This window comes from Heterocephalus glaber, unplaced genomic scaffold (assembly GCF_053883595.1).
Source record: "Heterocephalus glaber isolate CG9 unplaced genomic scaffold, H.glaber_assembly_v1.0 deba00001428, whole genome shotgun sequence".
Lineage (NCBI taxonomy): Eukaryota > Metazoa > Chordata > Mammalia > Rodentia > Bathyergidae > Heterocephalus > Heterocephalus glaber.
This window is the reverse complement of record NW_028258293.1, coordinates 19,244,827-19,366,722: the sequence shown is the minus strand read 5'-3', so window position 1 is coordinate 19,366,722 and position 121,896 is coordinate 19,244,827. Positions and strand designations below refer to the sequence as shown.

Here is a 121,896-nt window from a genome sequence, read left to right as displayed (position 1 = left end):
ATGGCTCTTTGTGTCAGGAGCAGTAATTTGTTCCAATTGTTTACAGGATCAGGATAGGTGATTCCCTGTCCATCCAGTCCTCTCTGATTCCTTGCAGATAGAGCTTGGTCCTGGGTCCTTCTCTTGTCATGCTCCACTCTCCCTCTGTGTGAGATTTCATCTCATAGTTTTAAATCTTATCCCGCCAATGCCTGTCAGATTTACTTCTCTGGCTCAGAAGCTGTCTTTTGATCTCCAGCTCTGTCTGACGTCTGCACTTGCCTGTCTCAGAGATATGGTGAACACACATCTGAAACCCAACTAGTAGTCTATTCTCACCCAAATGTGTTCCTCCACTAATATTTCCTATCTTTGGAAATGACACATCATTCACCCAGCTGCTCAGACCGGAAACCAGAAGTCTTTGACACTATGTTTTCATTGACCTCACCAGCCAATACATTGGCAAGTAATTAAGACACTGATAATCAACAGATAGGTTAATTGCTGGACAGATAGATAGACAGACAGATAGGTAGCAATAATATACTACTCAATGCTTTCTACCTCCACTATCTTAAACTTACTCCTAGCTATTTTTCATGCCCCTGGGATAATAGTTTCTGAAACAATCTGCCCACATCCTCTCAGATACTTTTCAATCCATTTTCCAACCACATGGTAAGAACAACCCTTTAAAATCTCAAAGTCAATTCTTTCTTATTCTCTTTCTCTCACTGACAACATACACATCACTTAAAACTTTTCAGTCACATTGCACTTAAGACTCGAAATCTTTATCATATCCTATGTCAAAAGAAATTCTCAGAGACAAAAGCATTTAGGAAATGCTTACATACCAAAACACTTGCAAAAGTTTATAAGCAAGTTCAGGTTTTGGAGGATTGGTTCATCAAATGCACACACACCAAGGTTATAAGGTTCATAGTTGGTTCACTGTGTAAAAGGAGCAATTTTCTCATGTGATTGCTACCTGCCCCCAAATTATTCCATATTCAGACTTACACATTGTACGCGTCAGCAATTCAACTGTTTTTTGTTAGTCTGTAACATATTGGAAGTGCTGACTAGTTCACTTACTTTGGAGACAACAGTGAAATACTGTTACGGTTTATTTCAGAGCAGTGTTTGGTGTTTCCCAACTACGGCGTGTGACACCTATGCTTACTTATGTTGGAAGCAGAACAAGATGTCAGTTTGGCTGTACGAGGATAAAGCCCAGCATTACTGGAATACTTCTTGTCTGCAATTTCATCTCATGCTACTCTTCCTCTCATTTCTATGTTCAAGGAATATGGACTCCTAGTTCACAAAGCTCTTTAGCATGCTGTCCTTTCTGTCTGATATATACTTCCCCATATCCTTTCTCTGGTGAAATCTTACCAGTTTTCCCAGATGGAATTTTAAAGTCACTTCCTCCAAATCCCAATTTAAACCGAGTTCCCCTATTTCCATCATAGAGTTTGGCCATTATCAGTTAGGATGCCTTTGCCCATAACTGAAAGATCAAACATAGTGATAGAATCTTTAATGCCAAGGAGATTTTTCAGCATGGGCAACAATAGTCACTACTACACCTACTTTTGTTTAATGCTCACTTTATACACTTTAAAATGTCTTAAACAGTATTTCTTAGAAATAATGTGCTGTGCTGTGCTGTGCTGTCCAATACAGTATTCACTAATCACATATGGTTGCTGAGCATGTGAAATATGGCTCGTCCAACTGAAGACTGAATTTTTAATTTTGTCTTTTATTTGAGTTGTGGAAAACTAAAGTCTGTGTCTTTTTTCAGCTATAAATTTTGGGAAATCTAAATACAGGGCCAATGAAATTATGCAACTAAGTATATGTGCAAAATATATACCGGATTTTGTTTTGTTTTGTTTTTTGAGAGAACGTCTTACTATGTAGTTCAGACTGGCTTCAAATTCACAGCAACCCTCCCACCTCAGCCTCTAGAGTGCTGGGATTATAGGTGTGTACCATCACATCCGCCTATACTGGGTTTTCAAGTATATATTTGAAAATTTACTATAAAAATGTAAATTATCTCAAATTTTATATTATTTGAAGTGATAGCATTTTAGATATATTGGGTTAAATAAAATATATTACTAAAATTAATTTCACTTGCTTTTTACTTTTTTAATGTAGTTACTAAAAAATTTTGATTCCTAGCATTGTATTTGTATTGGACAACAAACGTTGAGATAGTTACACCATCAAGAGGAGGAAAAATAAAATCAAATTGGTATTTTTTAAACATGAGTTTGTAAAATGGCTGAAGCCGGGTTGGAGCTTGGGGCCAGAGTTGATGAAATACTGGGTGAAACAGAGACTGCGTAATCCAGGTGAGTGAGGACTGTGGTTTGGACTCAACTGAGGTAGAGGAGATGAAGAGGTGCATCTGGAAAACACCTGGGAGGTAAAACCAACGCTGTTTACAAGTTCACTCAAGGAGATTCTTTGATTTAGTCAAAACACTGGTCACAATCTAATTCAATTAAATTCTACAATCGTTTAATAGAATTATATAATTTAATCAAACTTCGATTACAGGTTTAAATAAAATCGACAATTTTATTAAAGTCATAAATCTAATAGATCTTATGTGTCAAGGAACCATTAAAAAATACACACATTATCACATTATCACCATGACTACAGAATTAATTGTAACATGTCTATTTAAAGCGGCCACAGAGGTATCACCAGTATGACTCGCACATAAAAGCTGCCGATGAATGAACCATGGGGGGCGGATAAATGAACTGAATTATTTCCAGCAATCTTGAGATTAGAGTAGCCAGGCCCCGCCCACAGAGGCCACAAGGCCACAGGCCCCGCCCACAGCAGGGCGGAGCGGCTACGCCTTCCGAGCTTTGGTTCGGGCAGGTGCCGGCGCTAGGTGACTCCAAAGCCGCGGGTTCCGGAGGTTCCTTGGCCTCTCCGGCCACCTGCAGCCGACACACCGACAACCGAGGAACTGTCATTCCAAAAAAGGACGCACCAGAGCCACAGAGAGGACCCTGTTGGACGCCCTCCGGCGGGCAGTGCTTCCGGGGCAGGGGGCGGGGCCCCCCGGAAGTGGCCGGTCGCCCGTTGCTCGTTGTTTGAGCGTCTGACGGGAAGGAGAAGCCGGAGCTTTGGCGGCGCCACGGGGCGGCAGTCACGACCGGATCTCGAGCCGTCGCTTGGCCACGGACAAGCCAGAAACAAGGACTACCAGTTTCTGAGCGGCTGGGCGACACGCCCGCTCGCCTTCGGATCGCATCATGTCTCGGGGCTCCATCGAGATTCCCCTCCGGGACACTGACGAGGTAGGTACCGGAGTGTGGACAGGGTGGGGGCCGTGATCTTGAACGACCCCCTCCCCCAGCCCCGACTTCGTTTCCGACGAGAGCGCACCCTTCTCCTGCTGGATCCCAGATCGAAAGCCCCAGCCCAAGCTCAGATCACCTCCTTCCCAACCCGTGCGCCCCCTCTGGGCTGGGAACCCCGCGTCCCTGCAGTCAGGGGCCGCTCCGCAAGGAGTTCACGCAAGTTCCCCACCAGCCTGCTCATTTTTGACAGTGCCCTGCTGTTGTCCTAGTTCAGGGCGCTGGGGCGTGAGCTTGCCCGATAAACTGTGAAGCACCTTGCAGATTGCAGAGGTGGGCGCTGATGTCACCGTGGTCTACCTGGTGCCCAGACTCTGTATCTGACGAAAACAGAGCTCGCCCCAACCGTCTTAGTAACTCGAGTCTGTCATGCACGCTATGCCAACAGAACGTTCCATTAGCGGGGTAGAGTGCCAAAGACTTAGCAGTTATCGTGTGCTGGTAGAATTGACCCGTCTCCCTACCAGCGCCTGATTCGTGGGTGGCCTATGGTTTGTCTGAATGAGGCTCTCAGCGTTGATGTTCATTCTTCTTGAATATTTAATACTCTTTGCTTCTTGTTTGTCTGGGATAGTGTTGAAATATAATTCACTTATACATTGGTCTTTGTGTATTTGTCAAGTTGTGTGACTGTGACCTCTGTCTTATTTCAGAACGCTTTTCTTCTTACCATTTTTGTGCCTACCGTCAGGAGTGGCTGTGACACACAAATGCTGCCTCCATGCTTTATGTGTACAGTGGTATTCAACTCTGCATGGCTTTTAGGGTCGCATTTCTCAAGGTGTCAGAACTATGACATCAGTCTCCAGGGTGCTTGTCAGCACTTTACTTGAATTATAGGTTAAATAGAGTTTCGTTTAGTTACTTTTTTTTTTTTGGTACTGGGGATCGAACTTGTGTCCTTGTGCTTGCGCAGCAGTCAATGAAACCACTGAGCTAAATCCCCAGCCCTCGTTTAGTTACTTTTGAGGAAGCAAAGCTCTTTGTAGTTCTGGTGGTGTGGGGACAGCTAGCAGGAATTGTTTGCTTCTGTGTGCTTTTACTTTAATATCACTGTATAATCCGTCCTGTGTTCCCTGAATATTGACATGTATTAGGGTAACCCTATTGAAAGTGAATACATTCCCTTGGTATATGTATGTTGGTGTATATTCAAGAAAGGCAGCAAAGAAAAAACGTGAATTTAAAAAAGAAATGAGATAAAACCTAAATTTTATGTTTTAGGTCATTGAACTTGACTTCGATCAGTTACCGGAGGGGGATGAAGTTATCAGTATTCTGAAGCAGGAACATACACAACTGCACATATGGATTGCTTTGGCGGTCAGTATTCATGTAGCAAATGTATTTATTTGTTGACTGGGAAAATATGTGGTTTCTGTTTTCAAATATAGTAATAGCCAGCTTGAGTATGTGATAAATAGACCATCTTTATGGAACTTAATTATATTATTTTGGAACAATGAGGGCAGTTGCCTAATTGATGAGCTACTCTACTAATAAATTAGTGTATATTGGTAAAGGCAACATTCATTTACATTAAATAGTATTCTATATTGAGTTTTTTATTATGTGTGATTATTCAGTGAAGACTGGCTTATGTATGTATAAATATGCTGTAAGAAGAACAGTGCCACAATATAAGCATTGTTACTTAACACTCCTTTCCATAACGGTAAAATGCTTCCCATAAAATACTCTAAAAGGTGATTAGGTTCCAGGCTAACCCACAAAAGCCTTTTTGGCTGAAGTTTATCTCAGGCTTATATTTTTATGTCTTGTTTAATCCCCTCCATATGATTAATATTACAAAAAATTGCCAGCAAGATCCAACCAGAAAGCCTAAAATTCTATACCTTTTACCATGTACCATGTATCTTAGCACTGAGTTTCTTTTATATGTGAATAGGTGATATAGAATCATTACTAAGCAGATGTGTCACAAGTTGCTTTCATATTAAGATACATAAGAGGTTCCTAATATTGTTTTGGAGGGTCAGAGAAGTAGGTTTGGAATTGAGCTTGTATCCAGTGCTTGAGCCTACCACAAAAATTTTCTTCTCTTTGGTGTGGATTTACAGAGAAATACTTTTATTAACTAGAAGTGCCAAGTTTTCCCATTCCATGGAAACCAAGCTATTGATCCTTCTCACACCCATTTTAAACCAGAAGGGAACTTAAGGGTTTTTTTTAGTACATATACCTTAACAGCACTTATTCAAAACTTGGAATATTAGAGGATTTGCATGGTACTTGCTGTAGAATGAAATGATGAATCATTGTGGAGTATAGGTTGTTAATGGAAAAGAGTGTAGTCTTTGGGATTAGAGAGGCCTTTGTTCAAGTCTCAATTTAGCTGCCAGCTACTTTATGACCTTCCACAAATGACCTAAATTCTGAGCCTGCTAAAATATGGGGATATTAGTACCCACTCGATAGGATAGTTTTACAGATTAAATGTATATGAAGTTCTTGGCATAGCATGTGATCTCATAGACGGTGGTTAATAAATGATCGATAGTCCTTTTATATTTAAAAATGAAACATGGCATCGTGGTGCATGCCGGGCATGGTGGTGCATGCCTGTATTCCCAGCACTGGGGAGACTGAGGCAGGAGAATTACTGTGAGTTTGAGGCCATCCTGGGCCGCATAATGAGTTCAGGGCCAGCCTGAACTACAATGGGAGACCTTGCCTCAAAAACAAACAAACAGAAAAACCAAACAAACAAACAAAAAAATGAAATAAATGGCCAGGGAAGTTATCCAGCAGGCCCAGAGACACAGATAATTTTTAATAGATCTAGACTCAATCCATTATTGCTTTCTTTTTCAAGCAATGCTTGTTTGAACAATTTAATTTGAAATCAACTGTTGCTAGATAAGAAGCAGATTGGAAACATTTTTAGTGATTCCAGTTTTCTTAACAGCTTCATTAAAGTCTAATTGACTTATACTGAACTGCACACATTTGAATTGTACCATTTGATATATTCTGTCATATATATGCACCTGTGGAACCTTCGCCACATTCAAGATTAATGAATATATATATCACCCTAAAAGTTACTGATGTACCATTCTCTTCCAATCACCCCTAGTTGCAAGTGATCACTGGTCTTTTTGTTGCTAAAGATTGGTGTGCATCTTCTAGAGTTTCATATAAATGAAATCATACAATATGTGATCTTTTTTTTTTTTTTTGGTCTGACTTCAGCACAATTAAGATTTACCTATGTGGTAGCATGTATCCATAATTCACTCCTTCTTACTGCAGAAGATTATCCATTGTGTGGATATACCAGTTTATCCTTTACTTGTTAATCACATTTGCATTGTTTTCAGTTTTTTCTATTTTAAATAAATCTGCTATAAACATTTGTGTATTGGTTTTTATATGTACATGTGCTTTAGTGATTCTAATTTTATCTTTTACTTTATAGCTGGAATACTACAAGCAAGGAAAAACAGAAGAGTTTGTAAAGTTGTTGGAAGCGGCACGTATAGATGGCAATTTGGATTACAGAGACCATGAAAAAGACCAGATGACTTGCTTGGATACATTGGCAGCCTATTATGTACAACAGGCTCGGAAAGAAAAGAATAAGGACAATAAGAAGGATCTTATTACACAGGCAACCTTGTTGTATACAATGGCTGATAAAATTATTATGTATGATCAGGTAAAATGAGTCAAATATCTTTGAATTTCTGAGGGGGGAAATATACCACATGAAAGCAAAATGTGTTTGATAGATTCTTTTGAATCTATTAAGAAAAATTAAAAGAATTTTTCTTAAAATTGGAGCTTGGGGAAGGAATCAAGAGTTAAACATGGGTTGATGGATATCAATACATAATATGTGCATTATATGGAAATATCACAGTGAATCCCATTAATTTGTACAATTAATATGTGTTCATAATAGTGTTGATATTACAATTGAGAAGAAGGGCTCCTCATTAAAATTGGAATTCCTTCAGTCCTAGTACTGTTGAAGCAAGTATGTAAAACTTACCTATTGAGTCAATAATTCCAACATTTCTAATCGAACTTGGGACCTTGTGCTTGTGAGGCAGGTGGCGACACCACTGAGCTAAATCCCTGGCCCTTCCACACATGTTTTAAGGACTTTGAACTTTACTCTTTGTCATTGTTCCTGGCACAGAAAATTTGTGTTTCAGGATAATTTTCCATTTTGTAATTAATTTCTTTTTTGAAACTTAAACACATTATACTTGTTAGAAGAATTTGTATTATGCTCTACCTCCTTTTTATATGGTTTTCATTTTAACTTTACACATTCATGGTAAATTGTGGTTAATCCTTAATACAATAAAGCCTAAGATGATACATCACTTTACAGAACCATTTACTGGGAAGAGCCTGCTTCTGCTTACTTGAAGGTGACAAAATGGATCAAGCTGATGCACAGTTTCATTTTGTACTCAACCAGTCTCCAAATAATATTCCAGCCCTTCTTGGTGAGTGATCTGTGGCAGTCTTAGGAGTCTAGTTTTTCACCATATTCCCAGACTATATCTCTTTATAATAGTGCCTTACTAACTGAGCTGGGTTGCAAAGAAGAGCCTTATCTTGTTACATATGAAACTGTGTGGCAAATGATTGTTGAAATTATAGAAATAAATATATACCAATTAATAATTGATTATTTGTGTCCAAAGATTCGGTTAACATTCTCTACTTAGACAGCTACAAGCTATTTCAGCTGTTACTTTATAATATTTAATAGAAAGTGTTTTTAGGCATAAATCAGTATGCCCTAATTGAATATGAAATCTTGTTCACTATTTTCAAGTATTTCTTACTGGTAGATGTATTTAATTTAGGTAAGTCAGTCAACACTATAAAGCATAAAAATCTGTGTTCTTTAATCATGCAGTAGATTTTTATTTTTTAAAATCATTACAGGTAAAGCTTGTATTTCATTCAACAAGAAGGATTACCGAGGAGCTCTTGCTTACTATAAAAAAGCATTGCGTACTAACCCAGGATGTCCAGGTGAGAGAAAAACTATTTTAGTTCTAAGCTATGTGTGATCCAACTTAAACTATTGAAAATTTGTCAGTTGCCTATGAAGTCAGTTGTGAAATGATAGTATTGGACTATTGCAATCACAGAATCAAGATTATTTTTTTTCTTAAGCATTGTGTTTGATTTACAAGTTGGATAGTAGATCATATTATAATCTTTTTCCCCTATCTATTAACTTTTTTCCCAAAATGCCAGTAATTTAGCATATTGTGGTTGAGTTCCAGTTATGTGCCAGGCCTATTCTCAATCCTGTGAATGCGGTAATGAACCAAAGAGAAAAAAGACCCTACTTTCATGTTTCCAGTGGAGAAAATTAAATGAAAAAAATATATACTATGTAAGATATTGGCAATGGTTAAGAACAAGAATAGAGGAAAAAAAAAAAAAGGAAGCATTAGGAGTTTCTTAGATTGACCAAGGAATCTCATCAAAGATAATAACATTTGTGTAGAGATGTAAAAAAACTTAAGAGCCAGGGCTGAGGATTTAGCTCAGTGGTTCTGCTGCCTGCCTTGTAAGCACAAGGTCCCAAGTTCGATCCCTGGTACAAAAAAAACCAAAAAAACTAAGAGGCATGCAAATATATGAGAGAATACCATTTCCAGAAAGAGACAGCATAGCAGGTACAAAGATCCTGAGGAAGGAGTGTGCCTTGCTGGGAGTGATGGTGCACACCTGTAATCCCAGCTGCTAAGGAGGCTGGGGCAGGAGAACCCCAAGTTCCAAGGCAGCCTGGGCAACCTAAGTATGACTCTGCCTCAAAATAAAATTTTAACAGTCTAGAGATGTAGCTCAGTGGTAGAGTTCTTGCCTAGCATGCTTGAGACCCTGAGTTCAACCCTGAATACTGAAGAAAAGAAAGAAAACGGATTGTGCCTAGCAAATTTGAAAATAGCGGGGAGCCAGTATATCTGGAATGGTGCACAGAAGGAAGTACTAAGAGATGAGATCAAAGATACAACCTGGTAGTAATCATGTAGAGTAGCCTAGATTATTATAAGGTCTTCATCTTTTACTCTGACAGATAGGAAGCCATTGGAGGGCTTTGGGCAGAAGAGTCGCTGGATCTGACTTCTATTTAAGTTCATTTGAGCTTCTGAGTTGAGACTTGAGTGAGATTCGGGAGAAGAGGGCAGGGACAGAAACAGATTAGAGAGGGGCTGTTGTAGTCATTCTGGTCACAGCTTATTGTGGCTCACATTAGGGTGGGAATTACCTTTTCTTGCCTTTGGAAAATAGCTTAAGAGGATCTAGCTTTAGATATGAAAAGTTCGAGATGCTCTTAGAGTAAACAAGCAAAGAGCCCAGACCTTTGTCTTGGAGTTCATGAAAGAGGACTGGGCTGAAGCAGTGAATTTGGAAATCATCAACATATAGATGGTGTAAGATCCCTGCACCTGCATGAAGTCACTAGTGCAGTGAATGTAGACCAGAAGAGGTTCAGGGGCAGCCCAGAGCACTGTTATATTTAGAAGTTAGGAAAATGAGGACAAATCAGCAAAGGAGCCAAGAAGGAACCTCCAGAGGCGTAGAGGAAACCGGGGTACATGCAGCGTCCTCGAAGCTAAATGAAAATGTTCCTAGAAGGAACAGGTGACTGTAACATTCTGTTGTTAGGCCAAGTAAAATAGGGATAGGGTCATTGATCATTGGATTTAGCAGTGTACTAGTCATTAGTACCCTTGATGAAAACAATGTTACTCGAATGGTGAGAGTGAGCCCCTCACTGGAGCAGGTTCAAGAGAAAGCGAAAGGAAGGGAAAAAAAAATTTAAAACAAATAAAAAAAGAAAGAAAGAAAGGGAATAAAGCAGCGAGTATTAGATCTTTCAAGGAGTTTTTGGTGTCAAGGGAAGAACGAGTGGATTGGCAACTGGAAAAGGAAATGGCATCAAGAAAGGATTTTTGTAAGATAGGAGAATGCTTATCAATGAATAAGAATGATCCAGTAGAGAGGAAAAATTTTGTGATGTAGGAAAAATAGTGGAGGTTTGCTAGAGCAGTGTCCTCAAATAGATGAGCAGGGATCTAGTGACCGATGGAGAGGTTGGCCCTTCTGTGTTCTCACAAGGCCCTGAAGTGAGGAGCATGCAGATGCATCGTTCTGAAGTGAAAGACAGCATTTGGGTGTAATCAGACACAGTAATGAAGGTCTTAATAGAATTTTTGTACTTCGTTTAAGTATTGCTTTTCAAAAATTAGAAATTGAGCTAGGTGCCATAGAGGGGGTGTAATATAGCAGGGGTCTCAGACTACAAGAAGAATACCAGTATTAGAGGTGTTCTCCTCTGTGCTGGGAAAAGTACCCGTGGAGGGAAGAGAGGTGGAAAATTATATGCTCTAACTTCTGGTGAAACCAACTTTTTAGTAGGCCAAGAGATTATGTCATGTTTTTATACTGAGGCTAACTCATGCATGGAGAATGGTTAAGCATTTTTGTAACTGGACCCTAAAAATGCTGAAGTTTGACTAATTGAATGATTTTGGGTTTTTTAGCTGAAGTTCGTCTAGGAATGGGCCATTGCTTTGTGAAACTTAACAAGCTAGAGAAAGCTCGTCTGGCATTCAGCAGAGCCCTGGAACTTAACTCCAAATGTGTAGGAGCATTGGTTGGACTGGCTGTCTTAGAACTCAACAATAAAGAGGTATGTGAGGGAAAAATTATATAATTTCTGACTGATTTGTCAGGCCTACAGCACATTGTGTGTGTGTGTGTGTGTGTGTGTGTGTGTGTGTGTGTGTGTATTTTTTACATCTTTCTGTCTACCTTAATGTGTGACCTGCTCAGGTGAGGTGGCACACACCTGTAATCCCAGTACTCAGGAAGCTCAGGAGGATCACTGCAAGTTTGAGGCCACCCTGGGCTCAAACAAAACAAACAGGGGCCGGGGATCTGGCTCAGAGGTTCCACCGCTTGCTTTGCAAGCACGGGGACCCGAGTTCAATCCCCGGTACCAAAGAATAAAAAATAAAATAAAATAAATAAAAAGAAAAAAGAAAACATCTCCCCTATTTTGGGCCGGGGATTTAGCTCAGTGGTTCTGGCGCCTGCCTCAAAAGTGCAAGGTCCCCGAGTTCGATCCCCGGTACCAAAAAAAACCCCCAAAAAACCCAAAAAACAAACAAAAAATGTGTGACCTTTCTTCATCATGCCTGTCTCATTGTCACAGGATGACTGCTGCATCTCCAGGCATCTCATTATTGTGTCAGTCTTGAGAGAGCAAAGGATGAAAGGCTTTTTCTTAAACTCTGTTATATTGAGAAGGAACCGTCCCCTCATGCTTCTATTAACTGTCCAAAACAATGTTTCTCAGCATGGGCACTGTTGACGTTTTTTGCTAGATAATTATTTGTTCTTGTGAACTATTTTCTCCATGGTAGATGCGTAGCAGCATCCCTGGCCTCTACCCAGTAGCATCTCCCCAGTTGTAATAAGCAAAAATGACATTGTTCCCAGGTGGAAACCTCTACCTTAGGCCACCAGGGAAGAGGAGTAGATTATCTTGGCTGACTTACATCAATCATTCATCTCTTGGAGCTGGGGAAGAGGGGCAGGGATTGTGCTCTTCTGAAATTGACAGTTCTCTGCACGCTGCAAAATCTCCATCCTGTTAGCAAGATAAGGGGTAAAAAGGCTGCTGATGATCACAGGTGTCTGCCATACCAAGAAGACAGGGGAAGCCAGGACTGATAAAGCAGATAAATCTCAAGCAATAACTAAACAAAAATATAAGAAGAGGGGGAAAAGTGACATAACTCCTGTACCCCAAAATATTAAGACTTAAAAGGAGGCTCTGATAGATATATTGGCCGGGCATGGTGATGCACACCTGTAATTCCCATACTCAGGAGGCTGAGGCAGGAGGATTGCCATGAGTTTGAGGCCAGCCTGGGCTGCATGATGAGTTAAAGCCCAGGCTGAACTATGTAACGAGACCGTGCCTCACAAAATCAATCAAAGATATAATACAGATATTTCAAAATCATCTAGTTCGGTCCCAGTGATGAAATGACACAATTTGCTGTCTGTCTCAGGCTTAACACATTCTAACCACCACTAGAAGTGTACAATTTAGCAAAGCTCGGTAAAACTGTTAAAATATGTAGTTTTGGGGAATAATTTCTATTTTTTGCCCTAGAAGTCACTGTAAGTTATGTAAGGCTATGATACCAAATGTATTTACTATATGCACCCAGTGTTAGAGGACAAGGAATTCTTTTCAGAGTGGATTCTTCTGTAATTAAATTTTGTTTGAAAACTACATTCTCTGGCTGGGCATGGTGGTGCATGCTTGTAATCCCAGCACTCAGGAGGCTGAGGCAGGAAGATCACCACAAATTTGAGACCAGCCTGGATTACATAGTGAGTCCAAGGCCAGCCTGACCTGCATAGTGAGATCCTGTCTCAAAAAACAAACAAACAAATGACCTAAATTCTAACAGTTTGGTGATTCATTATTTGAAATTTTTTACCTGTGGTGAATAACTCTGGCAGTATACTAATGTCTGAACTTAGGGTTATATACAACCTTGTTTCTCGAGATTATAAAGAAAACTTTAGAAAAGTGCTAATTAATAATCTTTTCACTCTGTTCCATTGTTTTCTTTTAGGCTGATTCCATCAAAAATGGTGTCCAGCTCCTTTCCAGAGCATATACTATTGATCCCAGTAACCCTATGGTATTGAACCACTTGGCAAATCACTTTTTCTTCAAAAAGGTAGAGGAAGTCATTCATTCTTAAATCTTAATCTTTGTTTTCCTGGATTTAATCAATACTTTATTTTTTTTTTTAACATGAAAAGAAATTTGAAAATGTTGGGGTTTTTTCCAAATTAGGGTTTGTGTTAGTTACCCTGGCATGGCTATATTTGTTCCTTCATTTACTTAATATTTGTTGAGCCTTTTTATACTGTGCCCAATACTACAATAAGGATTTGAAGATGAAGAAGACATGGTTTCTGCACTCAAGGAGCTCAGCTTCATAGAAAACACAAAGATGAAAGCCAATGTAAATGTAATAAAGGTCTTGGCCCACTTACGATAGAGAAATGAGGAAGTGAGCAAGTGCTTAAGGAGGGTTTTCACCACAGCTGAAAAGCTCTGACACTCGGTCTTAGAAGGCAGTCACTAGGTGATTGAAAAGGGAAAGGCTCCGGTCTGTGAATTCTTAGCAGTAAGAGCACAGCTTCGGGCATGATAGGCAGTGCACTGGCTCCGGGTAGTGAGGCACTTGTGTAATGGAACTTGGATGTACGTATGTAGAACAAAAGGAATCTGTGGCATTTTTTTTGTTTTTGCACATTGATTACAGTACATTTTTTAATTCGCCACTAATTCTGTAAGAGCAATAATATTTTCAATTTCTTAAAATATTAAGTCCAACATTTTGTTGACAAAGTTTTTATATAATAAGCGTGAAAGTTTAATCTGCATAATGAAACCAAATACTAAATTGTACTAAGAACTTTGGTTAAATAGCAATTTTGGTAAAGGTTCACAAAGATATTTCAATCTTATTAATAAGAAGTGCAGTGTTATTGTTGTTAGTATGTATTCAGCACCTACTAAAGGGTAAGAACTGTTAAAAGTGCATTCCAGGGATTCTTTAGTCTTCACAATGCTATGGAGTAAGTAATCTTATCCTCATTTTATGGATGAGTAAATTGAAGCAGAGTTCATAGCCTAAGGCCACACAGCTACTAACCACTGTATTTTATACTCTCGCTATAGATGCATACTTCCTTTTCATGGTGAATGATTGATTAAGCTTTAGGCCATAACTGTTGGAGTACTAAAGGGCAGCTATTTAGGAAGAAGATGGAAATGTATTTATAGGTAAATCAAGTGTTGCTATTTATAAAGCAGCTGCCCAGGCTGACCATAGTGCTTCAGCTGATTTTCTGATGGTTGTTCTGCAGGACTACAGTAAAGTGCAGCACCTGGCTCTCCACGCCTTCCATAACACCGAAGTGGAGGCTATGCAGGCCGAGAGCTGCTACCAGCTGGCTAGGTCATTCCATGTTCAGGTAAGCTGATCTTATAACAGCCTTTATATCTAGTCCATTTATTTATTTTTTTTCTGGTCTTTTTAGCACTTATATACATATTGATCTTGTTTTATTTTCACATTTTAGGAAGATTATGACCAAGCTTTTCAGTACTACTATCAGGCCACACAGTTTGCCTCATCCTCTTTTGTGCTCCCGTTTTTTGGTTTGGGACAAATGTATATTTATAGAGGTGACAAAGAGAATGCATCTCAGTGCTTTGAAAAAGTTTTGAAAGCTTATCCTAACAATTATGAAACGATGAAAATTCTTGGCTCTCTTTATGCTGCATCAGAAGATCAAGAAAAAAGAGATATTGCCAAGGTATACTTTTTTAAAAATCTTAACCATTTTCTCTTAGCTATCTCAAGCCTGCCAGCCTTCATTTCCTGTGACTGCTGGTGGAGCTATGATAGAAGTAGTTTTGTTAGCTGAGCTTGTTCTGCTTTAGATAACAAACAGTTGGCTTGGTAAACAAGTTAAAATAGCCATCTTTTTTTTCTTTACTTTGACAGTGTTAGTTTAATTTCTTTTATCCCAGGGCCATTTGAAGAAGGTCACAGAACAGTATCCTGATGATGTTGAGGCTTGGATTGAATTGGCACAAATCTTAGAACAGACTGATATACAGGTAATGTAGTCATGCTTTTCTCCTCCTATACCATGTGCTTTTTGTAACCCTGGTGTAGTATTTCTCTTTTATTTTCACATATACCTCATTCTGTCCACCATAAAAATACAGGGTGCCCTTTCAGCCTATGGAACAGCAACACGAATCCTTCAAGAGAAAGTGCAGGCTGATGTCCCCCCTGAGATCCTGAATAATGTTGGTGCCCTCCATTTTAGACTTGGGAACCTAGGAGAGGCGAAGGTAGGAAAATGGAAATCTGCCCTTCTTTTATGCTTGATCAAGTTGAAAGCATGGTGGGTTTTTTAGGTGTATCAAATAAGTGTTTTAACTATGTTATTTTCTTCTTCATAGAAATATTTTTTGGCATCATTAGATCGTGCAAAGGCAGAAGCTGAACATGATGAACATTACTATAACGCCATTTCTGTTACTACATCATACAATTTAGCCAGGCTGTATGAGGCAATGTGTGAATTCCATGAAGCAGAAAAACTGTATAAAAACATCTTACGAGAACATCCCAACTATGTTGACTGTAAGAATTTTAAGCTTTTCTTATTTAATAAAATTCCGAGATTCCCACAATAGTGGCAAAAACTCAGTTGGGAAAAACTTTAGTGTCAGTAGTAAAAACTTTGAAGATTCTGATGTCTTTTTTTTCTTCAAGGCAGATATAGGGCCCTTAAAACATGCAGCTTCGGGCTGGGCATTTAGGTCAGTGGTTCCACTGCCTGCCTTGCAAGTGCCAAGGACCCAAGTTCAATCCCCGGTACCAAAAAAACCCCAACAAAACAAAAAAAAAAACATGCAGCTTCACTTATATTTGTGCTAGGAAATAAAAGAAGTAACAAAGACCACTTGGACCATACTCAGTGAATAGGCATGTTCTGTGGTTCAGCTGTCTTTATTAAGCTAGTAAGTACTCTGTGACATATTTGATAATGGATGTTTCTTTGTAACTCTTATTTAGATTTCATATAAACATTTTTACAATGTGTATAATACTAAGAGAAGTGGGGTTTTCTTCAAACACTTAGTACTAAAATGTCCTAATTTGAGTTTTTGTAACCTAGATGTTGTAAAATATGGATAGTTTTTTACATACCATACAGTAGTACCTCCTTATCCATGGTTTCACTTTCTGTAGTTTTCATTTACTCACAAAGAACCATGGTCCCAGAATACTAAATGGAAAACTCCAGAAAGAAAAATGATTGGTAGCAACCCACTTTGGGGTTCCCTCTTACCTCTCATGAGCTATCTCTATCTCTCTCAATAAATTTTCCTACTTCAAAAAAAAAAATGATGGTAAGTTGTAAATTTCACACCTTTCTGAATAGGATGATGAAGTCACATTGTTCCACTTGGTTCAGCCCAGGATGTAAATCATCCCTTTGTCCAGGGTATCCACACTGTATATACTACCCACATGTTAGTGGCTTAGGAGTAGTTTCTGTTATCAGACCAACTCTTGGGTATCACAGTGTTTGTGTTCCTGTAACTCTTATTTTACTTAAAAATGGTCCCAAGGGGCCAGGGATTTAGCTCAGTGGTTTCTCTGCCTGCTGAGCAAGTGCAAGGACCTGAGTTCAATCCCCGGTACCAAAAAAAAAAAAATGGTCCCAAGGTGCAAAAGTAGTGATGCTGGTGATACAGATCTGCAGAAGAAAAGCCACAAAGTATGTCCTTTAAAGTGAAAAGGTGAAAGGAAAGAAAAAAATCATGTGCTGAGCTTGTATAGCTTTCATTACAGTCTATTGTTGTAATTGTTCTGTTTTACTGTTAGGTATTGTTAATCTTTTACAGTATCTAATTTATAAATTTATCATTGATATATATACAGATAAAGATATATAAAAAATACATATACAGGACAAACCAGTATATGTAGGGGTTAGTACTGTCTGCATCTCCTGGGGATGGCACGGATCCCTCAAGCATAAGGGAGTACTACTGTTCTTCTTTAACATGTTCACAACAGGGCTGTAATTTGTACGCCTTACTGCTGAGTGACTCTGATTTGAACGTGTTATATTCCTGCTGACTTGAACCACCACAGGTACATGTATGGGCAGGTACAGTCTATGGGCAGCATGGGACAGTCCCATTGGATGGTACAAGCTGCCTGATGGGATAGTCATGCATGTCCCATTGCTGGTTCAAGGTGGCAGGAATGTGTTAAAAGAACCTAAAACATGTTTTGGCCCTAGTCAACAGGAGCTATGAATTGGACATTTGTTGTGTCATTTTAGATGCAAAAGTGTTTCAAAATGAGTAAGGTTTTAGTTGAATTGACAAACTGAATTTCAGTTGACTTGATAGGCAGCCATCACTGGTTTCTTTTTTTCTTTAACTTTATAATTTTTATTTGTACATACTGGGCTTTTTGGTTTTTTTGGTACTGGGGATCTAACTCAGGACCTCGCACTTGCAAGGCAGGTGGCAGAACCACTGAGCTAAATACTGGCCCTAGTACATATTGATACACAGATTGATCACATTCATCATAGGGAATTTGTACCTGTACATAATATGTCTTGATTCTTCTTTTTTTCCCCTTCCCCTCCCCTCCCTTCAACCCTTCTTCCCCTCCCTATTTACAAAAGCTTTGTTTCCATTTTTTTTCCTTCTCTTTCTTTCCCTTTTCCCTTCTCCCTCGCCCTCCCTTGTTCCTTCCTATTTCAGCATGTTCTTCCTACTTGCTAATATCGATCCTCCATTATACTCCTTGTTTACTGTTTCAGTTTCTCACAGAAGAGCAACGATGTGTTACTGGTTTCTTGAGACATTTTCTAAAGAAAACAGCTTACATTTGTGTGAAGCTAAATTGTTACTCAAGTGGAAGAGCAGTGGCTCGATCCTCACTCTTCTAAGTAATGGTCCCTAGCATTCCATGCTTTCACGGTTTTGGCATATGACAAATAGCTTTTTAAGGAAAAGTAGATGACAGTAGTATATATTGGAAAGAACTTGGAATAGACTTGTTCCAAGCTTTTTAAATAACTTAGCTTGAGACAAGAACTTGGAGCAGGGTACTGGCATAGGAAATAGAATGGAAGAGATGAATCTTAGATTTCAAACACAAGACTTAATGTGACAAAATTACTCTTTTTACTTTGATTGCTGTTTGATGTTTATTCATCCATGAGACTTTTCTGTTTCTTATATGGATGTACTAAAGCACAGTTATTTTAAAAGTTTGACTAAAATTATGATCCATGCTGAGCATGGCGGTGCATGGCTGTAATCCCAGCACTTTGGAGGCAGAGGCAGGAACTTTACAAGTTCAAGGCCAGCCTAGACTACATAGTGAGACTCTGTCTCAGTAAGTAAATTTCCATTATAGTTAATAACTTGAATATAAAAACTTTTAATTTTTATTTTATTTATACCTGTTAATTTTATAAAGTACTGGATTTAAATGTGTATATTTTGATCATGCCCATCCCCCCATGACCTTCTCTTATATCCTCTTCTCCTCCCCCTTATTTCCTTCTACATGTGTAACAGTCGCCCATCTATTGTCTTTTTAGCGTCCACATATAGGGGATAACATGAGATATTTCTCTGGGAAAACATGAGGTATTTCTCTTTCCGAGTCTGGCTTATTTCACTCAATGTGATGATCTCTACTTCCATTCATTTTCCTATAAATGACAAAATTTCATTCTTCTTTATGGCTGAATAATACTCCATTATGTTAAAAACTTTTAAATGTGTGTTTTCAGGCTATTTGCGTCTAGGAGCCATGGCCAGAGATAAAGGAAATTTTTATGAGGCTTCAGATTGGTTTAAGGAAGCTCTTCAGATTAATCAGGTTGGTATTATTGACTCTTAGGTTTGAGAAATAATTATTTTCATTTTTTTACCCCCCATTCAGTTTTTCCTTTTAATGGCTATCATGTTTCTAATAATGTTGGTATCTCTCTGTTATTTGGTGGTTGGTTGCTTTCTTCTTCATTGACTTACTAAAATACTAAAGAGTATAGTAGGTTGCATTATTGATCATGTAATAGTGGGACCATATTTTTATACAAATCTCTTCTATTTCCCTCCTTGTTCCTTCTTCTCTTCTCTCATTCTGTCCTCTCGTTTGTACTTCAACACATGACTGGTAGGTGTGTCATTATCCTCTCAAGTTTACTTCACTTAGGATTTAGTTAGTACCCTCTGAGAACAGTTTGGGGAATTATGTAATATCTTAGCATTTTGAATGGAACCATGTGGGTCATCTAAACTTTTTGATTGTGGCCCATAGTAAGAAAGATTTCATGTTATAGACATATATGTATATGTATATATGCAACTGAAAGGAAGAGTTTTGCAAATCATTATTTGCTCTTGCCAATGGGGAGTACACTGATATTTTTATTTTGTTCTGTTGTTAGTTTGTGTGCTGATAACTGCACACTAAATTGATTTTGCAGCTCACTAAGGGGTCTCGACTGTTGGTTTGAAAACACTGTTGTAATGTAGCTTATAAAACCTCTTCAACTCTCAGAATAGTGGGAAGAGGATGAATTTCCCTCTGTCTAAATTCCAGGTTTTGATTCTTCATATATGTGTGTTTCAGGATCATCCAGATGCTTGGTCTTTGATTGGTAATCTTCATTTGGCAAAACAAGAATGGGGTCCAGGCCAGAAGAAATTTGAGAGGATATTGAAGCAGCCGTCCACACAGAGTGACACTTACTCCATGCTAGCCCTTGGCAATGTGTGGCTCCAAACTTTGCATCAGCCCACTCGAGACCGAGAAAAGGTAATCTCTTTTTGTATTTTTATTTTACTTTATTTTATTTTTGGTATTGAGGATCGAACTCAGGTCCTTGCGCTTGCAGGGCAGGCAGCGGAACCACTGAGCTAAATTCCCGGCCCCTCTTTTTGTATTTTTAAACAAAACTGATAGTCTGCATTCTTACTTGAATTTTTTTTTTTTTTGTACTGAGAATCAAACTCAGGACCTTGTGCTTGCGAGGCAGGTGTCAGCACCACTGAGCTAAATTTCTGGCCCTTATTGAATTTTTTTAACTATATTTCTTTTTATAGGAAAAGCGTCATCAAGATCGTGCTCTGGCCATCTACAAACAAGTTCTCAGAAATGATGCGAAGAATCTGTATGCTGCTAATGGCATAGGTGATTATAGGTGACTTGGGTATCTATAATGATTTATGAAATTAATACTTTCAGACCAAGATGCATTATGTAAAGGTACAATTCCCAATGAGAAATGTAATTGTGTTGTATACCTACAATGTACCAATAAAAGAATTTAATACAAAAAAAAGAAAAATAAAAGAAAATAAGAAAAAAACACCTTAAAAAAAAAAATACTTTCAGAGCAGTGCTTGTAGATGAGACTTTCTCCAAATGTAGCCAATGTTGATATATTTTTTTTTTTTTTTGGTACCGGGGACTGAACTCGGGTCCTTGCTCTTGTGTAGCAGGCGGCGAAACCACTGAGTCAAATCCCCGGCCCCAGCCAATGTTGATATTTTAAAATTGGGTTTAGTTGTTTTTCTGGCTGCAGGTAGAAAATTCTTAAACATGAGCCTTTTTATAACTTCAGGAGCTGTTTTGGCCCACAAAGGATATTTCCGTGAAGCTCGTGATGTATTTGCCCAAGTGAGAGAAGCAACAGCAGATATAAGTGATGTGTGGTTGAACTTAGCACACATCTACGTGGAGCAAAAGCAGTATATCAGTGCTGTTCAGATGGTAATGTCAAGATATTTTTTCTATCACATTTATTGGTGAACAGATGTTTTCTCAACCATTCTGGCCCTGATGTGGAGCTGCACGCCATCTCTCCCAATACGATGGCTATTCAGAGGCAGATCGTTATATAATGATAAGATCTGGCTTTGATGTCCAGACAGATGTGAGGCCTGCTTCCTCCCCTAATTACATGCCTTGGACAAAGAACATCCTCTTTGACCCAGTTTCCCTATCTATAAAATGGAGATAATTGTACTTTAATCTCAAACAATTTTGAGAGGATCCAGCCTGAAAAGTACTTGACACTAACATATTTGTACCAAATAAATAGTAGGATTTACTATTTGTTCAGTTTCTGAAACTATACTTTTAGAAAGGTTAAATGACTTGTTATTTTCTTTCGAGATGAGGCCTCTCTTGCCAGGCAGGCCTCAAATCCGTGGGGTGAAGTGATCTTCCTATCTCAGTCTTTCAAGTACCTGAGACTACAGGTACACACTACTATCTCAGTTTAAATTAACTGGGTTTTTTTTTTGGTACTGGGGATCAAACTCAGGTCTTTGCGCTTGCGTAGCAGGCGGCGAAACCACCGAGCTAAATCCCCGGCCCTAAATTAACTGTTTTTAAAAAGAAAAATTCCATGGTGATAAGGTTTCCTGCCTGTTGAATTTTTCTTGTGCTTCTAGTATTTGTTGAGTGGTTGAACTGGAAATCAAAGTCGTACTCCTCCATCTACATCATAATAAATATTAAGGAACCTCTTGGGTTCTGGGATATAGTATGGTCACAAAGAACAAGCTTCTTGAAAAGGTAAAAGAAAAGAGCAGTCCAGGCATGGGGAGCAGTTTACATTTTTTCTAAAAAGATGGCCATTGGCCACTCGACGGAGGGACTCCAGAGCCCAGATTATATATGATGGCCTCAGAGGTTGTTTTTTGACAAAAGCCTTCCTGATCTGACAATGACAATACTACCTTTTATAAATAAGGATGTTCAGGAGAATTCTAACCATTTTCCATAAAATTATTTTGTCAGTGATGGCAGGATATAGTCTATGTTCAAAAGGTGCCATGTTTATGTCAAAATGAACACCAGTGTTAGTGTGTTGGTTTTAACCAACATGGTAACAAACAGAACTCACCGTAAGTCTTCTTAGGCTCATTGCATTAGGTTCCACTAATCCTAAGGAAAGGTGTTAGGGAGTATAACTGAAAGTATCCAAAAGTATGACTTCCAAAAAGTGGTCAGTGAATTCATTCAAGACAGTGTAGCTGAAGACATGAAGAAAGCTTCCCAGAGCTGGGGATGTAGCTTAGTGGTAGAGGGCTTGCTTAGCATGCATGAGGCCTTGGGTTTCCTGACCAGCTCTGGGGTGGGGGTTGGGGGGGAGTGATCATACAAAGGGAGTTTTTGTGTTAGTCCAAATTTCAAATGGGGAGAAAAAAAAAAAAAACTATTTCAAGTATCTAGTTTTTCTTTGATCAGTTTTTTGTGCTGTGAAAATGTATCCTGATGAATATCAAGTCATTTCCCAAATGATTCTCTGAAACCAGCCATTCAGAGAATAGACTGTTGTTTCACAGAGCTTTAAAATGGCTTGAAATTTTACTATAAAATGAAAAGATCTCCTAATTGGTGTTGTATTTATAATTCACTTTTCCTTTCTTTGTAGTATGAAAACTGCCTCAGAAAATTCTATAAGCACCAAAATACTGAAGTTGTGCTCTATTTGGCCCGGGCCCTCTTCAAGTGTGGCAAATTACAGGAATGCAAGCAGACTTTGCTGAAGGTAATAGGGAGAACTCGCTGTTTTTCCCTTCCAGTCCTATTCTGCATTGTATTTTTTAATTATTTTGTATATATGTTCACATGCCTATTAGCACTCAATATTTGACTAAAATCCTTTTCACATGATTAGATCATGTGAAATATATGCTTTGTTTTTTGTTTTCAGGCTAGACATGTTGCACCCAGTGATACAGTTCTTATGTTTAATGTGGCCTTGGTCTTGCAAAGATTAGCTACCTCTGTCCTAAAAGATGAGAAAAGTAATCTGAAGGAAGTGCTTAATGCTGTGAAAGAACTGGAGCTTGCACATAGGTAAAGATTTTGTGGAAACAACCTCTGAAATGATTTGTTCCTTTCACACTTGTCTCAAAAGGTGCTGAAAACTACTATCCTCAAAAAGTACTATTAGAGACTGGAGATGTAGCTCAGTGGTAGAGCACTTGCCGAGCCTGTGTGAGGCTTTGGTTCAATCCCTAATACCACAATTTAAAGAAAAAACAAGAGCAAAAACCCATTAGAATCATTCTAGCACTATAGAATTCTAGCACAAGTCAAAGAAGACAGTTGCCGCCAGGTGGTGCCAAACCAGATCCTTCCAGATTTGGATGGTGTAGCCTGAGCCTTAGAACTTGCTGGCTAGCTTTACAAGCTTGCCCTAGCTTTTCATTAATCTGACAGTGCTAGGGTCCAGCATTTTTACGCATGTGAAATTTTTTAGACTCATTTATGTTGGTTTTACATTTTATACCAGTGTGTCTTTGCATGGGATGTTACTGATTTTCATTGAGCTGTGATTAAGATCTTTAACCTCTTAAATATTACTTGAGAGATTTCTTCAGCTCAACTCAAAGTTTATTTAACCCTATAGTTTTTATTTGGTGATTCATTATGTCATGAAATTAAAGCCTGTATTTCCTCAGATTTTGTCCAGCCCTATTTACATTCCTGTTAACATTTCTTCCCTTGTACGGTGAATTGTAAGTGTTTTCATGGACTAAGCCCCCCACCTGCCATGCGTGACATATTTAGTAAATTTAGTACATCAAATGTCATTGCTTGATTTTTTTATTTATGAATTTATTGATAATATTAAATATGTATTTGCCTTTCTTGATGAACTCATGTTTGATTAAACATACTGAGTGGCTTATTGATGAGTCTTTTCTAAAACAAGTTACATATATGATTTCCCTACTGAGATATAATCTTTATGTATTAAATAAATTCAAATAAGTCAGTAAATATGTAAGCCTTTCTCAAACTATTCTTATGGAAAAAATTAAAAATCTAAAGGGCCCTATGTCATTAGAATTTTTTTAGTAAAGTATTTTATTTTCTCATTCCATTTAGATCCTTCAGCTACTTGAGTAAAGTGGGAGATAAAATGAGATTTGATTTGGCCCTTGCTGCTACAGAAGCCAGGTAACGGCACTGTTCATGGAGGATGAGTCGGGAGGCAGTGATACTGGGGTGGAAGAGAGTGTCACAGCAGTGAACACTGGCCCTCTGAGTCTTTCACACTCTTCTCAGGGACTCCCCATACCAAGGTTTTTTCCTTTCAGGGAATTTGACAAAATCGATTTGCTACAAGTACTTAGGTTGTGGGAAAAAATGCTTTTCTCTTTTGCTGATATCACCTTTGTCATCAGAATCAAGGTATGATTGCTGAGTCTTTGAGTTAGTTGTGAAGATAATGTTGGAAATCTTTGTAGCTGTCCTTTGAAAGGACATTTATAGTTTAGAAACTTAGCATAGTCAGTAGTAAGTTAATTTTGCTAAACTTCACATAGATGTCATCTTGCTTCAGATATTTTAAACGTGTGTAAGGAAAACAGATCCTCTGAGATTTTGAACAAACTACTACCTATGTTCATGATTCTGTAAATCTGAAACATTCTAGGCAATGCTCTGACTTACTGAGCCAGGCCCAGTACCATGTGGCCCGGGCGCGAAAACAGGATGAAGAAGAACGGGAGTTGCGGGCCAAACAAGAGCAAGAAAAGGAGCTATTAAGGCAGAAACTTCTTAAGGAACAGGTACCTGTTATATTGTTCAGTTATGCTCCAGGTAAGGAATTCTGTGCCTGAATATACTGTGTGTGTTAGGGAAAAAAGGCCTCTGCTTAGGAATATAGCCACCAGTGTTCATTGTAAGAACATATTTTTTTCCTACTTTTTTCTTCATAGGAAGAGAAACGTCTCAGAGAAAAGGAAGAGCAAAAGAAACTTTTGGAACAGCGAGCCCAGTATGTGGAAAAGACCAAAAACATTCTTATGTTTACTGGAGAGACAGAAGCAACAAAAGAGAAGAAAAGAGGTGGTGGGCGGGTAAGATATGATTACTGCTGACACTGATGACATCAGTCTCTGCTTGTGGCTTTCAGAAGTGAAGATAATTGGTTAAATTTGCTCTTTAGCTCTTAGCTTTGATTTCCTCCTATACTGAGCTAGTCTTCCAATATGGAATTGTGTAATGGTATCCAGCACATGTGACAGGCTCTCTCTGACTCTTGTATGTGAGCTTGGGGGGCGGTCAAACCCAAGGCCTCATGCACTAGGTGAGTGCTGTGTCACTGAGTTGTATCAGCCCAGGGGTCCCTCACATAGTGACTGTTCAACTTACAATTTTTTAATTTCAAAATGGTGCAAAAATGATAAGCATTCAGAAACCATACTCTGATTTTTATCTTTTCCTGGGCTGGGTTATACGTGGCATGATATTCTCTTATATGCTGGGCAGCAGCAGAAAACTAGAGCTCCCAGACCAGCCACATGATAAGGAGGGTAAACAAATGATACTCTACAGTGTACTGTGTTGCTAAGGCTGGATGTTTGGTGGTTGCTAAGTTTGATGTTTGTGTACTAAAATGCTTCTTTTTTTGGTACTGGCAATCAAACTCAGGACCTTGCGCATTTGAGGCAAGCGCGAGAACCACTGAGCTAAATCCCTGGCCCCTAAAATGCATTTTTAACCTGCAGTGTGCTTTATCAGGACATAACCTCATCCAAAATTGAATGTATTTGGAAATGCATTCCGACATTAGCTAAGTTCTCTTTGCATCATAGTGACCTCTTAAGTAGTTGATGATTTTATCAAACCAATTTTTAACCGACTGAGACATTCTTCCCATTAGAAGTCTTTGAAATATGGGCCTAGCCAAGCCCTTTCTTGTGACTTGTTACGAAATCCTTCATTTGGGGCCAGGGATTTAGCTCAGTGGTTCTGCCACCTGCTTTGCAAGCACAAGGTGCCAAGTTCAATCCCCGGTACCCAAAAAAAAGAAAGAAATCCTTCACTTGTAAATGACTGATAGCATACCAGATGGCTTCTTGCTACCCCTTAGTAGTCCCCCCACTTTACACCAGCCTGGTGATAGCTCACTGTGGTCTTGTTTAATTTTAGCGCTCTAAGAAAGGAGGTGAGTTTGATGAATTTGTCAACGATGACACTGATGATGACCTACCGATATCTAAAAAGAAGAAGAGGAGAAAAGGCAGCGGTAGTGAGCCAGAAGGCGAGGATGAGGAGGGTGGTGAGAGAAGGAAGAAGAAGAGGAGAAGGTACTGTCATCAATGTCTTAATGACCTTATGCATTGGCAGAAGACCTTTCACCTGTGAATTTGTATGTTTAGATTTCTTTTTTTTTTGCTACCGGGGATCGAACTCGGGTCTTGCGCTTGCGAGGTAGGCAGCAGAACCACTGAGCTAAAACCTGGGCCTGTGTGTTTAGAATTTTTGAGCACTCAGCATCCTCTTGGTCTTTCCAGTGAGGCCTTTGGTGCCCCCACATCTTACTTTAACCCTAAGATAAACCCCATTGCAAAACCCCCTACATCTCCATAGCTTTCCTCCTAAGAGTTACATGGTAGCCATCTTTGCCTGTCTTGTGTCTTTAAAATTGTAATATTTTTTGGAAAACGTGTGTGACTTAGAATGAGACCTGGATTGTCCCCACACTCACTGTGCATGTGCAGTCTCGGCAAAGTCACTGAGCCTGTCTCCTCTCTGTAAAATGGCAATGGTGACACCCACCTCATGATTTGCCTTCGTGAAATGTGAATGTGGGTAAAAGCACCCTTAAAACCACCTGGTGACATCTGCTATAAGATGAAGGGTGCTCTGCCTCTCTCTCATGTGGAAGTGCCCTCTGAGTTGCCCTTCTCCCTCCCTCATGGTACTTTCCTGTCCAGAATTTTCCATTCAGCTGTCTTATCCAGACCTGCCCTTCCCAACCCTTGGCCAACTATACTTGGGGAAGAACCCGGTGGATGCATTCAAACACCAACAACTATAACTGGAGCTACAGTGAAGACATTAGCAGGGTGCAGTCAGTAGCTAGGAAGGAAGAAGAAGGAAAAGATGTGGGGTCTGGAGCCTGGATCTTTTCCCACATTCCCAATCACTCCACCAATGCAAGATTCAGTTATAGGTGGGTGAGGGAGCTCAGCAGTGACTAAGTCACAGACCTCTGAGACATGAGTCACAGGAGTGTCCAGTGTGGCTGAGGTCAGCACCACACAGAAGGGTAAAAGTCTTGATGGCAAAATAGTCTTAGACTTTATAGGCATGAGTGGCTCTTGGCAAACTCTTGGTATTCATTATTTAAGACCTCCGAAGGGAGAAGAAGGATCTGATGATGATGAAGCAGAAAATGGCCCCAAATTGAAGAAGCGCCGTCTACCAAGAACAGAGAAGAAAAAGGCTGTAAGTTTATAATACTGTTTTTTGGAATCCATATTTTCCCTACAGCTTAATTTCAGTTATTAGGGTCTGTGTGATTGCATCTGTAATGCAAACCCAGTTTATAAGATATCCTAATTCATCTAAAAGTCTTGATTAATTTGTTAAGTTTGACGTTCTCTCTTTAGCCCAAGCCTGAACGTCTGCCTCCTTCAATGAAGGGAAAAATAAAATCCAAAGCCATAATATCATCAAGTGATGATTCTTCAGATGAGGATAAACTGAAAATTGCTGATGAAGGGTAAGAATTTTTCCCATGGTAAATTCTCCTAATGTGGGTAAACCAAAAGTGATTGCTAAATAGCCTCTCTGTTCTAGGGAAAATATACTGTTCTTTTTCTTTGTTTTCATAAGAAGGAAAACATGCTTGAAAATAACTGGGAGTGGTCACTGTGCCAAAATATTTTCCCTCCAGCTTCTTAGAATTACATAGCTGGAAGAAACCTTAGCAGACATCTTGTTCCAACCCTGTCATTTTGTCCTACTATGTAATTCTCCCTCAGAAGAAAACCTAGTTCATTCCCTTTTCTTCAAGGGTTTTAGTTGAAATTTCCCAAGTGACATCCTCCTAAATGAAGAGTGTCTTTTGCTGCCCTCCTGTTATCTTACCATATTGTGAGTGGCCTGACCCTGGCCTTGTAGAGACAGGGAATTCCCTGGCTGTTTCTTCTCTTGCTGGCCAATGGTGATTGACTTCCACCTGCTCATTGGAAGGCTTTCTCTAGCTTGCTTACAGAGGACTCTCCTTCAGCTCTCAGCCTGCCCGAGCCCCTGGAGCTCACTATGCCTCCATTTGAATTCCCAGACCAGAACTCTCAATACTGTGCTATATACCATGTTCCTCTTTGGTCATGGTTTCATTGGGATGCCCATTCATGAGATAGTGTGTAAAGAGCTGTGAAGAGGAAGAAAAAGACATAGACCTATAAATTCTCCAGGGAGTTTTTGGTTTTTTGTTTGTTTTGTTTCTTAGAGGCCCAGGAGAATAGCAAACCAAAACCATATTATAGTGATATAAGTGATAACACTTAAGTTTTGCATTTATTACTATAGGGGCTATACCTTATCTGGAATTGTTGATGGTAGAAGTTGTTAACAAGATGGTTTTTGGGAGAGAAAAGCTGATTGAGTTGAGTCTTAGAAGAAGAAAAGGTATTCCTAAATGGTTAGAGGTGAGAGGGGGCTGAGGTTGCTGCGGGGCGACTGGCCCTGTAAGGTAGGGATCTGTAGAAAACCATTCATGAAGATTTGCAGCTCTCTTTTGTTCTGAAGAGCCTAGCTGGCACAAACCTGAATTGCTTTTCTTGAAAGCAGAGTTTTGCCCTTGGCCCCTGTTACCCTGGTCTGCTGGTCAGGGGCCTGCATGCCCAGTGGAATGAATGAGCCTGGTTAGAATGTGAATGAAGGCAGAGGAGCTGGGGTGTGACTTACGGTCCTGGGTTCAACCCCCAGCGCCACACATACACACACAAAAACTGGACAAAACATGAAGGTAGAAATGTCCAGTATGATGCTGAGCTGCCGCCTGGCCTGTGTCCAAGGTCAAGGCTGTTTATTTGAGCCACTTGCATCAAACTTTGTCTTGACTGTCACGAATTGTGTTTGCATATTTGGCCAGATGGAGTGAAGTAAACTGGATCACAGAGGACCCACTGGCTTTAGTATACAGTGTCCCCTTCTTAGCCACTCTTTGTCATGTTCTTGCAGAGTGACCTGAGTTACATGACGTGCATCTGGCAACTTCTTTCAGATTTATGCACAAAGAGCCTTTCTTCAATCTGTAGGAATGTTTAGTTTCAAAAGAAAGTAATGTGTTTCACGGTCCTCACCCTTCCTAGACTGAACTCTGTCGGATTTGGTATTCCTTTCCTGGATATTCCACCAAAACTAGAGAAGACACCAGAGCAGGATGTGTGCCCGGAGCAGCTATCGTGGGAGTTAAGGGCATGTTCTGGCTTCCAGAACCTCCCTCCGGGAAGCCCCAAGTCCCTCAGCCCCACATAAATGCACTTCCCATTCCTTTCAGTACTAACTAGGAGGGGGAGCTGAGGAGCCCGGTTCCCTGTCTTGAGCAAGTCTCGTGGTAGAGGGGACCTAGCACAGTAGCCAATCCCAAGGCAGAAATAGCACCTTCACTCCTCGTAAGAGTCTGAGCATACAGATAGATGGTCGTAACACAGTGTCCCACTGTCAGCTTGGGACTTCACAGTCTGGACAGCCATTTGAGAGTCTGAGTTTTAACTTTGTGGCTATTTATTTATAAAGATACACAAATATATCTCCTCCTCTCCACAGTTTTGTATATGAAGTTGGGTAATGCTTCATTCGATGAAAAGTGCCTGACAGGACCCAGTGAGTTGTCTCTCCCTGTGCATATTTTGAGTTGTAGCTGAAGTACTTTATTCTTTTCTAATCTTTTATTTAGTGATGAAAAACTTATATAGCATAGCGCACAGCACAGATATCACAACCCCAACACCTGTGTAACCACTGCCCAGGTCAAGGCACAGAACATTCAGCGCCCTTATTTTTTAAAGCCGAATTTCCGGCCAGTGAGAGCCAGAGGTGGTGGCGTGCTCAGAGTCTGACCCTCTTGTCTCCTGCAGACATCCCAGGCACAGCAACAGCAACAGCAACAGCGACTCAGAGGAGGACGAACGGCCCAAGAGACGCTCCTCGTCGGAGAGCGACTCTGATGAGAACCAGAACAGGTCTGGCAGCGAGGCCGGCAGTCCCCTGAGGGCCCGCAGACAGCAGTCCGAGGAGGATTCCGACAGCGACCAGGACCAGCCCTCCCAAAAGAGGAGGACCTCGGGCTCCGAGCAGTCCGACAATGAGTCTGTACAGTCAGGGAGAAGCCCCTCCGCGGCTTCGGAGAACGACTCTCGTCCGGTGTCTCCAAGTGCAGAGTCGGATCGTGAATCGGAGCGAGGCTCTGACAACGAGGGTTCCGGCCAAGGCTCTGGAAATGAGTCGGAACCGGAGGGATCCAACAACGAAGGCTCTGAGCGAGGCTCAGATCGCGGCTCAGATCGTGGCTCAGACGACAGCGACTAGGTTTTATTTCGTAAAGGAGCTTCATCTCTGGAGGAAATTTTTTAATATATGAAAGCTGTGATAAAAACGTCTCAGATGTTTAGTCGAACAATTGTGAAATTTTTCTTAAGGCGATTTTTTTTCTATCTGTTTGTATATTACTAAACCCCAAGAGACACTTACCGTGCTAGAGTCCAATATTTGAATTTCTTCTGTAAATGAGACTATTCTTCATTGTGGTACAGTTCCACCTGTTATACGTGAAAACTGCAGTAAAAATAAACCCAGATGCTAAAGCATTCCTACAGAGGTTTGACTGAAACCGTGGCAGATGTCTCTTCTCTATATGTTAAGCAGCATACTGTTTTGATTTTTATTGCAGGCTTTTTACTGAGTGGTGCAAAAATTTGGTATTAATGTCTTTGTTCTCTTAAGTTTAGATTGAGAATATTTTTATTTCCTAGAGGAAGAGGTGTCTACTGTATTATTGCACCAAAGTACATAGGAAAAGAAGATGTTCTTCAGTGTAATTTAGCAGCCATGCAAATGAAGCCAGAAGTATATACTTTTTAGGTTGAAGAAGGTGTGGAAAATGCTTTTTCTGTTAGTAGAATGCAAAAACTTACCTAAGCCCCATAATAAAATTCTTTTTATCAACTTTTTTGTGTTCTATTCTGGTTTGGGGGGGGGGGGTCGACCATATTCATATATGAAAATTAGCATAAATAAATTAGGCAGATATTTGGAAGAACATGCATTAAGCCAAAGGTGGTTTCCTCAAGGATTTTGTAATTCTTCAGACTTGTGGAGTATTTTTAAAGATAAAAGAAAACTATGTTAATAGGAATTTTTTTTTTTTTTGGTATCAGGGATCGAACTTGGGTCCTTGCGCTTACACAGCAGGTGGCAAAACCATTGAGCTAAATCCCCAGTCCTAATAGGAATTTTTAATAATTTAAGAGTAATGTTTTTCTGTAAGTTTATTATTAATAATAACATTAAATATACTAGAAGGCATTGAGAATGCAGAGGTAAAATGTCTTGCTGTCCTCAAAAACCTAGTGAAGAGCCAGACGTGTTGGTACACACCTGTAATCCCAGCACTTGGGAGGCTTAGGCAGGAGAATCCTGTGAGTTCGAGCCCATTCTGGTCTACATAGTGAGTTCAAGGCCAGCCTGAACCACACAGTGAGACTCTGTCTCAAAAAAAAAAAAAAAACCTAGTGAAGAAAAGCTTATCTCTGAGGTATAAGAAGTGGGGTTCTGGGTCCTTGCAAGGTGGGGAACACCAAGGAGACTGGCCCACCTCCCAGCGGGAAGAAGCAGGGAAGATGAGGTTCCCTGGACAGGGTTCCTGAGGGAAGTGGGGAGTTGCAGGGAGCCACAGGAGGCAGGAGGCACCTGCACACCAGCTCTAGAATCCTTACCAGCAGAACCCGCTGCGCTGCGCTGTGAAAGGGAAGAGCCTGAGTACACTGGAACAGTACGGGTGCTGCAGGCAGCACCGCTGAGGTTCAGGACAGGACCCAGGTCTCGCACCTCTTTCCCTGCCTTTTCCAGTGTGTCCATGTTGCTGGAGCTGAGTTAACCCCCAGGTGACAAGAATCTACCTATGTTAAAAAGCCTTCCCCACCCATGCCTCCTTTACGTCACATGGTCACTAAGGGAAAGCTCACCTGCAGGCTGGCCCTTGGAGATTCCTCCAGGGACGCCCCTGTCCAGGTTTTGGCTACAGAGGTGCATTTGAGTACATGTCCCACTTGCAGTTTTGGAATCAGTTCTTCCTTTGTGTCCCTCAGGCACGTGTCCAGATCAGCGGAAAGTAATATTCTCCCCTGGCCACACTGCCCCCATCAGAAGGCACTGTGAGGTTTCTTCGAGTGCAGCTTCCTTCAGGAATGACCCGGGGTGAGAAGGCCCCTCTGACAAAGGAGAAGACTGGTGGGGCCTCAAGTCGTCCGGGGGCCAGGGCCACTGCTGGACATGAGATCAGCCTTCCTTCTCCCCATGGGTTGGTGTTAGCAGAAGGCAGTGTAGAACAGTTCGTGAAAAGCAGAAATATTGGACTCCAGGAGTCCTGGGTTGGAATCTTGCTTTAGGAGGCTGAGAAGCTGCATGACCTTGGTCAAGTGACTGCCCCTACTCAGGCCACTTTGCTCAAGCCATTTCTTCTACATTCAGTTTTGAAAACTTCAGTTGGATTTGTCACAGTTAAGAGAAAGTGATTTGCATTCTTTGATGTTAATTCAAACCTAGACCAAGCACCACAACCACAACCATAAAATTAGAACTATTGAATTTTAAAAATCAGTTTATTCTGAATCTGAAAGCTTAAACCTCTCATCCCCCCCAAATACTATTTTTATAACAGCTAAGCAAATAACTATCACTGTAACAAAATGCTATATCTAACTCCGAGGATTGTTGCAAGAATTATGAATTAGGTTAGATTAAATGATAAACAGTATACATTACTAATAAATTTATCCATATGATTGAGCCAGTTCTTAATGGCACTGTTCAACATGTTAAGCTTGCCTGGACCAAGTAGGGACTGGGCCAGTAATTCTTTAATAAATTTTGTTTTTGGTACTGGAGATCAAACTCAGGACCTTGCACTTGTGAAGCAGGCAGCGGCACCACTGAGCTAAATCCCAGCCCAATAAGTTATCTTTTTATTATGCTTCTTCCCAGTTCCTTTTGAGAAAAAATATCTTTAATCTCTAGGAAATGTGACTTTCCCGGAGCTCTTGAAGTATCCCTTGTTTTGTTTCTGCTCATGAATAGTTTCCATGTCTGGGAGTGTTTTGTTGCCAAAGGAGGCAAGAAAGAGCTTTTGAAGAATTCCATCAAACTGGAATTTGGACCCTGGGATCAGCGCAGCTTTATGGGAAAGGTAGTCCGACGCTCTGCTCTTCCCATGTGTTAACTCAGACAGCCCTGGGAACATGGCAAGGGGCAGATGCTTCAGGAGAGCCACATGCAGGATCTCCGCATCCTCTAATTTGGGGTTCAATACATGAACAGACTGCGGCTCCCTCAGGGACTTGCTGTGTCAGACTGTGGCGATGGGAAGGCTGCCCTGGCTTTGAGCCCAACTCTGCTAAGTAGATGTGGCAAAATGCTTCACTTTTTAGCCTCAGTACTTTTCTTTTTTTTGGTACTGGTGATTGAACTCAGGACCTTACACTTTCGAGGCAGGTGTTGGAACCACTGAGCTAAATCCCCGGCTCCTCAGTATTTCTATCTATGTGGAATAAACTTGTTAGCAATCCTTTTAGCATTCCAGCGTCTTGCCAATGGATTTTAAATAGGGTGAGTCCTATCTTGGCTGCACTAATAACAAGGTATTTCTGTTTCACATAATGAAAACCATGTCTGTTATGCTAGGCCTAAATTTTCATATACTGATACATTCTATTTTTGCTCATAAAATGTATGTATTGGGCTGGGGATTTAGCTCAGTGGTGCCATGCTGGCCTTGCAACCACGAGGTCTTGAGTTTGATCCCCGGTACCAGGGGGTCGGAAAAAATGTACGTATTTATTTGGCTCTTGTGTTTTGCTTTTCTTTCTTCTGCTTTACAGAAGACATGGTTTTATGTAACATTTGTCACCTTTAAAGTACTGAGTTTTAGAAAATATCTCAACTTTTTCTGCATTTATCTTTATATAGTGACCAGTCCTCCATCACCACTCCTGTATGACTCTGGGGCAAATCTGTGTTTATTCATGACGTCCATGGCTGAATAGTGAAGAGGACACTTCTTCGGTCCCAGGTACTGGGGGCTGGATTTCAAGTGTCTTATCTAGAAGTTACTAAATTTGCATTCACTTTCTTGCCCACTGCTATCTTCCAAGTAGGGGAAGGCTCAGTGTTGGCTAAGTATGGCAGTGCATACCTGTGGTCCCAGCCCTCTGGGAAGCTGTCGCAGGATCCCAAGTGTCGGCCTATCCTGGGCAACTCAGCGATTTAGCAAGGTCTAATCTCAGAATTTAAAAATATTAAAAAGGGCTCAGTGTAAAGGCAAGTACCAAAAAAATGTTCAGTATTATCAAAGACAGGCCGGGGGTTTAGCTCAGTGGTTCCGGCACCTGCCTTGCAAGCACAAGGTCCCGAGTTCGATCCCCAGTACCAAAAAAAAAAAAAGAATAAGAATAAAAAATATATTATCAAAGACTCACCTCCATTCATACTTTTTAACACAGTATATGCTGTGATAAAATGTAAAAATAATATACCTGAACCCCAACCAGAGGATTCCCATCTATTCTTTTTTTTTTTTTTGGTACTGGGGATTGAACTTGGGACCTTGCCCTTCCAAAGCAGGCTGTGGAACCACTGAGCTAAATCTCCAGCCCCCCTATCTATTCTTTCTCAACTGCACTGCTCTCCTTTGCCATGTACAGTACTTTTTTTTTTTTTTCCGGTACCGGGAATCAAACTCAGGACCTTGCGCTTGCCAGGCAGGTGCAGCACCATTGAGCTAAATCTCCAGCCCTTCTACATGCAATACTTCTGAGTAAAGGATTTACCCCCATCTGGAGATTTAACCCTCTTTTGCTGATGTGGGATTATAATTTGGACATAGGTTATTGTTATGTGCTGCCATGGAAAGGCACTTGTGTTGGCCCTTACTTCTGGCCTGCTTGCCCTGATCCTGGGGATGGAAACGATGTTTATACATCCACATGAGACAGCAAGCTCAAGGACAGGGATTCCTTTTCATGGAGTTCCCAAGAGCCAATCATAAGACTAGCTGCTAATTTATATTTTGTTCTTAAAATTAAACCATGCTGGGTGTGGTGGCGCATACCTGTAATCCCAACACTTAGGAGGCTTGAGGCAGAAGGATCGCTACAAGTTCATGGCCAGCATGAGCTACATAGTGAGTTCAAGGCCAGCCTGAACTACACAGTGAGACCCTGTCTCAAAAGAAAAAAATTTAAACTTCATATATAAAAATGGAGGCTGTGAGCTGGGTGTGGTGGCACATGCCTGCCAACTCAGTACTCTGGGAGGCTGGGGCAGGAAGACTGCCAGTTCAAGCCCAACATGGCCAATTTAGTGACTTAGCAAGACCCTGTCTCAAAGGAAAAATGCTGGGTGTGGTGGCACATGCCTATAATCCCAGCACTAGGGAAGCTGAGGCAGGAGGATCGCTGCAAGTTTGAGGCCAGCCTGGGCTACATAGTAAGTTCAAGGCCAGCTTGAACTACATAGTGAAACCCTGTCTTAAAAAACAAAAACAGGGCCGGGGATTTAGCTCAGTGGTTCCGGTGCCTGCCTCACAAGCGCAATGTCCCAAGTTTGATTCCTAGTACCAAAAAAAACCAAAACCAAAATAAATAAATAAAGGAAAAAAATTTTTAAAAATTTATTTATTTTTTTTTTGAGACAGGGTCTCCCTTTGTAGTTAAGGCTGGCTCTGAACTCACTATGTAGCCCAGGCTGGCCTCGAACTTGCAGTGATCCTCCTGCCTCAGCCTCTGAGTGCTGGGATTACAGGCATGTACCACCACACACAGGTAGGAAAATATTTTTTTTAAAGGGGCTAGAGATGTGACTGTGAAGGCCTGGATTTTATCCCTAGCACTGCAAAAAATAAACAAACAAAAGGGGAATGAAAAAGAACTGGGCTAGGGCCGGGGATTTAGCTCAGTAGTTCTGCCAGCTGCCTTGCAAGAGCAAGGTCCCGAGTTCAATCCCTGGTACCAAAAAAAGAAACAAAAAAAGAAAGAAAGAAAAAGAACTAGCCTCCAGATTTTGAGGTGTCTGGTATTTCCATCCATCCCTACTACTGTGTATCTCAGCAAATTCAGTTTGTTGGAGTAATGTTTCCAATTGAGCTGTCAATGGCAGAATGGTGGCCATCAGCGAATGTGCCCCCAGACTCTCTGTGAGGCTACGGATGGTAGGGGTGCATACCCCTTAGAAACTGCTCTTAAAAGTCAGCAGACTTTGCTCTTCTTGTGATAATAGTGAAGGCATTGAGGGCTAGTCAAACTACTGGAAGATCTCTTCCTTTGGGCATAATCCTAATAGATGAACCTGTAAACTGGTCCTTAGTCCCAGACACGCTGGATTCCATTAAGTGGGGTGGGAATGTCTATGATACTATCTTCTCCAGACAGAAGTGGATGCCAAAAGCTTTGTTCTCTTCTGGACTTCTCTGTTCTTGGAAACAATACTGTTTCGATTTCTCCCATGGGAGCTAGACCCTTAACTGCAAAGAAAGGGACTTCACTTCCTGTCTTGTGCTGCCCATTGTCTGGGCCTGTGGGAGCAAGCAGATGCGTCCCTTGCTTATCTCACCTCCTGCTGTTTCCTGCTTGGAGGAGCAGTCAAGGCAGTGGGAAGAAGCACCCAGGGGCCAGGGAGGTGAGAGAAGGGAGCACCCCTGTATTCCTCGGCCATGAGCAATTACGTGAGGGACAATTGCCAAAGATGGTTTCATGGATGTTAAAGCCCTGCTTCAGCAGCCTGCAATCTTCTTACTGGCTCTTGTCTGCACTCCTAGCAAAGGAATCATGCACATCCGTCTTCTTCATGCTTCACCAAAATTGCAGAACTCAAGCTCCTGTCCTCTCGATCCTCCAAGAAGAGCCAGGGTCTCTTCCTTCTGGAATCTCACATTGCAAACTGCTGATCTCCACTCCTATTCAGGGTGGCTTTGGAGTTCTTGATTGTCACACAAGCTGGCAGTGTCATCCCCAGGACGGCTGTGCTGCCAGTTAACCCTGATTCTCTGTGATGTAGGGAACAAATGCTTTGTAGTTCTTTGCTCCAAGGGAATCAGTCCAAGCATGAGGAGAGGGGACCTTTGGAAAGAGCTGGGATTCCTCATCCATGTAACAGGGAGGGAGTCAAGCAGCGAAGTTGTTGGCAAGGCAGTATTTGTTACGCTTTGGATCTGAAGTGTCTCCCAAAGGTCATGTGCTAAAGAACTGGTTGCCAGCCTGTGGTGCAGCTTTAGGAGGTGGGGCCTAGTGGAAGGAAGTGAGGTCACTGGGGCTGTACCCTTGAAAGGGATATTGGGGTCCTAGCCCTCCCCCTACTCTGTGGCTGCCATAAGGTTCCGGCACGATATTGTTCCCCACAGGCCCAAAAGCAATAGAGCCAGCTGACCATGGACTGAAACCATGAGCCAAAATAAATCTTCCCTCCTTTTAACTTTTTTTTTTGTACCAGAGATCGAACTAGGGTCCTTATGCTTGCGCAGCAGGCGGTGAAACCACTGAGCTAAATCCCCGGCCCCATCCTCCTTTTAACTTGGTTATCTCGGGTATTTTGTCACAGTGATGCAAAGTTAGCCTGTACGGTGATTTTGATGGTAAGAAGATGCAAGGGAGATAGAATTTACTTCCCAACTGAGGTAGTAGCTGAGGCCCAGTTCACCCTGGCTGGGTACAGTGGTGCCTCAGTTCACGAATTCAATTCTTTCCACAATTCTGGTTGTAGAATTTATTGCAACCATGTTCGTGTAAAGAATTAAGTTTGTGAACCAAGGTACCACTGTATAATCTTTGGCGGTCAGCAAGGGGGCCTGGGTTGACTGTTTATTAGGGCTCATCAAATTCTAAATGGGCCCATGGATCACACAGGGATTCTGATCCAAGAGAACTGGAGTGAGATCAGCTATTCTGTATATCTAATGAATTTCCAGGTGTATATATAAAAGACCAGGCTTGAGTAGTGAGGATCGGCAGCATTAAAACTCACCCTTGGATAGGCATGGTGGTGCATGCCTATAATCCCAGCAATCGGGAAGCTGAGACAGGAGGATTGCCGAAAGTTTGAGGCCAGCCTGGGCTGCACAGTGAGTTCAAGATCAGCCTGAACTACATAGGGAAACCCTGTCTCAAAGAGAAAAAAAGAAAAGAAAAACCCACCCTGGGAGACACCCATGCAAACTGTTTTCACTGGGGTTTAAAGGCCTGACAAAGCAATTTCATCAGCTAGAGGTGGGGAGTGGAGAGACAGAGGCATCTCAAAGGCAATAGGGAGGAAAAGTCAAAAGCAGCTCAGGGAAGACGAAAAGGTGTGAAATGGTTGTTTTGAAGAAAGAGAAAGTGAACAATATTGGGAAGGCAACAAACTCTGATAGCACAAATGCCAAAAGATCTGGGTCTTTGGAAGAAAGAAGTGGTTAGAAGGTGCAGGTGGAAAACAAAGTGGACATGGGCCACCCAAAGGCCACTGGGGATGAGAGGAAAGATGGCAGAAAAGTCGACATTGGGAGCCAGCCGGGTTTCCTTTAAATCATGATGACAGGCATGCTGAGAGAAGACTGAGGATGGGGAGATCAGATGGTGATGGGCTGTGATCCCTCACAGGTGTGGAATGTGGGCTCAAGAGGGCAGGGGCTGGGGAAGTTGGGACAGCTGAGCTAATGAGTGGAGAAGTTCAAGGTGAGGGTCCAGATGGATGAGGCTCTTTTAAAGGCCTCTGGTGGGCTGAGGCAGGAGTGAGGCATGATGGGAAGATGGTAAGCAGTCCCGGCTGCAGGGTGAGAGGTCGTCAGGGACACTTTTTCCTGCAGCCCTGGCAATGCAAAGGTCTTTTTTTCTGAGGGAGGGTGTCAGGAGAGGAATTGCTCCTGGGACAGGAGGCTGGGGGTGCCCTTCTGCAGTGGCCTGTGGCATTGTGGCACTGCAGCAGGACATGTGAGGATGTGAACTCGTCTGCCCGTGGCACATTGTTACTGATGTTGTCTTTTTAAAGTAACTAGTTAGACAACATAGTCCCCACATGACCTGCGTGACTCGATATCCCATACTCAGCATTTCCCAAGATAAAACAATAGTGTTTTGAACCCCAAATAGCATATATGCTGGAGTGTAAGGTGTCCTGAAAATGATACTATGTGTACTGTAAAGGTTCTTTCTCTGCCCAAAAGATCAACTAACTTAATTTCTTTAACTTGTGTGATGCAGGAGAAATATTTTAATGTCTATTAATATTTCACTAGTAAGTTAATTAAAATATACATTTAAGGGGTCAGGGATTTAGCTCAGTGGTTCCGCCTCCTGCCTTGCAAGCACAAGGTCCTGAGATCAATCCCTGGTACCATAAAAATAAATAAATAAATAATAAAAGAAAATATACATTTAAAATCACATATTACATAAAATCATTTGATTCCAATTCAACACAAAATCTGTGACCAGTGGCTTGTTTTTGAGCCACTTTCCAAATCCTGGAACATGGTTTCAAAGAGAATATCCCCTTCCCACACACCACCTTGTTTGACGTCCAGGCCTTGGGAACATGCCTGTGCTCAACTGGAAATGTTGTCCCCAGCTATCAGCCTCATTTGCTTCCAATGTATATATTTTGTTTTTGTTTTGTTTTTTTAGGACAGCTGACCTTTCTATTTGTCTGGTAGTTGGGGACTTCTATGCTTTTAAAAGTGATCTTTCAAAACTGGTTTATAATTTTGCTAACTCCTGAGATTGTGCTGTCACATGCCCAGGAGTTTAAATCTCCAATTTTTTTTGACAACTCTTTTCTCTTTTTTCTTTTTTTTTGGTACCGGGGATCGAACTTGGGTCCTTGCTCTTGCACAGCAGGCGGAGAAACCACTGAGCTAAATCCCCGGCCTTTTTTGACAACTCTTGAAGGGTCTCCAGAAACATCAAAACTAGCATCGGTCAGGGCAATTGCAGGTTAATGTGTTACTCCCCAAAAAGAAAGGTGTTGTTCAACAAAAGTAACTGCAAAGGCCTCCTGTCATTGGAAGGAACCGTCAGAGCTAAAATGTCTCTTAGCTCTTTTCTGAGGAGTAACTCAAGGATTAAAAACTGCAGGGCTGTGGTGTGACTCAGTGGTAGCAGTTGCCTAGCATGTTTGAGGCCCTAGGTTCGATCCCCTCCACTGCCAAAAAACCAAACAAGTGGCCGGGTGTGGTGGCACATGCCTGTAATCCCAGTATTTGGGGACTGAGGCAAGAGGGTCACCTCAAATTGGAGGCTACATAATGAGTTTGAGGCCAGCCTGAATTACACAGCAAGACCCTGTCACAAAAAAACAACAACAAAAACAAAAGAAACCAAACAAACAAAAAATGGCAGGTACGTATAGGTTGTCATGTATTGTCATTCATCTTCCTTAGCTTCAGTTTCTTATATTCAAATTGGTATAATGATGCCTTCATCACAGGACTGTCTGAGAATAAAGTAGATAGGGTTTCAGAATAGACTTATGTTTTTTCTTTTTTTCCCGTGGTGTTGGGGATCGAACTCAGGGCTTTATGCATGTTAGGCAAGTGGCTGACCTATATTCTCAGTCCTAAAACTCACCTTTTCTTTTTTCTTTTTTGGTAACCAGGTATCGGGGACTGAACTCAGAGGCTTTACACTGAGCTACATCCCCAGCCCTTTTTTTTTTTCCAGTACCAGGGATCGAACTCAGGACCTTGTGCTTGCCAGGCAGGTGGGGTGCCACTGAGCTACATCCTGGGACCCCCAGCTCTTTTTTGAGACAGTCTTACTAAACTGCCCAGGCTGGGATTGAACTTGTGATCCTTCTGCCTCTGCCACCCAGGTGCTGGGCTAATTAAAGTGTATGCCACCACACCCAGCTGATTTTTCCTTTTTTTTTTGGTATCCGGAATCAAACTCAGGTCCTTGAGCTTGTGAGGCAGGCGGCGGAACCACTGAGCTAAATCCCTGGCCCTGATTTTCTTAAGAACTATTTGTTTTCAATTCTTTGATGTATATATGGCAAATTTTTTTTTAGTTTGTCCTTTGTTCACAACATTTTGAGTCAAACATATTAATAGACAAATCCAGTCACATTTTCTTTTATGGATTATGGATTCTTTTGCCACACAGAGTAGATCTTCAGTGAAATTATAAAAGCTAATGCATTAGTTTCTCTCACTTGCTTGGGCTCCTTGCAACACCTGTGCCTAATTTCTATAATTTTGTATTCTTTTTCTTAAAGAGAGCCCTCAAAATAATATAAGCTGTTAATCCCACAAAAATTGGAATATCCTCTGATACCAAGACTGGCCACTCTACCCCAAATTATGGAAACTGCTTATGTGATTATATATTTTGGTGTGTTATTTTTATTTTCCAGTTTTTCAATACTAAAGTGGATTGCTAGTGTAATAATTTCTTTATTCTTCTTAGAATAGTGCTGTTCATTTTTTTTCATTCATTCCATTCATCCCTTCAAATTCTCTCATTATTCTGGAGGCAAGAAGTCCAAAGCAAGATGTGGACAGGGTTACTGAAGGCTTTAGGTGAAGATGTGTTGGGCGCCTTCTTAGCTTTCAGTTTGCCCGAAACCCTCCTAGGCGTTCCTTGTCTTATGGAGTCATCACCCCAATCTGCCTTTGTCACCGAACAGCACCCCCGGAGTGTCCCTGTGCAGCTTCTCTCCCTTTAAGACACTATCATATCGGATTAGGGTGCATCCTCATGACTTCATCTTAACCTGATCGCATCTGCAGACTGTTTCCCAGCAAGGTCATGCTCACAGGAGCTGGAGCGAGGACTTCTGCATATCTTTTGGGATTGAGTACAATTCAGCACATGACAGGGGACTGAGGCTGAGTATTTCTCCTCCAAGCTCACATCCAGGCAGGAGGAGCTCACTGCTTGTGGGATGAGTCCCGTCATTTCTTTCCTTTTTTCCTGCCTGTCCCTCTACAGGCAGTGTGGTGCAGTGGTTATCAGCACTAGCTCCTGAACAGCAACTCAGGGCTTCAGTCACAACCCAGGACTTTAGCTGTGTGAGCCAGCACTTGGAAAGAGTGAACAAAAGGGTCATAACTCCTTGTTGAACAAATGAAAGACCTTGGGCGAGATGTGTAACTTTCCCAAGCCTAGAAAGGTACCTACATCAAGAACACTGGGAAGATAAACTAAAAAGAAGACTCTTAATGTGCTTAATTTAGCCCAGCATATACTAAATGCTCAATTAATGTTAGCTAGAAAAATCTTAATTCTATGCCTCAAGAGACAGTGCAGGCAAAGGGCAGTCTCGGTGAGTGTATTTATGAATAGACCACTAAGTAATAATGATTCGCCCCTGAAGACAGCCCATATCACTTAGAGAAAAGCCAAAGTCCTCACCACAGGTGACTAGTTCTATATGTCACCCCTGCCACTCCCCGGCCTCCAACAGGGCACTTCCGCTCTTCTTGGCCACACTGGCCTGCTGGCGGCTCCTCAGACACACCATGTTCGGGTCTACTTGGCAGATGGCTTTGGTTCCCCTCTGCCTGATGCTCTTCCTCCCTGGGGGCAGCTCGGTTTCCTTCCCTAGTTTCCTTCCATCTTTGCTCAAAGGTTACTTCCTCACGCAGCCTTCCCTGAATAACCCTATTTCAAAAAGCATCCACACCACTCCCTTTCCCTTATCCTGTTTCATTTCTCTACACATAGCATTTTTCACTACCTGACACTATGTTTACTCACTTACTGTCTTTCTCTATCACTGGTTTCACTTCAGATGTTGTACAGCTGACCTGAGCAGCCCTTAAGGGTACACTGCTTATTAGTCACATGGTTGTGACACCCACAACTGACAGGGAACCTAGCTAAGGGTGAAAGTCTTTCTCAGCTTGTCTCTGAGAGTGTCTACTAGTCTGGTCCCACTTTCCTTTGGGGTGTAGGACAAGAACCTCACGTGGTACCTGCCAGGGGTGGTCTCCTGGGGCCCAGCAGAGGGCGCTGTAGACAGCTCTCCTCCTGGGTGGAAGCGTTGGTCCCAACCTGCTGAGGCAACTCCAGGTGTGAGGTGGGGTAGGCAGCCGTGTGACTGTGTCCTGTTTCTGCCACGCTCTGCTCAGCGCTTGGATATCATCTTGGCCAGAGCTCTTGCTTTTTCTTGTTAGGACATCTCTCAATCTAGAGACAAGCAGGAAAGTGCTTTGTAAATCCTGATCTATCCTATTGGACAGCTGATAGTCACAGCCCCCTTCACCAGGGTTGGATGTCCCCTCATTCACAGGAGCCAGGTGGAATCTGTCCCTGTGTAGTGGAGGGGAGATGGGTGCTCTGTGGAGGTGGGAGAAAGGCAAAGCTGGGCTACCAGGAGGGAAGAGCCACCTTGCCTGCACAGCCCCCCTCACCTGCTCACTGGGATGATACCTCCTCCCAGCTCACCTGGCACCTTGTCACATCCTGGAATGGCCCTGTCGCTGTCTGAGCCATTCCAGTCTTCCCACTGGACAAGGCCTAGTCATCCTCGCTGCAAGGCTGGCCCTGAGGTGACTCTCACATTTGCACACAAACATGAATAAATTACAGTGCTGCGGGGAGCTGGATGCTTTGCAATTGGGTTGGAAGCACTGGGAAAGGGTAAAGCTGTGGCAGTCAAAAATGGCAAGAACTTGTCACTTCAACAAGCGTTCACTCATAAGACAGGTACATGAATTATTTCAGTTTAGGGTGTCAAGCTATAAAATTCATCCAGAGTAACATGAAGTGCATGAAGTTTAAGTTTCAAGGCCACCCTCTTACACAGGATCCTTTCAGGACCCGGAATCTGATTTTGTATTCAAGTTAAGGTCCCATTCCCGCCAAACTGTAAAATTTACATTCACAAGGAAGGCCTGAATACATTGTTGCATTCAACAGTACTTACTGAGCCCTAATACGGAACAGTGACTGAGTGACGGGTGGAAGCAGATAGGGCTGAGATGGGGCAATACAAAGGGGCCCTGGGATGGGCAGGTCTCTTCTGTTCTAGCTGCCCACCCAAATCCCTTCCTCCTAAACTTAGTGGAGTCAAACTCTGATAGAACAGAGGCCCACAAGGCCTGATCCTCTGCTAAAGGAAGTGGAGGCAGTGAGGGATGGATGCAAAAACCCAGCTAATGGTCACCTGCAGGGTTCTGTTTGGGGCTGTAACTCTAGGTGCATCACAAGATACTGGCACTCAAGATACTGGCTGGGCCTAACTGGCTGGTGACAGCCCAGCCAGGATGGTTGTTTTGGGCTGCCCGGCTGCCTTTGGTCACTGTTCATTTGTACTCCTGGCTCTCTCTCTGGCCTCCTTGTAGGTCCATTTTCAGTGGAGTTCCAACACTTTTCTTTGCAACCAAGAACTGATCAGTAGTACTTCTGTCTTGGCAGAATACGCCATGCTAAGAGTGAGCCATTTGCGCTCATAGCTGACAGGTTAAGTTAAAAGGAGGTAGAGGTGGAAGAGTAAGTTAAGCGCCAGGTCTGAACAGCACAAAGGCTTGAGACAAGATGAGAAGTAATGTAGTAGGCCAAATTTAGGATTTTGACTTAAATCTAGGTGAAAACTATCTGGTGGATTTTGAGCTGAGCGGCAGGACTTTTAAAACTCTTGCTCTCGCTTCTGTCAAGATTAAATGTTGGGAAAAAGTGATCTGATGTCAGGCAGTTCCCTGGAGACTGAGGAAATCAGTAGGTGAAGTAGAAAAACTAACCATGAGCTCTTGTGGAAACATGTATTGGTGACCTTGAGGCTTTGGGGGTGGTGCGGGGGGGGGGGGGGGTTAGTGCAGCTTTACTCAGGTTTGAGGCTGGGAAAACTGTTGAATATACTGGAAAACTTGAGAAAGGCAAAAATTTGGGACAAGATGTGCGATGTCATATCTAAGTTACTGTGTATGCTGATAATGCCATCTAAGTCCCTCAGGTATATGTGGAACACGCTGAAAGAGCTATACCATATGGTACACTAAAAAATGCTTTTCAGTTCCAACACAGCAGGAATGTTTACTCTAAGGACCTGTCAAGTATTTCACAAACTCATGAAGCATATGGGATAGGAAGACGCAAGCACAGCTCCTACAGTTTAACCACAAACCAGCACACACAAGTTCAGCTCTTATCCCTTTTGGTCAGCACCCTAGCTGAACTGAAGCCCAGCTATAAAAACTGTTGGCCAACACACCCCCCTAAACATATGCTGCCTCTGCTGGGTCAGATCACTTCCTAACCCTTGGGGGAGGGCTGGGCCGAAGCTCAGCTTTTATTGTAGTCTTCAAAGTTGGTCTTTTGAAATTTAAGTCTTTGCCTAACCTTAATCTTGCTGTAGTTGAAATATCCACCAAAAGCTATAAACTGTTAAGTGAAGATGGCTCCTAAAACACTCTAAGAGTCTGACTCAGGATACAGAGAGTACTGGGATCACAGTGACTACCTTTGAAGGTCTCCCCAAAGACCAGGCTGCTCTCAGCCATGATACAGGTCTAGAAATACAATTAAAGCCTCCAGTAGTTTCTAAAAATACACTTTAACCTCCCTACAGACCTTAAATTGGGTCAAGAAGTCAGATAATTTCACTGGGACACTGATTATTTTTTTTACAAGGAATGGGATCTTTAGGGATCTAAGGACAACTACTGGGAGTGACATTTGCAACACGACCATGCTTTAGAGATCACGAGTCTACTTTAGTGTAATGCTTAAGATATTATTGATTAGTTCTAATAAACTGACCTGAGGAGGAATAACCTTGAATCTTTGTCTCAACAAGAAACAGGAATCTAATTATGAATCTATAAATGAGAAAGAGACCAGAGGTGGAAGCAGGGGAAGTAAAAATTAAGATGTGTCATATACTTGTACCAACTATTCACAAAGTGCAGTAATCACTATGTATTACAAACATATACTAATAAAAAATTATCAAGTCTTTAAACTGAGATGGGTGTTCTGCTCCTCAAAATAAAAGCTAACTCTCCATAAATCTTGACATTTTAAAGTCACATACAACTACATCAAGTATCACAATGTTTATTGATAGATACAAGTATATAAAATCAGGGCATGAACATGACTTGATAAATTAAGTAGACTTAATTTCAATACTATAATAAGAGGGACCAATCCAAATTCTCACCATTTGTTTCACACCCACAAAAACCACTTCAAGGGCATTAACGATCTCTCAAAACTGATCAGTTTTGTGCAAGTAAACCATGTTTCTTTTAAAAAGACTTGTGCACTTGCCCAGGCTCAAGGATATTAAAATCTAGCACATAAAGCCCATTACTAGAGGTAGAAATACAGGCAATATACTATTACGGCAACAACCATCAATTACAGTTAAGAATTTTTCTGTAACAACCAAATGGATAATCAAATATTGCAACAACTCAAGTATTACTGAGCAAAGTGCATTTCTACAGTATTCAGTGTTGCTATTCAGTTTTCTAACTTAAAACAGCCTATGATAACTGGCAGCGAAAAAGGTCCTTGCAATAGACTGCCTCTGCTTGAGAACTTATGATGTAATTATTGCATGCTGCTAATATACTATCTAAACATTAAAGATACTCCTAAAATATTTGATGGTAGACTATGATTAAGACATTACACTACAAAAAAACCTTATGCAGAAGGAAATCCTAAACTGACGTGCTTCTGCTTTAAATATTGTGAAAACATTACAGCGGAATGAATTTTCGCAGTGGTTAGGTCAAATGCAGTTACATCATAGCAACAGTATGTTTTGCACAATTTAAGGCTTTGGCTGGTTCTTTAGTCAGCTTCTTCCTCTGATTCTTCTTCTTCAGCAGTTTCTAGCCAAGTCAGCCACTGATTCACCTGTGAATTGGATTTGTAAGTTAAGCAGTACTTACAATAGATGAATACCAAATTTTAGTTCAGGACATAACCAGAAATAGACCCAGCGACCGTTTTAGACTACAACACATATATGAGTAAATGGAAACAGTTGTAAATGCAGTATTTCTACATTAGCCTTAAGCTTAATAAACTCCATTTTAGGATCATTTAGACTTAGTCTAAGATTATGGCTTCTCTAAATCCATTATTAGCAAGATTTTGGGGTGCAGGTGATTCTAAAAAGCAGACTTCCAGCCATACCCCAGAAGTACCCCTCAGATCTCCCAAAGACAGGGCCAAGGGTAAATGCTGTAAAGGATGATCCTATGTTAGGTGTAACCTTTGGGAGTAAAGGAAAGAGGCTATAAATCAGCGTCTCTCAAAGCCTGGTCAGAAAAACTAGTAAGAGTATTTGAATCATGTACCATACATAAGATCTACCAAACTAGAACCTTGGGGATCAGAATGAGAATCTTTTAAATTACTCAGTACATGACCTATGTGCAAATGCTGCCTCTCAGGGCTCATTCAGTTAAGACAGAAAACCAAGGGCAAGAAATCAGAAGCAGTCTCTCCCTTTAAATTTTTTTTAAAAAGCTTACTTACAAATTTCCATAACCACCCCCAAACTGTGTAATTTGATTAGCTACTTGTAACTTATCATCTTCATACTAGAATTTAAGCATGATTTCAAGTCAGTTTTATCTTATTTTGCTAAGTGCCCATGTAACTACAGCTTTTAAAACAGTGCAAAATGATATATGTGGGTGAAGAAACTATCTTATTTGTTTACAGAGAGGGCTATGGACTCGAAATACTAATGAACTGAAAAAAAAAAATCAGACCAAATTTCTGTAAGATTTACCTGGAACAAAGCCTTGCCTTTTCCTGGAAACTCTTGGGTTATATCTTCTTTCCAAGCCAAGAAAGCTTCCTCTTCAATAATTTCCATGTCATAGAAGTGAACAAAAAAGCGGAGTAACATGCCTAAAACCCAAAACAATCTCATTATTCAGTGTGCTCTCTCAGCAGGCCCTATACCCAATCCCCTGGCACAGGCCACCACCTCACCTTTTGGGAAGTTGCTATTATAACAGTGCACCTGCAGAGCATACAGGGCACTGACCTGTAGATCAACATGATCATGAAGGAATTTCTGCATCACTGGCTTGAAAGAAAGTAGCAGTTGTTTTTCCTGCTCTAACTGTTCTTTGGAAGGAGCAGAGGAAGAATCCACTTCATCGCTGGGTGGGCTTACTTCACTAGAAATATACTGTAAGAAGCTGGAAAGAAAAGGTCTTGTTAGAACACCAAAGTGAACCCTGCAGCTCAAGAAACATCTGAGCTCTAATCTTACAGACTTGACTTTTTCCTAGAAATAAAAACATATCTTTACCATCTTACCTAGTCATTAAGATGTTCACAAATCCTTTATCTACATGAAGTTTGGGAGATATGTTATCTTTTATCCATTTATATATGGTTTGAGGGGATGGGTCCAACTTTATTTGCTTCAATAGTTCCTTCTCCAATTTGAGGAGTGGGAATAAGAAACTCAGTCCCTTTCCTTCCAAAATCTCCAACATACGATCCTTATTCTGATCAATTTCTGAAGAGACAAAGCCATTTCCAGGACTCAACAAGTAGTTCATTTTATCCAGCTGGCCTATCTAAAAAGCACAGCTTTACAAATTATTTCCCAAAGTACAAGACAAATGTAACAAAGAAGCAACCCGTGAAAATGAACTTGACATACGATCAAGGAAAAGTAGGTAAGTTAGTCTTTTTATTATAAGGCATTCAGATCTACATATGGTAATGCTTTTATCATTATTTGGACAGGAAAATCCAGTTGTATGACCCAGATAAATCCACGAAGGATACTAAGAATATGTAGACTTAGTATTAAACCATTCTCTTACCTGGAAGCATTTTCTGCATATTGACCTTGCTTTGTTGGAAAAGCTCTGTTAGCCATTCTCGATCTTGTAATTTAGCTAACTGCTGAAGACACAGTAAGAAGAGAGGAAAATGGGTACCACTTTCCAATGGTTGAGCTAGTTCGGAAATGCTCACCAGCTCTGAAATGATGGCACGAGCTGCAAACTGTGCTAAGTATGATTTCACCAAAGGGATGTCAACCTCCAGTTTGGGGCACTGGTCCAATACATTCAGGAAAGCCTTAGAAAGAATAAACATAGTCAGGTAGTTCATTTTCAAATTTGAGAAATTTTTACCACACAAACACAAAAAAATGTTTTACCTGCATGAAGTTGTCACTTGTGGCAATCCCTTCCTGTTTGAGTAAACTGATCAAAGAACTTGCTTTTTCTTTATCTTCATCACTTCTGTCTAGTGACAGGATGATTACTTTGCTTAACATCTCAGGAAGAAAATGTTTAGGAGCTCTCATTTCTCTTACACTATTGACAGCCTCATTTGCATTTCCACTATTCAGATACTCAGTCACAACAGTTTCCTAGAAAGAGTACAAAATCCAATTATTTTAGTATTTCCCTATCCCAAATATATTCCAATCGCCGGGGATTTGGCTTAGTGGTTCCACCGCCTGCCTTGCAAGCATAAGGACCAGAGTTCAATTTCTGGTACCAAAAAAAAAAAAACAACTTTACAATCCAAATATATTCCGATTAATGATTATGAGACTATTTGACACTTACAGTTAATTTAAGTAGTTCTTCCTTTGATGGCGGTGGCTTTTTGCTGGTCTTGGCAGGCTTTTCCTGGATAAGTGGTGGATTAGTTTTGAGACCAAGCTGAGGTGTCTAAAAAATAAGCAGCGTGATTTGAGTGTTTAGTTTGAAAAAAAAAAAAGGTATGACCTTAGAAGGAAGAAAACACTGTATCAAAACCAGTCAGAGGGCCAGGGATTTAGCTCAGTGGTTCTGCCGCCTGCCTCAAAAGCGGAGGGACCCGAGTTAGATCCCCAGTACCAAAAAAAAAAAAAGTCAGAAAGTATAACAATGACAAATGCCCCCCCAACATGGACCCATACCTGTCCCAGAGGTGGTGTTTGAGTGCGTGGTGGTTGTGCACTAGGAGGAATCATAGTTATCTGGGGCTGGAGCTTTGGCACTTGATTTTTATTCATCAGGAACGACTGAGCAGGCCTCAAGCTAATCTGGAGTTGAAAACAAGTCATAACAGACCCTTAAGTTAACAACACGCGATCACTGTTAAATTTAGCACTTGTAACATCCTATAATTAATTCTCTACAAACATAGAACCTAGGGCAGAAATAGAAGTTTCTCTAAAACATAAAAAAAGCTTCTTCCAAGCCAAATGTTGTGCAAGCCTTCTGTAATTCCAGCATTTAAGAGACTGAGGCAGAAGGATCTCAAGTTTGATGAGACCCTGGGTAACTTAGCAAGATCCTGTCTCAAAATTTTAAAAAAAATGAAAAAAGGGCTGGGGACATGGCTTAGTGCACAGACCCAGATTCAATCCCCAGTACCACAAACCTAAAACCAAAAAGTTACTTCATCTTAACAGGTTTAATTTCTGACAAGAAATTCAGATTTGTACCAGAATTCTCCTAGAATTAGCATTATCAAAATAGGAAGAAAAAAAAAGGGTCTTGCTTTATTCTTAGCTAAATCACACTACTTTCAAGGGAAAGTAGTCAATATCTTGACAACAACTTTCCTCACTAATAAACTTTTATACTTGCCCTCATATCTCATAATCTTCGCTCATAGGACGCTGGACATCCAAAGAAAGAAAAAGAAGTACAGAAAAGATAGAAAAAGAACTCCAGCAAAAGTCCTCTTAATAACGCGTCTTTTTATAATCATCGGGCAATAGATTTCTGAATTGACAAACTATCATATATATAAGTAACATAGGCAAATGTACCTCATCTGCATTAAGCTGTCCTTTCTTAGAAAACCGAGGTGGCATATCCTTCGACTGTCCTTGCAGCTGGGATAAGAGTCCCTGACTCTGGTTATGGTAGAGCTGGCTTAGCCCCTATTTCAGAAAGGGAGAAAGAAAGTCTAGATAAAAAGGGCGTCCACAAATTATGGTAATCAAGTACCAAAGGATGAGCTAAGCTATAAAGAGAGCTTAACTGAATTTGCCCAGAGAAAGTAGATGAAACAGGGGAGAATATATATCTAACCTAACTGCCAAATAAAGTGATGTGATTTTACTAATACTTTATTCATTTTAAGAATACGCATTTCAGTCAATCTGAAATAATGGTCATGGATGTAAATTTGGTTTAGGGAAAAAAATTAAAGAAAAAACATCTGAGGATTTAGCACTTGTTCCCTAACCACTATTAAATGTCTCCTTACCTGGCTTTTCATAAACTTGCCTCCCATCTCTCCAAACTGTGACTGTGTGGGAGGCATGATGTGTCCCCCATGGCCATTAAAGAGTTGATTTGACCGATGACGTCCCATGGTGGGTGAAAATCTATCCTGGATAACTCCTGGACCAGTACCAATCCCGCTACCTTAAAATACATACACGGACAACTCTTTAACACTCCACTGAACGTTAAGCTGACTTTTTAGTCTGACCATGTTGTGTCCAAAATTACCTGGCATTTGTCCAAACATGTCAGCAAGTCCTCCAAGTGGGTCCCTATCCATTTTCATCCTGGGTGGCATGAACGGTCCCTCCAGAAAGAAGTCACTTCTCATCCCTTGAGCCATAGGAGCAGGAATAAACACTCCTAGATCCTTTGGAAATGAAACAAACATTTTCATCTCTGGACACTATTTTACTTAAAACTAAAATTTATACATGGGAAAACAGAAACCTATTCATTAGACTGCTACTTATTTCCGTAGATAACTCCTCCCAAAAATGGTATCCACTAAAAACATTAAATTCTACCACCAAGCTGAGACAGTTTCAAGAGTTAAGAGGCTACCTGTGCTACTACAGAAACACTGAAACTTGCTTACTTTTACTGCATCTTGACGGATTTGATTGATCGTCTTTGGTCCATTGTCAAGAAAAGCCTTGCGAGGAACCCAATGGTGCTCTCGCAACTCTACGGTATCCTTTAAAGAAAAAAAGCGTAAATTTTAATATTCCTCAACAGAAAAATTCAGTCCACCACATATTTAAGGAAACGAGTTTTACCTGCAGCAGGAAACGAATCCTTGCTGGCAATTCCTTACTTAACATCAAGGAACACATTCTGGCAAAGTACTGATCCATTAAGGACTGATGAAAGAAAAATACATAATTGAAAGAGTTGAAGCAATGTGTACTATTTAAAGCTTTTGATACTTCTACATTATAAGCAAGGTAAGTGACTAAAAATAGCAGTCTCTCCTATGTCAAAAAAAGCTGTCTGATTTGAACAGAATTGAATTAAGATAAGCTCTTTGTCCTACCTTGGCTCGTTCATGGTCCAATCTAGGTCCCACTGTCCTCATTATCTGACAGAGGCACTCCAAATCCTCTCCCATATCCTTGAGTTGGACTCTCTTCTTCTTTTCCAAAAGCTACCAAAAGAACAGAATGCAACATATGTTGATGAAAATTTTAGTCATTCCAGTTTCCACAGTACTTTCCCCTTAGATCGGCATTGCCCCCAATTCCTACAGCAGCTAGTACAGTGCTATCTAAGAGTCTGGGTTAAATTCTTTTCACAAATCAAGCAGTTTAAATGCAGAGAACAGTTTTACTTCTATTTTATAAAACCCAATACATGCTTCCAGGTTAGAGACTGTTAAGTTTTGCTAGCCATTTGAATGCTTAATAATCATGCACCTTCTCAGACGGTACAAAGCAATTACAATTGACTTATTTTCCTCAACATTGTTCCCACTGACTACCTTAATCTCAACCTAAATTCCCAGTCATACTTACTGTTTTGATGCACTTATGAAGGATAGATTCATGAATAAGATCAAGCTTGCCAAGTTCTCCAATGAATTTGATGTTCCCCAACATCTTGATCTTAGCAATGGCTCTCTGTTCCTCCTCCTCGGGGAGAAGGGGATTTTCACGTTTATCATAGACTGGAAGGGGAAAAAAAACAGTAAAAAAAAAAGTGAACACTTGGAATTAGGTTTTCGTACATACTACTATTTAGTATCAAAAATTCTTACCATCAACATTTCTGGTTCGGTTTTCAAATTCATCTTGTAATTTGGAAATTAGGAGGCGTCTGAATGTCTGTTTGGAACCAAAAACTATTTGTAGGTTTCACTAATGTAATCTTTCAAACCAATTTTAAAATAAGCAAACAAAAACTATCACTTACTGTGCTTTGCTTCTGTCCTGGTTGACCCTCTGCTGCTGGGCCATCAAAGTTTGGTGCATCTTCTGCCAATCGCAGACATAGCTGAGCATACAGTGAGCTATACTTTGGCTCTTCTAGGGCTTTGTCCACAATCTATAGAAAATATTTTTAAAAACCTAGACTGGATCCTCTTGTGGACTGGGGATTGAACTTAGGACCTTACACTTGAAATGCTCTACCACCAAGCTCTTTAAAAATTTTTTAAATTTTGAGTCTACGTTAGTAGCTAGGATTACAGGTGTGCTAAAGTGGAAACACACGGTCATAAAAAGCTTAGATTTCATGACAAATTCCTTTCCAACTCTGACAAACTACTTCTCTGTTTCATTTTAAACAGGGTTGAGAATATATTTCTTATAAAGTTTCCCATGTAAACTAAATTAGACAATAACAGATTTAACTGTTTAGCAGATAGCCTGGAAAAATACAAGAACTTAAATGTAAGCTCTTACAGTGGACCAAAAATACCCAGCTACACTGGTTCTCATATAGGCATTCCTCTCCTCCCCAGTTAGAAAATATCTCCGATGAGGGCCCGGGATTTAGCTCAGTGGTTCCACCACCTGCCTCACAAGTGCAAGGTTCTGAGTTTGATCCCCCGTACCAAAAAGAAAAAAGTATTTTGGACAGAAAAACTATAGACACTGGGGGACTGAGCATGTAGCCTATATCAGAGAACATGCCTAGCAAGTATGAAAACCATAGGCTCTAGCCCCAGAACTGCATGACAAACCAAAAAATACTGGAATCATCATCTCAATTTACACAATTCACTTGTAAGTCCAAAATATAGCATTTTTCACAAAAGGTAAAGCAACTGCCAATAGCCTCTGCTTAACTCTCCATGTGTAGCATAACAACTTAACATGTACTTTCGTTTTTTGGGGACAACAGGAATTGAACTCAGGGCCTTGCACTTGCCAGGTAGGCACTGTGCCACTGAGCTATAACCCCAGCCCTAAAATTTACTTTTTTTTGAAGACAAGCTCTCATCATGTAGTCTAGACTTGGTTCAAACTTGTGGAATCCATCTTCCTCAGCTTAAAACTCACTTCTTAAATCTGATGCCATTAGAAGTCAGTGGTTTTACATTTATTAGTATCAGTGTTAAGAAATATATATCCATCTAGCACATACCTCAGAACTTCAATAATTAGAGGTAAAAATATCTAAGGCTTGTTAAATGTTTTCCTTTCCCTTTGAATTTAAGCCAACATTTCAAACTTACCAGCAGTATGACCCCTTTAAGGATGAGTTTAGACTCTACACCCACATTGAGGAGCTCAAGGCATAGCTTGTCAAACTTCTCAGGAGTAAGCTTATTTAATATGCTGTTGGAAAGAAATCACAATTGAAGTATCAGCCAATCTAGAATTATTTAAGTAAAATAATACCTTTTAAATTATGTTCACATTTCTACTTGCTCCTTTTTATACCAAGATGTGTTCTTACATAACAAAAGAGATGTTAAAATGAACTTCTGTTTTCCAGTTATGGAATCTCTTATCAGGTTGGGGGTTGCCCAGCTGTTTGACAAGAAACCTTTCTCTAACTCCAGAGCACAAGGGCCTCATTATCAGGGCTGGATCATGAGCTGTGATCATTATACTCTTAGTTACACACCAGACCAAGACAGAAATGCCAGCACAAACAGGGTTAATAACGAGTTGTAACCCAACAGCTACAAGCAACTGTAAGCCCCAGCCCCCCAAAACTGATGCGCTGTTTTTTAGTTTAAGATAATTCTTTTTTTTTAATCAAAATCACTCTGGGCACGAGCCCTTCCTTGTGAGAAGCATCTCTCTCTCTCTCTCTCTCACACACACACACACACACACACACACACACACACACACAGAAATACAGCTAATCCACATCTCTTCCCTCTTTTTATGAAAATAGGCCTTGAAACTTACCCTCTTACTTTCCTGAAGATTGCATCATGTCGTTCTTTTTCATTTGCGGAGTTGTTTGCTGCGGAGTTGTCATCTCGTCTAGTGCTTCGTGCAGGAATCCATTTCTGAGCGTTTTGCCCTGGGGTTTTCCCCAGGAACTCGCTGATTAATAAAAAGTCACAAAGAGACTTATAATTATGAAAAAGTCACAGCAGATATCACACTGATCAGAAATTGTTAAATATAATAAAAATTTAGGCTTTTCTCGGCTTCCCCCATAACAAAGCAACATTGGAAATCATGGGTTTCTAAAAATCACCTAAAGGACTTTAGAAGATTCCTGGGCCCATTCTGTTTCTGCTTTAGCACAAGTGGGTCAGTACCTCAGAATATGCATTTTAGTACACACTTTCAGGTACTGGATTCCAGTGCTGGAATCAGCACTAAGATGATTTATGGCCACATTCCACACAGATCACTTTACTAATACCTATTAGAAGGAACAACAGCAGCTTTCAGAACAACTTTCAGAATATGAGCAGAAAACAATTAGTTTGAGAGCCTCAACTCACATTAGATGACCTAGCTAAGGAATAAGCTAAACGTAATATCCTGTAGGATTTAGGATTATTTAGCAGAAACCAAAGTCCCCAACAAGATTAAGATTCCTGATATCTATTACTTTACACTGTTCTGCTATACGTGTGAAGGACTTTAGATTTACTATTTATAAAAGCCATTGTTTTTACATTTACCATACCTGTTGCCAGCAGTCTTGGGATAGTGCTGAGGTGCACCCCTACTTCCTCCTCCGCCCGAAGAAGCACTATTTACAACAAACAAATTTTACTATACAGTACCAGTTATTTCACTAAAAAAGGATGAAAGTTACTTTGTATTCTAAAAATTGTATCACAGATGAAGACTGAACTTGGGCCCAAAGGAATGCCAAATACGTATTTTTCATTCAGTAGTAACTATTATAAGACTGTTAAAAAATTAAGGACTATTAAAATTACTGTACATCAAATCAGAATTACTTAAGGTTTTAAGCCTTGACTTTTCAAAACGACGCCAAACTAAATCTACACACACCTGAAACGAGAAGCACCCCCTTCTGCGATCGCACTCTCCACTTTGGCGGCTTGACAACGAAGAATCTTCAAAAGAATAATATTAATGGATGGGGTGGGAAGGGGAGGGGATGGCAGAAATGAAAAACCTAGAAAAGAGACAGAGCACAGTATTAGACTCTAGGAACATACGAATCTATAAGCTTTCATTCAATTATAATTTACTTCAGATGAGGGCACAGCAATTGATTCAACTTTTACTGCACTGCAGATCTCTTTAAGAATGAAATAGAATGTACTCAAAAAAACAAATGGACTGTGGACTGTTCTGTTTAGCCACCTGGAAATTCCCTAGCGTTCAAGAACGCAAAGAACCGCCTTGACAGAAACACAAGAACATCTCGAACTGCTCCGATCGAGGCCACATTCTAGTGCCTTTAAAACCTAACCCGCAAGGACCCACCCCCGGCCGGCACGTGTGGCAGCGCCCGTCGCGGTCACCGTGTGGCCCGGCCGCGGTTCCTCCCGTCCTGCTCCCGCCGAGGGCGTGGGGCCGCCCGGCCGCAACATGGCTGCAGAAACCTGCGCCCGGCTCTTCGCCGGAACAAAGGAGCGGCGGATCCTCCCAGGGACTCAAGTTAGGGAAGCGAGGCCGCGGGTGCCCAGGCCGAGGTGCGGGGCCGTCCCGCCGGCGCAGCCTGGCCCTTTGTTCTCCGACAGGAAGGCGCCTCGGGCCACCGCCGCCCACAGGTCCCCGGGGATGGCCGCCTCGCCGCCGCTCAGGCGACAAAGGGCCGCACCCCGTTCGGCCCCCTCTCAACAGCCCCGCCGCAGGCCGGCACACCTCCTCCCCGCTGGCAGCCGGAGCCCGGGAAGCCAGCGCCTCGCCGGTCCCGCGCCAACGGCCGGGCCCTGCCCGCGACCCCGCCGCTCCAGCGCGCGCCTCCGTCTCGCTCGCCCGCTGGGCGACATCGCACCGGGGCTCCGTGGCCCCGCCACGATCCGGCGGTAGCCGGGCCCAGGACTCAGCTCTCCTTCCAGTCTGTCTGCAACGGGAAGAGGGCATATGCCAAAATTTCCAGGCGCCGAAATGTAGAAGAAACGCTGAAACAGGGTCGCCCCGCCCGGCTCCGCTTGCGGCCGCCATTTTGTACCGCTTGGGAAGACGCGGCCAGAGACGGCGGCCATTTTAGAGCGCTCGGTGGTGCCGGCGGCGCCGACACCACTCACCTTCACCGAGAACTCAGCAACTGCCCCCGCAGCTGCCTCCTCAGGATCCGGTCGTCGGGGACGGGGAAGGGAGGGGAAAAGGGAACGGAAAAAAAAAAAACGGGGAGGGAGGGGGAGGAAGGAGCCACGGACGACTTAAAACTCAGCTCAGAGGAGTCCCTGCTGCAGCCACTACCCGGTACTCGCCGCCACCTCCATAGAGCTCCAACTCGCTGCTGGCGCTGAGGCGTGTCTGAAGCCGAACTTATCACTTTGGGGCAGCCGAAGCCACCAGAGCCGCCCCGAATGGCTCCTTGGCTACCCAATCGGCAGCCTGGTTTCCGCCCACCACCAATCCGCGATGAGTAGCAGGGCGGAGCCACAGGGCAAGTTCGGTTGCGGCGCAGCCCCGCCGCACTGCGCAAAGCCGTATTCGCGAAGGCTTTGGGGCCAAGTCAGTGGCGTATGGGGGAGTGGAGCGTTGTCGGGCTGCGGCCGCTTGCGTAAGGCGGAGAGCCTCTGGAGTCTGCGCTGCCGTGCCTGCCTCTCTTTCCTGTACTGGCTCTTTGTTCCCTGAGCCCTGTTCCCGTAGCAGAGGTCCCATTTCTCTCCTCGTTTTCGCCTCGGGAACATGGAAAGAAAACGCGCCGGTCTCTTACCTTACCCGACTCCGGGCTGTGCCGGGTCAGAGCACTGATCTTCTGGCGCCCCCAACGAGCTGTTACTGCACCCCACGGGCCTGGCCTCCCTGGGACCAGCTCCCGGGCTGGGCCTGGCGCCGCGCGGGGAATCGCTGCCTGTCTCCAGGTCCTCGACTTCGGCAGCCTTTGGGGAGCCCGGAGAGAGTCCTGAGGAGACAAGGCGTGCACCCCAATGCGAAAAGAAAGGTCCAGCTCCTTATGGAATCGCCCTCTGCCGAGTGAATGAGGAAAAGTGAATGTCTAGACCTCAGGCTAGAAGCAGCTTTTCCCAAAGGAATGTCCGGCCAGCGGTCACCGAGGAATGCCCAGATTATGCCAGGCTTCTCTGAGAAGTGTTTGCACTGCGCGGGCGTTTGGAGGATTTTAAATTGCTAACTCCTCGTTTTTGTTTTTTATTTTTTTAAAGCACGTTAAAGATTGTAAACAGTATTTTCATTTTATGGAAGGTCTACATAAGTAGGATTAGGTTTTTCAAAGCTGGCAGGTTGAACCATTTATACTTCTCAGGTAATATTCTAAAGGATGAGTTTGTGTTCCATCGTTTGCGACAAAAATGGAGTCCTGTTTCCATATACTTAAAAAATGTCCCTATCTCCATTTTGAATGTACAATTCTTGATAACAATGTATAGTAAAATAAGTGTGTGTTTTAACATGCGTGACCTAAAAGTGTTCAATAAAGGGCAGGATTTTCAAAGACCCAAACTTAGTTTTGACATGTCAAAACAGCTTAGTGTTGAAAGCAGAGTCCTTAATATAATTTTCAAGAGATGTGCACCGTATTAAACATTTACATTTGATAATAGAGGGTGTGGTTTGGCTCTGAAGGTTTCTAGTACCGTTCTAGCATCTTTAAGATCTTTGCCATAGAATAGGTTGATTAGTTTTCCACTTTATTCCATTACTACAATTAGTGCTATTAAGTAAATTTCAGCTGTAAGTACTGGAAAAGTCATTGTCATTCTTGGAGTTAGTGTCTGTGTTAAAAAAGAGGAAACTTATTTTTGGGAAAGGTACAAATTTTGTTTCAAATATAAGAGGTTTCACTTTGTAGTTTGGGGACACGTGTAGCTTCACGATAACACCAGGATATATCTTTATAATTTCCTTAGGGATTTACAGTTTGCAAAAATGCTTTCATATATGCTTTTTTGGTGGTGGGGGGGGTAAGCGTATAGCTTTATTGTGCTGCTGGGCCGATCAGGGATTTCACAAAGCGATCAACCCAGAGCTAATATATGCTATGTTTTTACATAACTTTTTTTACAGTTCTCATGTCTGATAATACTGTACATTTGTTTGACAGTTTCAAGAAGGGTGTTTGAAAACGCTGTTCTCACCGGGCGTGATGGTGCACTCCTGTGATCCCAGCACTCCGGAGGGTGAGGCAGGAGGATCCCTCCAAGTTTGAGGCCAGCCTGGGTTACATAATAGGACCCTGCCTCAGAAAACCAAAAACAACAACAAAAAGAACATGCTGTATTTGTGTAGACGTCAAAGAGAATAGTCAATTTGCCTTAAAACCTGGATTTTCTAATAGTTGAGGAACTTGAAACTCAATAATTGCAAGTTTTAAAAAAGTTTTATTTAATCCTTTATTTAATCTTTGTTAATTGTGAATTCTCCACTATGGGCTTTGTAAGTATGAACGCATGTGAGAAACAACTGGGAGGGAGTAACCCAAGGTAAAAATATATATATATATATATATATATATATATATATATATGGCTAAAACACAATCTTTCAATTAGCTTTCAATCATTGGGAAAAATAATCATTCACAACTTTGAAATGTTTCCATCACATCTTGAATACCTAAAAACTTCACTAATTGTCTGGAATATATGAAGGGTGATCACAAAATGGTTAATATTTAAAATTAAAAATAAAAACATTATGGTATGTCATCATCCACCTTTTTCTCTGGATCTGGAACCCTGTGACTTCTAGCTCTTTGCCAAAGTCAAAATAACTACGAAAGGCAAATGTTTTGAATGAAGCTAAGACATGGAGGCAACTGTGGCACCACAGCTAAAGACACTCACAAAAGGCTTCCAGAACTGATTTTGAAAAGTAGCAAAAAGGCTGGGCTTGAAGAAAGGGGGAGTATTTTAAAGGAGATTAATGACAATGTGTCTTTTATTGTAAGAAATTTTTAAATTTAAACATTCACCATATTTTGTGATCACAATTTGTACCTTTTAGCTCAGAAAATTAAATTTTATTTATTTATTTAATTTATTTTGGTTTTTTGAGATAGGGTCTTGCTGTGCAGTTCAGGCTGGCCTGAACTCACTACAGTACAGGCTGGCCTCACTGTTTGGTGATCCTTCTGCTACAGCCTCCCAAGTGCTAGGATTACAGGCGAGCACCACCATGCCTGGCTCAGAAAATGGAGTTTTAAACATACCCACTTAAACTGCTAGTTTTACACTTCTGTTTTGTCATTTTTCTGCAAGAGTTTTAACTTGTTAAAATATATACAGAGTCCACTAAAAAAAAAAAATGTATACACACCTCAGCAGTTCACAGTATTAATAAATGCCTGGAAGCTAATGACCACCATTTTGAGCACCTCTTGTACATTGTAGAGACCAAAGGTAACTTGTAGTGATCTCAGGATGTCTCAATAAATTTAGTATTAAAGTGTTTATACAAGTTTTTTTTCCTGATGTATACTTTTTTTTTTTTGGCAGACTGTATTTGCATTGTTTTAACTAGTGTCAAATGCTGGTTATTATTCTAGCAAAACATATTACTACAGCATCTCCTATCTACTCTGTGCTTGAGCATTCCCTTAATCATGTATCTCAAGCCCAGCTCTCTCACTTTAAATCCAATTTTGAATTTCCTTTGGATGAGAGAAGCAAATTTGTAGCCATATTTCGTTTGGGCCACATAGTAGTTTTAAATGTTTGATTTAGTTGACATTCAAATAGAGAAATTTTATGTACAAATCCAGATTTTTATCTTTTCACGAAACCTCTTAAAATACAATACAAAACCCCAAATTCCTATAGGGAAACATTTAAGTATAGCAGCTATCTGTTGTTCTACATGATTTCTCTTGGGGCTGGATATGTAGCTGTCGTAGAGCACTTGCCTCACTGTGTGAGACCCTGGGTTCAATCCCAGCACTGCAAAAATAAATATTTTTCTACAATTAAATCCAATTTAATATACACATTTGTGTTATTTCTGGACTTTATAGACGTTTTGCATTTTTGAGTTGTTCAAATTCAACAGATTCTGTTTGTAACTGAATTATATATAAGGGAGAGGAGTCAGACTATTTGAGTTCAAGTATCTCCTCTATCACTGTGTGATTTTGGACAACTTATTTAACTGCTTTCTCTCTCCATCAGTTATTTAATCCATAAAATGAGAATGATAACAGTATCTGTGGAGTTGTAAAAACTAAATGAGACAATTACATAAAGTATGTATCAATGTTATTAATAAATTTGATTAACCAGCCATTTCACAGCTATTTTTGCAAAGGATTTACTATGTTGAAAACATGTACTGTTAAAAACCTACCTTTTCCCATTCCTTTTGGTCAGGTTTAATATTTAGTTACTGAGTCCTGGTGTTACTTCTGTCTAAATGTTTCTTGCACTCATTTTCTTCTCTATAGTGTCATTGCATGCATGCTTCCCAGGCCCTAGTAAGTTTTTCTCAACTATTGAAAAATTCTAGTTGTTTTTCTAGTCTTTTCCCTGTAGAGTATACTCATATTAGTCTTCCTTAAAACACTTTTTTCCAACATATTATTACTATGCCTAAGAATCTTAGGGATTCCCTATTTTCTAAACCTGTTGATCTCAATCTTGGCTGCAAAAGGGAATCATCTGGCAACCTTTTAAATAATCTCAATGTCCAGGTTGCTTCCAAGACAAGATAAATGTGAATGTCTGGGAGCAGAATCCAGACATCAATAGTATTCAAAGCTCTCTGTGTATTTCCATTGTGCAGTCAAAGTTTGAGAACCACTGGAGCAGGTCAGACCACTATAGAACATTAATTTACAGTTGAAGAAAATCCTAGAACACAGGATATGTGTTCTAGAGAAGACAAGGGTCTTTCCTCAGAGGGAAACAGGCTTTGGAACCCAAGAATCTCAGGTCATACGCTTTTGCCTGGCTTTGAAGTCCTTCATACTCTGGCCCTACCCTACTTCACTGGCCTTATTTGTCACCACTCCCAGATACTGAATCTTTTCTCAGGGAGCCAGTTAGACTGGTATTGCTGTCTTAAAAATTCGTTCCTACCAATGTCCCCATTGCCTGCAATTTTAAGGCCACCTTCATTTCCCCCCTCAATTATACCGATTCATCCTTGAAGCACAGATATGAGTATCAAAAATTTTATTAGCTCTCCCCAACAGAATAACATCTGAGGTCCAGGCATGTAGCTCAGTGGCGCTCTGCCTGGCAAGTGCAAGGTCCTGAGTTCAATCCCTGCTACTGGAAACAACAACAAAAACAGAATAGCATCTGAACTACTTAGTTTGGCAGAAAAGGCTTTTTGTAATCTGGCTTTAGACTGTTGTCCTATTTGTAGGTACATCCCTCCTTCATTCCTATAGCGAACTTTAATCTAGTTTTCTGGTACTTAAATTTTGCTCCATTATAACACCAGTGTTCCATACTATGTGATTAAAGTTTGGTGGTCTTTGTCCACTTGACAGAAAAAAACCTTAGTGAGTGAATATACTAATGGCTAAGGAAGGAGTTTAGGTATGATCTGTTTTCAAAGGGCCCACTGATCTGGACAAAGGAAAAATAAATACACCAATCACAAAGGCAGGAAAGGATAGAATCAATGCTAGATTGGGCAACCAATGCTATAAGATTTCATAAAGGAAATAGTAGATGAGGCTGTAGCCATCCTTCCTTGAGTGCCAGAATGATGATTTGGTATTTGACTACATAGGCAAAGAAAGTTCTTTTTTTTTTTTTAAATTAATTTTATTGGTACATTTTAGGTATACAATACATTTACATTTATCATTGGGTGCTTGTATCTGTACATGATGTATCTTGGTTCTTATTTTTTTCCCCATTACCTGTGTGCCCTTCACCCCTCCACCCTTCCCTATTTACATAGATTTCATTTCCATTTTTTTTTTCTTTTCTCATAGTTTTTCCTTTCCCTCTTTTCCTTTCCCCTTCCCCTCCCTTCATTCCTTTGTCTTTGGACCTTTTTTCCTATTTCAAATTATCAATTATTCATTTTAATCATTTTAACTCTTGTTTACATTATCAGCTTCTCACACTAGAGAAACTATTCGGTATTTACACGTGTGCCCTATTTATTTCACTGAAGAGTATGGCCTCGATATGCATCCATATAGCTATAAATGTCTGTAGTTTCTTGTTCTTTATGGCTGAGTAGTACTCCATTTTATTAGAAAACCACATCTTCTTTATCCAATTTCCAGTTGATGGGCACTTGGGCTGTTTCCAAGCTTTAGCTATTGCAAACTGTGCCTCTATAAACATGGGTGCACATATATCGCTGTGGTATGATTCTTTTAATTCTTTTGGGAAGATACCCAGCAGAGGAATAGCTGGGTCAAATGGGACCTCTAGTCCTAGTTCTTTGAGGTATCTCCATACTGACTTCCACAGTGGTTGCACCAGTCTGCACTCCCACCAACAATGGAGAAGGGCTCCTTTCTCCCCACACCCCCGGCAGCATTTGTTATTGGTTGATTTCTTGATAGCAGCCATTCTTTCTGGGGTGAGGTGGAATCTCAGTGTTGTTTTCATCTGCATCTCTCAAATGACCAGTGATGTTGAACATTTTTTCATATGTTTATTTACTGCTTTTACTTCTTTGTCTGAGAAATGTCTGTTCATTTCAGATGCTCATTTTTGAATTGGGTCTTTAAATTTGGGGGGTCTGATTTTTTTCAGTTCTTTATATATTCTAGATAGTGGTCCTTTGTCTAAGGTACAGCTGCTAAAAATTTTTTCCCACATTGTAGGTTGTTTCTTAGCTCTGTTAGTGGTTTCTCTTGCAGTGCAGAAGCTTTTTAATAAGATGAGATCCTAGTTGTTGATTCTTTCTGCTAGTTCCTGTGCTACTGAGGTTTTGTTCATAAAGTCTTTTCCTATGCCAATATCTTCAAGAGTTCTACGTAACTTATCTTCCAGCAAGTTTAGTATTTCTGTCTTAATATTTAGATCTTTAATCCACTTTGATCTTAGTTTAGTGCATGGTGATAGATATGGGTCTAATTTTAATCTTTGACAGGTTGAAATCCAGTTTTTCTAACACCATTTATTAAAAAGGCTATCTTTCCTCCAGTGACGGTGGTTGGCTTTCTTTGTCAAAGATGAGGTGGCTGAGTATGTCTGGAGTTGTTTTTGCATCTTCTAATCTATTCCACTGATCCCCGGGTCTGTTCTTTTGCCAGTACCATGCTGTTTTTATCACAGCAGCTTTTGTAGTATAGCTTCAAGTTGGGGATTGTGATGCCCCCAGCTATGTCTCTGTTGCTTAGAATTGCTTTTGCTATTCTAGGTTTCTTCTCGTTCCAAATGAATTTTTGGATTATTTTCTCTAGTTTTGTCAAGTATATTGTTGGAATTTCAGTTGGCATTGCATTAAATCTATATAGTAGTTTTAGAAGTATGGCCATTTTCACTATATTGGTCCTTCCTACCCAGGAACAAGGGATGTCTTTCCACTTTCTTATATCCTCTTCACTCTCTTTTTTCAGAGTGCTGTAGTTTTCAGTGTAGAGGTCTTTTGCTTCCTTTGTTAGATTGATTCCTAGATATTTCATTTTTTTGGGAATTGTTTCCCTAATTTCTCTCTCAGTGAGTCTGTTATTTGTGTACAAGAAGGCTATTGTTTTTTGAGTGTTGACCTTGTATCCAGCTACTCTACTGAATCTGTCAATTAAGTCTAGAAGTCTTCTGATGGAGTTTTTTGGGTCTTCTATGTAAAGTATCATATCGTCAGCAAATAATGACAGTTTAACTTCTTCTTTTCCTATCTTTATTCCTTTCATTTCTTTCTCTTTTCTAATTGCTGTGGCTAATGTTTCCAGAACTATATTGAACAGGAGTGGAGATAGTGGGTATCCTTGCCTTGTTCCTGATTTTAGTGTGAAAGTTTACAGTTTTTGACCATTTAGTATGATGTTGGCTGTTGGTTTTTCATAGATAGCCTTAATCAGGTTAAGATAAAGACCTTCTATTCCAATTTTCTGTAGGGTTTTTATCATGAGTGGGTGCTGGATTTTGTTGAATGCTTTTTCTGCATCTATTGAGATGATTATATGGTTTTTGTCCTTGACTCTGTTAACATGGTGTATTACATTTATTGATTTACAAATGTTGGACCATCCTTGCATCCCTGGGATAAATCCAACTTGGTCAGGGTGTATGATCTTCTTGATGACCCTCTGTATTCTGTTTGCCAGTATCTTGTTGAGGATTTTTGCATCTATGTTGATTAGGGAGATTGGCCTGTAGTTCTCTTTTTGGGTTGGGTCTTTCCCTGGTTTTGGAATGAAAGTAACACTTGCTTCCAGGAATGAATTTGGAAGTATTGCTTCCCTTTCAATTTCTTTGATGAGTTTAAAGAGTAATGGCATTAGTTCTTCTTTAAGTGTCTTGTAAAATTCAGCAGTGAAGCCATCTGGACCTGGGCTTTTCTTTATTGGTAAATATTTTATTACATTTTCAATTTTGCTCATTGTATTTGGGGTGTTTAGAGTTTCTCTATCTTCTTCATTTAACTGTGGCAATTCGTATGTGTCTAGGAATCTGCCCATTTCTTCTGTGTTTTCCATTTTATTGGAATAGAGGTTCTCGAAGTAGGTATTGATGATCCTCTGGATTTCTGTTGGATCTGTTGTGACTTCACCTTTTTCGTTCTTAATTGCATGTATTTGTGCCTTTTCTTTCCTTTTTTTGATAAGGTTGGCTAAAGCTTTATTGATTTTATTTATTCTTTCAAAAAACCAACTCTTTGATTCATTGAATTTTTGTATTGTTCTCTTAGTCTCCATTGCATTGATTTCTGCCCTGATCTTTATAATTTCCTTTCTTGTATGAGCTTTGGATTTGTTATGCTCTTCTTTTTCTAGGAGCTTGAGGTTCTGCATTAGGTTATTTATCTGAGTTCTCTCTGTTTTCCTAATATGGACATTCACTGCTATGAATTTCCCGCATAGAACTGCTTTCATTGTGTCCCATAGATTCCTGTATGTTGTACTGGCATTTTCATTTATTTGTAGAAACTGTTTGATTTATTCTTTAATTACTTCTGTGACCCATTGGTTGTTCAAGAGGCTGTTATTCAGTTTCCATGTGTTTGTTGGGGTTTTGCGGTTTCTTATGTTATTGATCTCCAATTTTATTGCACTATGGTCTGATAATATACAGGGGGTAACTTTAATTCTTTTACATTTACTTAGACATGTCCTATGAGCTAGCATGTGGTGTATTCTGGAGAATGACCTGTGTGCAGGCGAAAAGAATGTGTATTCCAATTTTGTGGGGTGGAACTCTCTGTAAACATCTATTAAGTCCATTTGTTCAATAGCTTGGTTCAGTTCTAGAATTTCCTTGTTAACTTTTGTCTAGATGATCTGTCTATTTGTGATAGTGGGGTATTGAGGTCCCCCACTACAATTGTGTTAGTGTTTATTTGGTTTTTCATGTCTATTAATATTTGTTTTGTATAGTTGGGGACATTCGTATTTGGTACATATATATTTAGGATTGTCATGTCTTCCTGTTGGATTGTTCCCTTCACAAGGATGTAGTGACCGTCTTTGTCTCTCTTAATTAGTTTTGGTTTGAAATCTACTTTGTCTGCAAAAAAGATTGCTACCCCTGCTTTCTTCTGAGTTCCCGTGGAGTGGAGAAATGTTTTCCATCCTTTTACTTTCAGCCTATGAGTTTCTTTTTGAGCTAGGTGTGTTTCTTGTATACAGCATATTGTTGCATTTTCCTTTTGAATCCATTCTGCCAGTCTATTTCTTTTGATTGGTGAATTGAGGCCATTAACATTGAGGGTTATAATTGATAGATATTGATTTATCCTTGGTATGATATTTTACTTTTGTTGTCTCTTTTATTTCTTATTTTTTCCCCCTTTCCCTTTAGTGTCTTACCTTGGCTGGTGGCTTCCCTCTGTTGTTCCGCATGGAGTGGTGGCCTTCACTGCTTTTTTCTAGGATATTGTTTAGAATTGCTTGTAGTGCTGGTTTGGTGTTCATGAAATTTCTCAGGTGTTCTTTGTCGTGGAAATATCTAATTTCCTCATCAATTTTGAAAGATCATTGTGCAGGATACAACAGTCTAGGTTGGAAGTTATTTTCTTTTAGGGCTTGAAATACTTCACTCCAGGCTCTCCTTGATTTGAGAGTTTGTGTTGAGAAGTCTGCTGTGATTCTGATGGGCTTTCCTTTGTAGGTGATTTGTTTCTTTTCTCTAACTGCTTGTAGGATTTTGTTTTTCTGTTGGGTTTCTGGGATCTTGACTTTTTTTTTCTTTTTTTTGGTACCAGGGATCGAACTCGGGTCTTTAGCTTGCGAGGCAGGCGGTGGAACCACTGAGCTAAATCCCTGGCCCTAGACTATTATATGTCTAGATGTAGATTTTTTTTTGATCATGGCTAGTTGGAGTTCTATATGTCTCACTTATCTGTATGTCCAATTCTCTACCTCTGTCTGGGAAGTTTTCCACTATTACTTCTGTGAACAGTTTTTTTTATGTCAGTTGTGCTTTCTTCTGTATTTTCATGGACTCCTATCAGTCATGTTATTCTTCTTTGCATCATCTAGCAGTTGTTGGATTGATTTCTCGTGGTCCCTTACTATTTTTAAGAAATCTCTATTTTCATGGTCTCTAACTGCGATTCTGTCTTCTATATCTGATATTCTATCTTCATATTCCCTTAATCTGCTGTGGATACTTTCAATGGAGTTTTTGATCTCCTGAATATCTGTCTGAATGTTTTTCATGGATTCCATTTCTTTCTTATGTTGGGCGATCATAGTTTCCATTTCTTTCTTATGCTGAGTATTCATGGCTTCCACCATGTTTCTGAGCTCATCTATATTTTTATCTGTTTCTGTTCTAGAGCCTCTAATCATGTCTTTCACTCTGCTCACCATCTCTGTAGATATCTGGGAGATTATTTCTGCTTTGAATTTTTCTAGAGCCTCATTCATCTGTTTTGTTACTTCCTGTGCTGCCAGTTCAGGGTATCCAGGTGGTTGGTTATGGGACTTTTCCATCTCATTTCCCCCAGGATTTACCCTTGGTGGCGTGGAAGTCTGAGTTTGTGCCTTGCTTAAATGTCTTATCATTTTTGTTTTTGGTAATGTCCTTGGTTTAACTCCTGGGTTGATAGTTTGAAATTGCTTATTGTAGGTATCTTTGTTGCTTTGTAATTAGAACCCTTATGGAATGATTGCTTCTCAGAGGTGTCTTCCAGATATAGCTGGTCTTTAAGTTTTAAGTCTCTAATGACTCTAAGGCTATCTCATTTTCCTTATACTAGGAAGGTTCATTGATTAGATCAATAACAACACCTTACCCCAAGTGATACAAATAGCAACACCATTGCATCAAGTACATCTTCAAAAATGACATTTTGTGGTAGTTATTAATCTATCACCTTTAGCTGTGTGAATTAAATCAAGATCAAGGAACCCAACATATAGTGAATAAACTCTTCAATATAACAACTTTACCCTTTCGGATGGGGAGTTAGAAGGGGTTGGGGAGGGAGGGACAGATGGAAAGAAGGATAGGGGAAGGTCAGCAGTGTGGCCAGAGGACACAGGTGAGAAGGAAAAAGAGAATAATATGAAAATAAAGAACTCCGAATGAGGACCAAAACAGGGACGAAAAGGGAAGATGAACAATGTGGGAGAGCAGGAGAATGAGTGTAAGAGAGAGAGAAAGGAAAGAGAAAAGAAAGAAGAAAAGAAAAAAAAGAGAGAAAAATATTTGCAAAGAGTAGGAAAAAAAATTAAAGATAAGAGGAGCAAAAGAAAAGAAAACAGAAAAAACAAACTAATAATACTAATTTTGGGAATAAAAAATAACAATGAAGATGAAGGGCCTCTTGCAGGGTATGTCTCTGCTGTCACAATAGACAACGTGGGTAGCAGTGTGCAGATATAAGTCAATGAGTCTCAGCAAGCTAGTCACAAACCCATGAGATTCAGGCAGATTTCTGGCTGCAAGTCTCAAGTTGAGCTCCCTGTCCTCCTGTAGGGTTGAACTCTGCAGAGTTGTATTGCAGGTTCCAGCTGCCCTTCCCCTGAAGATAGACCTGGTCCTGATGGGAGGTGAAGATGACTCCAACTTACCCAGGACAGTGGTCTGGTGGTCCAGTGTCCTCTGTGTCTTTGTAGTATGGAACCAGGTGGCTGTACAGAGAAGAGGCCAGAGGAGGGCGGGTGGGAGGGTGTCCAGTGGATTGCTGCCGGGGCCCTTTCAACCTCGGTAGGGCATCCACAGACCTGCCTGTGTGCAACGGGCTCAGCAAAGAAAGTTCTTGAACGTATCAGAATTCTGATCAATTTTGTTTGAAGCTGATAATTTTTAATTAATTAGAGTGCTATCTTAGGGAAATTAATGTTGTGGCCTGTGTAGAATGAATTAGAGGCAAACCTGAATAGGAAGACCAGTCAGTAGACTATGCACAATATTATTTATATGGTGCTTATCTTTATTTTCCTTTCAAAATTGTAAGGTTCTTGAGATTGGTTACTTCTCTTGCATTACCAGTAGTTTTGTTTTGTTGTTTTTTTTTTCAGATATGGAAACAAAGTATTTGTGAATATTATCTTGCTGATACTTTTTTCTGCCTCTGTTTGGCTTCTCAATGTTGAAGCACTCCAGAGATTTATTCTGGGCCTTCTTCCCTCTTCTGAACACATTTCCTTAAGATAATTCCTCTATTCTATGATGATATACCAGTCATATGATAATTTCCAAATTCATATTTCCATCTCTGACCTCCTCTTCCTCTGATGCAAGCAGTATGTATCTATATTGAAGTGCGTACTAAAATTTCTCCTTGGATATCTAATAGGCATTTCAAATCTAATATGTTTTCCCTCAATTTTTCACCTTCTTCCAGTTGCTAAGGTATAAACTCTATGAATCACTCTTAATTCTTCTTTCATCTTCTATACCCAATCCACCAAAAGTTCTGTGGGGTCTATCTCCAAACTATATCTAAAATTGGACCACTTTTCTTTTCTTTTTTTTTTTTTTTGGTACTGAGGATCAAACTCAGGACCTTGCACTTGCGAGGCAGATAGGGCTCCACTGAGCTAAATCCCCAGCTTGGTCTGTATTATTACCACTTTGACCTACCAACTATTATCTCTAGCTTGAATTACTGCAATAGTCTCCTCCTCCTTCAGCACCATCTCTTGGTCTCCAATACATTCTCTGCTGAAAAGCCAGTCATCAAAATGTAAACAAGATGATGCCACTTCCATGCTCAAAACCCACTAATCATGCACACACATTATATTCACACTAAAATTCAAACTTCTTATTGTAGCCCAATGATCTAACATGAACTGATCCTTGAATATCACTCTGACCTCATATTTTACCATGTTTCCCTTGATCTCTATAGTTTAGTCACAGTGGGCCTTTTTTTATTCTTTGAACTCATGTGACAGTTAAACTGGATTGTCAGCTTGATTGGTCTGAGAGCCACCTAGAGGATTAGTAAAGCACACTTCTGGGTGTGTCAGTGAGGCATGAGCTTGGCTACTATATCTAGTCCCTAGTCTATTCCTTTCCTTTACTCTGGTTCTTGGCTCTACTGAAGTGAGCAGCTTTGCTCCACCATGCCCTTCTGCCATGTTGTTCTTGCCTTGGACCCAGCCAACCATGGGCTGAATCCTCTGAAATCATGAGCCAAATTAAACTTCTCCTCAAGTTGTGGCTATTGGGTATTGTGCCCCAGTGACAAAAAGCTAATACACACAAGTTCATGAAAAGCTTTCTATTTCTTAAACATGAAAAATCTATGGCTACTTTTTCCAAGTTCCATTGCCCAAGAAGCTCTTAGATTTTTACATGGCTTGTCTTTAAAAAAAAATTTTTTTTCATTACTTAGGTTTTAGCTTGAACTTATTTAGAAAAGCCTTCTCTGGTCATCCTATGTAATGTTCCTTTTCCCAAGCACTCTGTCATATTACCCTCACTCAATTTTTTTGTAATCATCATTATCTGAAATAATTTTTTGCATTCCTTTTTGTGTTGTTAGCTCATGGCGGGGAGCTAGAAGGGAGAGGGAAGGGAAAGTAAAAAAGATCAAAATGCACTATGTTTATGTACCAATACCCCATGATGAATGTATTTATCATATATTGCACACACATATTCATTAAAAAGGGAGAAAAAAATTAGCACATGAGCTCAATGACAGTGGGAGCTGTGTCAATTGTATCCCTCAGTTTTAAAAGATGACTGGCTTCAGGGTAGAGAATGCATTAGAGAACAAGAGATTACGAATTTAGGATAAGGGCCGGGGATCTAGCTCAGTGGTGCCACCACCTGCCTCAAAAGTGCTAGGTCCTGAGTTTGAACCCCAGTACAAAAAAAAGGGTTTAGGATAGTTCCTGGCATATAGTAGGTATACCAGTAAGTATTTATTGGATATGGAATATACATTCTCTCAGTTGAATTGCACTACAAAACCATTTTGGGGTAACCAAAGTTGTATCATTTATTTCATTTTATAGATGTTAAGAAACAGATAACTTGGGGCCGGGGATTTAGCTCAGTGGTTCTGCCGCCTGCCCTGCAAGTGCAAGGACCCGAGTTCGATCCCCGGTACCAAAAAAAAAAAAAGAAGTTGTGAAGAAACAGATAACTTTTCCATTGTAATTTGGTCAATATATGGCAGAATCTCATATGTTCCCAACTGCATCAAGCTCTCTCCTATAACAACATGAAAACTATAGTGAGGATATTCTTTTTTAAAAATCACTTTTGTATTCAGCAAGATGCTTCTGTTAGTTTCCTCTGATTGCTAAAACAAATTACCACAAAATAGGTAACTTAAAACAATAAAAATTTATTTTCTCATACTCCTGGGGCCTAGAAGCCCAAAATGAAGGTATTAGCAGAGCAGTACTTTCTATGGAGGGTCTAAGGAGAATCCATGTCTTGCCTCTTGCAGCTTCTGGTGGCTGCTGGCATTCTTTAACTTGTGGTCACATCTCTACTCTGTGCTCATAAGCCATTCCTCTGTGTGTGTATGTGTGTGTCTTGTGTATCACAAAACCTCCTCTGCTAGCTTTTATAAGAATACATGTGATTGTACTCAGAAAATCTAGGGTAAATGTCTGCTCTTAATATCCTTAACCTAATCACATCTTTTGCCATATAAGGTAATATTCACAGGTTCTAGGGTTTAGGACATGAACATACCTTTTGGAGGCTCATCATTCAGCCCATAAAAGTGCTCATAGTGCTTTAGTTCAGAACTAAATACTTATAATTCAATGTAACGATCTAGTCTCTTTTGATATGTATCCATCATTCATTCATTTAATAACTAGTGAGCACCTAATACATGCTGTGTATAGTACTAAAAACTGGGTATATATGATGAATAGTAGTAAGTACTTTATGCTTGGAACAAAAGGGGATGCTATGAACAATTACACTGGGGGTGAAGGATGTGGCTCAGTGATAGGGTGCTTGCCTAGCATGTGTCATGCTCTGGGTTCAATCCCCTGTACTGCAAACAAAAACAAAATGTTGGAACCATAAGCCAAAACCAGGGCTACAATAGGCAAATCAGTACCTATAATCACCTTACTTATGATACATTTTAAGCCAAGAGAATGTTATATACCAAACTGCTGTCTGCTATTTGTGATTTCTCTTTTTTTTTTCCCATTAAGTTTATTGGTACATTTTAGGTATAAAATACAGTTACATTCATCATTGGGATCTTGTACCATTACATGAGTATCTTGGTTTTTTTTTTTCCCCCTTCCCTTGCCCTCCCTTCACCCCCTCCACCGTTCCCTATTTGCAAAGACTTTGTTTCCATTTTTTCCTTTTCTCATATTTTGTGATTTCTCTTTTTTAAGTCAAACTGTGTGTGCCCCTGGCCAATGCTGTGGATCAAACCCTGAGTCTCATACAAGCTTGGGAAGTGCACTATCGTTCTACATCCCCAGCCCTGCTAAGTTTTAAACATTCTTAAATGTATAAATAGTAGCATGACTGAGGTGATCTTAATACACCTTGTCAGTGTGGAGATCATTTACAAGTATACGTTTAAATATTTGACTTTTGCAAGCTGCGAATGGGAGGCTCCTTTTCATGGCAAATTTTTTCTGTACTAGATAGAGATATACTTGGGCCTTAAAGTAGAAGAAGACACCTGATACTTTCAGTTTACTGCAATTCATAATTTATTTCATTTAGAAAAACTAAAGTTAGAGAATAGATGATATTCATCTGTAAAAAAAAAACACCTCTGAAAGGTGATTAAGATTACTGACACCGCCTGAGTCGCGCGGAAGACGCCGAACCACCCCGCTGCAGTCAGGCAGGTCTGCCCACACCCCACAGAGGTCCCCAGTCGCGCGGAACACACGCTGAATCAGCCCACTGCAGACAGGCAGGTCTGTGCAGGCCCTACCGAGGTCCTGAGTCGCGCGGAAGACACCGAATCACCCCGCTGCAGACAGGCAGCCACCTGATTCCACACTACAAAGACGCAGAGGACACCAGACCACCAGACCAAGGTACTGAGTCCCACTGTTCCCGGCCCAGAGGCAGGGGCTTCTGAGCCGGCGTCCCACTGCTCCTGGTCCAGAGGAAGGGGCTTCCCGGTCACCATCCCTCCGGCTGCTCCCAGCCCACAGGAACGGGCTTTTGGGTCACCATCCCTACTGCTGCTCCCGGCCCCTGTCCCACCTCACCCAGCTCAGAGGAGGTAATCTGTGCAGGCGCTAACAGCCCCCCGCCCCAGTCAAAATGAGAAAACACGTAAATAAGTCTCAAAACCAGACTTCCAGATCACCTACAGCAACCCCAAAGGGAAATGAGATGGAACACTCTGATACTCAATCACCTGGACCCACTGAAGTGGCAACAAAAGGGGACCTGGAAAAAATGAAATCAGAAATAATTTCTCAGATAACAGGAGAAATTGTGCCCCTAGTGCAAGACGTGATTAATAAATCTAGAGAGGAGCTCAGGAGCATGATGGAATCCCAACATAAGAAACAAATGGAATCCATAAAACAGATGCAAATAGTTTTCCAGGACATGAAAAACTCCATTGAAAGTCTACACAGCAGAATGAGCCAATGTGAGGACAGAATTTCAGATATAGAAGATAAGATTACAATTAGTGACCAGGAAAAGAAAAATTGCTTCAAAATTATAAGGGAACATGAGAAATCAATCCAGCAGCTGCTAGATGATGCAAAGAAGAATACCATAAGACTGATTGGGCTCAATGAAGAAACAGGAGATAGTGCAGATGACATAAAAAATCTCTTCACAGAAATAATGGCAGAAAACTTCCCAAGCAGGAAAAGAGAGCTTGACATACAGATAAGTGAGTCATATAGGACTCCAAATAGCCTTGATCAAAAACAATCTACACATAGGCATATAATTGTTAAGATTCCAGAAACACAACAGAAGAACAAAGTTCTACAAGCAGTCAGAGAAAAGAAACAAATCACATACAAAGGAAAGCCCATCAGAATCACAGCAGACTTCTCAACACAAACCATCAAGGCAAGAAGAGCTTGGAGTGACATATTCCAAGTCCTAAAAGAACACAGCCTCCAACCCAGATTGATGTACCCTGCAAAACTACCTTTCAAAATGGATGGAGAAATAAGATACTTTCATGACAAAGTGCACCTTAGGAACTTCGTGAATACCAAACCAGCACTCCAAAGAATTTTACACAATAGCCTAGGAACAGACATTGAGGATCACAACCCCAGGAAACAAAACAGAATGAACCCATCTGGCATGACAAGAAATTAAATGTAAAGGGGGAGAATGCAACAAAAAGAAAAAGTCGTGGCAATGACAAGTCAATACGTTTCAGTTATAACCATCAATGTTAAGGGTCTCAATTCACCGATCAAAAGAAATAGACTGGCAGAATGGGTCAAGAAGCAAAATCCAACAATATGCTACATACAAGAAACACACTTCATTCAAAAGGAAACTCATAGACTGAAAGTTAAAGGGTGGAAAACAATACTGCATGAGACAGGAACCCGAAAAAAAGCAGGAGTAGCTATCCTCTTGGCAGATCAAGTAGATTTCAAACCAACACTGATTAAGAGAGAGGAAGAAGGACACTACATCCTTGTAAAGGAAACAATCCAAGAGGAAGAGATGACAATCATAAATATCTATGCACCAAACACTAGTGCACCCAACTATATAAAACAAATACTAACGGACATGAAAAGTCATAGATGCACTAATACAATTGTAGTGGGGGACCTCAACACCCCACTGTCACAAATAGATCAACTAGACTAAAAATAAGTAAAGAAATACTAGAACGCAATCGAACTCTTGAACAAATGAACTTAACAGATGTTTACAGAGCGTTCCACCCCACAAAATCAGAATACACATTCTTCTCAGCTGCACATGGGTCATTCTCCAAAATAGACCACATACTCACTCATAGAACATGTTTAAGTAAGTGCAAAGGAATTGAAGTTATCCCCTGTATATTATCAGACCATAGTGCAATGAAATTGGAGATCCATAGCAAAAGAAACTCAAAAAATTACATAAACACATGGAAATTGAACAACACACTTCTGGATAACCAATGGGTCACAGAGGAAATTAAAGAAGAAATCAGACAGTTCCTTCAATTAAATGACAATGACAATACAACATATCGGAATCTATGGGACACAATGAAAGCAGTTTTACGAGGGAAATTCATAGCAGTGAATACGCATATTAGGAAAACAGAACGAGCCCAATTAAACAACCTGATGCTGAACCTCAAGCTTCTAGAAAAAGAAGAGCAGGACAACCCCAGAGCTCATACAAGGGAGGAAATTATAAAGATCAGAGGAGAAATCAATGCAATGGAGACTAAGAGAACGATACAAAAAATCAATGAAGCCAAGAGTTGGTTATTCAAAAGAATAAACAAAATTGACAAACCTTTAGCCAACCTTGTCAGAAAAAGGAAAGAAAAGGCCCAAATCCATGCAATTAGGAATGAAAAGGGGGAAATTACAACAGACCCAGCAGAAATCCAGAGGATCACCAATACCTACTTCCAGAACCTATATGCCAATAAGATGGACAACACAGAAGAAATGGACAGATTCCTAGATACATATGAATTACCAAAGTTGAACAAAGAAGACCTAAAAATTCTGAACAACCCAATATCAACCAATGAAATTGAAAATGTAATCAAAAACTTATCAACTAAGAAAAGCCCAGGCCCTGATGGCTTCACTGCTGAATTCTACAAGACATTTAGAGAGGAATTGCTGCCACTACTGTTTAAACTCTTCAATGAATTTGAAAGGGAAGCAATACTCCCAAATTCATTCCTGGAAGCAAGCATCACCTTGATCCCCAAAGCAGAGAAAGACCCAACTGAAAAAGAGAACTATAGGCCAATCTCACTAATCAACATAGATGCAAAAATCCTTAATAAGATAATGGCAAACAGAATGCAGAAGATCATCAAGAAGATCATACACCCTGATCAAGTGGGATTCATCCCAGGGATGCAGGGATGGTTCAATATACGAAAATCAATCAATGTAATACACTATATCAATAGAACCAAGGACAAAAACCATATGATTATCTCTATAGATGCAGAAAAAGCATTTGACAAAATCCAACATGCATTTATGATAAAAACCCTACAAAAAATTGGAATACATGGTCTCTACTTCAAACTGATAGAAGCCATCTATGAAAAACCAACAGCCAATATCATACTAAATGGTCAAAAACTGAAATCCTTCACACTCAAATCAGGAACAAGACAAGGATGTCCACTATCACCACTCTTGTTCAATATAGTTCTGGAAACATTAGCCACAGCAATTAGACAAGAGAAAGAAATAAAAGGAATAAAGATAGGTAATGAAGAAGTCAACTTGTCATTATTTGCAGATGACATGATACTCTATATAGAAGACCCCAAGAACTCCACCAAAAGTCTTCTAGACTTAATAACCAAATTCAGTCAAGTAGCTGGTTACAAGGTCAACACACAAAAATCAATAGCTTTCCTCTACATGAATGACAGACTCACTGAGAGAGAAATAGGGCAAATAATTCCTTTCACAATAGCACCCAAAAAACTGAAATACCTAGGAATCATCCTAACAAAAGAAATCAAAGACCTCTTCTTTGAAAACTACGGCACTCTGAAAAGAGAGATTGAAGATGATATCAGAAAATGGACAGACATCCCCTGCTCCTGGGTAAGAAGGATTAATATAGTGAAAATGGCCATACTTCCAAAACTGCTATATAGATTTAATGCAATTCCAATTGAGATTCCAGCAGCATACTTCATAGACCTCAAGAAAACAATCCAGAAATTCATTTGGAGCAAGAAGAGACCCAGAATAGCAAAAGCAATTCTAGGTAACAGAGACATGGCAGGGGCTATCACAATCCCCAACCTGCAACTATATTACAAAGCTATTGTGATAAAAACAGCATGGTACTGGCAAAGAAACAGACCTGAGGACCAGTGGAACAGATGAGAAGATGCAGAAACAACGCCAGACACACTCAGCCATCTCATCTTCGACAAAGGAGCCAAACCCCCTCACTGGAGGAAAGATAGCCTCTTTAATAAATGGTGCTGGAAAAATTGGGCTTCAACTTGCCAAAGATTAAAACTAGACGTATATCTCTCACCATGCACTAAACTAAAATCAAAATAGATTAAAGATCTAAATATTAAAATAGAAACTCTGAACCAGTTGGAACAGAGGTTAGGTAGAACCCTTGAAGACATCTGTGTAGGAAAAGATTTTATGAACAAAACCTCAGTTGCCCGTGAACTAGAACAAACAATCAACAAATGGGATCTCTTCTTATTAAAAAGCTTCTGCACAGCAAGAGAAACCACCAGCAGTGTGAAGAGACAACCCACAATGGGGGAAAAAATCTTCACCTGCTCTTCCTCAGACAAAGGTCTACTATCTTGAATCTACAAAGAACTGAAAAAGATCAGACCTCCCAAATTTAAAGACCCAATCCAAAAATGGGCATCTGAAATGAACAGACATTTCTCAGACAAAGAAGTAGAAATAGCAAATAAATACATGAAAAAATGTTCAACATCATTGGTCATTCGAGAGATGCAAATGAAAACAAGGCTGAAATTCCACCTCACTCCAGAAAGAATGGCTGCTGTCATGAAATCAACCAATAACAAATGCTGGTGGGGCTGTGGGGAAAGAGGAACCCTGCTCCACTGCTGGTGGGAGTGTAGACTGGTGCAAGCACTGCGGAAATCAGTATGGAGATACCTCAAAGAACTAGGACTGGAAGTCCCATTTGACCCTGCTATTCCACTGCTGGGGATCTTCCCCAAAGATTTAAAAGAATCATACCACAGTGATATATGTGCATCCATGTTCATAGCAGCGCAGTTTGTAATAGCTAAAACTTGGAAACAGCCCAAATGCCCATCAACTGGAGATTGGATAAAGAAAATGTGGTTTTTTTATAAAATGGAGTACTACTCAGCCATAAAAAATGAGAAATTAGAGACATTTATAGCTAAGTGGATGCACATTGAGGCAGTACTCTTAAGTGAAATAAATAGGACACACATGTATAAATACTGAATAGTTTCTCTGGTGTGAGAAACTGAAAGTGTAAATAAGGACTAAATGTATAATAGGTCATGTGAAATAGGAAGAAAAGGGGCAAAGGGGAAGGAAGTGGGAGGGCTAGGGGAAAAGATAGAAGGGAATGGGATTAATATGAGAAAATGGAAAAATAGGAACAAAATCTTTGTAAATAGGGAGGACTGGAGGGGTTGAAGGGAGGGCTGGGCAAGGGTGAAAAATAAGAACCAAGAGAGACTATGTAAAGGTGCAAATTTCCAATGATGAATGTCATTATATTGTATACCTAAAATGTACCAATGATTAGAATGAATAATCGATAATGCAAAATAGGAAGAAAAGGTCCAAAGGGGTAGGGGTAGTGGGAGGGGCAGGGGAAAGGAAAGAAAGGAAAGGAAAAAATGATGAGAAATGGAAATAAAGTCTTTGTAAATAGGGAAGGGTGGAGGGCGTGAAGCGAGGCCTAGGAATGGGGAAAAAATAAGAACCAAGATGCATTATGTAAAGGTACAATTCCCAATGAGAAATGCAATTGTGTTGTATACCTACAATGTACCAATAAAAGAATTTAATACAAAAAAAAAAAAAGATTACTGACACCAACTTCAAATTATGTGCAATTCCTAGTATTCTTTTTTCCCAAAGTAATAAAACATATATCAATACAAGTTACTGAGAATATTACTTTAGGGCTAATATTGAATCCATTCTCATTTATTAAAAAGAAAATCATTTGCAAGCTGTACATATTATTTTTGTGTTTTAAAATTTTAATTTTTGCAGTACTGGGATTACACCCAGGGCTTTCACACTGAGCTACATTCCCATCCATCCTCCTTTTTTATTTGAGACAGGGTCTTGCTGAGTTACCCAGGCTGGTCTTTAGCCTAAGATGCTCCTACCAGAGGGCTGGGACTAGAGGTGTAAGCCACCACGCCTGGTTTAAACTGGAGTACTTTATAATTTTTATTATTAACAATACTTATTGTAATATATTTTATAAGTAAATGTGACCAAAATGTGATTTTAAAAAAGCAGCTGAGAGTCACTGTCCTAGAAAATGCAAATTATTGAACTTCAATAGAGAAATATAAATGCAATAAACCAAGTGTTTTGTCATGCTTTGGAGGGCAGAAAGTACATCTTTAAAGCACAGGTTATATACATAAATAATAATTTGTAAAATACTCATGTTTACATTTTGAAGAATGCTTTAGTATGCAGAAGGGGTGTGCGTGCATGTGTGTGTGTGTGTGTGTGTGTGCGCGCGCACACATGTATGTGTGTTAGGAATTGAAGCCTAAGGCCCATGCTAAGTATGTGCTCTACACTGTGCTACACTCCCAGCCTAGGAGAAATATTATTTCCATTTTACAAATGAGGAATAAACTGAAGTTTGGAGAAACTGACATCTCTATTTTTAAATGTCTACTGGTTTTTCCTTGGCTGTATGTATTATCTTTTAATAGAGTAAAGAATGAGCAGAAACAAATGGGTTCAAAAAACAGTAGAAAACGTCAATGAAATGAAGAGTTAGTGTTTTGAAAAAGTAAAATGGATAAACCTTTAGGTAGACTGAGAAACAAAGAGAAAAGACAAAATCAGAAATGAAGAAAGAAACAGTACAGCTGACATATAGAGTTATATTCATCCTAAGGATGAAAGATACTTCAACATACACAATTCAATAAATGTAATATATTACATTTTCAGAATGAAGGCAAAAACCATATGATCATTTAAGTTGGTAGAGAAAAATCATTTGACAAAATTAAACTTTCTTTCATGATAAAGTGCTCAGCATATTATGTATAGAAGCAAGACACTGCAGCACAGCAAAATCCATATATGACAAATACACAGCTAACATCATGCTCAACAGGAAAATGTCAAAAGCTTTCCTCTAAAATCTAGAAAGAAGCAATGTTCACTCTCCCCACTTTTATTTAACATAGTACTGAGCAAATGAACAAGAGAAAGAAATAAAGGGCATTTAAATCGGAAAGAAATTGAAGTTAAACTGTCCCTGTTTGCAGATGACATGGTTTTATAAATAGTAAACTCAAAAGTTTCCACTAAAAATTGTTAGAATTTAGGGAAATTGACAGGTGTAAAATCAACATAAAAGAAAAAACTCAAAAGATCAGTAGTGTTTCTATACACTAACAGCAAGCTATCTGAAATAGAAATAAAGAAAACAATTCTAGGGGCTGGGGATTTAGCTCAGTGGTTCTGACGCCTGCCCCACAAGTGCCAGGATCCAAGTTCGATCCCCGGTACCAAAAAAAAAAAGAAAACAATTCTATTTACGGTAACTACAGAAAGTACACAAATAAATATAACCATGGAGGTAAAAGATCTCTGTGTTGAAAACTATAAAACATTAATGAGAGAAATTGAATAAGACAACCCCCAAAATGAGGTTACTCCATGTTCACTGATTGGAAGAACTAATATTATTAAAATGTCTATATTTACAGATTCCATGCAACTCCTATCAAAATACCAATGGCATTCTTCACAGTAATGTATGTGCTGCTGAAGAGGGCACTCTTCACAGTAATAAAAAAAAACTCCTAAAATTCACATGGAACCACAAAACACCAGGAACAGCCAAGGCATTATTGGGGGGGGGGACCCAAAACACCACCCCCCCTCCCTGACCACAAAGAAACAAAGCTAAAAGCCAGGCATGATAGCACGTGCCTGTAATCCAGCTCCTCAAGAGGATAAAACAGGAGGACAAGTTTGAGGCCAGCCCAGATGACTCTGTCTCAAAATGTTTTTTAAAAAAGGGGGCTGAAGATGTAGTTCAGTGATAGATGGCTTGCCATCTATGGGCTCAATCCCCAGCACTAAAAAACAAAAAACAAGAAAACTACAGTAGAGACACCACACCATCCAATTTCTAGTCTTTCACATAGACCAATGGAACACGACAAGGGTCCCCAAATAAGTCTACACATTGATAGCCAATTGATTTTCATCAAAGATGTCAAGAACATACAACAGGGAAAGAACAATCTTTTCTTTCTTCTTTTTTTAGAAAGAGTCTTGCTATGTAGTCCAGGCCAGTCTTGAACTCACTATTAGCCCAAGCATCAGTCTCTTAAGGTCTGAGATTATAAGCATGCACTACCATGCCTGGCTAAACAGTCTTTGCAATAAATGGTGTTGGGGAAACTGGATATTCACATGCAGAAGAATGAAATTAGACCTTTACTCTATACCATATTAAAATATCAATTCAAAATGGATTAAAGACTTAAATGTAATACCAGAAGCTATGAAACTACTAGAAGAAAATACAGAAGGAAAACTTCGTGAGATTTGCCTGGACAATGATTTTTATTTTCTTCTGGTACCAGGGATCAAACTAAGGACCTTGTGAGGCAGGCACAGTGCCACTGAGCTAAATCCCCAGCCTGACAATGATTTTTTTTTTGGTATGACCCCCAAAGCATAGGCAACAAAAGCAGAATAGACAAATGGGATTATATCAAAAAATGCAGCCAAGGAAACAGTAGAGTGAAAAGACAATCTAAGAGTAGGATAAAACATTTATAAACCATACATCTGCTAAGGGGTTTATATTCAAAATATATAAAGAACACAAACAACTCAATAGCAAGAAAACAAATAACTTGATTAAAAACAGGGCAAAGGAGGAGCTGAGTTTCCCGCACTCAGGAGGCTGAGGCAAGAGGATTGCCATGAATTCAAGGCCCTGCCTGGGGCTACATAGTGAGTTCAAGGGCAGCCCAAATTACATAGTGAGACCCTGTCTCAAAAAATAAACAAACAAAAGCCAAATCTAGGCAAAAGATATAGATGTTTATCAGAAGACATACAAATGGCCAAAGGGCATATGAAAAATGTTCAATGTCATTTATTAGCATTATCAAAAGAAATACAAATGGCCAAGAGGTGTAAGAAAAAAAGCTGTCATTTACCAACAGGAAAATACAAGTTAAAGCTACGATGAGCTATGTCACCTCATACCTGTTAGACTATTACAAAAATGATGAAAGGTAACAAGTGTTGGAGAAAAGTGAAATTTTGTACACTGTTGGGGAGAAATGCAACTTAGCATGGTCATTGTGGAAAACAGCATGAAGTGCCTCAAAAATTGTAACTACTGGGCGGGGGATTTAGATCAGTGGTTCTGTCGCCTGTCTCGCAAGCACAAGGTCCTGAGTTTGATCCCCAGTATCAAAAAAAAATATTGTAACTACTATATGATCCAGGAATTTCAATACTGGATATATAAAATCAGTATGTATAAGAGATATATGCATCCCATGATTATTGTAGCATTATTCATAATAGCCAAGATATGAAATCAACCTAAGTGCCCATAACAGATGAATGGATAAAGAAAACATGGTATTACAATGAATACTGCTCAACCACAAAAAGGAAACTCTGCCATTTATAACAATATAGTGAACTTGGAGGACATTATGTTAAGTGAAATAAGCTAGGAACAGAAAGACAAATACTGCATAGTCTTATTCATATGTGGAATCTAACAAGGTTGATCTCATAGAATTACAGGGTAAAATGGTGGTTTCCAGGGCCTGGGAGGGGTTCTGGAGAAAGTTTGGTCAAAGAAAATAAATTTTCAGTTAAGAGAAACAAGTTCAAGATATCTATTGTAGGGCTGGGGATTAAGCTCTGTGGCACCTCGCCTGCCTTGCAAGCACAAGGTCCTGAGTTCGATCCCCAGTACCAAAACAAAAAAGGATATCTATTGTACAACATGATGACTATAGTTAATAATATATTTTTGAAAAATGCTATGAGATGGATGTTAAGTGTTCTCAGCACAAAATAACCATGTTAGGTAATGCATATGTTAATTAAATTTAGTCAGTCTATAATAAACGTATACTTCAAACATTATATTGTACATGATGAATACATAAAATTTTATCTGTCAATTTAAAAAAAACAGAGTACACTGTTCATAATTAAGATGATATATAATAACAGTTTAATGCCACTAAACCATTTATCTGAGTCTGAATAACATAATCAAAGCAGCTGTGATGGTTAATTTTATGTGTTGACTTACCTGGGTCATGATATTTAGCTATCTGGTCAAATATTTTGTTGTTGTTGTTGTTTTTCTTCTTCTTTTTTTTTTTTTGGTACCGGGGATTGAACTCGTGTCCTTGCGCTTGCACAGGCAACGAAACCACTGAGCTAAATCCCTGGCCCCTATCTGGTCAAATATTAATCTGAATGTATTCTGTGAAGGTGTTTTTTGGGAAGAGATTTAAGATTACAATTAATTCCCTGAGTAAAACTGATTATCCTCCATAATATGAATGGGCTACAGACAATCACTTCAAGGCCTTAATGGAACAAAGACTGATCTCCATATGGCAAGGCTGCCTTTGTATTTAACCTGCAACTCTTTTGGACTCACCAGGCCACCACATTTAAGTGGGCTAATTCCTTGAAATCAATCTCAATCTCTCTCTCTCTCTCTCTCTCTCTCTCTCTCTCTCTCTCTCTCTCACACACACACACACACACACACACACACATACACACACACACACTGTTGGTTCTATTTCTCTGGTAGCTATTTAGAAAATTTTGAGATCAGGTACAGTTGTTTTCTTAGACAAGCTGGAATCAATCTCATTCTCTCTTAGCAACATTAATAATGAATTTTAAAAAGCTATTAATTTGAAAAAAAGGCCTAGTTGTAGGTAGATAATTTTTAAAGTGGAAGTACAGTTCTGCAAGACATTTAAAACTTTCATTTACTAGGGAGTGAGTTAATAATGCTGTTGCTCTGACATCCAATGTATACATCTATATGTACTAAAGTGGACTTCTGGCTCTGGGTCATCTACTAACTCATTTAAAAATTTAATTAATTTTTCCAGAGACATGCTATATGAATATATGTCTGTCTATATAAATTTATTTGAGTTTCCCTAATGAAAGGAACATCAAGAGTAAGTAACCCTCCCAAAAGAGTAAGTCACAAATATAAAATTGATGGCAATAATATAATGATAATGCTTCAAACTATGTAGTACTATTTTTCTGAGTAGTTAAAAGCACTTTTCCATGTCAGATCTTAGCATCTTTAAAAGGGAATGATAAAGGGTAGATAGTAGAATCACAATTCCATAGATGATTAAACTGAAGCATGCTAAGATCTATATTTAGGGTCTTGTCCCTAAAGTTGCACAAGGCAGTGTCTAGAAGCCAGGACACCAAGTTCTTTTGCCAATTATCTCCCTTTGAAATTTGTTTCCTTCACATTTTCCTTGGCTGGGATTCTGCATTCCTGATTCTGATCCAGATTTAAGCAATGAACTAGAGGTGTACTTCCTCCTAGTAATTTTTCTACAGATTGCCATGAAACCTTAAAGGACCACTTTAATGATGGGGGAGAATTTCATAGATTTATAAATACTCTCAAGAATCCCAGCATGTCTGGATCTGGAGTCTAGCAATCACCATGGCTACCTATTTTGGACTGAAAATGGTAGTGAAAATAAGAAAGATAATGTGAGAAAATGGGAAAATTTTGTAATGCCAGGTGAAGCAGTTGGTAGTTTTTATAGTGCAACCAGGTGTGTCCTTTTTTGAATCTTAAATTTTCACATTAAAATTATAGTTTTTATTTTTTCCTTATCAAATGGAAAAGAAATTAAATGCAAATGCTCTGGTTCATATAAATGTCCAAAGCATGTTTATTCTAATAATTTTGGTAGAATTTTTGTGACCTGAAGGTTTATTGAAAGATTAAAATAACTTTAATTATCACTAAAATAACTTTATCATTGGCTAAATAATGTTTGGCTTTATATTAAGAGAACAGCAAGTCAATACTAAAAGAGAAAGATACTTGAAGACAGTGTGGCAGACATACATAATAGTGAATTTTGGCTGCTATTGCATCAAATACCTGCTTTTCCTTTGCTACAAACACACTGTTCCCTGGTTGACATTTTATTGTGACTGATAAGGTAAAGGGTGGAGAAAAAGAACATGTGAACCACGAAAGAACTCAAACAGAAAGCAAATGTACTGTGGTAAAACAATGCTGGCCTCAGTGCTGTCCCAGAGACTAATCTCTGTCCCACAGCATTGCACACATCTCCACTTTCATGTTCCTGAGGCTGTGGCTGGAGCTCTTCTATGACTCCTTCCCTCCTTTAGAAGAGATACTGCTTGTCAGAGTATATAAATAAAGTGTCTTTGTTTTGGGTGAGAATGATTAACCAGAAGAAAGTATCATCTTTATTTTTTAGTTAGTTAATTCACTGTATTTTTTAACCCTTTCCCCTCCCCTCTCAAGCAATAGTTATACTAGAACTCTGTATATTATTTTAGAAAGGGCTCTTTATTATCTTCTGGTGAGACTATTTTAAAAGTTTGTCTCCCTTCTGCATTCTTTTACTGTGATCATAAGGCAGAGGTAAGTCCAGCTGGATCTGAAAAACAACTGTTGAGAAAGGGCCTTAAAGGGGCCGAGGATTTAGCTCAGTGGTTTCGCTGCCTGCTGCGCAAGCGCAAGGACCCAAGTTCGATCCCCAGTACCAAAAAAAAAAAAAAAAAAGAGAGAGAAAGGGCCTTAAATAAATACAGACATCAATGGTAAATTCTGATACCTTTCTGATTCCAGCTTACCTTTTCACATCTTACTGTTGCCAAACGGAAAACACATAAAGACCGAGATCATTTGAAGATTAAAAGTGAGGCTGAGTACCTGAAGAACTAAGAATTTGGGAGAAAAGATGCAGTATTATTCATTTTTAATTATAAGAAAATAGAAAATGAATTTTGAATTTTTGGTAAAATTAGGAGTGAGATAAGGGGAATCATGATTTATGATTGCAAAATATTCATTCAAAAATCAGTAGAGGGCTGGGGATTTAGCTCAGTGGTTTTGCTGCCTGCTGTGCAAGCGCAAGGACCCGAGTTCGATCCCCAGTACCAAAAAAAAAAAAAAAATTAGTAGAAATAATAATAAAGGACTATCTAGAATATAGTTATTTTTTTGCTATCAGTACCATCTTGTTGTCCAAATGCAGCTCGTTGAAATCAGTGTTAGTTTCTGGTTCATCTCTATTTTCTCCCTAGCATGTTATTTGGCTCTTGTGTTATTCAATAAACATTTGCTGAATTATTAGTGTGATTTAAGTAACATGGGTCTCTCCCCAATAAGGTCAAGAGTGAATTCATAATAAGAAGCAACAAACACTAAATATTACCATGTTTCAGCCCGTGTTCTAAATGTTTTACATGTATACACCAACCTTAGGAGGTAGTTGACATTCTTCTCTTTAAGGACAAGGAAACTGGGTCATAGAAAAATAGGTTAGTAGGAGTATTGGGATTTAAGATTAGGCAGTATGGCCTGGGATTTAGCTCAGTGGTTCTGCTGACTGCCTTGCATGCGCAAGGACCTGAGTTTGATCCCCAGTACCAAAAAAATAAATAAATAAATAAATAATTTTTAAAAAAATTAGGCAGTATGGGTTCTAGATCCTAAATGATATACTACCCCTTATACTACCTCAGGCTAGTCAGAAAAGAGCCCCAGGTTATCTCCACAATGTATTAAACCAGAGCTGGATCCTGCCTGACTCACAAATCAAGAAGTGCCATACTAGGTTGGGAATTTATAAATACGTGGGCTTTGGCTGATAGTAAGGCCTGGGAATCAGGAAGGGTCTCTGGTAGCTTCTAGAGTGGGGGAAGCACATTCACTCATACCTACAGTTTGGTTAATGGATAATAGACTAGTGGATCTCAGATCATAAACCCCTGGATAACCTTATGCTATGCAGAAACTGCAGAGAGCAAGAGTAAGGGAGAAAAAGAGGAGGAGGAGGAGGGAGAGAAGGAGGAAGAAGAGGGGGAAGGGAATACGGAAGAGGAGGAAGGGAGAGAGAGGAAGACAGAGATTAAAACCAATGACCAAAACTGGCGTGAGGGAGGGAGTGGGGAACAGATGTAACCAGGACACCAAGCTCAGAAGTTGAATTAATTACAGTGGTACCATGCTTAAATTTATTTATTTATTTAGCACGCTTAAATTTAGAGTTTTATGTTTTTCCTTAAGTCCACCCCTCAATTCCTTCTCCCAAAACATCTTGTTCCTGTTGGTAAGAGGAATATAAGCACTGACAAGTAATAATGAACATGGCTTTTTTAAAAGCAGCCTCTCTACTTTGGTCTGAATGTTTCTGCCCCCACTCCCATCCCCACCACAAATTTGTATGTTGAAACCTTAACTCCAGAGGTGAATACTATGAAATGGGGCCTTCAGGAGGTGATTAATTAGATCGAGACAGCAGAGTGCCCTCATGAATAGGATTAGTGATCTATTGTGTGAGGAAAGTGAGAAGGTCTGTACCATCTATGAATCAGAACAGCAGAACAGGGGCTCTCACCAGACATAGAATTTGCCAGCACCTGGTCTCCAAACTGTGAGAAATTTTTGTAGGTTAAGGGCCACCCAGTGTATAGTATCTTGTTATAGCACACTGAATGGACTAAAAAGATTCTCATATCAATTTTTCATAACACAAAGACCGGAAGGCAAAGGGATATATGAGATTTAGCTTCACTTGAATGGAGTTTTTAGTTTTATTTGGCATGACAGACTTTCTAAAGGAGAAAATTATGAAGAAACGGTCCTAATAATTAGACAAAAGTAATTAATTTTTTTTTCTTTCACTGACTGAAGAGGCTTGCCATCTCCCTTGGTCCAATCACTACAGACAGACACACAGAAAGATAAAATTCTAACAGGCACCTGGAGATGAGGAAGGGTATCCAAAAAAGATCCTTGTACAATATTCCTTTCATGTACAATATTCCCCAGGATTTATATGCTTGAGAGCTCAGGAAAAGAAGTGGGGGGTGTGGCGGGGGGATACTGTAGCTGAGTGACATAGTCAAGAAAAACTCTAGGTCCAAAGAAATCAAAAGCTAAGATGAAAACTGGGAATGCTCAAGAATGGGTGAGAGACTATAATCCAAGCACTACGGGAGGCTGAGGAAGGAGGAATCCAAGTTTGAGCCCATTCTGGGCAAATCAGTGACTTAGCAAGACCCTGTCTCAAAATTTAAAAAGGGCTGGGGATGTAGCTCAATGTGAAGGCTCTGGGTTCAATCCCGAGTACCACAAAGACAAACAAACAAACACAGAAAAATAAGAGAGTTATCAGGAAACCATAAGTGACTAAAGCCTGAATGAAAGCAGGGGAGGAAGTGGCTATGGACAGGAATGATAAGGGATGATGTCTTCATAAAACTGTCCTATTCTAGAACTTATTGATGAGTTTTGACATTCTAAGAGAAGGCTAAGTGAGCAAAACTTGCATCTAAAATTATGCGAGAATTTTTCAACCTCAACACTATTGACATTTTGCACCAAATAATGGTTTATTGTGGGAGCCTATTCTGTGTGTAGTATATTTGGCAGCATCCCTGTTATCTATCCACTAGATCCAGTTATGACAACAAAAAATGTCTTTTATCATTACCAAATGTTCTCTGAAGGAAAATGTCAGCCTCCTTTCCCCAAATGAGAACCACTGGATTGGACACTGTCACCATGTTGGGCTGGCTGATGGCAGGGGAAAGTTTGGCAACATAGGGAAGATACGACATAAGGGAGATTCAATATAAGGGAGATTAGATATCCAGTGATCAAGGTAAGGTAGTTATTTCTCAGCTAAATAGGGTAGAAAATGCAATATTGAGTCTCACTAAAAGGGCAGATACAAAAATCTACTCAAGTAACTATCTCATGGATTTATGTAATTGTGTCAATGTATCATAGAAGAGATATTGTGTCAATATATAGGAGATGCAGTATGGTGAGCTGGAGCAGGTGGAAACAGGAAATGCAAAACTTTACTTGCGTTGATTTTGGGTTTATTAGTATTATGGAGCTAGACTAAATAAACTGATATTCTTTCCAACTCCGGTGTTATGCATATTAGGTGGGGGAAGTCATTTTCATATTCTGTACCACTTGTTAAGGGTCTACTGTGTGTCAGGTACTTTCATACATTATCTCATTTAGTCTTCACAACTTTATTTTTTTTTCTCACAACTTTGTAAGGAAAGTATTACAACCCTCATAATACAGCTAAGGTTTAGAGGGGGTTACTAACTTGTCCAAGGTTGTATAGCTAGTAAATGAATAAGTCAAAATTCAAAACTAAATTTGTCTGGCCCCAATTCCTTGATCTTTCCAATCACTATACTATCTTCTAAAGTGTGATGAGAGGAAATGATGTGAAAGAAATTTTTGTTTCAATAAGGGGTTGGGGTTAAGGCAATGAGTAGGGTCCCACTGAAAGGATTGTGTAAGAATCAGTCTTTACTCACATAAACAAAAGTTCTTAGTAAACATTTAATAAACGTTTGTAAAATAGCACTGTATTTAACTGTGGAATTATGTTTGAGAGAGGCACTGGTAAATCCAAGTTGTCAAAAATATGAATACAATTTTACCCTTGTTTTTAAAGAACTCTCAATCTAATACAGCCAATACAACCAACAATTTGGCAGTGTAATAATTCTTGATCTAAACAAAATGCTATGAGATCAGTGGATCGATATTATAAGAATGTTATAGAAACTCAACTTCTAATCTGCAAAAGCTGGAAATCTAACAAGTTTTTTTCTAGATTCTCTTTCAGTTAGGATTCCAGGTTCAATTCAATACATTTTGTGAGAAATGAATTCAGAACTAAGCCATGTGAAGAAAGAAGAAAGATGCATGGAATCTAATCGCTGTCTGGATTTTTCTGAGGTGATGTGACTCTGGAAGCAGCGGTTTCCTATAAGAGCAGCAATAGCAGCAGCAGCAGACATAATGTGATTGCTTGGTGAGCAACAATGGCAGGGGGTTCATTGATGCAGTGGGAGCTTTTCTAATCATGGTAAAAACAGGGCGGTACTGTAGTGAGCACTGAAGATTGTGCTAAGGAGCTGGACTTAAAGCTTGCAGTCCTTTCAGCAATTTTGTATCTTTTGATATCTTGCCTTAAATCCCCTTTTGCTGAAACGAAACTGGATTTTCTGTTATGCAACTGAACACTGACTGACTGAGAAATAAGAAAAGTTGTGAGCAATAAACTTTCCAGAAAATGGGAATATGGGATGACTTATGTGAACTGGTTGTATCTGAAAGCAGTGAGGATATGATTACTAGTAGAGGAAATTGATAGTTCATATACATTCTGGAAAAAGTTAAATTATCACCTAGGAATTACTAAGCTAGAAAATGTTAAGACAGTGACTATCTCTGCCATTACATGGAAAGAGTCTTCCTGGGAATAAATACAACAGAGGAAGGGACTGATGAGAAATGTCAAGGGATAAATTCTAAACTAATATGACTTGAGTCCTGGATCCAGGTTTATCCATAAACTTTTCGGTTACATGAGACCACACATTGTTTTGGCTTATAATTATCATCTCTGAAGGTATATGGAATGGAATGCCTATTAAAGAAAAATCTTTAGTGGACCAACTGGCTGCAGTGATAGAATATTGTGGAAGGCACAAGGAATGGAAGGGCAGGTCATAGACTGGTTGTGTTTAACTATGCTAAAGAACTTAAAACAACAGACTCAAGATTTTAAATTCTTAGCTCAGGGCATATCCAGAAAACCACAGATCTTCTATGATCAACCTGAAAACTTCCTTATCTCTATAGGTACAAGTCTCATACATCAAAAATTAAAAGATTCAGGCGTCAGGGATTTAGCTCAGTGGCACCATGCCTGCCTTGAAAGCACAAGGTCCTGAGTTTGATCCCTGGTTCCAAAACAAACAAATAAACAAACAAAAGCAGATTCAGTATAATGCTTCTTATAATTGAGGTAGAATTAACAGTTTTGGTTGATCTCCAATGTAGAAGTTAGAGCACTGACTAGAAAGAAGTGGGACTCTAAAAATGGCATCCTGTGGTCCCAAATCCATTGAATGTCCCTTTCCTACAGAACTAGCCTCTTTCCTCACCTAATGAGATTGGTCTTACCTTTCTTGAAAACTCTATTGTGAGCTTATGATAGCCAGTCTCCAAGAAAGCCTTGGTGATCTCTAACTCCTAGTTTTAAGTAACTGTATAATCCCCTCCCATACTGAATAGAGGAGACCTGTGTAACCCATAGAATATTGTAAAAATGATGATGCATGCTTTCTGAGACTGGGTCATAAAAGTTACTGCAGTCTCCACCTGGTTCTCCGATCTGGAAAAAGCCAGATGCCAGAACCTGAGGCTGCCAGTCAACAACTATTAGCACTAACTTGCTAGGTATCTAAATGAGACATCTTGGAATCAGATCTTCCAGCTGTAGTCAAGCATTCTGATGACTGTGGCCCCAGCTGACATCTTGACACCAACCTCATAAGGAACCTAAGCCAGAATCACTCAGCTAAAAGATAATTCTAGATTCCAGACCTAAAGAATCTATGCAAGCTAATGCTTATCATTTTCAGTTGCTAAATTTTAGGCCATTTAGTACATAATGGTTGACAATACAAGCTTTATCTTGCACAGGAATATTAATTTTTCCCATCCACCCTATCCCCTCTCACTAACTGTAGACATATAAATTGAGTCAGATCCCAGCATGATCTAGGGAAACAATTTCAAAGAAAATCTGAGAAGAGAAGGATTACATGGCAGAAAAATGACAAGATTTTACTAAACTACATTAGCAAAAATCTGGGGTGTATGTGTAGAAATAGATTCTAAAGGTGTAAGATCAAAAAATGAAGAACATTAATTTTAAATTGTGCTAAATTTATTGATATAAGAACACTTACCAGAGCTTCTGGAGTCATTATAGTTTGGGTAGCTAGGATTATTCTAGTCATGCTCAGTTGCTTAATTACAAACTAGATTTAACTGCTGCTGACTAAAACTAAATAAAGCTGAGTTGCCAAAATTTTTTCATCTAATGTTGAAGACAAGCTCCAAGGAAGACAGCAATATTGAAGTGGGTTGCCATAGTATTGGATCACCCACTCCTGTTTCCTAAAGGGCTGGGAGAATGTTATTTCATATCATAGCATGAAGAAATTGGTGGGGATAGCACAATCATCTTCGAACATTACTGTAATGGTTGTTCTCCAAGAATAAAATTTCAATATGCTGGCTTCGACATGGGCTAACTTCAGTGATGGTGAGGGATCCTGAGGTGGAGAGGCCAGGCAGAACATAACTGCTATAGTCACACTGCACACAAATACCAAGTAGGGTCAGAGGGGTAACTGAAAGGTTTGACCTACAGATCTTTGGTGGCGGCTAAGTGATCATGGAGTTTCTAGTACTAAAATAGATGGATAACTTACTAAGGACTTAAAGAGACTTGTGCACATGAACAAACTTTAAATTGGGAAAACTAAGAGTAATAGTTCTTATCCATTTCTTAGTTCTGGGATGTCCACAGGCCTTCAGTATATTCTATGTGCTACTGAGAAAGGAGCTTGTGATTACAACACAAGTATGTGTAAATCTTTTTCTCAGCCTTCCCTCAAAGAGACATATGCTTATTTGCTAGAGTAAAACCATGCCCAGGGGTAAGGGAAACATTTTGACATTTAAATATATTATCAGATGACAGTGTTTATCCCTGGTAACCCAGAACGCTACACTCACAAGACTCACTAGTCTTAACCATATTTATCCTACCATCCAGAAGAAGCTGGCCTGTAGAGCTCTTGAATGGCTTTATAAAGTCTCAAATTTCAGGGCCCCCACAGGAAGGAACACTCTGCTAGATTAGAGTGTTACTCTATCAAGGGATTAGCAAATTACAGTCTGAAGGCAAGTAAGGCCTCCATCTTGTTTTTATATACCTTGTAAGAATGGTTTTAACACTTTTAAGAATTGTAAATAGAAACAAAGACTATGTGATGGATAAACTATAATATTTATGCCTATAATATTTACTATCTGGCGGTTTAAATTAATAGTCTTGCCAACTCCTGTCCTACAGCATTCTGTGCAGTGAACCAGTAACCAACATAAAATGCTTCCTCTTATATGTAATACATCAGATGGAAAACCCAGGATTGAGAAAAATAACCTTCCACAGTTACTCCTACTGATCTACTCATAAAATGTATTGCTTTCTATTTCTACAACTTTGAGCTTTGCCTATTTAGAGGTCTTAGCAGCCAAGGAATGATCTTCCCAGAAAAATCTAAGAATGATTTCACTTAACTGGAAGTTGATTATTACCATTAGTTGATTATTTTGAGTTTGCATGCCATTGGAAAAATGGGGGTGGTGGCAGCCCACTATCAGGGGAAGTATAGTGTTGCTATTTACTGAGAGCAAGGATGATGTTTTGAAACCATGGGATGCTTTGTGTCATCTCCTAGTGTTGTCATGCACAATGATGTCAAAAGGAGATGACAGTAATCCAGGTAGAAACAAGCACTCAAATTTCTCAAGTTTGAGACTTAAAATCATGTCAAAATTTCAACCAGCTGCAGCTGCTGGCAAAATAAATGTAGAAGATGATGGGGAGACATAGTAAACAGTGGCCTGAAGGCCAATTGTACAAATAAAGATGTAGTGGCTATTTCATTTCTTTGCTATTTTGTATATATATAATCATTCCCATTGTCTTGTTTTCTGTCATAGTGTATATAAGGTGTGTTTGTAATTTGGTTAATGGTTTTGTACTTTTTAATTAATTTTGATAATTATACTATAGTTATGCAAGATGTTACCATTAAAGGAACCTACAGGGTATTTTTACAAATTTTCTATAAGTCTAAATTTATTTCAAAGTTTTAAAAAAGTGCAATTGTTATCAAAACAATATTTTAGAAATACATGTTACAAAAGTGATGAATTTTAGATGCAATTTGGCAATAAAAATGTTTGATCATTTTTAAAAAATGCAAATTAAATATACTGTATGTTAGAGCAATACCAAGAATTTTTCTTCTAATTTTTCTTTCATCTCTCTCTTTGAATCTATGAAGGACATACTGAAATCTCTAGATTTATCTTACATGTATGGCTCTTAAATCATTCATTATAGGTGTATGCCAGACCAACTTGTTCATCTTTTAAAAAATTTTTACAATCTTTAGCTGGTTCTTTTCATAAAAGTTAGCTCTCATTTCATGGATGCAATATTCTCTCATAATCCTCTGTGGATTTAAAAAATATATTTAAGGTATTCAGAAAATGCCTGACACCACACCCAATATGCACTAAATAAGTATAAATAATTTCAAAGATCCTTCTCTGTTTAATAACTATTTGCTTAGGTGTTCATTCTTTTGTTCCTGCCTTGGCTATTTCCTGTTTCCTGTGTATGATGTCTTTTCTGTTTATCATAGTTCACTCTAGTGATTAGGAGGAAGGGATAAGATGCAATCTAGGACAGGAAATGTCAGTGGCTAACAGTCCTGGACACAGCTCCCTGGACACTGCCTCACTCATCTGCCCAAGTTTCCAGTCACTGGGCCAGCTAGAGGCAAATACTATTCTGGAGTTTGAAGAGAGTGAATGGGAGAAGCAGCCAACTCGTACAGAGGTTTCAAATCCCATTCTCCAACAATTATCCTTTATGGCTGTTCTAGGACACTGTATCCTTTCCCTACCCTCACCACTCCCAACTCCGTGTTTCTTACACCCCTGAGAAGTCTGACTCTTGTTCTGCCAGTCTGATCCCAGTTCGGTCCTCTCTCAGAAAGTCCTCAAAATTCCAAATCTGATAGTAATCTCAGGCATCAATAATTCTGGTTTGCTTTTTAAACAACCCAGGGGTATGGTCATCTGATGAACTCAAATGTATGGTTCAAGATTACTATATTTTCATGAAGGAGTTGACTCCTACTTCTTTGATCATATTTTTTCTCTGAACTTAGTGCTTTGCACAAACCTTGTTATTTACAAATGGCTATGTCCCTTCCCCACCAAATTGTGAATAATAGAAGATATGCTCTCCAAAGGTCTAATATAACATGTCTACCACATTATTTTCTTTACATGGTCTTGCTGAAGTAACTTCAGTGTTTCAAAACAAAAATTTTAGTATCATTAAAATTTGGAAGTTACTACCATAAACCAAGAATGAAAAGGTTCACCTTGCCCTATGAAGAAAGTGAGTAGGATGAACAGTCCTAGGAGAAACAATTAGCTTATTCTATCTTAAAGAACAAATAGATTTTTAACATTTTAGAAAGATTCATTTCTAGGCAAGTTTAAGCTAACCAAACATCATTCCTCTGTATTCTTTAGGAGCATAGCAGTAGATGAAAACACTGTGGGCTGTTTTTAGGTAGATGTGATTTGGAACCTCAGGTTTGCCACATACTAGCTTTGTGAAACTGGAGAAGCAATGCGAACATTTCAGTCTGTAGAAGATGCCTTCTAAAAGGGCTCACAATGATCTTTGCCTCCTGGTATTTGTGCCTTGTGTATTACCCCCTCCTGGAGTATGGGTTGGATCCAGTGATTTGCTTTCAATGAAGAGAGTATAACAAAAATGATGGGATGTCAATTTGAAAGGTAGGTTTTAAAAGAAAGATTTCATTCTCACTAGCATTCATTTGCTCACTTTGATAGAACCAACTGGCATGTTGCAAGCTGCCCTACAGAATGTGTTAAGGAAGTTCTAACAGCCTAAGAGAAACTGAATCCTGCCCCACAGCAATGAGTTTGGAAGAGCATCCTTCCTTAGTGCAGCCTTGAAATAAGTGCAGCCCTGGCAACACCTGCACTGCAGCTTGTGAGAGACTCTGCCACAAGGATTCATCACTCGTGGAAACTGTGAGGAGTAATTTGTTATAAAACAGGTAATAGAGCCTTAGTTTCCTCACCTTCAAAATGAGGTTGATAGCCTGCCTCACAGTTATCATCATTAAACGAATAAACACCTAATACTCAGTATATAGTTAAAAAAAAAAGGTTATTACTAACTTAAGTCCACTCAAGACCTCTATACCACGCAATGTTACAACATTTTGGGTATTAAAAATAATTTTTAAGAATGCTACAAAACTTTATACAGAGATTTTACGTAATTAATTACTTGACTCAAAGCAGGGCTTTGAGCAAAAAAATAAAATACTTCTCTTAAAAGAGATGAAGAAGGCACAGCACGGTGGCACACTCCTGTAATCCCAGCACTCAGGAGGCTGAGGCATTAAGATTGATGAGAGTTCGAGGCCAGCCTGCCCTACACAGTGAGACTATGTCTCAAAAAACAAAAAACAACAAAAAAAGAGATGAAGAAACTAGAAGGTCAGAGTACTTAAGTGATTTGTTCAAGATTTCACAATTTGAAAAGTATCAGAGCTGAGATTCAGATTTGGACTCCTTTCCCACCACTACCATGTGGACATTCAACCCTTACTTAATAAATATTAGATATCAGACATTATTTTAGGTCCTGAGAATACAGAGGTGTGTAAATAACTCAAGATTCTTACCCTCGTGAAGCTTACATTCATTCCCTTTTATATTATATAAAATTGGAAAAAAGAATTTAAACTTTTCATTAAATATTTTGTTTAGTCTAGATTTATGATATTAGGTATTTTATAACTTTTTTTTTTTTTTTTTGGTTCTGGGGATCAAACTCGGGTCCTTGGGCTTGGAAGGCAGGTGGCAGAACCACTGAGCTAAATCCCCGGCCCAGGTATTTTATAACTTTGAAATACAACATTTACCTTACCAGTAACTTCATCTGGATTCTTTAGTGCATTTCACTAAATGGAAGGAAAAAGGTAGAGGCTACTTTTCTATGAAATCTTGAAATTGTTTCAAGGAGAGTTTAAAAATTAAGCTAAAAAACAAAACAAAACCCAACAATAAAATTCCTGAGTGTTTCCTTTATTCCTCTACCCACTAAGAATTTTGGGATTGCCTTTTGGGGGAGATCAGGGAAGGGCTTTAGCAAGCAGAGGCATACCTGTGTTTCAGTATTTTACTGGCTAAACTCCAGATAAATACTCTATAGATACAAATAATTCACTGATTATGGTAACTTTTTTTTTTTGGTACTGGGGATTGAACTTGGGACCTTGCGGTTGCGAGGCAGGCGGTGGAACCACTGAGCTAAATCCCAGGCCCTGGTTAAGTTTTGTCTTGAATATTAGGCCTTTTTTTTTTCTTAAGCTCTATTCATCTCTTATGTTCTGGTATAAAGTTTAGGGGATAAAAAATGTCTTTTTTCTTGAGGATAAAATCAAGCAAAAGTAGAATACAGTAGGTTCAGTTTTGTGGTGTTATGCCATTTCAGGAGTATTGAACTCAGTTGATGGAACAATATGAGAATTTCCTACCTGGTAGTTGACTATGAAAGTATTAGCAAGACTCACAACTTGAAGCCCACAGCATATTAGAGTTCCAAATTGTGTTTGGATACACAGCCATTAGTTTTCTAAACTAGTTTGTCAGAAATATCCTTCCTCTTCCTAAGGCCTTTCTGAAAAGGGATGTTGGCTTAGTTCTTGATGAGACCTGTCTGGTGCCATTATAGTGCTTTGATAGATCATATTTATAATTAAAAGCTAGGACAGATACTTGAAAAGTTAACTGCTGCTAAGTTAGATGTATTTATTCTACAGCTATCCTCACTGGTGCCTCATAATAGGTGTTTGGTAAATGAATGAATCTAGAAAAGCCTTTATAAAGCATTCCCAAAGCAGATGAAACTTTGGCTACATCTTAATGATTTTTATGTTTACTAGTGTAAGGGGTGATATTTAACCCTTTCATTTATACATCTTGAATAGTAGAAGTAACATTTTGCTCTTTTTTTTTTTTTGGTACCGGGGATCGCTTGGGCAGCAGGCAGTGAAACCACTGACCTAAATCCCCGGCCCAACATTTTGCATTTCAAAGGTCCCTTTCTGAAAAACTCAGCATAATTCCCAAGTGTTAGACAATTAATTCTTCCATAGATATAACATGGTTATATAACCCACAGGGATCTGCCTAACATTTATTAAGTACCTGAGAAATGGATATCCAGTGGTTTTAAAATATTAATAGCATAGAGAAAACTTTGCAATAAAATCTCTTTCCAAACTTACCTAGTGTTTCACTATTCAGACCAGGGTTCCCCTTACATATTTTGGGCAGGGAGGTAGAGGCTACTTCTTTACGATTCAAAAATTAAGATAAAAAGCTGCCAAGTGTAGTGGTACATGCCTGTAATCCTAGCACTCAGGAGGCTGAGGCAGGTGGATTGCTGCAAGTTTGAGGCCAGCATGGGGTACATAGTGAGTTTAAGGACAACCTGCACTACAGAGACCCTGTCTCAAAAAACAAAACAAGGGCTGAGGATTTAGCTCAGTGGTTTCACCGCCTGCTGTGCAGGTGCAAGATCCAAGTTCAATCCTCGGTACCAAAAAACAAAACAAAACAAAAAAAGCTAAAAAGTAATCCCAACAGTGAAATTTTTACTAAGAATTCCAAGGTTTTCTTCCTGGAGGGACAGGGAAAAGTAGGGAACAGCTGTAGTAGCAAAAAAAGATGGTGGTAGTTGTCAACTTGAAGAATTATTAGTTAAGGCTTGAGGCTCATCATTCATCTCTTTATTCAACAGGAGAAAAAAAAAGCAAATTTGAGCATGTCTACAGATCAGACCTTTGGTTAATGTACTACATTTCTCTATGACAAATATGAATAGTCAATTTCACAGTGACACAAGGAGTGACACATAGTGGTGTATGGGAGGAAAAGTCTAAAGTATGGACCCTACTCTTAAGACTGAGACTCTTTTAATATGTACATTTTCCAAAGTGAAGCTCTAACATGCAAGATCACCTCACAAGTCTTTGACGGTCCCAGGAAACCCAATTTTGCATTTTCCAAAAGATAATCTACTATGTGCTAGATAGTACAACTGTATTTATGGATCCTTTAGGGAATTTATGACTTTGACAGAAAGCAACTATTAAGGTAGAAGATCACTTGTGGCTGATAATTTTCTCTGTAAAACGTGATTCATTAACTTAAAAATTCCATTATATTTATCAGGGTGGTCTTAAACAAATTAAAGGAAAAACAAATGGAAGTTTTTAATATCAAATTTCAATTATATATGCAAAAAATTATACACATGATTCATGACTAGCCCAGACTAAATAACATTAATTTTATTTTCAAGTTGCCCCACTAAGAGAAATAAAATGGCATTTAATGGTATCTAATGTCAATACATGTACTGACTTGGCTTTTGGCTTTTATTTTATGAAAATATTACCAGTGGCATTGTTTCAATGGCTGTACTATAATAGATGGCTGAATACCTAGGAATCACTTAGTTCAGAATGACACTGAACATTGCAGCTAAGTTTACCAATAAATTCTAGTTTTATATTGCTTTCCCTTTATATCATGATCTTGATTGTCTATGATAACAGGAAACCCAATTTAAACTATCTTAATAATAAATGGCATTTATTAGCCTAGGCAACAACAAAAAATTAAAGGCAAGGTAGTTAAGTGTGGTTCAATTTGGCCCTGGTTTAATTTTCCTTAGTTTTGTTGGCTTTGCCCTTCTATATATTGGCTTTATCCACAAATTGGTGGCTAGGGAGCTGTTAGGATTCTAGTTCCCACACAAGGGACTTTTATCTCGAGTGAGGAAACAACTGTTTTGAAAGTCCCTCCAAATACTGCCCTTGCTTTTCACTGGCCTGTATTATGTCATGTGCTATTCCCAGAACAATTCCTGTGGCCAGCATAATACTAATTTAAATAAGTTTAAAGCTAGATTCCTTAAAGCTAGATTTGTTAAAATTAATGGCATTATACTCGGCAGCATTTTCAAACAGTGAGTTATAACCCAAGAATGGATTCTGAAGTTAATTTGTGAATCGTAACTGTCATTTAAAAAATTAAATAGAATGAATGAACCTTGAACACACATATACACTTGGATCACAATGTAAAATGTACTTTGTGATTTGGGATCAAAAAATAGTTTGAAAACTACTGATTTAAAGGTCTGATGCTCTGGTGACTCAGCTAGCTGGAACTAACCATTTTAGTTTCCCCTTTAATGTTTTCTAAATGTTAAAGCATGCCTTCCTTTCAAAAAAGCCCTTCATTGATTCCATCCAGTAAGTATTCATGATGGGGTAATCTATAAATTGGTTTATGGAAAGTATTATGGTAAAAGATTCATCAAAAAACCTTGCCCTTGGGCTGGGGATTTAGCTCAGTGGTTTAGCTAGCTGCCTGCTGAGGAAGGGCAAGGACCCGAGTTAGATCCCCGGTACCAAAAAACCAAAAAGCTTGCCTTCTCCCCCTTTTTGAGACAGGGTCTCACTCTGTATGCTGTGACTTACTATGTAGCCCAGGCTGGTCTTGAACTTGAAGCCATGCTCCTGTCTCAGCCTCTTGAGTGCTGGAACTATAAGCATGTGTCACCACACCTGGTGTGGAAAAGTTTGTTTTCTAAGAAAAAATATGTATTTCAAATAGCTGAGCACTGAGTCTAATCTTTATTTAGGTTTAAAATTTGATCTTGAGGGCCAGGGATTTAGCTCAGTGGTGCCATGCCTGCCTCGAAAGTGCAAGGTCCTGAGTTCAATCCCTGGTTCCAGAAATAAAATAAATAAAATTTGATCTTGAGAGCCAGGCATGGTGTTGCATGCCTATAATCCCAGCACCTAGGAGGCTGAGACAGGATTGCCTCGAATTCTCTTATGTAGCCTGGGCTAAATAGTGAGTTCAAGGTCAGCCTGAATTACATAGCGAGATCCTGCCTGGAAAAAAATTTTTTTTGAGTTGAGTGTAATGGTGCAGGCTATAATCCCATCACCTGGGAGGTGGAGGCAGGAGGATCACTGTGAGTTCCAGGCTACCCCTGGACACAGTAAGTTGAAGGCCATCTAAACTTCATAGTGAGATGCTGTCTCAAAAAAAACCAAACCACCTTATCTAATAAAAATTTTAAGAGTTCATTCTAGTTTAATCGTTTTCATTTAATAAATGAAGAAACTAAGGCCTAGAGAGGGGGATGAAGTAATTACTGTGAGGCAGTTAATTAGCTGCAGAACACAAATCTCTTGATACTTCAGAATTCTTTCCACTGTCTTAATTAACAACAGTTACACTTAAAGTTGGAACTAGACTTACCTATCCAGCAGGTTCCAGACCTACCTTTAAGTGCTAAAACTCCATTCTCACTGGCCATGTAATCTGTAAGATAGTCCTGATAGGTTACAGGAGAGGTGAACAGTTGGGATTAAGTTGGGGAGGGTCATTATTAGAGCAGAAAACAGGGTCTCAGCCAATTAAATTGGATTAAATGCAGGAATCTGGACTCCCAGAGAAGGTTAAGAGAAAAGGACTGAAAAATGAGGTCTTATAATGCAAAAGGTTGACATCCTGAACAGGATCAAGGCTTAGGACAAGTAATCAGATAAGAAATAGTTATCAAAAAAAAAAAAAAGAAATATAGTTATGAGACATTAGAAGCCAGACACAAACATTACAGCATTGGCTATCTCAAACTAGGTGATTTTTGTTTTTTTGGTACTGGAGATCGAACTCAGGTCCTTGCGCTTGTGCAGCAGGCAGCGAAACCACTGAGCTAAATACCCGGCCCTCAAACTAGGTAATTTTAAGACAGGGTCTCACTTTGTAGTTTAGGCTGACCTTGAACTTGTGGCACTCCTACTGCCTCAGCCTCCCTTGTACTGGGATTACAAGTGTGCACCACCACACACCCAGCTGTTTTTTTTTGAGACAGGGTCTTGCTGTAGTCCAGGCTGGCGTTGACCTCATGTTGATCCTCCTGCCTCAGCCTACCAAGTACTGGGATTACAGGCATGTTCCACCACACCCAGCTCAAAGTAGGTAATTTTAAACTGTGGGATTAGTAGACAAAAGTATTGCATGTATGTAAAATTATGATGTATCTTTTTAGATAATTTTATTTGATAGGATTTTATCTATACTCTTACATAAAAATAGTCCTTCCTTGGAATAGATGGCTAATGTTGGGTGAATTTTTGGGGGGAGGGATTTGAGACAGGGTCTTGCCATGTAGTTCAGGCTGGCTTTGAACTCAGTATATAGCCCAGGATGGCAATCCTCCTGCCTCAGTCTCCCAGTGCTGGTATTGCAGGCATGCACCACCATGCCTAGCTGTTGGGTGAATTTAGGAAACACAAGACCTAGATTATACTCTCAAGTCACTATTTGATGCTTTTAGAAAAGTTTCAAAGCAAAACTGACTAAATTCTGTAACTTACTACACAACCTTATATTACTTAATCCTATAATTATTGTATAATTATTGTAAAGATTACTGATAACATACAAAGCATCTACTAAGGTGTCTAATATAGATACTTAATAAAGTGACAAAGGGGCTAAAATCTGGATTTAAACTGCTTAATCTTGCTACCCCAGATGAGAATGGGTCTGATGACCTGAAAGCCAGAATAAATAAAAATTTGTGTGAAGTGTGCAATCAAGTTTAACTGAGATGTGGTTGAGAATGACAGAGAACATGTTGCGCACATGTTATTTCTGATTACCCTTTGTTAGATTTACATACACTCTCGGTTAATCATAATAAGTCTTCAAAGAAGGTATAATTGTATTTTCACAGATGAGATAACTGAGGTTCAAGAGAGTTCGAATGATGTAATCAGCTGGTTAAGCAATGAAATGGGCACTTGAACCTAGTCATTTTACCATATTCTACCTTAATGAGATATCTCTATTCCCCAAAATAGGAGACAGGTTTCAGTAAGTGGGATTATATAAATAAAGGTTATCAACACTAGCCCTTGACTACAGAAGCAACACAAAATGTTTTAATACTGAATTAGTGACTAGTGTTTTATAATGTGACACAGGAAAATTAGTCCAGGACAGGAGGGTCAGTCTCTTGTAGTATTCCAAAAATATTGGTAGGACTTTCAGTTTAACCGTCTTCAGTACTGTACAGAAAGATCTCATTAGTTTAAACTACAATATTTGGAATTTGCAATAATCTATATAGGAACTAGAAAGAAAATATCTGAAAATATTTTCTGTATTTCCCCTTTCAATAGTTCAGCTTTCATCACAGAACTATGACATTCCTCAATGACTTCTGCATAATGGCCACACTGAATTCTACATGGGATAACCGAGCCAACAAAAACAAAAGATAGTATTGGGTTCACACAGTACCATGCCTAGCAGTGAAGTAAGACACCTCTATTCCATTTTTTACTGGTTCATTTACACCAACACTCTTTTCTTTTAATTTACCTCAGTAAAGCCTTTTGCTAGACAGTGGACACACAGATCTGGGTAAGAACCTCTAAGAGCTCAGTCCAGTAACAGTGAAACTCATGAGACCACCAGGATTCAGAGTTGCAACAGACCCTCCAAAATAAAAACAATGTAAAATAGGATCAAACTAGAAAGATACAGAGAATAAAAATATCTGAAGATAAACTAAGTCAAAGTATTGAGAAGCAAATAGGAATCTGTCAAAAAGCTAGATGAGAATGAAATAGTTTTTTGAGTCCTGGAAGTATGAAACAGCGTGATATAAGGAAGAGCAAGCAGTTCCATGGGATTGGAGGGTGGCAGGGCAAAAGCATGGCTAGAAAAATGGGTAGGGATTCTGACACGTAATGCTAAAAACTGAATTTTATTTTGTGTACCATCATTTCCCAGTTATGGCTATGGAACCCTGTGAAAATTGCAATGTAAAGAAATGCCAAAAACAATGATATACTTGATTCTTTAGTTTTCTTAAAAATCTAAATATAAAAAAATTTGAATAATTTTATTTAAAACCTCAAATACTAGAAATGAAGTAAATTAAATTGTCTTTTATTTTCACTTACATTTAGTTATCAAGAGACATGCAAAACTGTCCAATTTTAATGAGAACAATGTTTTTGTGTCTTTTTATCGCATATCCGTTTAATATTAGGTGTAATGTTACTAAGACGGATCCGCATATGAGGTGCAGCATCAAGTCTTTTTCTATATTTTGTTTTTGTTGCAGCATAATATGAAAATCCTGTTTCACACAAGTGCATTGTAGCAAAAGGAAGAAGCACACGAACTGCACGTCTTGCTATGCTTGGGTATTCTTGAATTAGGCTACTCCAAAAATCATTTAGTGAAAGTTCACTGAAATTTTGTTTCACTTGAGAATCAGATGTTAAATCAATCAGGCTTTCATAATCCCGTGCTACTAATGAGGATGGTTTAACAGTTACTGTAAATGGATTTCTAACCCACACATTACTGTCATTTGTTACAGGAAAGTATTTTAGAAGGGTAGCACGCAAACCCCTTAGGTGCTGCACAATGGCACTGCAAATATCTTTATCAACTGTAGAATTAATTTCAGTCAAAAAGTCACTGAGTGTAGGAAAACAATCAAAGTTTTCTTCTTCTACAGATGAGGCCCAAAATTCCAATTTTCTTAACAATGATGACATTTTATCAAACACTGTAAAAACTGTTACATTTTTCCCTTGCATTGACAGATTAACCTCATTTAATTTAGTAAAAATATCTGCAAGATATGCAAGTCTTAGCAGCCAAGATGAATTTGTTAAACAATCAGATAGTCGAAAAGCAGAATCCATAAAAACCAATAATTCACGCCGAAGTTCAAAAAGTCTTACAAGAACTTTACCTCGGGAAAGCCACCTTACCTCTGTATTCAGAAGAAGTGCCGTGTGTTGAGCACCCATTTCTTCACATAAAATTTTTAGTAGTCTGGATTGATGTGGTCGAGCTTTAATGTAATTGATGATTTGTACTGCTTGATCTAACACATTTTTAAGAGATGTAGGCATTATTTTAACTGCTAGTGCATGTCGATATAATAGGCAGTGACTGCTGGTGCTTTCGGGAGCCACATATTTTATCAAGGTGACAGCCTCGGCAATTTTCCCATATGTTGCCCTAGAAGCATCACTACAAACATCAACACATTTTTCCCATTCAATTTCATGTTTCTGCATAAAACTGTTGATGCAATTGAATATTTCTTCACCTGTAGCATTACTTTGCAAAGATTCACATAAGAGTAGGTCTTCCTCAATAGATTTATTAAACCTATAACGAATAAACACAAGCAGCACAGCAAGTCCTGAAACATCAGCTGATTCATCTAGTTGTAGTGAAAACCCATCACAAATTTTTAGTCTACAAACAAGCTCTTCTTCAATGTCAGCAGCTAGATCCTTAATTCGACGTGCAACGGTACTGTTTGATAGTTGTACTGCATCTATCTTCTTACTATACTGTTCATCAAACATCCGCATCACTACATCTTTTGCACAAGGTTTGATAAGCAATTCTCCAATAGTATGAGCCTCTCCACTCAGGGCTATATGGTAACTTACATTGTATGATGCCTCTGTAGCACTTTCGTTATCTGTGTTGACAATTTTAGGTGTTGGGGGTTTATTATTTTCAGGTGAATCAAGATGCTGCTTGAAAAAGCTAATGTCTTTGTCTTTATATGCAGCATGTTTAGTTTCCAAATGTCTTCGTAGCTTACTTGGGGCTAAAGAGCTATTTGATAAGATTTTCTTACATAATACACACTGAGCATGAGGTGCATCTCTATTTCCAAAATAAGTAAATCCAAAAGATAAATAACTTTCATCATATTTTCTCCTTTTTGGTTTCTTACTAAATGTAGTCATTTTATTGGAACCAGACATAAATTTGACCCTGGAAAGCTCACTTTCTGATTTTTTAGAAACTGAAGGCTGCAACTGTTCATCTTCACTTTGTAATATTCCAACTTTTTGATCATTTGATTCAGATACAATTTGGTAACAAAAAGATTCTACTTCTTGTTTAAGACTTCCTTGCTTCAGCAAAAGATCCATGGGCAATGAGTTTGTGGTACAAAACATGGTTAATTTAGCATTAACATTGAGTATTACAAATATGTTGAAATTATAAGATAGGATACAAAAAAGTCGAGAGATGATATATAATAACACATCAGTTAATCTGTAAATGCTGCCTATGCATCAATGCGCAGATGGAACATCACACGTTCTTTTATCAGGTGATCTCTCATGCGACTTCCTGGTGCTCTCAGGTATGGCACACCTTTCTTAAAGGTAGATTATCACATAAAAATAAAAGCTATAGAAATGAGTTTAGTAGTCTTAAACTTATATTTAAATAAACTTATATTAAACAATAAAGAAAAACTATTATCAGCATCAATCTTTTTCTCAAAACCCTTATTCATTTAGAGTATTAACATTTTATAAAAAAGGTGGGAACCATTAGGCTAAGAAATAACATAATAAGAATTAAGAATAACGTAAGAATTGATAAACATATTTTTAGGGAAAGAACATATTTAGAAATATATCCCATCGCAAAGGCTGGCAAATATTTTGCAAAGGGCTGCACAGTTGGCTCTGCAGGTCATATAGACTCTGTTGCCCTACTCAGATCTGTAGCCTTAGCATTTCAGCAGCCATAAACAAAGGGTAAAAGATTGGCCATGGCTGTGTTCCAATAAAGTTCTACATATACAAACAGTATAGACCATAATTTACCAAGCTCATCTCATGTAATATAGCACCTTGGAATCTCTTAGCTTTTTGATGCCTACTGTTATTAGATGTATTAAGTATTGATACTATTAAGTCTCCATAGCAACAATTCTAATGAGCTATATTAAAACAAAAAAAGTTCAATGTGTTGCAAGACAGAATTCTATTGTATCCTAAATGTTATATGTTAACAATGAAGAATGATCTTAGACCAAAAGTTAGGTACTCTTTCTCTGGACTTAAAAAATTACATATGCTTACATTATTTTAATTAGGACTTATTCAAAGTAATGTATATTTTTACTAATTACTTTGCATTCCATTATACTATATGAAGACTTAACCAGGACCCTAAGAAAATATAAATTCTTATTTTAAAAGCTTTTTCTTCATATAATAAAAAAGCATAATGTAAATAGCAACGCAAGCTCAAAAATCTCTAAAAATACTATTTTTTATAAGTTAAGTTTTTTAAGTTAGACAAACAAATTGTCTAAACAACTATAGCTACATTTGACTCAGGCTTTTTAATCTCGCTACAGAATAAGAACGATATTCTCATGTTAGACCCTGAATCAAAATGGTTCTCTTGTTAACAGGTAGACAGGGTAAGATACCTGAAATGAGGAGTACTCCCTTCTGCAATGAAAACTCCACTTTGGCAGCTTGAAATGTAGACTCTTCAAAAGAATAAAATTAAGGGATGGGGTGGGAAGGGGAGTAACCAGAAGCCTAGAATGAGAAAAATTAAAATTAGACACTGCAACAAGTTACAAACCTCTAAGACAACCATCCATGCATTGCAATTTATTTTAAATCTAAGTAGTGAGTGACTTTTACTTGCAGTGCAGCTCTGAAACAGAAGATGCATAACTTCTAGAAAAGTAAAAATACTAATATTTTCATCCTGCTTAATACTTGCCAATTTCACTGCTTTGAAATGTTCTCCTATGCATTAACTTCATGAAATGTACATAAAAAAAAACTTTCAGAAACTAAACTTAAATTTAAAAAGTACAGCCCTATCTTAATGTCTCTAAAAGCAAGTAACGAACTAAAATGGAATTAATTTTACATGGAAGTGTTACATGAAATATACCTTTGGCTATACCATTTTGTCCCCTCAATAACCCATCTCCTAAGGCAACTAATATTTATTGAGTAATCATTGTTTACTATGTGCCTGTAACTGTGCTCAATTCCTCATACAGATTAGCTTAACCTTCAAATGAGAGCTAGCGATATTAAAAATCCCACTTCAGAGACAGAGATTAAGTCACCTCCTAAATTAACATTATCGTTTAAGAAACAAGCACACAGCCCAAAGTTTGACTGCACAGCCCACTGCCTAGTCATTACTGGTGTGTTCCTGAACATTCTATTCCCTAAACATTAAAAAAAAAAAAAAAAAAAAAATCCGGTACCAGGAATTGGCGGTGCAGAGAAATGGCTTAACAATGGGTTACAACTGCCAGAAAGTCAACAATCTCAAATTGACAGAAGTCTTATTTCCTATTGGGAGCAAAAGAGCAGTGGACTCTCCTTCATGGTTGCCAACTTGGATTTAGCAAGGTAACTTTGCGGAGACACTGGTTCACCTAAAGGATTAGGACTCTTCTCCCTTGCTGTCAGAGGACAGAAGAGTAGAAGCTTTATTTCCCTAAGGAAGGCCTCATCTCTACTTCAGAGGTGTTACCCGAATCTCTTGAGGACGAAGAATCTGTATTCCCTTGAGTAAACTTTCCATTCCACTCCCCGAAGAGGGAAAAACACTCATCTTTCCTCTCTTCTTCCTGTTAAACTGACAGGCACCTCGATCCTTCCGCACTTCTTCGACCCCCAGATGGTTCCACATGTGAACAATACGCTCTTAGGGGCAGAAAGGCAGGGCTGGAAAGCAGCCAATCATCAAAGGCAGGGTGGAGGTGGGTACAGACAGTCCTGCCACACCTTAGTGCTTCTCCACAGGACTACCCCGACCTGCGGCCCGTATCTACCACCCCTCAGCTCCTCCCTCTCACAGGGGCTGCTGGCCCGAAGATCGCCACCTCTGGGCTGGCTTCCGGCCGCAGCCCACCCTCGGCTCAGGGCTCCTCTCGCGTCCCCCGGCGGTCGCCTCCGCTAAGAACCACAGGAAACCAACTCTGCATCCAACACCTTCTTTCTACTTTCTCTCCATCAACGACGGAGAGAGCGGTCTTGGCCGCGGCTGCGCTGCCCCGTAGCGCCACGGTCCCCAGCGGAGCCCACAACCGCCATTTTGCACAGCTGGAGGCAGCGGCCATTTCGGAGAGCACCGCTTAGCCGCGATGGCGGCTCTGCTCCTCACCTTCTCCGAGGCCTGAGCAGGGTCAAGAGCCAGTCGTCGCAGACTGGAAGGAGGAAGAAGGGAGGAGGGGGTGAAAAACAAAACAGGAAAGGAGGATGCGGGGACAGGGTGATGCTCAGCTCAGGGACATCGCTTGTGCCACCTCCATAGAGATCCGATTCGCTGCTGGCGCGGTCCTGGTCTGAAGATAAATTTAGCACTATGGAGCAACCGAACACTACGGTCTCCAGGAGCGACTCCGCCGCCGTCCAATCAGCGCCCACGCAACTTCCCTTCACCAATCCACGCTAAGAAGTAGGGCGGGAGCAAGGAAACGAACTGCTAGGTTGAGACTTCGCAACCGAGGGCCTCGCTGGATTCGGGCTAGCGGTTCCGCGCTGGTCGTGAATCGGGTGTTCTCAAACTTTTCCGGACCACGGCCGCCCTGACGCTAATTTAGAATACAGGTTCCCTGGTGCTGCCAGATAGAGTTGGTGACCGTATGAGACCGGAATGGAGGCTGAGAATCTGCGTTTTTGTCAGCTGTTAGCTCTCTGCTTTGCTTGGTTGCCTTGGCGGCAGAACCTTCGCGACCTCTTTGTTCCCGGGTTCGTACCCAAGCCTCAGGTCACGGAGCCACCTCCTCTGTCCCTTGATTTACCGACTCCCGACTGGACCCCACATAAGTCGGTGGCCCCCACATGGGCTCAGGAGCCGCGAGCGGGACCGGGAGGGAAAGCGCCAAGTCCGCTATGGGTCTGCCGGGGAGTTCACATTTCATGGGTTGCAGCGTTCGGGAGTTCTATGCCATCGTTCTACGCCTCCCCTCTTATTTATTTATGTGGGGTTTTTGAGACAGGGTGTCGATATTCAGTTCAGGCTGTCCTTGAACTCACTAGTTATATATCCCAGGCTGGCCTCGAACCCGAAGTAATCCTGCATCAGTCTCCTGAGTGCTGGGGTTACTGGCGAGCGCCACCACATCCTGGTGTGACCAGCGCCACCAAAGGCTGCCAGTTGTGAGCTTTTATTTTCTGTGAGGTCTGTGGAAATCTGCAATCTGTTTTTCCAAATTGGTAACTAAGGTAGACACCTTTCTGGGGAGTGAGAATGAATTTGAATTTGTTAAAGTACGGGTAACATTAAATAGTGGGTCCCGTGGTTTGCAAGTGTTTTAGCCTTTTGAGGTTCCATAGAAACATCTAGACGAAAGTTGGATGGTGTTTTTCAGGCACTGCACCAATGACAGAAAATGCCCAACTTGGGGTCAAAAGCAACGGTGGATTCTAGTTGTTAAAAATACGTTTCTTGAACCCGGGTTTTAGCTCAGTGGTTCCGCTGCCTGCTTCGGCAAGCGCAAGGTCCCAAGTTCGATCCCCGGTACCAAAAAAAAAAAACCCCCACAAAAAAACGTTTCTTCCATATGTGATCGAATGTTGTAGGTAAATATGCCCAGTCCTTCATATCATCATTTTCGGGATTGCAATTTTGGGAGTTGTGTAGGTTCAGAATAATACTGGAATATCTCATTTTTATATTTTATATTTCAGAAAAATCTTTTACATGTATGCTCCCAGTCTGATCTTAAAACATCTGGTTTACATCTTCATGAATTGGGAAAACCCAAAACACTAAATTGATAGAATAGTGTTTAAATTCTACTAAAAGTCGAATTTAAGTTAAATCCAAGAATGTGCTAACGGTTCTTGCAACAAGACTTTTTCTGTAATTGCTTTGTAAAACTATAAAATATTGGCTAAGACATAAAAAATATAGACAGTGCTTGAATACATAGTATGATTCAAGGGCTGTTGTACACACTTTTTAAATGTATTCTTTTACTCTTCACAACAACCCTCTTGGTAAATGAGATCAGGCCTTATTTACAGATAAAGACATAAGGAACTAATAACTTGCCCAGGTTCCCAAAACTAATTGGTGCCAGAGCTTGGATTAAGTGCAGTGCTGGTTGTGGGAAATATACACTGTGTGTGTGTGTGTGTGTGTGTACAAACTTATATTAGGCATAAAACTATTACAGGCATATACCAGTTAAAGCAGGTAGAACCTCACCATTAAAAAGGAACTCCCTTTGTTAACTTGGGGCTGAAGAACTTTGATAAATTTGCAGCCTCAGTTGCTGTAGGAGGGCTGAGATGACAATTCTGTTACTGGTTGCTTGGGTTAGTTTGTGTTGTAGTTAGGTTGTCCTGAAGCAGATGAAGAGATCTGGAGCTCTGGAGCCAGTATTGTGGGTCAGTGTCCCACTCGTGCCTTTTGCCCTCCCTCAGTTTGTAGATGTGAATGGGCTGCCTTGGGAAGAGCCGCTGAGGCTGACCCTGAAAGAGTTGACAGCTAGAGGCCATTGCTGCCCCAAGAAAGGCAGCAAGCCCTTACTTTAAAGAAGGATTCAAGTGGTGCATCTCCATATCTGCTACAATTCGTTATCTTAACATGAAGATGCTACATTAATACAGTTTTGTTATTTCTGTGAATATTTTCATCATTATAATGGTATGTGCTGTATTAGCTTTTCTTTTTGGTACTGGGGATCAAACTCAGGACCTTGTGCTTGCGAGGCAGGCAACGGAACCACTGAGTGAAATCCCCAGCCCTATTAGGCTTTAAGATGCACGAAACATTTAAGAAAATTTTATGACTACATATATAAGATTGGCTTATTGGTGTTAGATTTATAGATTTATTATAGATTTGCAAAAGTTAGATAAATGCTTATGGAAATTTCATTGGCTAAATATTAGATATATTACATTTGTAATTGTGGTTTAAAATGTCTAAGAAAACTTTATTACTTGAGTATGCAAATAACATTAAATATCTAAGAAATATTTACCCTTATGGTTGTGAATTAGACTGTAGCAGAGCATAAATAAGTGAAAGTGTCCATATTTTTATTAATAAGTATGAGATTTATAAATAGACTAATATTTCTAAATTAAGCTTAATGGTTTAAGACATATGATTTTATAATTTTAACATGTTTTGCCTTTTAGTAAATGAGCTAAAATGTCTATTATCAGTTTTATTTTTTATAGGTTTAACTTGCTCCCAGGACTTTCACTATTCCCTCCATGTTCCATGATTCTCATAATTATGACTTACTCTTGAATTTCAGTTAATTTTCAAGCTTGTAGATTTTTTTAGCCCTTAGATTTTCTATTTGAATATATACCAATAGTTTAGGTTCAGCATGTTCAAAACTGAAGTAATTCTGTCCCCATACTTATAACCAACAACTCAGTTACCTCATTTTTGTTAAAGATTTTATTCTTTTAATATTCTAAACTGGCAAAATTGGAGTCAGCAGTCCCTGTTAATTCATCTTCATATTCTATATGACTGGGTATCGAGTTATTACTTTCTGCTAATGTTCATGTCCTTTCTTCCATTATTTTTATATATTCCTCAGCCTAGGCTCAAGAGGTTTCCCTTCTGAATAACTGCCACAGTTGTGCTAGGTTCCGTTCTCTTTCTGTTTTACCACTTTTACATGTCATTCGTATTTTAAGCCTTCACTGATTAGTTCTTCTATGTCATGGCATAGGATCATAAAACTTTACAGCTGAAGAAAATTTTAGAAAATAACAATGCAATCCCCTTTTCCTCAGTTTTACAGAAAAGTGAATTTCAGAGTTACCACATGACTGATTTCACATTGAAATTGGTGACAATGCTGGACTAATTTTCAAGGCCCATGAGGCATGTCTTAGAATTCCATTTTTACTACCATTGTACTGATCATTAAACTATTTATTTGATAGAACACTGCTAATATTTGTTGATATATAAGCTAAACCATCTTTGCCTCCCTATTAATATGTCCTCTTTTTTTTACCAGTAATAGAAACTTAATGTACATGATCATAAGCAAAATAAATAATTTCCTGGCTCACACGAGAAAGTTCATTGGTAGAGGCATGGATGGATTCAGTGTTGCAACTGATGACTGCTTGACTCTCTTAGTAGCCTGTGGCATCCTCCATCTTATGGGAAGAGAGAGCATCCTACCAGCCACATTTATACTGTACACAAATACGCACTTTATCCAGAATGTAGATACTAAAGCCATTTGCGTATTCAAAATGAGCCTCGTTGGGCAATCAGCTCTTCAGCTTGGCTTTAAAATTCCCAGAAAATGGTTTTGTTTTAACTTTTTTTTTTCTTTCAATTTTATAGCTGCAGAGGTGCTAGGTAAGAAGTGAGTGAGGTGAGGTAAGGACAGAAATGTCTGGAGCTCCTTCCCTTCAGCTAGTGATCATGTAATATGAAGGTTAGGTGCTCTGGTTTAAGGGCTCAAGTTTGAGGTGTTCATTTTGTTGTTTTGCTTTATTTTATTTTAATTTTTGTCCCAGCAATGCAAGCATAGAATTTTAAATTTTACCTAGGTGTGGTTGCACACACCTGTAATCTCAGCACTTGGGAGCCTGAGGCAGGAGGATCTCAAATTTGAAGACAGTCTGGGCTTCTTAAGTGAAACCCTGCCTCAAAAAACAAAGAGCAAAACAAAAAAAGTAGTAGTATTGAAAGGATTATATATAATAACAACTCAGAGAAATTCCTTGGTTTCTTTTTCAGATGTAAACCCTTGTAACATTATGTGTCATTTCTTTTGGCGTTTACCTTCACATGTCTCAGTAACGTGCAATAATTGCTCACTTATGGTCCATCATTGTTCTGACCTCAAAACTAGTTGCCCAAAGATTTGTAAAGCCTTCAATTCACTGGTTCAGTCCTTCAGTGTCCCAACCCCAAATCTTGGGAGAAGAGTCTGATTGTCCCAAGTTATGTTTTCTTACCAGGTTCCAGTCCACTGACTCACCTTTGAGTGAGCTGCCCTTAAATCAAGTCTCTACTCTGAACTGTTGTCAGGGCTGGGGCAAGCTGGGTGGGTGCTCTATGGTGGTTAATAATTTGCTGTCTGATTGTAGCTGTTATCACAGATTGAAGGATTTGACTAAACTACAGCTCACTAATAATAGACCTTACTCTTTAAGGCTAGAAACCTAAAGACTATTTCCCAGAAGACCTTATAGCATGGGTTCAATAACCTAGTTTCTGTGTTGGAGAGAAATGAAAATTGAAAGGTGGGTGGATTTCTGACACCTCTATTATTTTCACTACCAGGTGTTGGTTTTTTCTAGCAGTTTTAGCAGAGGTCCAGTTACCAGGTTCTGAGGTTCTGGGGACTTCTAGAAATTCTTTCTAGGTCCTCCTTGTCCTGAACAAATTGGACAAAACAAGTGCAAAAGGGAGCAAGGTTTTACATTTATTAAAGGTAGGAGAAGAACTATGCTCAGCAGAGTTAATGTAGGCTAATTAAAGTAGGAAAAGAAGAACTCTGCAGCATGAGCGCAAACTACTGTGAGAGAGAGAGCACAGTGGCCAAGAGCTTGATGGTGGCCATCTTTTGCATCCTCCACTCCTCAGCCTGACGTCAGATCTAGGCCATCCTAGCAAAAACCTGCTTGAGTTCTCATGAGAGGAATTAAAGAGTATGCGCTGTTTGGTCCTAGTGCAGGGCTTTGGGAACTTTTTTCTGTGCATTTACTGTATCTCTGTACTCAACCACTTGCTCAACCAGATCCCCACACTGTAATTTCCTGCCTTATTTTCCCCAGGAGATGTAAATCCCCATAATTCTTTATGGGATGCTGAGCGTGCGGAGGTCTCTGTCTTCATATAGCTACAGTACTTCCAGTTGAAAGGGATTGTGTTCTCTCTTCCTTGGGATGTTGTAGCTCACCAGCTGGGTTAAAAAACAACCAAAACTCAGAAGACAATGAGAAGAGTTAGTGTCTCTATGTGGGGAACTGTTGAGCTGTCTGTTGACTAGGAAAAAGCTTGGAGCACAAATACAAGAAGGAGTAGGTCAGATTTCCATGCTTCCTATTGAGAAAAAAAAAGTATGGCAAAGAGGGATGTTAGAGAAATTACCAAGAACCTGAGTGTCTTCATATCCCTAGCAAGATTACTCAAAGTGTGGGTCTAATGAAAAACGGGAGTCTCAGTATAGGTGCCCATTTAAGCTGTGGTGAATTAGGGTCATCAGTGTCTCTACTTAACTGCACTTGAAGCAGCACTGGGACCTTGCTTTTTGAAGAGGGGCCTTAGGTCTTTCAGAGGTTTACAGGAATGCCTTTCTTCTTTTGAATGGTCTTTTTTCTCAGTTCAGGTAGAGCTGGCTTTATAATTTCCAATCTTCCCCAGGGTATGCCCCTCTCCTCTGTAAAGGTTCTAACAAAGGAGCTGCTCTGAGCTTGCCAAGGTTAGTGGGCAAGTTTTGAAGACCTGTTATGTGGTCACCATCAGTCCCTAGTCCTGTGAAAATTCAAGTGACCGTTTCCCATGTAGGGTTATTTTTGTTTGTTTTTTGGTTTTTTTGGTACCAGGGATTGAACTTGGGACCTTGTGCTTGCAAAGCAGGTGGCGGCCCATGTAGGATTATTATAGCTTGTGACTACATCCCTTGTGGAAGGACCAGTTTAGTGGTTCCTCAGGAACTGGGAATCAGGCTGGGGTGTTGGGGGACTGTAAGGCTGCCTTTCTTGCCTCTCTACCAGCCTTTTGATTTCCCAAGGATACTTTAGACATGTCTCTTGGGAGTCCTTTGCAATGAATGACAGCAACTTGCCTGGGAAGATGGACTGTCTCCAATTTTACTAGTAAATCTCTTAGTAAGGGAGTAGGACACCATGGACCACTGTAAAACTCATGGGTCAACATTTGACCTTCAAATTGATGCATCAAAGTGGGTGGCTAGGGCTCCCCTTAACCCTAATTATAGCTATAGATCTAGAGGAGGGTTTTCCAGAAAAGGGAGTTGAGTCTATAACGAACTGAATTTGCTTATCCGTGAAGTTCAAGGTCATCCAGGGTTTCTTTTTTTTTTTTTTTTTTGGTACCAGGGATTGAACTCGGGACCTTGCACTTGCCAGGCAGGCAGCATCACCACTGAGCTAAATCCTTGGCCCTTTTTAAAATTTTATTTTTTTTTTTTGTACCAGGGATCGAACTTGGGTCCTTGTGCTTGTGCAGCAGGCGACAAAACCACTGAGCTAAATCCCCGGCCATCCAGGGTTTTTTGCAGGAAATGGAGATGTCCATTGACAGGGGCATTGGAGGTTGATAGGGCCCTTAAGTCTTTTTCATCAGAGCAGGAGATGAGGGTTTTGACTGGCCTGACCCCTCTCTGGGAGCAGGGACAGTCAGTACTCCAGTGGCATGAGTCGGGCACATTAACTGCCTGACATAGAGCAGGGCCTGGGAAATGGCTTAGTACAGTCACATGTCGAGTGTCCAATTTTCTTGCAGGCCTTTATTGGCCCTGGGTTTTCCCTTGGATGACTTGTGTATGCTTAAAGCACTGGCAATTGCGACAGCCATAATTTTGGTCTGTCTGTTTTCTCAGCCCTTCTCCTTTTATTCTCATCTAGATCAGAGTGGTTGAACACAGAAGAGGTTGTTTAGCAGTTGTGTCATAGGGGTCTAGGGTACAGCAGGTGGCCAAGACAAATCAGACATCTCACTATGATAAGTCAAAATCAAGGGTAAAACTTTTCCAGGATCTTTTGAAAATACTAGGTCTCTCTGGGGTGCTGTTGGTAGAAACAAGTGTGAGAAACTCAACCCCCTGAGAGACAGGTGAGCATCTGAGGACAGGATCATCAGCAATACCATTTCTTCCCCCTTTTGAGGCCTCTTTAAGTAGTTCTAGGCTTTTATAGAGAGAAAAAGCCATGAAAGCCTGGACATAAGGGATTTCACACCACTTTCCTGCCTTTTGCAAAAAAAAACAAAAACAAGAATTAGGCTGGCATTCTATACCCATCTCCTGCAACTTCCTAGTTCATACTGGACCCAAACAGTACTCCTTCAGGGTCAAATTGTTTCCAGTTTTTAAGGTTACAGCCTAATGGCGAGGTGGCTGGGATCTGCAAGGTGTTTCTCATGGCATGTTTTGGGGGCCTATGGAGAGAGAAGACTAAGTCTGGGGTCCCTCAGATGGTGTCCATGCAGAAGGATGCAGATCTGTTGAGTTCCCTAGTTGTCCCTTGTGAGACTCAAGTACTATTAGCCAGATGTCTCCAGCCAAAGTGGTACTGGTGCCTTCTTATTATTTTTTTTCCCTTAGAACTCTCCATACCCTGTGGCCCACTGACTCCTTAGAGAGAAGGATGGCACCCCCCCCCCCCCACCGCGCCCTGTTGGGGCTTACTTAGAAATTGTAAATTTTCAAGAGATGAGGGCGGAGCCTTAGCCACCCAAAAAACAATATCCCTTACGTGTATCCCAATAGTAAAAATGTTGGTAATTACTTTGTTTAAGGCAATAGAGATAGAAACATCTTTTTAGCATTTAAGAGAACAACAACAACAACCAAAAAACCCCCCAAAATGTTTTAAGTAAAAGGATTGCTATACTTTTTCATATTCACAGCTGCTTGAGTTGACCTTACTGGCTGTTTCTTTGTTCCGCTCAGGCCTCCAGGCACATGTTTCTAAATTACCTGATTTATGTTAGAAGAAACAACTAGGGGGTCTAACTGATTGTGAAGAGATCAGGGAGAAGCCCTACATGTTTCTTTAAAGTGGATACTTACTCTTATCTACAAGGGTGAGATTTCCTAGTGTCCATGAGGTCAATTTAAAAAAAAAATGGCAAACATACATGGTGGAACCAATTTATTGACCATGTGACCAACCAAAATGGCCAACAAACATGGCAGAACCAGTGTAGTTTCAGAACTACAAGTTCTACTAGAACTACTGTAACAGGATGAAACCAAAATGGCTGCCAAACATGACAGAACCATGTAACTGGGATGAAATGGGCCCTGAGAAAGCAACTCACTAAGGATACCCATGTTACAGTTGAGTGGACCAAAAATGGTTCAGGTTCTTGTGTATAACAAGGAAGAATTGCCAGTCATACATCTCATAGTATGTAGTAAGTAGCTACATTTATTGAACATCATGGGATGGTATCAGGAACGGGGAGAAAGATGAAAAGAAAAAGGATAAAAGGAGAAAGGGACTCAAGTGTTAAGGGGTAAAAAGGGCTCAAGTGTGAAAGGGAAAATGGGGCCTTGATAACTCAGGCTTCCATTATTTATAGGGTCAGACAACACAGATCCAAGGTGCCTCCCACTGTCTCTCTGATGTCAGCGATCTGTGTGACCTCCTAAGCTTAAGCCCAATGTTATGGTTAGGGTCTAGATGTCCCCCCAAAGCCTCATGCAGTCATAGGTAGCTGAATCTAGACTGATGCTGGGATTAAGGGTGTGCAATTGCTAAATTAGTATACTGATTGGTTTGGCACTGTCCTAATTCCAGTAGCCTGGATAAAATATAAGGGAAAGAAAGAGGCTTGTCTTCTCCCTTGTCCCTTTTACTGTCTTCTGCCACCATGAACTGTTGCTCCTCTGCCATGTGCCACTCAGCCTTTGTGCCAGCCAATTATGGACTGAAACTGCTGCAAATTGTGAGCTAAATAAACCTTTCCTCTTTTAACTTTGGGTGTTGAGTCTTTTGTCTCAGCAATGAGAAAAATAAGACACCCAGATAATCATTAGGGTGGTCCTAAATTTAAACCTGGGTGATCAGGGTGGTGTGGTGTTTACAGCTGAATGAAGGGAAGGGAGTGACTCAACTCCTTTTTTTTTGTTTTTTTTCCCCCCAGTACTGGGAATCAAACTCAGGCAGGCGCAGCACCACTTAGCTACATCCCTGGATCAACTCCTTTGTTTCTTACAGTATTATTCCCCTCTGAGAAACCTGGTCCCTGAAAATCTTTGAGGGGAGTTGAAGGAGGAAGTTCCATCTTCTATAGCTACTTCTGGCTGAATAGGGATATTGGCTTTACCTACAGGGAGACCAAGGAACTCACCCTGACTGAACCAGGAGTTCAGGGGAACTAACCCCTTCCTTCAAAGATTTCTTGATAAATTAGATGTGGAAGCAGATTCTGATCTTGAATTATAGTCACCACCAGTAGTTCCATGGCTTGTCTGGCACCTTTACTATTTATTTAGTCTGTATGATCACTTGGGGTTTGGCAGTCTCTAGGCAAGAATAAATCAACTTTACCAAGAGATTAAGGCATGTGTGACCAAAATATGAGTGCTAGAATGGAAAGGCAGATTAGGGAAGGAGCCATGTCAGAAGTTAAGGGATTGGAATAGCTCTTATAACCAGCTGTCTCCTAGACCTGTCTACATGTGTAGCTAGAAACTGTTAGGAGGGGCCAGTGATTAGAGCCCCTTTTTATGTTTAGCCTATATTCCTATTACCTTTATATGTCTTTACTCTCCTGCTGGGTGTTCCAGACCAGGTTAGAGACCTGTGTCAACCAAAACTTACCTCTTGCTGTCTATCAAGGTCACTTAAGTCTCAGGCATTACTTTTGGAACCGTGAACAGAGCCTCTCAGCTCCTCAGTCAGTGTCAGCCACCAGGATGGGTCATGGTCTTGCTTGACAATGTGACTTCCTGTGACAGAATGAAAGACTTTTCCTCTTTGGTTACCTCCTTTTTGCCACACTATGTACTGGTTTTGGCTCCTGTTTGCTGGGTCCAACAATCTTGTTTAGGGGTTTGGGTGATTCACCAAAGTTGTAGGATCCTATAGAGAGGTTCCCTCATGTCTTGGGTCCTTGTTGAACTTGGAGGGCCAGGACCAAAATATTGGCTACTTTTTAAGCCCAGTTACCTTCTAACTTTGGTCTCCCAGCCTTAGTTGTTGAATAGCCAGTAGGTCAGTTGCACCAGTATTGAAGTGGGAGCAGTGAACTTAATTATTATAATCTCATCTGGATATCAGCCACTTTGAAATATAAAGTATAGCCAGAGGACTGTTATTTTCTTACCAATCATGGTTGTTTTAGAAGTTGAATCCCTGCACAGTGTTAACTGGTAACAATTACAAAGTTTTACGGAGAAAACTTGAGATCAAGAGCCACACATAACATTTTAGCATGACAATCATGATGATATTATTATCTTTGATACACACTTAAATGTCCATCTTAGTATAGGATAGCCTTCTTAATCACTCATCTTCATCTGATCACAAGACATTAAATAACATAAAGAAACTCACCTAATTTACCATCCTTCAATAGAATGCCATCAAAGAAGAATGTACCTATCTATAAATGTACTTTAGAAGTTTATAATGTCTAGCCCCTAATTTTTAGTGTGTGACATTGTCTGGACTGCTCAATGCCTGAGCATCTCTAAGTGTAATGCCACATACATATGTCACATAAGCTTTTTTTTTTTAATTGTCATTTGGTGAGTGGACTCATATATTGATTTTTGGTACCAGGGATTGAACTCAGGACCTTGCACTTTGGAGGCAGATGCCGGAACCACTGAGCTAAATCCCCAGCCCATCATATATCTTGACATGCACCTCTTATCAGAAGAAGCTGGAACACAAATAAGAGAAAGTCAAATATCTGAGTCTAAAAGAAAAGTTTAGCTCCATAAAAAACCGTAGTTTTACATCTTTGAAGACCTGTACACCCATAAGGTATGAAAACATTTAGTACACCATGAAATTGGCAATAATGAGTTTAACAGCCATATGGAAATCTTTGTATCTTAATTTAGTTTTATATCAAGAGCATCTTTTAATAAAACCTTATTGTTTTACCCACAGAAAACCTAACCTTTTGATGATAATCAATGTAAACATAGTACAATAATGTGTTTAGCAATGTTTATTGGGGTATGTCTCCCATAAGGCTATGGAAATTATTGGGAGCCCCATTAGTGAATAAAGACTAGAATAAATGTTTCCAGGCAGCTGCTCCTTTATTCACCAACGGGAGTCTTATCCAGCAGTATTCAAGCCCAAAGGGTCGCCTTAATCAGATCATTGTTTTTAGATGACCTGTGAGAACCAGATCATAACAATTAATACATTATTTTTGACCAACAGAAGACTCCCAAGTTACTGTACTGAGACAACAATAGGCATTGCATTTGTAAAACCAATC

At 39.8% G+C, this 121,896-nt stretch overlaps 4 protein-coding genes, 1 long non-coding RNA gene and 1 other non-coding gene across 9 annotated transcripts; 1 reads left to right on the top strand and 5 right to left on the bottom strand.

Annotated features, from left to right (window-relative positions):
* Positions 1 to 2,867: 2,867 nt before the first annotated feature.
* Positions 2,868 to 31,054, top strand: Ctr9 (CTR9 component of Paf1/RNA polymerase II complex). The gene is made up of 25 exons (XM_004851423.4): positions 2,868 to 3,323; positions 4,608 to 4,706; positions 6,826 to 7,065; positions 7,750 to 7,867; positions 8,316 to 8,405; positions 10,934 to 11,082; positions 13,049 to 13,156; positions 14,358 to 14,465; positions 14,574 to 14,810; positions 15,028 to 15,117; positions 15,229 to 15,357; positions 15,469 to 15,652; positions 18,846 to 18,934; positions 19,691 to 19,876; positions 20,164 to 20,251; positions 20,685 to 20,833; positions 22,506 to 22,622; positions 22,788 to 22,933; positions 23,972 to 24,043; positions 24,522 to 24,657; positions 24,808 to 24,948; positions 26,024 to 26,181; positions 27,229 to 27,325; positions 27,490 to 27,602; positions 29,968 to 31,054. Exons 1-25 carry the CDS (start codon positions 3,279 to 3,281, stop codon positions 30,416 to 30,418), a joined length of 3,540 nt encoding a protein of 1,179 aa, XP_004851480.1. The 5' UTR covers positions 2,868 to 3,278; the 3' UTR covers positions 30,419 to 31,054.
* On the bottom strand, positions 30,298 to 32,225 carry LOC147827994 (uncharacterized). Its single transcript, XR_015451451.1, has 3 exons — positions 32,074 to 32,225; positions 31,487 to 31,593; positions 30,298 to 30,445 (listed from the first exon to the last, which is right to left on the bottom strand). It is a non-coding gene; the product is annotated as an uncharacterized LOC147827994 (long non-coding RNA).
* Positions 32,226 to 46,112: 13,887 nt separating this feature from the next.
* Eif4g2 (eukaryotic translation initiation factor 4 gamma 2) lies at positions 46,113 to 58,457 on the bottom strand. 4 transcript variants are annotated; one of them, XM_021263798.2, is made up of 23 exons: positions 57,451 to 57,670; positions 56,243 to 56,369; positions 55,908 to 55,973; positions 55,531 to 55,637; positions 55,169 to 55,309; positions 54,481 to 54,583; positions 53,214 to 53,345; positions 53,059 to 53,125; positions 52,817 to 52,968; positions 52,339 to 52,449; positions 52,082 to 52,165; positions 51,901 to 51,999; positions 51,531 to 51,672; positions 51,283 to 51,443; positions 50,840 to 50,953; positions 49,979 to 50,104; positions 49,644 to 49,748; positions 49,226 to 49,441; positions 48,885 to 49,143; positions 48,367 to 48,571; positions 48,034 to 48,245; positions 47,828 to 47,949; positions 46,113 to 46,941 (listed from the first exon to the last, which is right to left on the bottom strand). In XM_021263798.2, exons 4-23 carry the CDS (start codon positions 55,542 to 55,544, stop codon positions 46,876 to 46,878), a joined length of 2,631 nt encoding a protein of 876 aa, XP_021119457.1. In that variant the 5' UTR covers positions 55,545 to 55,637; positions 55,908 to 55,973; positions 56,243 to 56,369; positions 57,451 to 57,670; the 3' UTR covers positions 46,113 to 46,875. The 4 variants fall into 4 exon arrangements, with proteins under 4 accessions (XP_021119457.1, XP_087067802.1, XP_087067799.1 ...); XM_087211676.1 differs by lacking the exons at positions 55,531 to 55,637; positions 57,451 to 57,670 and adding an exon at positions 58,089 to 58,457; XM_087211673.1 differs by lacking the exon at positions 50,840 to 50,953.
* Positions 50,651 to 50,785, bottom strand: LOC147827993 (small nucleolar RNA SNORD97). Its single transcript, XR_015451529.1, has one exon. It is a non-coding gene; the product is annotated as a small nucleolar RNA SNORD97 (small nucleolar RNA).
* A 34,660-nt stretch (positions 58,458 to 93,117) lies between the features above and the next one.
* On the bottom strand, positions 93,118 to 106,304 carry Zbed5 (zinc finger BED-type containing 5). The gene is made up of 2 exons (XM_087212030.1): positions 105,690 to 106,304; positions 93,118 to 93,255 (listed from the first exon to the last, which is right to left on the bottom strand). The coding sequence occupies exons 1-2, from the start codon at positions 106,302 to 106,304 to the stop codon at positions 93,118 to 93,120; spliced, it is 753 nt and encodes a 250-aa protein (XP_087068156.1).
* On the bottom strand, positions 104,835 to 110,656 carry LOC101709519 (uncharacterized). The gene is made up of 4 exons (XM_004851425.4): positions 110,537 to 110,656; positions 109,897 to 110,183; positions 108,185 to 108,299; positions 104,835 to 107,113 (listed from the first exon to the last, which is right to left on the bottom strand). Exons 1-4 carry the CDS (start codon positions 110,654 to 110,656, stop codon positions 107,021 to 107,023), a joined length of 615 nt encoding a protein of 204 aa, XP_004851482.2. The 3' UTR covers positions 104,835 to 107,020.
* Between the last annotated feature and the right edge of the window lie 11,240 nt (positions 110,657 to 121,896).

What these genes read in the sequence shown, in the direction of transcription:
- Ctr9 (XM_004851423.4), top strand. Translation starts at nt 3,279, where the DNA reads ATGTCTCGGGGCTCCATCGAGATTCCCCTCCGGGACACTGACGAG. An exon ending in ACATCCCAACTATGTTGACT is followed by an intron (nt 15,653 to 18,845) that starts GTAAGAATTTTA and finishes GTGTGTTTTCAG; the next exon opens with GCTATTTGCGTCTAGGAGCC. An exon ending in AGAAACTTCTTAAGGAACAG is followed by an intron (nt 24,658 to 24,807) that starts GTACCTGTTATA and finishes TTTTCTTCATAG; the next exon opens with GAAGAGAAACGTCTCAGAGA.
- Eif4g2 (XM_021263798.2), bottom strand. An exon ending in AAGAACTACTTAAATTAACT is followed by an intron (nt 49,442 to 49,643) that starts GTAAGTGTCAAA and finishes TACTCTTTCTAG; the next exon opens with GAAACTGTTGTGACTGAGTA. An exon ending in TAATAGCAACTTCCCAAAAG is followed by an intron (nt 47,950 to 48,033) that starts GTGAGGTGGTGG and finishes TTTGGGTTTTAG; the next exon opens with GCATGTTACTCCGCTTTTTT.
- Zbed5 (XM_087212030.1), bottom strand. Translation starts at nt 106,304, where the DNA reads ATGCGGATGTTTGATGAACAGTATAGTAAGAAGATAGATGCAGTACAA. An exon ending in CACTTCTTCTGAATACAGAG is followed by an intron (nt 93,256 to 105,689) that starts GTAAGGTGGCTT and finishes ATTTGTGTGCAG; the next exon opens with TGTGACTATAGCAGTTATGT.
- LOC101709519 (XM_004851425.4), bottom strand. Translation starts at nt 110,656, where the DNA reads ATGAAATGTGAACTCCCCGGCAGACCCATAGCGGACTTGGCGCTTTCC. An exon ending in TGGGGTCCAGTCGGGAGTCG is followed by an intron (nt 110,184 to 110,536) that starts GTAAATCAAGGG and finishes CCTACTTCTTAG; the next exon opens with CGTGGATTGGTGAAGGGAAG. An exon ending in GGGAGTACTCCTCATTTCAG is followed by an intron (nt 107,114 to 108,184) that starts GTATCTTACCCT and finishes TCTACCTTTAAG; the next exon opens with AAAGGTGTGCCATACCTGAG.